Source organism: Anolis sagrei, chromosome 8, assembly GCF_037176765.1.
Source record: "Anolis sagrei isolate rAnoSag1 chromosome 8, rAnoSag1.mat, whole genome shotgun sequence".
Lineage (NCBI taxonomy): Eukaryota > Metazoa > Chordata > Lepidosauria > Squamata > Dactyloidae > Anolis > Anolis sagrei.
Window position 1 is genome coordinate 20,891,354 of NC_090028.1, and position 102,337 is coordinate 20,993,690.

Sequence of the window (102,337 nt, forward strand, 5' to 3'; positions counted from 1 at the left end):
AGGGATGTGTTATTGCCCCAACCTTATTTTCCATCTTCATCACTATGATACTTCATCTTGTTGATGGGAAGCTTCCCACCGGAGTGGAAATAATCTATCGGACAGCTATTTAACCTCAGCAGACTGAAAGCCAAAACCAAGGTTACAACAACATCTGTTATAGAACTCCAATATGCTGATGACAACGTCATCTGTGGTCATTCAGAAGAAGACCTACAAGCCACTCTAAACACCTTCACAGAAGCATATGAGAAGCTCGGTCTGTCATTAAACATCGAGAAAACCAAAGTGCTCTCCCAGCAGTCACCAGCCAACCCCTCTCCAATGCCAGAAATACAGCTTAATGGTGTAACATTAGAAAATGTTGACCATTTCAGCTACCTTGGCAGCCACCTCTCCACAAAAGTCAACATTGACACTGAAATTCAACACCGCCTGAGCTCTGCGAGTGCAGCATTTTTCCGAATGAAGCAGAGAGTGTTTGAGGATCCGGACATCCATAGGGATACCAAGGTGCTTGTTTGTAAAGATATTGTCCTCCCAACCGTGCTATACACCTGCGAGACGTGGACAGTCTACAGACATCACATGCAATTCCTGGAACTATTCCATCAGCGCTGCCGAAAAATCCTGCGAATCTCCTGGGAAGACAAGCCGACAAATGTCAGCGTGCTGGAAGAAGCAAAGACCACCAACACTGAAGCGATGGTCCTCCGCCATCAACCCCGCCGGACTGGCCACGTTGTCCGGATGCCTGACCACCGTCTCCCAAAGCAGTTCCTCTATTCCAACTCAGCAACGGAAAACAGAATGTTGGAGGACAGGAAAAGAGATTTAAAGACAGGCTCAAAGCCAACCTTAAAAACTCTGAAAACTGGGAAGCCCTGGCCCTTGAACGCTCCAGTTGGTGGTCATCTGTGACCAGCAGGGCTGCAGGATTTGAAGAGGCATGAATGGAGGGCGAAAGAGAGAAACGTGCCAAGAGGAAGGCGCATCAAGTCAACCTGGACCGGGACCGCCTTCCACCTGAAACTGATGCCATCACTGTGGGAGAACATGCAGATCAAGAATAGGGCTCAACAGTCACCTATGGACCAACCGCCAGGATACTACACTTGGAGGACCATCATCCTCAGATTACGAGGGATTGCCTAAGTAAGTAAGTAAAAGAGAGTGGGCCAGCCAATCACCATCAAGCTGGCTGGCTTGGGGCAGCGGGAGATTCAAATGTTGAAGTGTATATAAACTTCTGTTTTTACTGCCAATGTATCCCAGTTACTTGGCAAGCTATCGCGAACTGGCATCTTAATCATATGATTAAACTTAATCCTCGGTGGCTGAAATCCTTCACTGGTGAGCATCTCATTGGACCTTCTTCTGTCTCACCAAGGCACGGATCCTCATTTGGGTGGCTTGGTCTGGCATCGGCCAGAGGTTTTGCCAGGGCTGAAATCACTGCTGCTCAGGTTTCCGCCAACGAGGCTCAGGTTCTCACTAGCCTGAGACCCCTTTCCCTATTTGGCAAAATGACTTATCCACTTTCCCGCAAGGAGCTAAGAATATAGCAAGCCACGTTTCAGTTGTGAGAATGTGGTACTCCACCAGAAAAGCATGTGATATCCCTTCTTTTAATTCTAGTTACAATCCTTCCGTACCATATTTCACATATACAAACTGGTGTTCCACAAAGTGCACCTGCGGACTGTGCAACAACAACAACAAGGACTGCTTGCTTTGATAAAATCTTGATGTGGGAAAAGAATAAAGCAAGTTGTTATGAGTTACTCATCTGCAGCTCTTCCACTGAGGAAGAAGCAAAGTGGAAGTGTCAGACAAGACAATTCTGTGTGGGATGCTTAACAGGCATGTTGTGGCATAACATACGCATCAGTATTTCAAAAAAGCTCTTTCTAATAACAAATCATTATTGTTGCTGTTTGTTTCAAACTGAAACGGCATTAAATAGTCTTTATTAGCATGAGTGGCAGTAAAGCTGAACCAACAAAGTAAAGGCAAATCAAACTTAAATCAGGACAGTAAATTAAAAACAACACTCAAAAACAGGGGAATTCCAGACAAGAAACAACCAGAGCCAACTAATCGCCTCCCAACAAAGGATTTCCCCAGGCAGGAAGTAACCAGGCTTTGAAGCTGCAAGGCCATTCAGTGCTAACCAAGGTGGCCAGTTGTAATGTTCACACCTGCTTCAAGCAGAGAAGAGTTCTTTCTCCCAGCCTGGACATTCCACAGATATATAAGCCCCACTTGCCTAGTTTCCAACAGACCTCACAACCTCTGAGGATGCTTGCCATGGATGTGGGTGAAACGTCAGGAGAGAATGCTTCTGGAAAATGGCCAGACAGCCTGGAAAACTCACAGCAACCAGTGCTCCAGGCCATCAAAGCCTTCTACAACACATTAAAAATATTGATGCAGTTATAGCATCATTAGTCAAACAAAGCACAGGACCTTGTCACTCATTGCTTGTAAATAATGATGCCTGATTGTCCTACTCAGCTTCATTTAGTTCACTGGAATGCAAGCCAGATTGCCTGGAAAACTCACAGCAACCCAGTGATCCCAGCCATGAAAGTCTTTGACAACACATCAGACTTAAAATTATTTTTAAAATAACACAGAGAACTGATGTGACAATCTTCTTTGCTTGCTTAGAAGCTGAGTCAGAAGCATTGTTGCATATCCTCCAATATTTCAAAGATGAAAACCTGAATACATATGATTAAGCAACATATTGATGAGGGAGAGCACAAAGGCTTAACGGAGAGGATTTTGGGACTAACAATGACAACAACATGGAGGAAACCATATATTGGAATAAATTGCATTTGAGGTGCATCTGCACTACAGAGTTTGTTCAGTTTGGCACTACTTTGACTTCCGGAGCTTGGTGGCAGGCTAAAACCCAGAACCTCAATTAGTGACTGAGAGCGGATGAGAGACTCCCTCCTGGTCACACAGAAAACTTGGCAACTTGGAAGGCCCTGAACAGACTGCGCTCTGGCGCCATGAGATGCAGAGCCAACCTTAAGGAATGGAGTCACAAAGTGGAGTCCACAATAGGCAAGTGTGGAGAAGAGCAAACCACAGACCACCTATCACAATGGAGTCTGAGCCCTGCCATATGCACAATGGAGAACCTTCTTACAGTAACACCAGGAGCACTCCAAGTGGCCAGCTACTGGTCAAAGGGCATTTAGTATAATGCCAAGTTTTTAAAACTTTGTGTATTTTAAATACATTACAACGGTACCCCTGGTTCGATTCTGATACGATTTTTTAAAAAGCTATTTTGAATGAATGGAGCCGTGATTGCGCCAAGACCTCTTCCATCCATTTGCAGGTTAAATCTCAACAATGTATTCCTCTCAACGCTCTCAGTGATTCATCCCCGTGTGACGTCACCCTCTGATGTTAATTCAAACGAGGACATTTTCCTTTCAGCCGCTGTCTGATTCACACCCCTGACACAGGATTTACTGTTGTCACTGTCAATAGCAGTGCAGCAAAATGTGGACAATTTCCCATAATTGTCTGTGTCATCCCATGCTATTAAATGACAGAGCTGCTGCTCAAATTGTCGAAAGACGGTGTTGATGCTGGACTTCCGCTGAATGGCAAATCTTTTAAGGGGCTAAAGATGATGGTGTTCACATGGATTATTGCTTTGAGTGCAGGTGGGTAGCTTGATGGGATAATATAATGAGTCACTCTGTTGCTTAATCAGAAGTGCTAGTATGGAGCAAATGCTGAATATAATGGTTTGGAACAAGAGGAGGGGGGGGGGGGAAGCAATGTTTCACAGAGTGGATGGCATCGAGTTCAGAGTGGCCTGAAGTCAAACAGCCCAAGACATATGAGGCCTTTTTGACGGGAAATTCTGGAAGTTTTTTGGGGTTATTTTGTTTGTTTTTGACTGCACCATAGGTAAAGCTCTACTTTTAATTGGCTATATTTGGATGTTATAACCCTTGTAGAACTGTCAGCGGCTTATGATACTGTAAACCACCGCATCCTCCTCAGAAAAATGTATAATATCACAAAGGACTACCATTTCACCCGCCTCATAGGAAACCTGGTACAAAACAGGAGCTTTTTTGTTGAGTTCCAGGACTGGAGAAGCAGATGGCGGAAACAGAAGAACGGCCTGCCTCAGGGGAGCGTGCTTGCCCCATCCATGTTCAACATCTACACAAAGGACCAGCCACTGCCAGAAGGGACAGAGAGCTTCATCTATGCTGATGATCATGCCATTACTGCTCAAGCAGGGAGCTTTGAGATGGTTGAACAGAAGCGCTCCAAAGCTCTAGGTTCCCTTACCGCCTACTACAGGGAAAACCAGCTGATCCCTAATCTATCTAAAACACATACATGTGCTTTTCACCTTAAGAACAGACAAGCATCCCGAGCTCTGAGGATCACCTGGGAAGGAATCTCACTGGAGCATTGCAGCACACCCAAATACCTGGGAGTCACTCTGGACCGTGCCCTGACTTACAAGAAGCACTGCCTGAATATCAAGAAAAAAGTGGGTGCTAGAAACAATATCATAAGAAAGCTGACTGGCACAACCTGGGATTCACAACCAAACACAGTGAAGACATCTGCCCTTGCGCTATGCTACTCTGCTGCTGAGTACGCATGCCCAGTGTGGAACACATCTCACCACGCTAAAACTGTGGATGTGGCTCTTAATGAGACACGCCGCATTATCACGGGGTGTTTGCGCCCTATACAACTGGAGAAATTACAGTGTTTAGCCGGTATTGCACTACCTGACATCCGCCGGGAAGTTGCAGCCAATAGTGAAAGGACCAAGGCAGAGACATCTCCAGCTCATCCCTTGTTTGGGTATCAGTCAGCACGTCAATGACTTAAATCAAGAAATAGTTTTTTAAGATCTAGAGACACTCGCTGGAACACCTCAGCAAGCGAGAGTCCAAAAATGGCAGGCTCAAACTCAGAACCTCAACCAATGGCTGATATCAAATGAGAGACTCCCCCCTGGGCACACACTGGGTGACTTGGAAGGTGGTGAACAGACTGCGCTCTGGCACCACGAGATGCAGAGTCAACCTTAAGAAATGGGCCCACAAAGTGGAATCCAAGACATGCGAGTATGGAGAAGAGCAAACCACAGACCAACTGCTGCAATGCAACCTGAGCCCAGCCACATGCACAATGGAGGACCTTCTTGCGGCAACAGCAGAGACACTCCAAGTGGCCAGATACTGGTCATAGGACATTTAATCAACTACCAAGCTTGCAAACTTTGTGTTTTGTCTGTTTGTTTGTTTTGTTAAAAATGTAATACAACTGTCTGGTTGCTCCTGACACGATAAATAAATAAATAAATAAATAACCTCCATTCCTGGAGTGAGGCATACAGGAGTGAGACCAACTAGTGCAGTGTTTCTCAACCCAGTTGCAACCCATCTCCTGCACACCTCCACCCCAATTGCTTTCACCCATGAACTCCCACTTACAGATTACCAAACCCTCTAGAACTAATACATTAACCCTTCCATCACCACCACCACCAACTGCAGAGCATATGACAGAAGGGGAGAGCAGGTGTACTTGGCACATGGCAACGTGGGTGCGCATGCACAGGTGAGGGAGAGAGTGGAAGGCTGGAGGGTGGCTCGGCCAGAGAGTCCTTTCAAGGCATGTGGGTTTTGTGTGGGAAGTTTGACCCAATTCTATCGCTTTGGGGGGGGGGGGGGGAAGGGAGTTCAGAACCCTCTTTGATTGTAGGTGAACTATACATCTCAGCAACTACAACTCCCAGATGTCAAGGTCTATTTTCCCCAAACTCCACCAGTGTTCACATTTGGGCATATTGAGTATTCATGCCAAGTTTGGTCCAGATTTATCATTGTTTGGCCAACTCCAAACCTCAAGGTTAATGCCCATCAAACCCTTCCAGTATTTTCTGTTGGTCATGGGAGTCCAACAGAAAGGAGGAGACCATGAAAATGAACAAGATCTGGCTACCAGTATTAAAAAACTCTAAAATTACAACAGCAAAACAGCAGAGAGGAAACAACCAGGCACATCTTAACACCTCTCAACAAAACATTTCCCCAGGTTCAGCCAGGCCTTCAAATGCTAATGAAGGTGGTCAGTTGAAACATTCACACCTAGCTCCAGCAGGGAAGAGCTCTTTGTCCCACCCCAGTCATTCCACAGATATATAAACCCATTTTCCTAATTCCAACAGACCTCACTACCTCTGAGGATGCTTGCCATAGATGCAGGCGAAACGTCAGGAGAAAATGCCTCTAAAACATGGCCATATAGCCTGAAAAAACCCACAAGAAGCTCATGGGAGTCCTGTTTGCCAGGTTTGGTTCAATTCCATAGTTGGTAGAGTTTCCATGTTATGATCACAACAGTTACTCCAGGATAATGTTTTCTCAAGGGTTAGGAATAATTAGAATTCATTCAAAATCATGCAGCTGATTTCCTTTTTTGGCTTTGCACAGGAAATTTTTTGATGTCCATTTGTGGGCAAAGCAAAATCAAATCAGGAAGAGCATTTGCTGGGTTTGCATTTAGTAGGCAGAAAGCCGAATTGTGGAGGGAGATTGATTTAAATGCCAAATGGAATAATGGCGGGCTAAAAATATCACCAACCAGTGTGAAAAGGAACGGAACGTGTACAATTAGATAGCAGGCAGGAATGATGGGGTTAGGCCAAAAATATACCACCGTGTGGCCTTTTTTCCATTGGTCTTTATTTTTTATTATTGCCATGGAAATGTTGCAGCTATAAATCACTCCTGTTTTCAACTGCAGCCTTGGTATAACTCAACCTATTGCTTGAGGAGACGGGCAAATTGAACCTCTGTGGTAGCACAAATGTTTCTGACAGTGAAGAAAGTCAAATAACTAGTAGTTTTTTTTTCTGAAGATGATAAATGTTAAAAAAAAATACCAGCAGCTTGCCTTACAGTCTAATTTAAATATTCTTCGGATTATGTGACTGCTAATATCTTTTTTGAGTGTTTCTTGGAGCTTATTCACTGAGTGAATAAGCTCAATGTGATGTGGCGGCTAAAAAGGCCAATGGGATTTTGGCCTGCATCAATAGGAGTCTAGTGTCTAGATCTAGGGAAGTAATGCTACCCCTCTATTCTGCTCTGGTTAGACCACACCTGGAATATTGTGTCCAATTCTGGGAACCACAGTTCAAGAGAGATATTGACAAGCTGGAACGTGTCCAGAGGAGGGCGAGTAAAATGATCAAGGGTCTGGAGAACAAGCCCTATGAGGAGCGGCTTAAGGAGCTGGGCATGTTTAGTCTGAAGAAGAGAAGGCTGAGAGGAGATAAGATAGCCATGTATAAATATGTGAGAGGAAGCCACAGGGAGGAGGGAGCAAGCTTGTTTTCTGCTTCCTTGGAGACTAGGACGCGGAACAATGGCTTCAAACTACAAGAGAGGAGATTCCATCTGAACATAAGGAAGAACTTCCTGACTGTGAGAGCTGTTCAGCAGTGGAACTCTCTGCCCCGGAGTGTGGTGGTGGCTCCTTCTTTGGAAGCTTTTAAACAGGGGCTGGATGGCCATCTGTCAGGGGTGATTTGAATTCCTGCTTCTTGGCAGGGGGTTGGCCTGGATGGCCCATGAGGTCTCTTCCAACTCTTTGATTCTATGATTCTATGAGTGATTGTACTCCCAAACTATTCTGATGGGACTCGTGATTCCAGTGGTCCTCATTCTGCTGTTTTGGCAGACAAGTGGAGAAAGCAAGGCTTAGAGTAATGTTTAAAATAAGAATTTATTTTAAGACATCTCCCCTCCCACTTACAATCTCTTTTAGTTCTTAAGGGACTCCCTCTGGAGTTCAAGTAAACAGAAACCAGGCACAGAAGACAGAGAGGCAGTGCTCTGCAAAGTGGATGAGAAGATGAATCAACAGTGGTAGATGAATGCACTCAAGCCATCATGGTCTTGTTGTCTGAAATCTTGGGTTCGCCTGATGTGCATGATCTCCAATCCATGCTTATTTATTCTGTGTCAAAAGCATTACATAAATAAATAAACAAGTACAAAACTGATAAAATTGAGGGAACACAAGCGGCTAATGATTTTAGGCCAAAACCAGGTGTGATGAAGTGTACATTTTTTCCTACAGTTATGTATTGTTATAGGTAAGCGTTTGTAATGGTAAGTATATAGTATAATATTGGGGGATGGTAACCAGGTTAGCTTGGTTTGAGCTGAGTTGCTATGGAGCCAGCTACCACTTGGCAGAGTAGCCATTTTGGAAGCAGTCAGTCTGTACTTGGAGAGCTACAGGGAAGACTGATTCTCTGGTAGGGGAATCAGGGAAATATTCTGTGGTCGGTGAACTACAGAGGTGGCTGGTCCTGTTGTGTGTGGAAAACCAGTGGGAACCCTGTAGTTAAAATACTACAGGGGAAGACTGATTCTTTGATATTAAGAATCAGGAAGGGTTTGGCTTTGAGCCAATATAGTTTAGATAAGTCGGGTGACTTATTTATATTAAAAGTAACTGTTGTGGAAAAGAGGGGAAACCCTAATAAGCATCTTTATTGTAACAGAACCATCATAAAGAAGGGATAATCGTGTGCCTAAAATAACCTGTTAAAGAAAGAAACATCTCTTTTTAAAAGAACTAAGTTTAAGACCTGTTTGTTAAGAAGAATTAGACCTCCTAAGAGTTATTTAAGAACTGTTATGAACGTAACCATTAAAGATCTGTACATCTAAGAGAAAGGACACTTTGAAACTATCAAGCTTCTGCACCTCAATAAACTTATTACAGTTTCCCTTTTAAAGTCAAGCCTGTGTTACCATTCTTTTCCAAGTTAAGTCACACTACATATTAGAGAAAGACCAAAGCAACATTATAAGCTATTGGTTGTGTCATCAATTTAAAAAGCCCTCACAAAGAGGTGACTCCTTTTACCAACTTTCTACATATATGTAACAGTTATACCTATACATCCTTACAATTTGGTGGCATCATTGCAAATTAGTGGCCAAACCTTTACAATTAGTAGTAGTAATATACGGACTTCTTCACACCAGGCAACAGCAACCACATTGTCTGTAGCTTTAAACAATTCTTCCTCTGTGTATGAGGCAAGGCATTGTGCGTAAGCATACAGATGTGGAGTTGTTTGTTTTGCTCCACAATCACACATGGTGGAGAATGTGACGCAATTAAAATCATGTGTAGTTCATGTTTTATCAGCCTTGCTAAAGAAAGAAAATATGCCATGCAGATGAACAGTAAAAAAAAACCTAGTAGTTTACTCTTCGTAGTTCAGAACAACATATTTACAGTCGTGATCAGTTGCATCGACTCACATAATGTTCTTTTATGAGAGATTTAAAATGATCTTTCTTTGTCCATGTGGAGAATCTCTCTCAGGAGCTCATGAAGCAAGAGCGCACGCCAAACTCTGTCTCTGCTTCTCTCTCTGCTGCTCTCTGAGCACTACACAGCTCAAGCCTGAAAAATGTAACAGTATTCAGAAGTCCCAGGCCCAGCCATCTCTCCAGACCTGACAAATTAGCTTCATGCAAGTTATTTTACAGTTGACACACAAGCATTCACTTTCTTTACATGCTCTAACAGAGAATTCTTCTAGATAGTGCCATTTTGCCAGGTTGTCTTTTGATCTGTCCACTTCTCAGTCGGTTCAAGGACTTCCAAGTTTCCCATTCCTGGTTTGCCCCTTTGTTGGTGGGGTTCAGAATGCTCTTTTATTGTAGATGAAATATAAATCCCAGAAACTACAACTCCCAGATGTCAAGTCTATTTTCACATTTGGGGATATAGAGTATTTGTGCCAAGTTTGGTCCAGATCCATCATTGTTTGAGTCTACAGTGCTCTCTGGATGTAGGTGAACTACAAGTCCAAAACTCAAGGTCAGTACCCACCAAACCCTTCCAGTATTTTCTGTTTGTCATGTAAGTTCTGTGTGCCAAATTTGGTTCAATCCCCTCATTGGTGGATTTCAAAATGCTCTTTGGTTGTAAGTGACTATAAATCCCAACTACAACTCCCAAATGACCAAATCAATTCCCACCCAACCTAATTAGTATTCAAATTTACTGCCTATTACAGGGAAAACCAACTGATCCCTAATCCATCTAAAACACAGACGTGGGCCTTTCACCTTAAGAACAGACAAGCATCCCGAGCTCTGAGGATGATCTGGGAAGGAATCCCACTGGAGCATTGCAACACACCCAAATACCTGGGAGTCACTCTGGACCGTGCTCTGACCTACAAGAAGCACTGCCTGAACATCAAACAAAAAGGTGGCGCTAGAAACAACATCATACGAAAGCTGACTGGCACAACCTGAGGATCACAACCAGGCACAGTGAAGACATCTGCCCTTGCACTATGCTACTCTGCTGCTGAGTATGCATGCCCAGTGTGGAACACATTTCACCACACTAAAACAGTGGATGTGGCTCTTAATGAGACATGCCGCATTATCACGGGGTGTCTGCGCCCTACTCCACTGGAGAAATTACACTGCTTATCCGGTATTGCACCACCTGACACCCGCCGGGAAGTAGCAGCCAATAGTGAAAGTACCAAGGCAGAGACATCTCCAGCTCATCCCCTGTTTGGGTATCAGTCAGCACGTCAACGACTTAAATCAAGACATAGTTTTCTTAGATCTACAGAGACACTCGCTGGAACACCCCAGCAAGCAAGAGTCCAAAAGTGACAGGCCCAAACCCAGCACCTCAATTCATGGGTGATACCAGATGAGAGACTACCCCTGGGCACTCAGAAGACTGGGCGACTTGGAAGGCGCTGAACAGACTGCGCTCTGGCACCACGAGATGCAGAGCCAACCTTCAGAAATGGGGCTACAGGGTGGAATCCTCGGCATGCGAGTGTGGAGAGGAGCAAACCACTGACCACCTGCTGCAATGCAACCTGAGCCCTGCCACATGCACAATGGAGGACCTTCTTGCGGCAACCCCAGAGGCACTCCAAGTGGCCAGATACTGGTCAAAGGACATTTAACCAAATACCAAATTTGCAAAATCTGTGTTTTTTCCCCCTTTTTCTTTTTAATCTGTGTGTTTGTTTTGCTCTGTTAGAATTGTAATACAATGGTTGCTGATGACACGATAAAAAAATTTTTTTGGGATATATCGAGTATTTGTGCCAAATTTGGTCTGGTGAATGAAAATACATCCTGCATATCATATATTTACATAACGATTCATAACAGTAGCAAAATGACAGTTATGAAGTAGCAACGAAAATAATGTTATGGTTGGGGGGTCACCACAACATGAGGAATTGTATTAGAGGTCACGGTGTGAGGAAAGTTGAGAAATGCTGAACTAAATGAAGCTTTATCTCTCTTGGAGAAAGCCTTGACAATGCTCCAGCTAACTTTTTAAAATAACAACTTTTGATGTTTAAAAATATACTGTGAAGTTTATCTCTCTCCCTATTGATAGAACAGGGCGGCTTGTGAGAGAAACAGAATGAGAAGGAGAGAGAGGCTTCTTTTAGCTTGCTTATCTCTTCCCTGACATTTCCCACTAAACATCAGTAAGCCAGTGCTGCAGAACCTCTGTCCACAGCAACACAAGGCAATGAAACCCTCGGTCACGAGGTTTCTATTTTCTCTCTCTTGTTTACTGTACAGGGCCCATTTGATAGCAAGTAAAGTGGAAAGTGTTAATCCCAAAGAGCAAGAAACTCCATTTCTCACATCCACACGTACTATTCTGGTTATCTCTGCACAAGAGGCGGGGAGGCAATGAACCGCAGGCGCCACCGGTTGCCGTTTGTCTTCCAGCCCCTCTCCTCTGTCTGCCATGGCCTTTTCCTTGGACAAGTGGTGATTTCTACATTGAGGCATATAATGCAAACACTGTGCCATTCATATTAAAACTATAAGTTACTATATTTTATTGGGGGGGGGGGGGTCATGTTTGACTTCACTAGATTGGACTACTGTAATGCGCTCTACGTGGGGCTGCCCTTGAAAACGGCTCAGAAATTCCAACTGGTCCAACGGGCAGCAGCCAGGATGTTAACTGGTGTCCCTTACAGAGAGAGCTCCTCCTGTTCAAGGAGCTCCACTGGCTGCCGTTTATCCTCCAAGCCCAATTTAAGGTGCAGGTGCTTACCTTCAAAGCCCTAAACGGTTTGGGACCATTCTACCTGCGTGACCGCATCTCCGTCTATGAACCCACACATTCACTTCGTTCATCCGGAGAGGCCCTGCCCGTGATTCCGCCTGCATCGCAGGCGCGCTTGGTGGGGACACGAGACAGGGCCTTTTCTGTGGTGGCCCCCCGACTCCCAAAAGATCTTAGACAGGCCCCTACACTGGCAGTCTTTAGAAAGAACTTGAAGACCTGGCTGTTCCGATGTGCCTTTCCAGATTAGGAATCTCCAATAACAAGTCCCAGAAGCACTTTAGTAGAACTAAGATTGCTGCACACTGCACATTGCACTTGCCCCATAATCCTTACATACCTCCTGTCACATCAGCACTTTTAGTCTTGTACCCATTACTCTGGCCAGGCCCAGTTTTTATAGTGTCTTGATGTATTGTTTATTGCTTGTTGTTAATATTGTTTTAACTGTTTTTAATTTGCTTTAGGTGTTGTATTGTTGTGTTGTGTTGTGTTTTGAGGCCTTGGCCTATGTAAGCCGCATCGAGTCCTTCGGGAGATGCTAGGTAAAGGTAAAGGTAGTCCCCTGACATTAAGTCCAGTCATATCTGACTCTGGGGTGTGGTGCTCATCTCCATTTCTAAGCCGAAGAGCCAGCGTTGTCCGTAGACACCTCCAAGGTCATGTGGCCAGCATGACTGCATGGAGCGCCATTACCTTCCCGCCGGAGCGGTACCTATTGATGCTAGCGGGGTACAAATAAAATTAATAAATAAATAATAAATAATTCACAACAACCCAGTTAGGGGGGGCTTGGAAGGTTGCTATTTCCCAGAGGCGGCCCTAGGTAATTTTCAACGGTAAGCAAACAGTATTTTGGCACCCCTCCCCCCCCCCCAACCAATCACTGATATATATTTTCTGTTCGTCGTAGGAGTTCTGTGTGCCATATTTGGTTCAATTCCATCATTGGTGGAGTTCAGAATGCTCTTTGATTGTAGGTGAACTATACATCCCAGTAACTACAACTCGCATATGTCAAGGTCTGTTTTCCCCCAAGAGTGCCTCAAGAGCGCCCCTGAGCAAAATCAACTATACTGCAAATGCTTACTTTGCATAATGGGTTGAACCGCCCCTGCTATTTCCAACATGTTGAGAGGTAATGGAAGGGTAAATTCCATAGCCAAGAAGCAATCGGGAGCTTCCTGGTCCAAATGTAATACTTTATAGATGAGTCTGCATGGCTGAAACATAGTGTAATAAATGACGTTAACAATTAATGCGCTGAATTTGTAGAGTTAGAATTCACATTATTCTAATTATGCTAATTTGCATAATTAGAACAATGTGGATAATTTACAAAATAAGTGCTTAGATTTGAGAGGGCTCTCCTGCTGGCGATGACGTAAAGTCCTTCCATCAGTCTGTTTTTGTCACACAACACTATTCCAACACTTGAATGCTACTTCACGTCCCCTAGCTCTAACCAATGGAATTCTGGGATTTCTATTTTTGTAAGGTATTTTCAATTCTATGCCAGAAAGCTCTATCCCTTTCCAAAATACAAAGCCCGGGATTTCATAGGACGGAGCCATGGCATATAAAGAGGAATCAAAGTACTATAAGTGTGCAATGAGAACGTTATCTTGGCTAAACACCATATCATGAAATGCCAAAAAAGTGCCAACTTGCCTTTCGTCACAAAACAAAATCTTCCAATGGCTATGATACTCATCTGAGGCTAAGCTAGGACACGCAAGCCTTGAGATAGATAGATAGATAGATAGATAGATAGATAGATAGATAGATAGATATCAGGAGGGTTTTGATTATGTTTTCTTGCCCTGGTGAAGGGAGTTCTGGATGGCCTTAAGACAGCATTTCTCAACCTGGGAAGTCAAGACCCCGGGGGGGGGGGGGATCACCGGGGGGGTGTCAGAAGGGTCACCAAAGACCACCAGAAAACACAGTATTTTCTGTTGGTCAAGGGGGTTCTGTGTGGGAGGTTTGGCCCAATTCCATAATTGGTGGGGTTCAGAATGCTCCTTGATTGTAGGTGAACTATAACTTCCAGTAACTACAACCCCCAAATGTCAAGGTCTATTTTCCCCAAATTCCATCTGTGTTTATATTTGGGTACATTGAGTAATTGTGCAAAGTTTGGTCCAAATCCATCATTGTTTGAGTCCACAGTGCTCTCTAGGTGTAGGTGAACTACAACTCCAAAACTCAAGGTAAATGCCCACCAAACCCTTCTAGTGTTTTCTGTTGGTCAGGGGTGTCCTGTGTGCCAAGTTTGGTTCAATTCCATTGTTGGTGGAGTTCAGAATGCTCTTTGATTATAGGTGAACTATAAATCCCAGCAACTACAACTCTCAAATGACAAAATCAATTTCTTTGCATGAAGGACATACATTGGGTTGTTAGGTGTCTTGTGTCCAAATTTGGTGTCAGTTTGTCCAGTGGTTTTTGAGTTCTGTTAATCTCACAAACGAACATTACATTTATACACACGCACACACGCACGCACGCACACACACACAGAGAGAGAGAGAGAGAGAGAGAGAGAGAAAGAGTATATTACACTATTTATATTCCGCCCTTCTCACCCCACAAGGGACTCAGGGTAGATCACAATGCACATGTACATGGCAAACATTCAGTGCCAATTAGACATACAACATATATAGACAGACAAAGAGGCACTTTAACATTCCAGCTTTCCGGCTTCAGGAGGGTATGCTCGATTCCGGCCACAGAGGGAGCTACTGCTTCACCATCCATTTGTGACACCGAGTCCTTCGATGGAGTATTTCCTCATTCTTCTGCATGCTTCTGGAAAGCCTTATAACATCGTAAATTGGTTAAATTAGTCTCCCTGAATAAAGCAGTACCTAAATTTCCTACTTGACAGATGCAACTGTCTTTCAGGCTGCAAATGTCAGCAGCAAGCTACACTAATAGCCAGAAGCTCACTCCAACCCGGGCTGGCTTCAAACTCATGACCTCTCAGTCAGTAGTGATTTAATGCAGCTGGCTCTCAGCTCGCTGCGCCACAGCCCAGTCTAAATATGGACTATAAGTCCCAGCATTCCTAGCCAGAGAAGTCATTCATTAGTGATGATAGGAAATATAATCTAATATTTTTGGAAGGCACCAAGGGACTGTTCACACAACCAAGAGCTTCATTCCTCAAGAAAAGACAAGCATCCCAGGCTCTGAGGATTACTTGCGAAGATATCTCACTGGAGCATTGCAGCACACCCAAATATCTGGGAGTCGCTCTGGACCGTGCCCTGACCTACAAGAAGCACTGCCTGAATATCAAGCAAAAAGTGGGTGCTAGAAATAATATCATATGAAAGCTGACTGGCACAATCTGGGGATCACAACCAGACACAGTGAAGACATCTGCCCTTGCGCTATGCTACTCTGTGCTGAGTATGCATGCTCAGTGTGGAACACATCTCACCATGCTAAAACAGTAGATGTGGCTCTTAATGAGACATGCCGCATTATCATGGGGTGTCTGCGCCCTACACCACTGGAGAAATTACACTGTCTAGCCGGTATCGCACCACTTGACATCCGCCGGGAAGTAGCAACCAATAGTGAAAGGACCAAGGCAGAGACATCTCCAGCTCATCCCTTGTTTGGGTATCAGCCAGCACATCAACGACTTAAATCACGAAATAGTTTTCTAAGATTTACAGAGACACTCGCTGGAACACCTCAGCAAGCGAGAGTCCAAAAGTGGCAGGCTCAAACCCAGAACCTCAATCAATGGCTGATACCAAATGAGAGACTCCCCCAGGGCACATAGAAAACTGGGCGACGTGGAACGCACTGAACAGACTGCGCTCTGGCACCACGAGATGCAGAGCCAACCTTAAGAAATGGGGCCACAAAGTGGAATCCACGACATGCAAGTGTGGAGAACAGCAAACTGCAGACCACCTGCTGCAATGCAACCTAGCCCTACCACATGCACAATGGAGGACGTCCTTGCGGCAACACCAGAGGCACTCCAAGTGGCCAGATACTGCTTAAAGGACATTTAATCAACTACCAAGCTTGCAAACTTTGTGTTTTGTTTGTTTGTTTGTTAAAAATGCAATGCAACTGTTTGGTCTGCCCCAGACACGATAAATAAATAAATTCCTCATCTCACCCAGCAACTCCATCTCCTCCTCAGTCCATGCTCTGCACAGTGGACAAGAGCAGCCAAACTAGACTAGCAGTCGAATCTTACTTCAGCATGAATGATAAGACATAATCCACAGTTATGTCATCATAATTCAATATTAAAATGACATGGTTCCTTCCTATGAAGTGCTGGGGCTTATAGTATGAGGAGGCACAAGTGCTCTCTCATTGGGAATTCTATATGCTTTTCTCTAAACTGTCAAATCAAGGATTCCATAGGATGTTTCCATGTGTCCCCTCTTCAATTTTAAACAAAAAATTTTAAGCAAAGAAGTAGCAGTGGCGCAATGGATTAAACCCTTGTGCCGGCTGAACTGTTGACCTGAAGTTTGGCGGTTGAAATCCACAAGACGGGGCGAGCTCCCATCTGTCAGCCCCAGTTCCTCATGTGGGAAATGAGAGAAGCCTCCCACAGGATGGTGATGCATCCAGGCATCTCCTGGGCAATGTCTCTGCAGACAGCCAATTCTCTCACACCAGAAGCAAATTGCAGTTTCTCAAGTTGCTTCTGACACAATAAAAAATTAAGCATTCAAAAACTGATCAGACTAGCAGGCTGAGCTTTATTGCAACTGGGGAAATGAGACAAAGACTTATGGGGCAACCAAGGGCAGCAATATCCTAGGAAGCACATGCAGGGCTGCCCCTACAATTAGATGGAAGGAGGCAGTCGCCTCAAGTGGCAGATGTTAAGAGGCAGTATCAAAATATTAAAAGGAAGAGGTGTGTGCTAAGCAACCCAACAATGTCCTTTAAGCCTTCAAGTGTGTTGGATTATGCCTTATCATTAGTGTTGAAGTAAGATTCAACCGCCTGTGTTGTTGGGCTGCTCTAGTCCATAGTGTAAAAAAGCATGGACTGAGATGAGGCTGCTGAGTGAAATAAGGGATGGTGTCAAAAATATGACAAATTAACTAGGTATCTTTAATTACAAAAATGTGAGTCAAGCACTAAAAGGGTTAAATGGATGCAATAACTCAGCAAAAGCTGCAGTTCTATATAAGTAGGTGTGTCTGTAGCTTAGTAGCTGTCAGTCTGAGATAAACCTCAGTGGGAGAAAGGTCTCAGTCTGTGAAAAGGCCTCATAGTGTGAGGAAGGCCTTAGTAAGTGAGATAAGCCTCACAGTGTGCGGTAGGCCTCACAGTGTGCGGTAGGCCTCACAGTGTGCGGTAGGCCTCACAGTGTGAGGTAGGCCTCACAGTGTGAGGTAGGCCTCACAGTGTGAGGTAGGCCTCACAGTGTGAGGTAGGCCTCACAGTGTGAGGTAGGCCTCACAGTGTGAGGTAGGCCTCACAGTGTGAGGTAGGCCTCACAGTGTGAGGTAGGCCTCACAGTGTGAGGTAGGCCTCACAGTGTGAGGTAGGCCTCACAGTGTGAGGTAGGCCTTAGCCTATGAGAAGGACTGGTGTGAGAAGCTTTGGTGAAAGAAGCTCCAATGTTAAAGGCCTCATGTGTAAAGCTGTGTGTAAAGCTACTATGTGAAGCTCCTGTGCAATTTCGGTGTGAGGGGAGGCTCTGTGAGAGCAAAGCTGTTTATCTGTATGAGAAAGAAGCCCAGCTCGAAAGCAAAGAAGGAAGTATAAAGAATTTTGGGTTGTTGTAGGTTTTTTCGGGCTATATGGCCATGTTCTAGAGACATTCTCTCCTGACGTTTCGCCTGCATCTATGGCAAGCATAGGGATCCTCTCACTTCTGCAGGAGTCTACCGTGTACCATGCAGCGGTGGACAAGTCTACATAGGAACCACCAAATGCAGCAGCATTGCCCAAACACAAATCAAGGAACATGAAAGGCACTGCAGACTACTTCAACCAGAGAAGTCAGCCATAGCAGAGCACCTGATGAACCAACCTGGACACAGCAGATTATTTGAGAACACAGAAATGCTGGACCACTCTCACAATCACCATGTCAGACTACACGGAGAAGCCATTGAAATCCACAAGCATGTGGACAATTTCAACAGAAAGCAGGAAACCATGAAAATGAACAAAATCTGGCTACCAGTATTAAAAAACTCTAAAATTACAACAGCAAAACAGCAGAGGGGAAACAATCAGGGACATCTAATCACCTCTCCGGGGTGAGGCAGATGAGCTCCCTCTATCAGCTCCAGCTCCTCATGCGAGGACATGAGAGAAGCCTCCCACAAGTATGATAAAAACATCAAATCATCCGGATGTCCCCTAGGCAACATCCTTGCAGACACCAATTCTCTTACACCAGAAGTGACTTGCAGTTTCTCAAGTCACTCCTGACACCACAAAAAAATCACCTCTCAACAAAAGATTGCCCCAGGCACTGCCAGGCCATCAAATGCTAATCAAGGTGGTCAGTTGAAACATTCACACCTAGCTCCAGCAGACAAGAGTTCTTTGTCCCACCCTGGTCATTCCACAGATATATAAACCCCTTTTCCTAGTTCCAACAGACCTCACTACCTCTGAGGATGCTTGCCAAAGATGCAGGCGAAACGTCAGGAGAGAATGCCTCTAGAACATGGCCATATAGCCCGAAAAAACCTACAACAACCCAGCGATTCCAGCCATGAAAGCCTTTCGACAATACATAAAGAACTTTATTTGTGTTATAGAAACCTTGTTCTTGTAAACAGTGCAACCATATTATTTTACTACAAAGAAAAGCCTCCTATGGAAGAGATAACTTTGGTCTGTGTGTTTTTGTTCTTTTTAACACTTTGGGCTACTGCTGCTGGGTCACGCTGCTGCTCATAACTTACTCTGCTGTACCATTGTGAGGAGGATCTTACGTTAAAAATCCCACTCGTCCAATAGATGGAGCTTCTGGTTGTGTGACAATCTGCATCTGCTCGTATCCCCCTCTTCTGAACAACCGTACAGGAAACTTTGAGAACACAGAAGTGCTGGACCACTCTCACAACCACCATGTCAGACTACACAGAGAAGTCATTGAAATCCACAAGCATGTGGACAATTTCAACAGAAAGGAAGAAACCATGAAAATGAACAAAATCTGGCTACCAGTATTAAAAAACTCAAAAATTACAACAGCAAAACAACAGAGGGGAAACAAACAGGCACATAAAATCACTCTCAACAAAAGATTCCCCCCAGGCACTTCCAAGCCATTGAATGCTAATCAAGGTGATCAGCTGAAACATTCACACCTAGCCCCAGCAGACAAAAGTCCTTTGTCTCACCCTGGTCATTCCACAGATATATAAACCCATTTTTCCTACTTCCAACAGACCTCACTACCTCTGAGGATGCTTGCCATAGATGCAGGCGAAACGTCCCGACCCCCAGGTTGAGAAACACTGAAATAAGGAGTTTGAAGATAGTGAATTAAAGAGCAGTCAGGGCTGTTTGCAATTAAGAGTCTGGCGAAGCACACGCCTTGCTAGCAAGAGAGAAGCCAAAGGTCAACGCAATGCTTTCATGTTTGGGAGGGTTATTTAATGTTACTTCTTCCCCGTTAACTGCTGTGGAATAGCCTCGGCTTTTGTGGACCGCTTCTGGCGTATTGAAGACTGGGTTTGATCATTGCTAAGGGATTATGCTTCATGTTTTTGCCTATGGATCCTGGAAACTTTGCCTTTGCTTTTAAGTCTCTATTTTGCCTTTGGAACTTCTGCAGCTTTATTTCTCTGTTTTGAATTTTTGCTTTTTCTCAATAAACTATAAAACTACAGCCTTGGTGTGTGTTGGCATCTTGAGCAAGGTGAAAACTACCCTGAGTTGCGACAGCTTGAAGAAAACCAGAAGTCCTTCTTGAAATAATCAGAATTTTTTTATTATAAAAATCTGCATGTAAACAACAACTTACAAGTTTATGAAAGTGCAAATTAATGTCAAAAGTTGTATTTGATTGACATATGTTTTTTTCCACTGAGCCAATTGCATTTTCAATGGCATCCCTCCAGCCCACATTTAGTTTTTTTTTAAAGATTACTCTTTTCTAATATAGAGATATGTATCAAAGAGAGAAAAGTGTACGAGCCTGCGTACAAGGATTCAAGTTTTGCTCTGCAAAGGAGACATGTTTCTGGTGATACTCCCCCCCCCAATATTTAATGTCACATCATTCATTCTGGCATTTCTCCTGATGTCTAAACAGGGCAGTCTGCAAATATACACAATGAGAATGTAGGCATATAAAGCCGCTGAATTTGAAATTAGTTCAGTTGCTTGCACACACATATTGTACGAAGCTTATAAACTGGTAACCAATGAAGACACAGTCAGCTTACTTCCAAGGCTTGGTTTGAGGAACCATAAGGCATGAAGGAGATTCTGTTTTCTCCCACTGTGTAGCTTTTGTGCTCACTGTCTCTTTTCCCCCTTCATTCCTAACAGTTGGACACATTCACAACCCATATACACAGCATCTGGTCTAAAAAGCATAAAGCTATTTTTAAAGCACTGACAAGTCATGGCAGGACTTGGACTTGGCCTTAAATGCCATTTTCTTATTGTTCTTTGCGACCATTCTCCCCAGGAACCGCTTGGCCTTTTTGCTGATGCTTTCCCTTCTTTTTGTGTTGGACATCCGCCGGGCATTGTCTTCTTTGCTATCTTTGCGTAGCCGGATTTGCCGGACAATCCCTTCAAAAAGGTCCTTGACATTGTGATGCAGAGCTGCTGAAGTCTCAATGAATTTGCAGTCAAAGACAACAGCACAGGCGCGTCCCTCTGAAGGAGAGAAGGAGGATAGGAACATCAGTTAAGAACCAAAAGCCACCGGTTTGACTGAGGTTTCAGCTGATGGCCCATGAAGTTCAATGTTCAGTCAACCAAATGCCTCCTGGAAGCCCACAAGAAGGACCAGAGGCATTGCTTTCCCTCCAATCCCTCCTCCTTTTCGCCTTTGCTGGCAACTCCGGTAAGTCAGTTAGACTATGGGGGCTCTATATAGCCAAAATTAGGATTACAAAAGAAAATCGCAATTAGTACCTAATAGATAGCTGGAAAGTTTTTTCCTCCTTACAACTCTGATTAAAATGTTTTTTATATTACTCACAAATTTATTTTTAAATAGTTCTCTTTAGCATTTAGCTTTGCTGAAACTATGTTTGCAGTTGGGCTATTTGTTTGCAATTACTGTATATACTCGAGTATAAGCCTAGTTTTTCAGCCCCTTTTTTAGGCTGAAAAAGCTCCCCTCGGCTTATACTCGAGTCAAGGTTATTTATTATTTTACTCTGTTATTAGTATTATTTTATTACATTTATTATTTTACTCTATTATTATTACATTTACATTATTTTGTTCTATTATTATCGCATTTATTATTTTGCTCTATTATTATTATTATTATTATTACATTTACAGTATTTTACCCTATTATTACATTTATTATTTTAATCTAATAATTATTATTATTATTACATTTACAGTATTTTACCCTATTATTACTACATTTATTATTTTACTCATTTATATTTACATTATTTTGCTCTATTATTATTCTATTTATTTATTGCTCTATTATTATTATTATTATTACATTTACAGTATTTTACCCTATTATTATTATTACATTTATTATTTTAATCTATTATTAGTAGTAGTATTACATTTACAGTATTTTACCCTATTATAAAGACATTTATTATTTTACTCTATTATTATATTTACATTATTTTGCTCTATTGTTATTATTACATTTACAGTATTTTACCCTATTATTATTATTACATTTATTATTTTAATCTATTATTATTATTATTATTATTACATTTACAGTATTTTACCCTATTATTACTACATTTATTATTTTACTCTATTATTACTGTTTTTATTGCATTTTCATTATTTTACTATATTATTTATATTATATTTATTATTTTAATAATAAGTACATTTATATTGAAGGAGGTTAGAATAATGGTTTAATAAGAGTTGGACAGTCTTATCTTAAATTACAGTTTTATGTAAATATTCAGAAACGTTTAGCCTATTAATGACTCAATTAAAGTAATTTTATTGGTATCTATTTTTATTTTGAAATTGACCCATATTGGATGCATTTCCCACCCTCGGCTTATACTCGAGTCAATACGTTTTCCCAGTTTTTTGTGATAAAATTAGGTGCCTTGGCTTATATTCAGCTCAGCTTATACTCGAGTATATATGAGTATGTTTCTTTATTTAAGCAGCATATAGAAAAGTTACTGGGGGAAAAAACAGGCCACAATCCAGAAGTCCTGCAAAAAGATTTGCCTCTATTTTGCCGTCATGGCTATTCACTGTACATACATTTCTCTCTATCCTTTAAAGACATATAAGCAGTAGGTACCGCATTTTGCAACACTGAATTATACACACATATATAGTGTATGTGTTGTCGAAGGCTTTCTTGGCCAGAATTACTGGGTTGCTGCGAGTTTTCTGGGCTGTATGGCCACGTTCCAGAAGCATTATCTCCCAACAATTTTGCTCATGTTCATGGTTTCTTCCTTTCTGTTGTGGATTTCAATCACAGCCAGCTAACACCTCCAGACAAAAGATTCCCCCAGGCAGCAATCAGCCAGGCCTTGAAGCAGCACTAATCAAAGTGGCCAATTGCAACATTCACACTGGCTTCAAGCAGACAAGAGTTCTTTCTCCCACCCTGGACATTCCAGAGATATATAAACCTCACTTGCCTAGTTTTGAACAGACCTCACAACCTCTGAAGATGACTGCTATAGATGTGGGAAAAATGTCAAGAGAGAATACTTCTAGAACATGGCCATACAGCCTGGAAAACTCAAAGCAAACCATACATAGTGTGTTTGGGGTTGTTTTAGCCTTCTCCTAAAACCTAACACCTGAATAATTATTTTATTCTTTAGAATTATTAGGGAGGGATGAAAGGAACCAAATAGTATTCCACCTTTTAAAATGTAAGCTGCCAGGAGAGTAGTATTTAAGTGAGCGTCGCTTATTTTGATGATACAAACCTGGTTCTCATAAGTACAAATATTCTCTAGCTTCTCTTTACCCAGAGCCAACATGACGGGGAAGTGATCCTGTTCGGGCACAGTGTTCTCAGGACAAGGAGAGCCATGGTCCTATGCTTGCAAAACCCCACCAACCCAAATGTAAATCTGCCCCACATCTGAGTTTACATTGCTGTAGCTTCTCTTACCATCTACAGAGACTTCCCGTGATCGGACAAGATCGCTTTTATTTCCTACAAGGATGATAGGGATATCTTCCGTTTGCCTTGCTCTTCGCAGCTGAATTCGTAGCTCAGAGGCTTTCTCAAAGCTGACTTTGTCTGTCACTGAGTACACAATAATGTAAGCATCCCCCATTTTCATGCAGTGGTTCTGAAGCCATTGGTTATCGTCCTAAAGCGAAAAAGAGGAATGAAGACCATTGCAATTAAGATTCCTTTTATTTTTAGATGTTCTGTTTTTAAAAGAAGAGCATTTTCCAATCTATGCACCACTGTTTTCTTGCACTGTTAGTATTACTTTTAATTTCTTCTGTCACTCTTTGAATTTCTTTTGAATGTAATGGTATGTTTTAGTGGCCAGAATATTATTATTATTATTATTATTATTATTATTATTATTATTATTATTATCATCTATATTTATACCCTGCTCTTTTCACCCTGAAGGGGACTCAGAGCGGCTTACAGATTATGGCAAAGTTCAATGCCTCATTATACATACAAATAATAAATATAACTTATCAAATTATAAAACAGTTAAAACATACAAATGCAATAAAACAGATTAAAACATAGTTTCCCAATCACTCTCCCCCCACAGGCCAAACAAAAGCCTTATGCATTATGTGGTCTTATGCATTATTACCATGGGGTAAAGAGATATAAGGTGCCAGTCTAGAAGGCTAAAGGATTAGGATACAGGTGCAAAACAATCTTTAAGATACTACAAATCTTCCACTTATAATAATAATAATAATAATAATAATAATTTTTATTTATACCCCACTACCATCTCCCCACGGGACTCGGTGTGGCTTACATGAGGCCAAGCCCACAATACATCAATAAACAAAGGCAATAACAAAACAATCAATACAAAACAGTTAAAATAAATGTCATAAATAAAAAATAAACAATAACAGTCACACACAAGCATTTAAAAACCTATGGCCAGGCCAAATGTAATAATTTAAAATTTAAAAAATAATGCTAGGCATGAACAAGGTAGGATATAAATGGGATAGGGTTTTCAAAGAGAGATGAGGGTGAGCAGGCAATCCTAAATCTGTGTTAAAGTGCATTTTGAGGGCATTTCACTGAGAGTTTTCCTTATTCTGGGAAGGCACACTGGAACAACCACGTTTTCAGGCTCCTCCTAAAGACTGCCAGAATTGGGGCATTTCTGATTTTGGCTTTTGTGTGTGTGTGTGTGTGTGTGTGTGTGTCAGGAATGACTTGAGAAACTGCAAATCACTTCTGTGTGAGAGAATTGGCCATTTACAAGGACGTTGCCCAGGGGATGCCTGGATGCTTTGATGGTTTACCATCCTTGTGGGAGGCTTCTCTCATGTCCCTGCATGGAGAGCTGGAATTGACAGAGGGAGCTCAGTATGCTCTCCCTGGATTCGAACCATTGACCTGTCGGTCATCAGTCCTGCCAGTGCAAGGATTTAACCCATTGTGCCACCAGGGGCTGAGGCAAAGAAAAATCTATTTCCCCGAGTATAAAGAATATTTACAGTGACCAATTCAGAGTGCAAACCTTGAACTAACTAATACAGAAACAACGTATTATGTATTAGTGCAGGGGCCCTCAAACTTTTTAAACAGAGGGCCAGGTCACAGTCCTTCAAACTGTTGGAGGGCCAGATTATAATTTAAAAAAATACAAATTCCTATACACGCTGCACATATTTTATTTGTAGTGCAAAAAACACTTAAAAACAATACAATAATTAAAATGAAGAACAATTTTACCAAATACAAACTTATTAGTATTTCAATGGGAAGTGTGGACCTGCTTTTAGCTGATAAGATAGGGTTTTTGTTATTGTTGTGTGCTTTCAAGTAGTTTCAGACTTAGGTTGACCCCAAGCGAGGGCCGGATAAAAGACTTTGGAGGGCCGTATCTGGCCCCCAGGCCTTAGTTTGAGGACCCCTGAATTAGTGAGTTTAAAGTTTGCTCTCATAAATGACTGCTATACATATACTTTTCATTTTAAAGCTGGTTCTTTTGATCAAATCTGATATCCAGACATCTGCTATATTGTATATATGTTTTCTTTATATTACTCTATTACATATGTTTTTAATACATTGTTCTATTCATACTATCCTGCTTGTTTTTGATTTTGGAAACTCTGGAGTTTCCAAAACAAGTAGGATAAACAAGTAGAAAGGGAAATGATGAAAGAAGCCATGAAAAGGCAAGGCCATAAAAATAACACTCTGGTTACACCCCAAATAGACTACTGCAATGCGCTCTATGTGGGGCTGCTTTTGAAGACTGTTTGGAACCTACAAATGGTCCAACGGGTGGCAGCCAGATTGCTCACCAGAGCAGCGTACAGGGAGCATACAGCCTCCCTGTTACATCATCTCCACTGGCTGCCAATCTGCTACCAAGAACAATTCAAAATTCTAGCTTTAGCCTATAAAGCCCTAAACCAGGGGTCCTCAAACAAAGGCCTAGGGGCCGGATACTCAGATTCAACCTAAGTCTGAAATGACTTGAAAGCACACAACAACAACAACAACAACAACCCTATCTCAACAGCCAAAAGCAGGCCCACACTTCTCATTGAAATACTAATAAGCTTATATTCATTAAAATTGTTCTTCATTTTAATTATTGTATTGTTTTTAAGTGTTTTTTGCACTACAAATAAGATATGTGCAGTGTGCATAGGAATTCATTCATGGTTTTTTCTCTCCAAATTATAATCTGGCCCTCCAACAGTTTGAGGGATTGTGACCTGGCCCTCTGTTTAAAAAGTTTGAGGACCCTTGCCCAAAACAGTTGTGCCCCAGCTTATCTGTCCGAACGTGTATTTCTCTATGAACCACCGCTGAGTTTAAGATCATCTGGGAAGGCCCTGCTCTCGGTCCTACCTCCCTTGCAGGCATGATTGGCGGAGATAAGAGACAGGGCCTCCTCTATGGTGGTCCCTCAGCTGTGGAACTCCTTCCCCAGGGATATTAGATCAAGCCCTTCCCTCCTGACCTTCCACAAGAGTGAAAACATGGCTTTGTGACCAAGCCTTTAGAGAACTTGGAACAATGTGCAATAACCATTGAATTATGCATTTAACTCTGAATGTATGGTTTTAAAATGTTTTAATGTATTTTTTAAAATTCTATTTTAATAATTATTTAAGTGTACATTGTGTTTTAAGGCATATAAAGCTGCCTTGAGTCCCCTCTGGGGTAAGAAAGGTGGGGTAGAAATATCGTAAATAAATATCTCATTTCTGGGACAGCAACTGTAAAAGTATCTCCAACATGACCACAAAAGTAAGTTTACCAAGCTCTTTAAGGCAACTGTTATAGCCTATATATGGTGACAGATCAGGCATGGGCAAACTTCAGCCCTCCAGGTGCTTTGGAATTCAACTCTCACAATTCTTAACAGCTTCAGGCCCTTTCCTTTTCTCTTTCCTTTAGCGCAGTGGTTCTCAACCTGAGGTCCCCAGTTGTTTTTGGCTTACAACTCCCAGAACTCCTAGCAGCTGGTAAACTAGCTGGGATTTCTGGGAGTTGTAGGCCAAAAACATCTGGGGACCCCAGGTTGAGAACCACTGCTTTAGCGGCTGAGGGGGGAAAGGAAGGGCCTGAGGCTGTGAGGACTTGTGGGAGTTGAAGTCCAAAACCCCTGGAGAGCCCAGGTTTACCCATAAATGAGCACTCTATGGACTATATAGGACAGAGTATGATACATAGAACATGTAAGAAATATACAATTTACCTGCTCCCATATGTCAAACACCACCAGAGAAGCTTCTTCACCATCAACTATAATGGATCTGTCATATGTATTGCCTATAAAGAGAGAGACATGAGAACAAGAAATATGAGCTTTCCCTGTGACGTTTTCTATAATGTACAAGGATCTCATCTTTAGAAAAAATAAGTTAAAAGGTAAAGGTTTCCCCTTGACATTAAGTCTCGTTGTGTCCGACTCTGGGAGGTGGTGTTCATCTCCATTTCTAAACTGAAGAGCCGGCATTGTAGACACCTCCAAGGTCATGTGGCAAGCATGACTGCATGGAGCACCGTTACCTTCCCGTTGAAGTGGTACCTATTGATCTACTCACATTTGCATGTTTTCGAATTGCTAGGTTGGCAAAAGCTGAGGCTAATAGCGGGAGCTCACCCCACTACCCAGATTCAGACCACCAAAACTTTCGGTTAGTAAGTTCAGCAGTGCAGTAGTTTAACCCTCTGCACCACCGGGGCGCAGAAAAGATACCTAGTTCACTAAATCCCTGAAACGTGCATCAAAGCAGACGTCTCTAAAGGCGGAGGGTAGGACAACCTGGCCATTTATTTATTTATCGTGTCAGGAGCAGACCAAACAGTTGCATTGCATTTTTTAAAGAAACAAACAAAACACAAAGTTTGCAAGCTTGCTAGTTGATTAAATGCCCTTTGACCAGTATCTGGCCACTTGGAGTGCCACTGGTGTTGCCGCAAGAGGGTCCTCCATTGCGCATGTGGCAGGGCTCAGGTTGCATTGCAGCAGGTGGTCAGTGGTTTGCTCTTCTCTACACTCGCATGTTGAGGATTCCACTTTGTAGCCCCATTTCTGAAGGTTGGCTCTGCATCTTGTGGTGCCAGAGCGCAGTCTGTTCAGCGCCTTCCAAGTCGCCCAGTCCTCTGTGCCCAGGGGGGAGCCTCTCATTTGGTATCAGCCATTGGTTGAGGTTTATTTATTCATTTACTTTATTTGTATACCGCAGTTTCTCAGCCCGTAGGCGACTCACCGCGGTTAACAACAGCAGGAGCAAAAATTAAATGCTAGCATCATACAAACCATTTAAAAACAACACAATAATATACTAAGTAACTAATTTCTGGGTTTTGGGTTTGAGCTTGCCACTTTTGGACTCTCGTTTGCTGAGGTGTTCCAGCGAGTGTCTTTGTCGATCTTAGAAAACTATGTCTAGATTTAAGTCGTTGACGTGCTGGCTGATACCCAAACAGGGGATGAACTGGAGATGTCTCTGCCTTGGTGGATGTCTCTACTTTCCAGCGGATATCAGGTGGTGCAATACCGGCTAAGCAGTGTAATTTCTTCAGTGGTGTAGGGCGCAGACACCCCGTGATAATGCGGCATGTTTCATTAAGAGCCACATCCACTGTTTTAGCATGGTGAGATATGTTCCACACTGGGCATGCATACTCAGCAGCAGAGTAGCATAGCACAAGGACAGATGTCTTCACTGTGTCTGGTTGTAATCCCCAGGTTGTGCCAGTCAGCTTTCGTATGGTATTGTTTCTAGCACCTACTTTTTGCTGGATGTTCAGGCAGTGCTTCTTGTAGGTCAGAGCACGGTCCTGACACGATAAATAAATACCACTTCCTCAGCCTCAGTGGTTCTCAACCTGGGGTCCCCAGATGTTTTTGGCCTACAACTCCCAGAAATCCCAACAGCCTCAGGCCCCTTCCTTTTCCCCCTCAGCCGCTTAAGCGGCTGACGGGGAAAAGGAAGGGGCCTGAGGCTGTTGGGATTTCTGGGAGTTGTAGGCCAAAAACATCTGGGGACCCCAAGTTGAGAACCACTAGTGCTGGCCCCTTTCCCTTCCCCTGCCACTCACCGGCCTCTTCCGCCTCAGGCCCCTCCTCCAGGCCTCCGAAGACGCGCGCCAGGCTGCTCTTCCCGACGCCTCGCGCCCCGAGCAGCAGGACTTTGTGGAGTCTCCCTTCCGCGTCGCTGCCGGAAGAGGAAGTGGAAGCCAGCGAGTCCGAAGAGCCCGAGGCCCGGCGCGGCAGTTCCACCTCCACTTCCGGTTCCTCTTCCTGAGCCGCGAGCTCCCTCTCGTCGACCGGCATGCTGCGCCGGTGCAGAGCCTCCTGGTGCTGGAGCTGCTGCTGGGCCGCGAAGGGCGTGCTCCCGCGCCTCCGGTCGGGAACGTTCAGGCGGGCGCTGCGGTTGAGCGTCATCCTGAGGGAAAGAAAGAGTTAAGTTCCAGCGGGGCCCAATTGCCATTCCTTCGAGGCGTCCTTTCCTTCCAGTATCCGCCACTTACCTCAGAAACTCCTGACACAAACACTTCTGTTGCTTCTTCCCCTTCTTCTTTCACTCCACTCACCTCATGACAGAACTTCGCGCGTCTATTTATACTCTTTCGGATGCTCCGCCTTCGTGACGTCGGTTCAACCCGTCCTCCAATCAGGTTGCGAATTAGAATAGAGCGCTCCCCTCGTTTGTCATCCTCCTCCTCCTCCTGGTGCGTCATAGAAGCCCCTTCCTGAGGGGAAAAGAAGAATGGATTCGGTTGTTGTAGGTTTCCTCGGGATATATGGTCATATTCTAGAGGCATTCTCTCCTGACGTTTCGCCTGCATCTATGGCAAGCATCCTCAGAGGTTGTGAGGTCTATTTGGAAGTAGGAAAATGGGTTTATATATCTGTGGAATGACCAGAGTGGGACAAAGGACTCTTGTCTGTTGGAGCTAGGTGTGACTGTTTCAACTGACCACCTTGATTAGCATTTGATGGCCTGGCAGTGCCTGAGGCAATCTTCTGTTGAGAGGTGATTAGATGTGCCTGATTGTTTGCTGTTGTATATGGCCATGTTCTAGAGGCATTTTCTCCTGACGTTTCACCTGCATCTATGGCAACCATCCTCAGAGGTAGTGAGGTCTGTTGGAACTAGGAAAATTGGGTTTATATGGAATGACCAAGGTGGGGCAAAGAACTCTTTGTCTGTTGGAGCTAGGTATGAATGTTTCAACTGACCACCTTGATTAGCATTTGGTGGCCTGGCAGTGCCTGAGCAGGCCCGTAGCCAGGATTTCGATTCGGGGGGGGGGGGGGGGGGCTGAGTCCAAGTGAAAGAGGGTCAACCCTAGCAAACCTTTTGTATCATTACCCCAATACCCCCATTGAGCTTGGTGATCAAATCATGATATGAATAAACGTAACAGTGTAAATAATGTACCAGTAAGGCCTTCTCGCGGACCACCATGAGAATTTCGGGGGGGGGGGGAATGAAGCCCCCCAAGCCCCCCCCAGCTACATGCCTGTGCCTGAGGCAATCTTTCGTCGAGAGGTGATTAGATGCCCTTGCTTGTTTCCTCTTTGTTGTTTTGCTGTTGTAATTTTAGAGTTTTTTGATACTGGTAGCTAGATTTTGTTCATTTTCATGGTTTGCTCCTTTCTGTTGAAATTGTCCACATGCTTGTGGATTTCAATTGCTTCTCTGTGTAGCCTGACATGGTGGTTGTGAGAGTGGTCCAGCATTTCTGTGTTCTCAAATAATATGCTGTGTCCAAGTTGGTTCATCATTTATTTATTTATTTATTTATTTCGTGTACTTCTACCCCACCCTTCTCAACCCCCGAGGGGGGACTCAGGGCGGCTTACAAAAAGGCACAATTTAATGCCCACACAACAATACAAATAAACGTGTAAAACAGAATTAAAACAATTAAGACAGTTAAAACAATCAACACATATCACAGTCAATAAACCAATCTCAAGCTCAGCGTTCGCCACTCAGAGTCCATATTTCGTTCCACATTATCTATTCCCATCAGTCGTCGTAGTCCTTTATTCATCTGCCAGGTTGCCCAAACACCTGGTCCCAAATCCATGTTTTTAATTTCCTTCTAAAGGAAAGGAGGGATGTCGCTGATCTAATTTCCCCAGGGAGTGAATTCCATAGGTGAGGGGCCACCACCGAGAAGGCCCTGCTCCTCGTCCCCACCAATCTCGCTTGTGATAGAGGCGGGGCCGAGAGCAGGGCCTCCCCAAAAGATCTTAAACTCCAAGGCGGGACGTAGAGGGAGATCCGTTCAGACAGATACGCTGGGCCGGAACCGTATAGGGTTTTGTAGGTCAAAACCCTATACATCAGGTGCTCTGCTATGGCTGACTTCTCTGGTTGAACTAGTCTGCAGTGCCTTTCATGTTCCTTGATTCGTGTTTGGGCAATGCTGCATTTGGTGGTCCCTATGTAGACTTCTTGTCCACAGCTGCACGGTACACAGTAGACTCCTGCAGAGGTGAGAGGATCCCTCTTGTCCTTTGCTGAACGTAGCATTTGTTGAATTTTCTTGGTGGGTTTGTAGATTGTTTGTATGTTGTGTTTCCTCATCAGCTTCCCTATGCAGTCAGTGGTTCCCTTGATGTATGGCAAGAACTCTTTTCCTCTGGGTGAATCTTCGTCTTGACTCTGTGGCTTGTTCTCTGTCTTGCAGCTCTTCTGATGAGCCCCCGGTGGCGCAGTGGGTTAAACCTCTGTGCCGGCAGGACTGAAGACTGACAGGTCACAGATTCGAATCCGGGGAGAGGCGGATGAGCTCCCTCTATCAGCTCCAGCTCCTCATGCGGGGACATGAAAGACGCCTCCCACAAGGATGATAAAAACATCAAATCATCCCGGCGTCTCCTGGGCAACGTCCTTGCAGATGGCCAATTCTCTCACACCAGGAGTCACTCCTGACACGACAAAAAAAAAAAAAGCTCTTCTGATGTCTGAGGTGGCGTCTCCATTAGCCTGTAGAGCCCAGTTTAGGTGGTTCAGGGAAGCTGATGAGGTGTTTTTGGACTCCAACTCCCACCATTCCTCAGCCTTGGGTCCCTTCCTTTCCCCCCCTCAGCCGCTTATTTTTGTACCCCGCCTCCATCTCCCCAAAGTGGCTTACATATGGCACAATGTGCATGGAACAACGCAAGAAAAAATATACAGTACAATAAGAGATAAAACCACAGCAAATAAACAATTATTTAAACTTAAAACAGCACCAAATGACCTATGGTGAGAACCGTCGTAAAACATGGCCAACCATAACCAGGAGCAGGGGAATGGGATAGTGCAAGTTGTAGCTCATGAACTAGGGAATGGGACAAAAGTGCAGTGTTGTAATGACCATTGGGGTTAGACATTCTCAAAGGCTTGTCCACCCAAGTCTTCAATTTCTTCTAAAGGAATTTGCTTTAGATAGCAGATTTGAGATATCATTAAAAGGGCAGCCAGTATTTACTTTTTCATTTTTAGAGTCACAATGGAGAAAGTTTTCCCCCTCTTCCCAGCATACTAAAATAACTTGGCTGGCTTTGGGAATTGCTCACTTTGACTTGGCTGAGTCATGGACACCTGCCATTTCTACTCTGTTGCAGGCAGCAAAATGGCTTTGATTGGCCCTGGTTATAGGTTATTTACCTAGTGCCTTAAGCACTACCAAATATATTAATGCGATTTAAACAATTATTTAACCACTTTTGCCCAGTGGGTTCCAAAATAGTGTTTAATAGACCTTTTGAAATAAAACCAAACAATGTCCTTTATAGAAATCAGGGGCTGAGAAGCATCAAAAACAATTTTATTTATGAAAATCTCTATTTTCCACTGCCAGTCCTTATGTAGTCAAGATGCCAGCCACCCACTCACAAGAAGGAGGCATCAGCAAGGCTGGCAGAACTCCAAGGTTTTCAGAAATGCTACATATAAATAAATAAATACATACATACATACATACATACATAACTAAATAAAGAGGACTTCTTTAAAACCTCAGGAGGAGAAATCCTAAAAATATCCTGATGAAGGCTGAGTGCAATCAGTGACCAAGAAATGCTGGCTGATTGATGGAAAAGGCATCTAGATGCAAGGAGGAATTAATGTGAAAAGCCGGCTCTTTGTTGCCACGGATCCTGCATCCACAGGTGGTGCCATCAATGGCTTGAAAATATTCCTTTAAAATATTCATTAAGAAACAAAATCCATAAAGCAAAACTTGATTTTTGCCATTTACATATAAAATTATACTTGAGCATCCATGGATTTTGGTATCCACAAGTGGTTTGCAGCCCATGTTTGTTGTTTGTCCCTCTTATATGAATATGTTAGCATTATGTCCCAATTAGAGCTTTGTCATAGAATCATAGAATCAAAGAGTTGGAAGAGACCTCATGGGCCATCCAGTCCAACCCCCTGCCAAGAAGCAGGAATATTGCATTCAAATCACCTCTGACAGATGGCCATCCAGCCTCTGTTTAAAAGCTTCCAAAGAAGGAGCCTCCACCACACTCCAGGGCAGAGAGTTCCACTGCTGAACAGCTATCACAGTCAGGAAGTTCTTCCTCATGTTCAGATGGAATCTCCTTTCTTGTAGTTTGAAGTCATTGTTTCGCGTCCTAGTTTCCAGGGAAGCAGAAAACAAGCTTGCTCCCTCCTCCCTGTGGCTTCCTCTCACATATTTATACATGGCTATCATATCTCCTCTCAGCCTTCTCTTCTTCAGGCTAAACATGCCCAGTTCCTTAAGCCGCTCCTCATTGACCCAGGTGTATGAAAATACTATCAGAGTTCCAGATTTCTCTTCAACACTTGCACAAACATGAAAGAAATAAATGGTTTCAAAAGGAAAAAAAATTAAACAGTTCTTAGAGAATCCCCATCCTTTTCTCTGGGGGGGCACATTCATACTACAGAATGAGCGTGCTATTTGTTTAATGCTAACTATCATAGTTGTATCCCATGGAGTCATGGGCCTGTCGTGCAGTGAGGCACTCAGTCTCTGTGGGTGAGAATTCTCCCTAAATTGCAAGTCCCAGGATTGCATAGGATGGAACCATAGTCGTTGAAGTAGAATAATAAAGTTGCAGTTCTGTAGGAGTGTCCTTTAAGTACCTTGTCCTCCAGTGCCTTTGTAGTAGTGGCTGCATGCAAGGTGTCACTTCTTCTCCTTTGCTTGAAGAGCTATTTGTATAGCTTTGTAATGTCATCAGCCATTGTACTAGTCCCCACTTCCACTAAAAAAAAAGATTCAGCACCATGGATAGTCCTTTCAACATTTGCCTTAGAATTGAGAGTTTATTCACTGCACTATTGAATTCAGGACCAAAGGTGAAGGATTCCAGAGTGAACAATAGATCTAAACCAGTGGTTCTCAACCTGTGGGCCCTCAGATGTTTTGGCCTTCAATCTCCACAAGTTGTAACATCTGATAAACTGGCTGGGATTTCTGGGAATTGTAGGCCAAAACACCTGGGGACCACAGGTTGAGAACCACTGATCTAAACAGTATCCTGCACAGCTAATGATTGGAAACATAATGGGGCAACATTCTTTTTGTTGGAAGTCAACCTCACATTGCTCCAATTTATTTAATTTATTTATTTCGGGTACTTTTACCCCGCCCTTCTCAACCCCCGAGGGGGGACTTGGGGCAGCTTACAAAAAAGGCACAATTCGATGCCTATACAAATTACACATAATGTAAAAAACCATAGTTAAAACAATTATCACAGTTAAAACAATCAGTATATAACATCATATAAAAACTATTCTCATGCTCAGCGTTTCGTTTTTCAGAGTTCCATAGTTCTATTCCATTGATCATTTCCTAATCATTGTCAAAGTCCTTTCTTTATCTGCCCGATTGTCCGAATGCCTGGTCCCAAATCCATGTTTTCAGTTTTTTCCTAAAGGAAAGGAGCGATGTTGCAGATCTAATTTCCCCGGGGAGTGAATTCCACAGGTGGGGGGCCACCACCGAGAAGGCCCTGCTCCTTGTCCCCGCCAATCTCACTTGTGATAGAGGCGGGGTCGAGAGCAGGGCCTCTCCAGAAGATCTTAGACTCCGGAGTGGGACGTAGAGGGAGATCCGTTTGGACAGATACACTGGGCCGGAACCATATAGGGTTTTGTAGGTCAATCTGCACTCCTCAATGAGGAACAGTTAGTTTTAGAATAGGCTGAGGGAATCTCTTCCCCTGAATGTCAGTTGGAATTATTTATTTGTTCCCCCTTTCTCTTTCTGCTCACCCTGATTTGTGAAGTAGAATAGATACTCTTCAGGTTGCATGCCTTTGTTTAAGACTTCCATCTTTGCATTCTGACCTTTCTCTACTCTGTGTTAGCAGAGATTTGGTGTTTGGAGGTTTTCCCTCTTGTTTTGGAACATAGACGTTATGGAGTTAGAAGCTTAGACCCAATTCTTTCCTATCAAGGAATGTAGTTCTTATTTGTAACTAAACCTTTTTGGTAACTTTAAAGATTGAACTCTGCATCTTTGCCTGCTAAGCTCAAAAGTCTTCTGTAGCCACACAAAGAATCACCTTTCTGCTTTCTGTGAGCTGACTGCTCAATTAAGTATCCTGTTTGTATTTTTGGATGCTCAGCTATTTTGGAGAATTCCCTAATATCTTTAAACTCAGCTCACGATTCCCAGATTCGCCTCTCTGTAGGCTGAAATGCCCAGCATTCAGAGGTGGGTATGTTGCTATGTGTTGTTGTTTATTACTTTGCTCTTTAGCGCCCCTATTGCATCACTCCTACAGGGAGATTATCAATCACTTGGTGGAATTGTTTTACTCCCCTTTGCCTGACTGATTACACCGAAGAGTGTTAATGTGACAAAGAAAGGTCACAGGCTGCTCTCAGCGACAGCCCTCAGCTTCTCTCTCAGCAAAGGAACATCCTTGTCAGTTGGAATTAGTCAAGGCCACTCGTCAAGGAGGCGAAGGGCTCCCTTGAAGCAACAGACGTGGCACCCGGCCAAGCTGCTCACTTCAGCGGACAGGGTCTATTTGGCTTGGATCAACACATCCCTCCTTCGTGCGCCTCTTCACAAGGGAGCACAATGGATAGCCTGTTATCTGCTGTTTAAGCCCAATGCAGAACAGTCAGATCTCAGAGGAAAGATCTCTGTCTGTATATACAGCCTGTCTTTTCTCTAGTAACATCAAATTAGTGTACACCTGTCTCCTCTTTTTTTGAAACTAGTCCTTATTTTTTAATTGTAATGCTTTCAAAGTTGAATAAAAACTGAACAAGTATCAGTAGCCATGAATGTTGAATATTGGTTAGAAAAAATAATAAAAGAGATTAGAATAAAGAGGAGAGATTATAAGAGAAAGTATCCGAGTGAGAGAATCTCCCTGCCTGCCTATACTGTAATGCGCTCTATGTGGGGCTGCCCTTGAAAACGGCTCGGAAATTTCAACTAGTCCAACGGGCAGAGGTCAGGATGTTAACTGGTGCTCCTTACAGACAGAGGTCAACCCTCCTGTTCAAGGAGCTCCACTGGCCGCCGTTCATTTTCCGGTCCCAATTCAAGGTGCAGGTGCTCACCTACACAGCCCTTAACGGTTTGGGACCTGCCTACCTGCGTGACCACATCTCCGTCTATGAACCCGCACGCTCTCTTCGTTCATCCGGAGAGACCCTGCTCACGATCCCACCTGCGTCACAAGCGCGACTGGTGGGGACGAGGGACAGGACCTTCTCTGTGGTAGCCCCCCAACTCTGGAACTCTTTCCCCAGGGACATCAGACAAGCCCCTACGTTGGCAGTCTTTAGGAAGAGCCTGAAGACCTGGCTATTCCGGTGTGCCTTTCCAGAATAGGAAAACCCCAGCAACACGTCCCAAAAGCACTTTATTAGAGATTAAGATTGTCTGCACATTGCACCTCTCCAAAAATCCTTATATATCATTCAGCATACTCAGCACTTTTTAATCTGTACCCATTACATTTGCCCGGCCTAGTTTTTATTGTATCACGGCGTGTTGTTTTATTGGTTACTGTTATTGCTTTAATGTTTTTGATTTGCTTTTGGTTTATATGTAATTGTTATATTGTTGTTTTATTATGGCCTTGGCCTTTGTAAGCCGCATCGAGTCCTTCAGGAGATGCTAGCGGGGTACAAAAAAAGTAATAATAATAATAATAATACCACTAAATAGGGGCATGCCTACTGAGAGCTAAGAAAAGTTAGAATTTTGGATTACAACACCCAGAATTCCCTAGCCAGCAAGAACAATCCCTACATTAGTCAGGGGATTCTGGGAGTTGTAATCCAACATGAATTTGGCTCCTCTTAGGAGTTAAGAATACATTGCAACATTTTCTTTTAAAGGCTGGTTTGTTCTATATTTGCTGCTTGGAGCTCACCTACAGGAAACTCTTACCAGCAAATGGCAAACTCCTTGGCTGCTTATTTTGGTAGTAAGTGTGTCATCCTCTAGTTTCAGACTTCAGTTATTTTTAACCCAGGTCTTTGATTCTAGCTTGTTTATGTATGTATTTATTTATAGCACATTGATCCAGATGATATGTTGTGACTGTGTCAGAATTTGGGAAGTCTCCTGGCTGATGCCTTGGAATTTTCGGCAGCAGATTCATAAGTGACACTGGACGTGATCACTCATCAGTCCTGATTGAATTTCAGATTTGGAACCACTTCGGAAGATGAGCTCAGCACTGGGTCTTTCCACCCTCTCATTTTTTTGTATACAATTTTAGAGCCGATAGCAGAATAGACAGCGGCTCTGCCTTAAGGATGGACAAAATGCAAAGCAGGTTATCATTAAGACTACTTACATTGCATTCTAGATTAGACAAGAATGTGAATGAAGATCCAGTCTTCAGCTTGTCCTCTCTCTGCAAATACTGTATATACTCGAGTATAAGCCTAGTTTTTCAGCCCCTTTTTTAGGTTGAAAAAAATCCCTTTGGCTTATACTCGAATTATTTATTATTTTACTCTGCTATTAGTATTATTTTTATTACATTTATTATTTTACTCTATTATTATTATTATTATTATTGTTATTACAATTACATTATTTTACTGTATTACTACTTTTATTACATTTGTTATTTTACTCTATTATTACATTTACATTATTTTACTCTATTATATTTATTGCATTTATTGTTTTACTCTATTATTGTTATTATTACATTTATTACTTTATTATTATTACTATTATTGTTATTAAATTTCCATTGTTTATTATTATTATTATTACATGTTATTACATTTATTATTTTATTCTATCATTATAGGTAATAGGTAAGCACATTTACATTGATGGAGGTTAGAATAATGGTTGAATCAGAGTTGGGCAGTCTTATCTTAAATTACAGTTTTGTGTAAATACTCAAAAACATATAATCTATTGATGATTACCAGTAGCAGCTACATTTCCCACCTTCGGCTTATACTCCAGTCAATACGTTTTTCCAGTTTTTTGTGGTAAAATTAGGTTCCTCGGCTTATATTCGGGTCAGCTTATACTTGAGTATATACAGGTAAATCCAGCTCTCCTGCGATAGGTATTTCCACCACCACCATGACATCATTTAGGGGTTTTCCTATCTTTCCTGCGGATTTTTCCCTACTGTTCTGGAACGGCTGTTCCAGGGGCTCCAATTTTGTGTTTTGCACTGAGTGTTTGTTTATTGTCCTAAGTTGCAGGGACTTTGCAGATAGGTGGCTTCCTTTGGCTGCATTCATAGGGCAAGCCACCTGTCAATAATAGTTAAGATCCCTGGTCCCGCCCCTCTCTGGGTTTTTTGGAGGGAAGGGGCCATTTTCCAGGCAATCACTCACAAGGAAGCCAGCCTATAGAACTCAAATCAGTTTGTCCCGTAGAAAAGGCTTCATTCCTCAAAACCTTCTGGGGAAATAGAAACAGCGACCTGGGGTCCATCTAGTGACCATCCGGGGTCCAAACTGACTATCAAGTTCCAGGGAAACGGAAGGAAAAGGTCCCGAAGGCTCTGGCTGAGAGCTCACAGCCTCTCAGCCTCACAGCACCAGAGGGGGAAGCCAGCCCTGAAGTTTCCACAGGACAGCATTACAGAACAACGGAACTCCAGCTGCTATATCTTCAAACCTCAGCCGGTAAGGTCTGCTCGATACCCAGATGCACGTGGATTTCGGTAGCAGCACCCACACCGACTAGGCATAGATAGAAAGCGGCCTGGGAGGGATTATAAAGAGTTCTTCCTTATGCTGAGATAGTACAGTCAAACCAAGTTAGTGCCAGTCTCTTAAAGACTTAAATAGTAAAGCCTTGAAGTTTTGTTTGAAGATTTGTTCCTTAATAAAGACTTTGTTGTACTTTTATAGACTCTAAAGCCCATTACTTTTGGAAGTCTCTAACAATCTCTCTTTGGGCACCCCGGCTTCCCACTGGGTTTAAAGTGTGCGTCCTGTAGAATAAAGACATTGTGTACAGGCCCAGTGGCGACAGAACAATACTCTAAAGCATGTTAATGCTTTCCATAAAGGTTTCTTACATGTTGAAGTTATAGGCAATAAGAGGTACAACCTAAATGTTACTGGTATTTTTGTTCCCCTCCTTTTCCCTCTGAGCTCAACTTCTGGAAGGCATCTCCCCAGGAATGCTTCTCATACTGAATTTTTGGAAGTGATAGCATTTTCTGGGATCAGGAGTGCAGGACTCCCATAAAAATAGAAAAGCCAAGAACTAAAAAAAATGCCCAAGAGAACACTTTTGTAAGTTCTCCAACATGAATCCATGGTCTACTCCGCCAGAAGCTATCCATAGAATCCCCCTTGTGAATGTAGAGCAGTGGTTCTCAATCTGGGGTCCCCAGATGTTTATGGCCTACAACTCCAAGAAATCCTAGCCAGTTTACCAACTGTTAGGATTTCTGGGAGTTGAAGGCCAAAAACATCTGGGGATCCCAGGTTGAGAACCACTGATGTAGAGATTACTAGATTATTATTCTCTTCAGGAATCTCTAGATCAGTGTGACTGAAGATGAACATGAATCAACAGTGTAATGTAGCTTTAAAAAGCCAATGCAATTCTAGACTACATCAATAGGAGTATAGTGTTTAGAGGTGGCAGGAAGTCATAGTCCCACTCTATTCTGATTTGATCAGATCTCACCAGGAATAACACTATATCCACTTGTGAGAAAAGCAATTCAGAAAGGAGATGGACAAGCTTGAACGTTTCCAAAGAAGGACCACCAAAATGAACCAAAGGTTTGGAACAGTTTAAGAAGCTGTGCATGTTCAGCTTGGAGAAAAGGCTGAGGGAATATGAGGACCACGTTTAAATATTTGAAAGGAGGTCACATTGAGGAGGTGGCAAGCTTGTTTTCTGTTGCTCTGAAGACTAGGACACAGGAGCAATGGATTCAAATTGCAAGACAAAAGATTATAGCTAAATGTTAGGAATAACTTCCTGATGGTAAGAACTGTTTGGCAATGGAATATGCTGCCTCAGAGCGTAATGGAGTCTCCTTCTTTGGAATCTGGGTGGCCATCCATCAAGGGTGCTTTGATTGTGTATATCTGCATGGCAGGAGGTTAGATTGGATGGCCCTTATGACCTCTTCCAACTATGATTCTTTGTATTGCTAGTTGTCCGTAATGGTTGACTACACAGCCACACTGTGGGGTTTAGAGATTCCTGGAGAGAACATTTTAATCAGTTCCATTAATAATTAAATCTGAGGACAAACTCCAGAGGACAGGATCAGAATTCAAAATGACCGTAACAGATTAGAGAGCTAAACCAAAACTAACAAAATGAATTTCAACAAGGACCAATGTAAGATGCTACACTTCAACAGAAAAAAAAATGAAGTGCAGAGATACAGAATGGGTGATGCCTGGCTCAACATCAACATGTGAAAAAGATATTGGAGTCTTAGTGGACAACAAGCTGAACATGAGCCAACAATGTGATGCAGCAGGTAAAAAGGTCAATGGGACTTTATGCTGTCTAGTTTCAAGATCAAGGGAAGTCTTGGTGCCCCTCTATTCAGACCTCACCTGGAATATTGTGCCTAATTCAATAAGGATCCGAATCAGCTGCGTGGACGCAGGAAATACCACAGGTGTGAATTTCACAGTTGACCACTTCAAGAAACATGAGCTTTTGGAAGACCTTCCTGACCATAAGAAGAGCTGTTCAGCAGTGGAACTCTCTGCTTTGGGGTGTGGTGGAAGCTTCTTCTTCGGAAGCTTTTTAAACAAAGGCTGGATGGCCATCTGTTGATTGTGCTTTTCCTGCATGACGGGGGGTTGGACTAGATGGTCCACGTGGTCTCTTCCAACTCATATTATTCTGTGATTCTAGGCTGTGCAGAGGCACTTTTTTAGACTCTCTGTCACCAGAGGTCTTGGATCCAACCTGTTGACTATAGATACACATTTCAAGCCTGGGGAATCATGGAGCCCTCTAGATATTCTTGGACACTAAATCCTATCAGCCTCTGACAGAATGGCCGGTGAGGGGTATAGTTGCTCATCAACACATTGAAGCCCTTTGATCTCCCAACCCACCTAGTCTATTTTCTCTTTAGATAGGAATCGAAAGCTTCCAGTCATTATGGTGAGTCAACCCAGGATGTGTCCAACTTTGCTATCTGCCTCCTGTGTTGTCAAATCCAATCCTGAACCATTATGATCAAATGTAATGCTTCCCTTCAGGGTTTTATTATCCATGTACTCCAATGGTTATGCCAGCAAATATCTGTTCAGTATTCTCATATGTCAGTCGCGATGAAAGAGACTTTCCAATATCCACTAACTTTTAAAAATACAACACAATGTAAGGACTTTGATATTTATAAACAGTTTTCAGGAAATATTTTGAAAAGGGTGCCATATAACAGGATATAAATAAAGGTAAAGGTTTTCCTCTGACATTAAGTCCAGTTGTGTCCAACTCCGGGGGTTGGTGCTTATCCATTTCTAAGCCAAAGAGTCGGCATTGTCCATAGACACCTCCAAGGTCATATGGCCGGCATGACTGTATGGAGCACTGTTAGCTTCCCGCTGGAGCGGTATCGATTGATCTCATATTTACATGTTTTCAAACTGGTCGGTTGGCAGAAGCTGGGGCTAACAACTGCAGGAGCTCACCCCACTCCCGGGATTTAAACCGGTGACCTTTCAGTCGGGAAGTTCAGCAGCTCAGCCACTTAACCCACTGCGCCACTGAGGGCTCCTAATAACAGGATATAGGATGGGGAAAATTAGGTACTGCTTTTATCAGTATGACACATCACTTGAATTTCTCAATGTAAACATAGAGCATAATCTGATCACGGGATTGGGGTTGGGGAGCTCCTTTTTGGACTCAATTATCAAAACAGCCATTCTTCCAAGCTTGCATAATTTTCTCTGCTGTTTTAAATAAGGATTGGATCTCATTACTGAGAGAAAAGAGGAATACAAATGAATTAAGTAAATATATGAATACATTTAAAGCTTTGCTTCAAGCAGCAAAATGTCATGCCTCAGGCAGAATTTCATAAGGATGCAGTGCATTGTCATTCCCTTTACTCAGGTTTTGATGGGAGGAGAATATGTGGAAATCAGTGGGTTAGACCGTTATGCCGGCAGAAATGCTGACCAATAGGTCAGCAGTTTGAATCCGGGTAGAATAGGTTGAACTTTGTAGTGAATCTTACCTTGTAGGCCTGAAAGGAAGCCTGGATAACAGTATGGCAGTCCTCTATTTTGGGAGTGTAAGCCAGGGAAACAGCCATCTTGAGTGGGGAGAGTTAGAAGATGGGAGAAGTTTGGAGTCTCCAAGGATTGGCCAGAGCACATGGGAGGAGCCAAGTCTTAGGAAGGAAAAGATTTCAGCTTCTGTGAGAGTTGAGAACTGGGAGCTGGTGTGCGAAGAAGGATTTTTTGAAACTGGGTTTTCAGGGAAAGAGTGTCTGTGTTAGACAGTGCTGTGAGCTGACAGGAAAAGGTCAGACAGCAATCTGATTTATTGTGGGAGTTAGCACAAGAGATTAGCTCTCTAGGCTGGTTTTTTTTTTGTAGTGTCGGGAGCAACTTGAAAAACTGCAAGTCACTTCTGGTGTGAGAGAATTGGCCGTCTGCAAGGACGTTGCCCAGGGGATGCCCAGATGATTTGATGTTTTTATCATCCTTGTGGGAGGCTTCTCTCATGTCCCCGCATGAGGAGCTGGAGCTGCTAGAGGGAGCTTATCCGCCCCTCCCCGGATTTGAACCTGCAACCTGTTGGTCTTCAGTCCTGCTGGCACAGGGGTTTTATCCACTGCACCACCGGGGGCTCCTCTAGGCTGGGTTATTTAGCAGGAAGAACTCTAGGGAAGAGGTAGCTAATAACTCAGGGGACTACCTAGGATAGGTTAGTCAGAACTCATTACTATTTCTCTGAAGTAGAGTGAGGGTTTTTGTTGCTATCAGTCAGAACTGTTTGGTTAGCTCCGTCTGTAACTAAGTGAAGAAACTTGTTCAAGCAACCATCAAGCTGAAGTACTTTTGTAACAAGTCATGCTTTTTGTACCTCTCAGAAGTAGTTCGTTGTCTGTTTTTATAAATAAACCTTGTTCTGTTTTAACTTTCAAAAGATCTCTACTTTGTATCATTCAATCATAAAGCATTTGTGATAGTTCCAGCATTTTAACATCTTGTTATTACAGAAAAGCCTCTTATCAAACAGTTGTTTGGGAACCAAGGGAAAAAGCAGTGTTGGCAGGAGTGGGAAAAGTTTACCTCAAATACTCATTTTAAAATCCTAAAACTACTTAGGTTGGTGGCAGCTTTAATCCGCAAGAAAGCTTAAAGACAAGCAGTGATCACTCTACCAATACACATATCTAACATCATCTCACTACCATATTGGAGGCACAGGGGTGGGATCTTTGAAGAAAGGAAAATATCTGGGGAAGATCCATCCTGCCCAGACATAATACTAATAAGCCTCCAGCCTCGCATCACTGGCTGTGATATAATCTTTTACAGTGGTGTTCAGATGTGGGATTGATATATAGTATATACATTATAATTGGTGGCACGCTGCGTGATTTATAATAATAGTATATCACGATCTTTTATAAACTCCCTCTGTCAGCTCTAACTCCCCATGTGGGGTCATGAGAGAAGCCTCTCACAAGGATAGTAAAACAAACATCTGGGCGTTCCCTGGGCAACGTCATTGCAGATGGCCAATTCTCTCACACCAGAAGCAACTTGCAGTTTCTCAAGTCGCTCCTGACACGAAGAAGAAGAAGAAGAAACCATAGCCATTGCTGTCTAGTCACACATGAAATCAGCATGACTCTTCGCTGGATTTGCTTCGGATTGTAAGTACTTGTTGCTGGTGAGGAACCAATGATTAAAAAATCTTCCTTGGTAGAATGGGTCCACTTAAAACAATTTACAACTATGTAGTATTTCATCTGATTTTCCATTCTTCCAGGATTGACAGACATTAAATATTTAGGCAACAACAAATAATTCCAGCTTTTTCACACAATGCTGTTTGAATGGATGGCACTTGAATGAGGAGGTGATGTCTTTCCTCTTAACGGAGCAAGTTAATTTAATAATAGTAGTAACCATTATAATTAGCCTCATGTCATATAGAAAGCAGGTTGAGTTGACTCCTGGACCATACCATTTAGGGTGGAGGTAAACAAGCCTATTCCTAAAAGTTTCAATTCATAACATTATATTTGCCCTCAAAAGAGAGGTCTTGCATATTTCTTCTTGATGTGAAATACTGTATCTATTTGCACAATAGTCAGCATTTGCCAATTTGTGAAAAGGAGGTATGACATTTCCTTGCACATACGCAAGACAAAGTGGTGAAAGCTTTCCACTTTCTCGGTGTAATTATGCTGCTTTTGGCACAGGGTGGTTCTCCTTTGCACAGACAGGTTTTGTTGGTGCATAAACCTTATCATCCAACTATGACTTGCCTTCAACCGAATTGGGGGAATGACATGTTTGCGGGCTTCCTCTTGTGCTTTGCTTTGCAACATCTCATAGGATACACAGCAGCCATCACATAGGCAAACACCTCCTCATCAACTTGAGGAAACTTGCCTGTTTTGGGACTAAATGCACACCAAGTAAGGGTGATTTTCTCAAACTTGTATTTCACTTGACACCAGTCACACACTAACTTCCCATTTAGAGAACTGCTGCAGTTCTTGGAAGAGATGGCTTGGAACTGGATGGGCAACCAAGCAAGTGAGTGTGTAGTTGAATGAGTATGTAGGAAGGTGGTTTTCAGCACCCACTCTCCCACCCACTCATCACTCACTCACTTGCTCATGCACTCACTCATTCACTCACGCATCCATTCTCAGACCATCCCCTTTCAGAAATACTGCTTGAAGTGGATGGGTGACTGAGTGAGTGTCTAGCTCAGGCATGGGCAAACTTTGGCCCTCCAGATGTTTTGGACTTCAACTCTACTGGCTGTTGGGAATTATGGGAGCTGAAGTCCAAAACACCTGGAGGGCTAAAGTTTGCCCATGCCTGATCTAGCTGGCTGGCTGGCTGGCCGGGTGGGTGGATTGGTGGCCAAGTGAATGAATGAGTGAAGAAAGCATGTAAGTTTTTGGTTGGGCGAGTGGATGGATTGGTAAATCAGGGGTGCAACCATTAATGAAGGAAACAAAAATACCATTTTGGAACCCCCAAAAAGGGGGATATGACTATTATGTGATTACAAGTATTATACGATGTTTGAAATTTTGAAGCACAAAATACTTATGTAAGTTCCCTTCAAAAGTCATTAGACAATTTTGTCCAATTTTTTTTTTTTGGTCAAGAGCGATGAGAAACTGCAAGTTGTTTCTGGTGTGAGAGAATTGGCTGTCTGCAAGGACATTGCCCAGGAGATGCCCAGATGATTTGATGTTTTTATCATCCTTGTGGGAGGCTTTCTCATGTCCCCGCATGAAAAGCTGGAGCTGATAGAGGGAGCTTATCCGCCTCTCCCCGGATTTGAACCTGCAACCTGTCAGTCTTCAGTCCTGCTGGCACAGGGGTTTTATCCACTGCACCACTAGGGGCTCCTCTAGGCTGGGTTATTTAACAGAAAGAACTCTAGGGAAGAGGTAGCTAATAACTCAGGGGACTACCTAGGATAGGTTAGTCAGAACTCATTACTATTTCTCTGAAGTAGAGTGAGGGTTTTTGTTGCTATCAGTCAGAACTGTTTTACCATCCTGTGGGAAGCTTCTCTCATGTCCCGCATGGGAAGCTGGAGCTGACGGACAGGAGCTGACCATGTTCCCTGGATTTGAACCGCTGACCTTTCATCAGCAGTCCTGCCAGCACAAGAGTTTAACCCATTGTGCCACTGGGCCATGTCCAATGGAGTTAAAAGATTGAGGAAGCAAAGTTGTGCCTGTGGCGCTGTTGGACTTGGCACATGCAGATGGTCATTGCACAGTGCCACTTGTGTGTTCCTGCATGGGAGGGGGTTATTCAGGTTGCTCTTCTGGTCTCTTCCAACTGCAGCATTCTACAAGGTGTCAGATGAAGAGAAATGTCTTGCAGGCTATCCTGCAGAAGATGAAACATATTTGTTCTCTTGTTTCTATACAGCAGTGGTTCCCAAACTGTGTTCCTTAGAACACTAGGTTTATGGAGGTTCCATTTTAAAAGCTTTAAAATCTTTTTAAAATCTTATTGAAATTCAATATACTTCTGCTTTAAAACTGAACAATGTCCACCTATCGATGCAGATCAGGCTCTTAACTTATGAATACACCAAAAACAAATACTGGATGCCAAAATTGTAATCCTTGTTTAACCACCTTATTTTCCCCAGCAGATGGTGCCATTGTCTGCTCTGCTTCTTGTGGTCTTCTGATCAGTTTCTCCTTGTGTCTCATGTTTTTTCTTAAACAGGTTCAAACCCTTATTTTTCATTCTTTTTGTATCCACAATTTGACAAACTCAGGTTTCCCTACGATTTTCTACGTCGTCCAAGGTCAAATTCCTCTAGTCATGACTGAGTCCCTTGACATTTTTAGAAAGAACAGCTCTCTAGGAATCTCTTCAGTCCCCTCAATGCAATTCTGTGTTCAGTTTCCAGCAGAAGCTGACCATTGATTCATCCTGGAAGACCTGCATGCAGATCCTAGGACAAACCATGATTTGTTGTGATGGGAATATTCCTAGCCTGTTTCAGCCCAACTCTTCTTGTGCTGTCGCGCGCTGGGCCTATGACAATGTCTGTTTATAGGACGTGCTTTCTGTATGCCTCAGCTAAAGAGTCCCTTAGGTTTCCCAAAACAAAGTTCTGTAGAGTCTCAAAGTAAGTCCAACAAAGTTCTTTATTAAGGCTTAAATCTTCGAACAAATGAATAAAATGCCATATAATCTTGAAAAACTAGTAGCTTTCTCGATCTGCCGACAAGGGACAGGCAGCTGCTTGACAAACTGTTCCTATCTTCTTTAGGGAAACCTTCCGACCCTTCCTTGGGCAATCTTTCTTAACCTTGCTGGCGTGAGGCCCCAACTCCCGGCTCCAAGCTGCGTTATGGATAGCCTGAGTGGTCCCTTACCAGGCAATGGTTGCCGCACATCTGCCAAGCTTGCGTCCTTTTAGTTTCTCCACGAAGGCTGTGGAACTGCAAAGCTGTAGAGGTTTTCCTTTTTCCCCAGCAAAAGCTGGCTGTAGATCTATATCTCTGGCCCCAGCAGAGCTATAAGATCTATTTCTTTAACCCTGGCAGAGCTGTAAGAAGCGAAGCTTTTTACAGGTGGGGTAGAGAAAAGCCCACACGTCCTACTGTAGGGCTCTAAACTGTGAGACTGAACTAAAAGTACCCTTTTCCCTCCAAACCTGGGGAAAAGGGTGGGTCTAATGGTGATTGATAGGTTGTTGGCCCTATGACTACAACCTGGGGAAAGCTACCCAATTGCAAAAAAGCATAGCTTGAATAGATTCATGCAAATTAACAGTGCAAGAAAAAGAATAAAATCTCCTGGCACAACTGTGCCAGCACACTTCTCATTCTCCAGTGCAGCTGCTTCCATTTTTATTAAAGTCTGACAAATTGTGGTTCATTTAGTTATGATTCTATGAAAAATCAAACTCTCATTCATGAAGCTCGCTCTCCCCCCCACCCCCTCCCCAGGTTGTGGTTAAGAATCTGGTTCAAATCCTTACTCAGTAATGAAGTTCACATTTTCACATGTGATTCTCTCAGCTTAGCCTACCACAGATTACTGTGAGGATAAAATGCACCAAGGTCAGGATCTTGTTCTGTGTTCGGAGAGAATAGATTTACACCAAAGTGGAACTCGTATTGGATATACTGGATCATATCGTTTTGCAACACTTCATGGTTGTCTATTGCACAATAGTGCCATTACTCCCAACCACTAAATGAAATGAAGAATTGGGGAACCTCCAAGAAAAGAAAACCATTTGTGCAATGTTTGCACTGCCAGCACACTGCTTGTGCCAACTTCTCAGAAAGTACAACTGCCTACATAATGACATTTAGGGCAGAACAGTGTAGTTCACCAGCAGAATCCTATCACAATGTTGAGTGATTTCAGCTCCGCAGGAACCACAGTTTTGGATGCCCGGTGTGTCAAGCTCCCCAAGCATGTCATGGGTATGGGAAGGAAAGAAAGTGTGTGAGTTGGGAGTTGATGGAGTTGACCAGAATAGGACAGTGGGGTTTGACTGACCATACAGTGGGTACTGAGGGTGCTGGCACACCTTGAATGGGATTTCCAAGGGGTGGGTCGAATTTGGCAATCAGTATAAGGAAACGTTCCCAGGAATAAACAAAGATAAAATCTGGGTGGAAAGCCCATGGCTCTTCCTAAGTCTTCCAAGGGATGTGTCTTCCAGGGAATTGTGAAGAGATTGTGGTTATTCCTAAACTAAATGCTGAACCATGCCCTGAGGTGAGGGATGTATATGTAGTGCTTGTGAAACTTGTGACAAGTTCACTGAGCAGTCACCTGAAACAAGAAAAGGTCATTGTGGGCTTTATTGCTAGCACTTATGGGACTGGAATGAAAGTTTTTCAATAACATGATAGCTCTGAGGCAAGTAGGTGTCTTAGCTAGATCAGTCCTGCTGTCCAACTTGTAAGCTACAGAGAAAGACTCCCTCTGACCCCAACCTCTCAAGTGGATAAAACAAGCCCACCCATCCCATTTGTGCCATTGCCGCACAGCCTATCCAGTTAAGTGACAGATTCTCTGGCAAAGAGTCGTAAAAGAACCTGCAAAAACGACCAGCTTATCGAGATTTCTTTTAGCCTGTGAAAGAAAAAACAAATGTTTGATCCTTCCCAAGGAAACTTGTTGCATTTCTATGAATACAAATTTCCTGTTTCCTGGCAGGGGGTTGGACTCGATGACCCACACGGTCTCTTCCAACTCTGATTTTATGAGAGTGCCAAGAAGGACGTGATTTTTTATCCCTCCTTTGCCAATCCATTCATCTGCATGCAATTCCTAGTCACCTGAAGTGATTAGGTAAGCACTTCTTTGCATCACATTTGCATCACAGGCTTTTACCCTGACTGTTCTGTCCTGTTCCTATTTTTTTTCAAAGTAGCATAGATTTCCTTCTTTCCACGACAACCTTATGAGGAAGGACACACTGAGAGAAAATATCAGTTCATGCCCCCACCCCAATTGGGTTTTATGGCTTAGCAGGTACTTGAATGTGGACCTCCCCAGATCCAGACTAATGCTGTAACCACACAACACTAGTTCTTGTGTATATGCTTGTTGTTGTGTAACAGAGACAGGGAAGAGAATGTGCTAAGGGTGTGAGTGTGTGTATTTGAGGGAGACCTCAGCCTCTCACCTATCACCAGTTTGCCATTCCCAATTTCCTGCTGCACACCAAGATTAGAAGACTCAGCGGAAAAGAAAAGTGGACTCCTAATGACCATTAATGGCTCAAGTGTATCACTCAACTTGCATACCTGTACCTCGTGAAGTCGGATCTGGTCAGGGTGGTCCATGCCTTAGTCACCTCCAGATTGGATTACTGTAATGCATTCTACGTGGGGCTGCCCTTGAAAACGGCCCGAAAATTTCAATTGGTACAACGGGCGGCAGCCAGGTTACTAACTGGTGCTTCTTACAGAGAGGAGTCAACCCCCCTGTTTAAGGAGCTCCTCTGGCTGCCCTTCATTTTCCGGTCCCAATTCAACGTGCAGGTTCTTACCTACAAAGCCCTGAACGGTTTGGGACCTGCTTACCTTCGTGACTGCATTTCTGTGTACAAACCCACACGATCTCTTCGATCATCTGGAGAGGCCCTGCTCACGCTCCCACTTCCTTCGCAGGCGCGATTGGTGGGGGACGAGGGAAAGGGCCTTCTCGGTGGTGGCCCCCCAACTCTGGAACTCACTTCCCAGGGACATTAGACATGCCCCAACGTTGGCAGTCTTTAGGAGGAGCCTGAAAACGTGGTTGTTCCAATGTGCCTTCCCAGAATAAGGAGAACTCTCAGCAATATGTTCTAACAATGCACTTTAATACTGACTTAGGATGGACTGCATTCCCTCATTTCTCTCCAAAAAATCTTATCCTAGTCATATTTTACCTTGTTCACGTCAGCATATTTTCAATTTTAATCTATTAGATTTGGCCCTGCCATTTTTAAAATTGTTTATGTAACTATTGATTGTTTTTTGTTTATGTGATTTATATGATTTGTATTTTATTGATTGTTTATTGATGTTGTGTTTATTGATGTTTTGTTTGATGTACTTTGGGCTTGGCCTCATGTAAGCCACACCGAGTCCCTTGGGGAGATGGTAGCGGGGTACAAATAAAGATTATTATTATTATTATTATTATTATTATTATTATTATTATTACCCTCCATTCTGCCAACGAAAACTAGGCTATGAGTGGCCAAGTAACACTAGAACAGAGATTTCAACCCCATTTTCATTGAATGCCACATCAACCTTATAATTGCCTTCAAGGGGCTGTTAAATCTGTGGATGGAGATTCTCCGGAGACAGAGGACCAACTATAATAGTGATCAGTGCTCTTTAGTTTTTACCTAATTTGAGCCCCCCAGATGTTTGAACAGCAACCCTCATCACTTTTGAGAATTGAAACCAAACAGAACTTGTGGCTCTGAGGTTGGAGAAAGGTTAAATAACATTTTAACACCAGACATTATTTCCACAAGTCTTGTATCTAAATTCAAACCCCATTTTCCTAACTGAACAGAACAAACTTGCCTTTCCAATGCTCCTGTATCACAACTCCCATAAGCTCCAGTCATGAGGAATACAGAGGTGATAGTCCAACATCTGGAGGGCTACATACAATTACGGGACAGGACAGATTTGGCCTGTGGGCCTTGAGTTTGACATGTGTATTAGAAGGTGGTCAAAATAGAAAAGACTTTTTAAATGAGGAAGAGCCTGAACTAGAAGTGGCAGCTGTTTGTTTTTGCCTGTGCTTCCTGGGAGGGAGAAGGCTTCATCTCTTTCCCTCTTGATGAGTTCAGTGAGTGCAAACTACTTTTACACTCTGAGCTCTGTTTGCAATAACTGAAGAAAGTTGAGGATAACACAGGAAAGTGGCAGAAAGGAGAGAGAAATTAGTACATTTTAAACATGGCTGAAGAAGTGGACTGATGGAGGGTTACGGTTCCTGCCAAATTATGACAGTTGGAATGTATGAAATTGGCATATTCCACATTTTGCAGGGCTTGATGGACATATATTACCTTGAATTTTTGCCCTGAGATTTCCTTTGACAGAGCAGATACAGTAAGTATGGAAAAATATTCATGTTGTCTGTTTGAATATTTTGAATGGTTGAAGGCAACCAAAGTGTATAGACTGGGTGGGACAAAGGGACTATTATTGCTGCCTGACATTCCTAGCAAGAGGCCTTCTGCTGGCACGGTAGTGCTAGGAGATTTGAACCTCTTTTTCTTGCACTGCTTAGTTTGAATGAATTTATTTAAACCACACATTTTGCAATCAGGTAGCTTCCCCAGGTTGCAGCCATTGGGCCAGCAACCTGGCAATCATTGTTAGAGTCTTTAGACCCGCCCCTTTTTCCCGGGGTTTTGGAGGCAAAGGAGGACTTTTGTTCAGTCTCACTGTTTGGAGCCTAACAGCAGGATGTGTGGGTTTCTCTATCCCACCTGCACAAAGGCTTCACTACTCACAGCTTCTGCTGGGGGGGGGGGGGTAAAGGAATAGTTCCACAGCTTTTGCTGGGGGGAATACAGCCAGCCTTTGTTGGGGCAACAGGACAGTTCCTACAGCCTTCGTGGAGTAAAACTAAAGGACACCTTTCAGCTTGGAAGATCTACAGAAATCTTGTCTGGTAAGGGACCACTCGGGCTATCCATAAAGTAGCTTGGAGCCAGGAGTAGGGGCCTCACACCAGCAAGGTAAAGAAATATTGCCCAAGGAGGGGTCAGAGGATTTCCCTAAGGAAGAAAGGAACAGTTTACCACCAGCTGCCTGCCCTTGATGGCAGATTGAGGAAGCTACTGGTTTTCCAAGGTTATAAAGTGTTTAATTCATTTGTTTGAAGATTTAAGCCCAAATAAAGAACTTTGTTGAACTTATTTTGTATTGGGAAACCTGAGGAGCCCTTCAGCTGAGGCATCCCGGCGTCCCGTTGGGCATACAGAAGGCACGTCCTGTAAACAGACATTATTTCAGGCCCAGCGTGTGACAGCACAGGCCTCGATCAGTGAGAAAAGCAATAGTGTATGAAGGAGGAGCAGGGGTGGGAAACCTGTACAGTAATAAGTGCTAACAAGAGACAAATGTAAGGGAGAAAATAGCAGCAAGGCCATAAAATTAATGGCCGAGAGACAGGCCCACAAAGGCTCCAAGAGGCCTGGCAGGAAGCTATTCTCATCACTGCAAGTAACACATTCCAAACTGGCCATAAAACTCCTCAGATGGCACATCTTTCCCAGTTCAGGAAAATGTCAGGGTACCCGGAGAGATGATCCCAGTAACACTTTGCATAGAGAAACAGAGCATGGCTAGAATTTGGGGTGGAGGGATCTTTGCTTGTGTGTTCCACAAGTGTTAGGAATCCTACTCCACGGACCTCCTTCACCCCCCAGAATTGAAATGACTGAATGGAAAATTTCCTAGAAACTTTACTCTGATTTGTGTGAGAAAAGTGAATGAACGTAGGCTCACGGAAACAGCCTGGTTGCTCTGTTTACTCATTTCCCACGCAGATCTACTTCAATATGCAGCCTTCCCAATCTTTCTCAAACCAGAGATCCTGTGGGATTTGGGGACTAACACTCCAAACATCCCCAGACTATGCTGGTCAGATAATGGAAAATATAGTTCAATGCACCCGGAGAGCACTGGGTTAAGGAAGTTCTGTCTACACTGAGCAGTAGTACCTTGTTTCCCCAGAAATAAGAGCTACCCCCAAAACCCTTCTGTTCAAGGAGCTCCACTGGCTGCCATTCATCTACCGGACCCAATTCAAGGTGCAGGTTCTTACCTACAAAGCCCACCTACCCTGCGTGACCGCATCTCCATATATGAACTCACACGATCCCTTCAATCATCCGGAGAGGCCCTGCACTCGATCCCACCAGCATCGCAGGCGCGATTGGTGGGGATGAGAGAGAGGGCCTTTTCGGTGGTGGCCCCTCGACTCTGGAACTCACTCCCTAAAGACATCAGACAGGCCCCAACTCTGGCAGTCTTCAGGAGGAGCTTGAAGACGTAGCTGTTCCAGTGTGCCTTCCCGGAACAATGATATCATAGCACTTTGTCCTCCAAAGTACTTTACATTTCTTTAGGTCTGCTAGTATACCCTTACAAACACCTTATCTCCTTTCGTCCATGTCCCAACATTATTTCCAATTTTAACTTTACATTTGGCCTTCCCACTGTTTTTAATTGTGTGTTGTCTTAGTGATAATGTTGTATATTTTATTGCCTATGTTTTGTTTTATTTTTTAATTGTGTTGTATTGTTGTTTATTGTCTGTATTGTGATATTTGGGCTCAGCCTCATGTAAGCCGCACCGAGTCCCTTGGGGAGATGGTAGCGGGGTACAAATAAAATGTAATAATAATAATAAAATAATAAAAATAAGCCCTAGCATAATTTTTGATGCTTGAAATATGAGACCTACTTAAAAAACCAAGCCCTAGTTACAGTTCATTTAAAAAGTCAATTTGGAAAAACAAAACATCCCCTGAAATTGGAAAAATAAGACATCTTTTGGAGCCAAAAAGACCTTATTTTATTTTAGGGAAACAGTAGTTCTTGGTCAGTTGTTATGGTCCAACTTAGGGCGTCTAGCACTACTAGCCAAAAAAACAAAACACAACAACCACACACAGTGCAGTCGTTCCACTTTTTCCTCCCTAACTGGTGTGTAGGTGTCAGTGTTGCTAGGTTTTTGAAACAGAAAAGTCTGTTAAAATTCGTGACATGTCGGGTTGACATACAGGAAGGAGATTTTACTATGTTTGGGTTGTGCTTAAATACCCAATGAAAATATTGATTTCTGTTTCCTTAATCATGTGTCCTTGTGAAATGTGTGTATTGTTCATTTTTATAGACAATGTAACGCACATATTTATGTCTTTATGAGGGGCTTTTACAAAAAATGAAATCCAGTGATTCCATATAAAAGGAAAGGCTTTCGAACTATCAAGTAGACATCCTATATAACAGTGTTTCTCAACCTTCCTAATTGTGACGGCGCAACTGGCGCCACCTGTATGTAAAACTTTAAGTTGCAAAGGTTTGAACTGTTGTAACATGTCCATGTAACATGTTGTAACATGTAACTGTTGGGGAAAGTGGAAGGTAAAAGGAAGAGGGGCCGACCAAGGGCAAGATGGATGGATGGCATCCTTGAAGTGACTGGACTGACCTTGAAGGAGCTGGGGGTGGTGACGGCCGACAGGGAGCTCTGGCGTGGGCTGGTCCATGAGGTCACGAAGAGTCGGAGATGACTGAACGAATGAACAACAACAACAACATGTCCAGACTTGCCTGGTTACCTTGTAAATGTATAGTTGAATTGATTGGTTATCTACAGCTGTCAAGCAATGTTGTTTTACATCAGTTGGCTTGCTCCTCCAGCTCAATTGTTTGGCTCCACCCCTTCTTAGGGAGAAAAACAACACTTTCATTTTCATTCTTACCACCAAAAGCTCAACAGATGGACGTGCAAAAGGCCTTGGTCAAGTCATTTCTTACCACCAATTCTCAAGTTTATACCCTTAGGATTCATACTTCATGCCCAGCTCATCTGGACAACATTGAGGAATCTTAAGCGCCTTCAAACCAGTCTTTTGGCATCAAGAGGAAGACTTTGTGCCTTCAATATAGGCAATTGGACTGGGGTTTGGAGTGTTTTGACCTCATAGCCATTGAGAAAGAGGGAACTTGGAAGCTACTCAGCTGGAAAACTCTTTGAACCCAAGACAACCAGAGACTGTAATGTATTTTTAAACCCTTTTTGGAACATCAAGTTTAATGCCTCAGAAAGATAACTCTCTGTAAACAATAAAGCCTATTTCGAGTTATCTATAGTGTCTTGTTGATCCTCGAGAGTTCTAATTCTCTAAAGGAAGGCAAGAAGCAAAAAGTTGCCACGTCCTTGTTTTTTCACTAAGAACTATAGTTCCGCAGGCAGAGACAGCACACTAATGCCACAACCCCTTAATACAGTTCCTCATGTTGTGGTGATCCCAACCATAACATTATTTTTGTTGCTACTTCATAGCTGTAATTTTGCTACCGTTCTGAATCATAATGTAAATATCTGACATGCAGGATGTATTCTCATTCACTGGACCAAATTTGGCACAAATACCCAATACGCCCAAATCTGAATACTGGGGGGGGGGGGGGGGGGTGATTTTGTCATTTCGAAGTTGTAGTTGCTGGGATTTATAGTTAACCTACAATCAAAGAGCATTCTGAACCCCACCAACGATGGCATTGAACCAATTTTGGCACACAGAACTCCAATGACCAACAGAAAATACTGGAAGGGTTTGGTGGGTATTGACCTTGAGTTTTGGAGTTGTAGTTCACTTACATCCAGAGAGTACTGTGGACTCAAACACTGATGGATCTGGACCAAACTTGGCATGAATACTCAGTATGCCCAAATGTGAAGACTGGTGGTGTTTGGCGAAAATAGACTTTGACATTTGTAAGTTGTAGTTGCTGGGATGTATAGTTCACCTACAATCAACCCGCCAACAATAGAATTGGGCCAAACATACCACACAGAACCACCATGACCAACAGAAAATACTGTATTTTCTGATGGTCTTTGGTGACCCCTCCGACACCCCCCAGGTTAAGAAACGCTGGTATATAAAAATGCAAAGCATACAGGTTCACTCCTCTAAGTTCATAATTTTGAATGTTTAACTCTTAAAAGGTTGACATGCAATCAATGTGATTAAGAGGACAATATGCTTAATATGCTTGGAAAATGGGTTGAAATTTGTAAAACGAAATTCGGTGAAACTTATGCAAAGTTTTACATTCAGGTCACAAAAACTAAATACACAAAGCATGGGAGAATGCATGGTTCAGTAGTACTATGCATGAGAAGGACCTTGGGTTATCATTGACCATAAATTGTATTTTAGGCACCGGTGTAATGCTATAGCAAAGAAGGCAAGCACTGTTTTAATCCACATTAATAGAACCATCGTTTCCAAGTCACAAAACGTAATACTCTCACTATATTCTGTGCAGATTCGGAGTACAAGCAGTCCACAAGTTACGAATAAAGGTTTGTTCTTAAGTTGAATTTGTATGTAAATCGGAACAGGTACATTTTAAGTGTAACTCCAACCAGACAGACAGATAGCTTTGGAGAACATAGGGGTCAACACTCCTGTTTGTTTTGCTGTCTGTGTCCCTGTTCAGAAGATTTCATCTTATTTTCTGTCCACGTGACAATTGGATTTTGGAAAAATTGGCTTGTTGCAGAAACAAGAACTGACGATAAAGTTTCAGTGGAGACCCCTTTCCTCATGAAAATAACACTTTCAGGAGTGGATTTCTCTTCCAAGGTGTAGATTTCTCTCATTTCCTGTTGCCTCACCCCCATTCTTAACTAGGAGTTGTTAGTAAGTCGGATGTTTGTAACTCAGGAACTGCCCGTACTGAATTCAGTTCTGTGAGTTTCACTTTAACAAACATATGGACAAGTTCAGAGGAGGACAACGAGGATGATAAAAGGTATGGAGAACAAAAGATATGACAAATTGAAGGAATTGGACATACTCTTCATGAAGGGAAGGTTGAGGGCCTAAGGGATGCCACAAAGAGGAGGATGCAGGTTTGTTCTCTTTTGCCTCAAGGGATGGAACTAGGTCTAATGGTTTGAAGTCACAGGAGGGTGGATTTGGATTGAACATTAGATGGGAACTCTGGACTGTAATATCAGTTTGGTAATTGATTGGGGAAGTGGTGGGTCTTCTGGATGTCTTCAAAATGAGGCTAGACAGCTGCCTGCTTGGGATGTTCTTGCAAGAGATCCTGCACTGAGCAGGGAACTGCTGATGATGGTCCATAGGGCTCCTTGCATAATTCTGTGACTGGTTTTCTTATCACGGGTCAAGAGCTTCTTTACTCAAAACTTTAAAACATTATCTATACAGGCCTGGGCCCTGCCGGGGAGCCATTTTGAGGAGGGGGTGGTGCCAAAGGAGGCAGCCTCACGACCCCTCAAAAATGGCAAAGAGACCCCCCTGGGGGTCGTGACCCCCAGGTTGAGAATAACTGATCTATACAGATATTAGGGTATATGTGCCTTGCTGTCTACGGCAAGGATAGGGACAGCAGTTATGTGGAAGAATCTCATTTGTTGCTACCTAGATTGAATTTGGACTTCAGTGTTGTTAGAGTAATTGACATTCAGACTTTACTCTGTCACTTTCAGAACTACATGACATGCATTCATGACATATAAGCCACATTCCCACTGTTGGAACCATATATTGTTTTTGAAACTATTATGACAAGTACTCTTTGGATATTGATTATTGCCTACTGTTGTTATTGACAGTAATTAAATACACTTGGTGGAGTAAGGCTGCCACAGGCGGATCTATTATGTTTTGTAAATATATTTTCGAAAACTGAGATGTGTTTTTCCTTAAGAGATGGAGGAGGGACATGTGCAGTCTTGAGATATGGTGCTTAACAGGGGGTAGTTGCCTTGGCCTAAGGATTATAATTAGCACTTTGTTTATAAACAGCACAGAAGCAGAGAAGTGATGCACAATGGGAACTCCTTTCCAACCTGAGGACCTTGCAGGTGTGCGCCCTCCTCATATACCCAGCCAGCAGCAGAACCAGCTGAGATGGTAATACTCCAGCACATCTGGAGGGCAGTTGTCTGGAGACAGCTGCCATGAGAGAGAAGGAATGGTTACTGGACTGGGCAGAAGGGAATGAGATGTTTGCAAAAGCCCAGGGCAAGAGCTATGGAGATCTCACCTCCTTGACAGAAGCTCAGCACCTTTAACTACTATTGTTTTGTCATGAGTAAGTGCTTTAGCATTAGTGAACAGAGCAATGGTGTGGGTGAAGCTTCTGAAGCAGAAGAGGCCTGTGGAAGAGGGCAGGCTACAGCAGGAGGGGGACTGAGGTAATAAAGCTTTGGGTGAGCTGTATATTGGGGGCAGGGTTGCAGATATACCTCTGGCTTTGTGTAATATTGGAAAGTGAGCACATGGCCTAGGAGGACCATTGCGGCATCATTTGCCTGAGAGAAGGCATCTGTCCCAGCAATAGCTCTGAGGCTGGAGGAGGCCGAGCAGGCAGGATGCGTGCCATTAGGGTGGCCTCTCCCCTAAAGAGGCATGAGCAGGAGGGGTTGCTGCTATTTCTTCACTTTGGCGTCGTAAGTGCCTGCGTGCTTGTAGGCGCCCACATAGCCGCTGTTGTCCACGATGTTCTCCCGCCCGCTCTTGCCTTTGCCCTTCCCGCTCTCGTCAAAGCGCTCCTTGTGGGAACCCGTGTACTTGGACGTGTCGGTGAGTCGCTCCACGGCCCCCACAGACTTGGCTTTCTGCCAATGAAAAGGAGAACAGAAGTAGAGTCTGAACTATGCTTTCTTCAATACCCTACAACATGACCTGTGAACCCAGCTTCCACCTCACTTTTGCCTTTGCTATCTCAAGACGGAGACGGATCCCTACAACTTCCCATATAGCACCGATCTGCAGCTCTTATCAACCCACAGTCTGCAAAATCAATGTGGAGGGATAATGGGAGCTGCAGCCCAGTAATATCCAGAGGGTCATGTTATTCATTTACCCAACCTGTGGTCCGTGGACCACCAGTGGTCCCCAAGAACTGAAATATGGTCCTCAGCCTCACCATTACTACACTGTTGCAATGAGAGTGGCTGGTCTTGCAAAAGCTTATAGTGTCAATGCAACGGGGATGTCGGGAGGAGAGAGGTTGACTACCCATGAAAGGGGTGTCTTTGTTTTTAGGCCTGTTCCTGGGGTTACTTGGGGCGCTGAGTCAAAAATTTGCATTGGATAGACCTCATCAGCTCTAGATTATTAAATGTAGTTTTCTGTGGGCGAGCAGATGGCGACTAGTGAATGGCATGTGTTCTGTATCAGAACACGTGATGTGGTTTATCCAATGCAATTTTCTGAATCCGCACCCCAAATAACCAAAGTGAATCTAAGTTGACGAAAAACTGATTTGTAACCCTTTTGGTATTAATGCTGGAGAGTGGTCCGTGGTCAAGTGTCCCTGGTCAAAAAAAGGTTGGGAACCACAGATCTAACCTATATTCTCCAGCATTTCACAGATAACTTGGACACATGTCGCTGAGCAACAGCAGAGTATGGACAGAAGGGGTGACGGAGGCAAAATGAAGGGAGAAGGTACAAAGAGGGAATACACCCAGTAGTACTATTTTAAGGAAGGATATCCTGAAATCTGTGTGCTAAGCACTGAGCCGACTGGGAAGAGCAAGATGCCTTCTCTACCTTCTGCTGTATTAATTATTTGTACTTTGAACTAAGTTTGTAGCAACTGAAGTAAGATGGTGCAGAACAGGAAGAGAGGTGAGTGGCCAGGTCCTTTTAAGAAAAAAATAAGAAAGTGGGACAGCAGGGAATTGACTGGGACTGACTCTGCCAAATTGGAGAGGTGGAAGGTATGCCAACCTTATATCACCTATTATTGACTGCAGCTGTGCTACTCAAAGTGGTGGCCCCTGGACCAGTGCTGGTCCCCAAGCCATTGACTGTTGATCCCTGGTTAAAGTCCAGGAAAGAAAAAATCATTGCCGTCAACGGGCACAAATATGGTGATGATCTGTAGCAGAAATGATTGCTGGTCCTCTACACCAAATAACTCAAGTCTTGCATGAACAAGACTTCTTTCCTTCTAAGTCTCCCTTATATGAACTCTACAGATTGAACCCAGAGCTTACACTTGGCAAAATTTCAAAACAAAATCCCATTTTTTTTTGCAAACATTCCAAAACAAAATTATATATTTTGCAAAAAAATCCAAAAAATATAAACCCCTCACATTTTTTGCAAAAAAATCTAAAATGCAATACTACATTTTTTTGCAAAATATTCCAGCATAAAATCCCACATTTTGCAAAAATTCCAAAACAAAACCTCACATTTTGCATAAATGTAAAAGTGATATCCCATATTTTTTTTGCAAACATTCCAAAAGAAAACCTCACATGTTGCAAAAATTCCAAAACAAAACCCCACATTCTGCAAAAATTCCAAAACCAAATTCCTCATTTTGCAAAAACTCCAGAACAAAACCCTCAACTAAGCTATTGCTTGCCTGACAAACAAACTGGGGTGTGTCGCTAACTCCATACTCTGGATCATCCCCCCAAATATTTGAGTCCCACAGCAAGCGTTCTTTCCTTCTTTGCTCACCACCCACCCAAAGCACTTCATTTCTCACCGTGACGCCCACATTGGCTGGCTCTTTCCCTGCCACCAGTTTGCAGATAGATTCGTAGGCTTCCTCCTTGCTTTTGTCCTTAAACCTCTTCGGGGCCAAATCCTCCAAGGCACTCTTGAACTCCTCATAGTTTATGACTCTGGCCGTCTTCCCCCTGGAATGGAAGGGGAACACAGAGTTCGGAGTTGGCGGGCTGGATATAGACCTGCCTTCACGGCTTGAGCCCATAATGGGGACAAAGTTGACATGAACAAGTTTAGGGTTACCATATTGTGAAGCTAAAACAACCAAGCACAAGTATCAACGAATTACTGGCAGAGTTACAGACATCCAACGTACATACAACTCATAGTTAAGAACAGAAACGAGCCAAAAGAAACGAGCGGATTTTTAGTATATGTTACGTAGTAGTAGAATGTTGTGTACTGTCTTGATTTATTGTAAACTGTCTTTTCTATGTTGTTGTTCACCGCCACGAATCGCCCTAGGGCTGAGAGCGGCGGTTAATAAGTGCAAGTAATAAATAAATAATAATAAATAATAAAAGGAAGTGAGAGAAATGGACCCCTAAGAAAGGAAATCCACTCCTGGAAGAGTTATCCTGCGGAAAAGGTGTCTCCATGAGGCTTTACCACCAATCCTTGTTGCCACAGGGGTATTAACACTTCCCTAGGCTATGGAGCCCCCGGTGGCGCAGCAATTTCAACTGCTGAGCTGCTGAACTTGCTGATCGAAAGGTCGCAGTTTCAAATCTGGGGAGTGGGTTAGGGTTAAGGAGATGGACTTAATATCAGGGGAAAATAACTGGTGCTTCTTACAGAGAGCAGTCAACCCTCCTGTTCAAGGAGCTCCACTGGCTGCCATTCATTTTCCAATCCCAATTCAAGGTGCAGGTTCTTACCTACAAAGCCCTGAACCGTTTGGGACCTGCCTACGTGTGTGACCGCATTTCTGTGTACGAACCTACACGATCTCTTTGATCATCTGGAGAGGCTCTGTTCACGCTCCCACCTCCTTTGCAGTCACAATTGGTGGGGACGAGGGAGAGGGCCTTCTCGGTGGTAGCCCCCTGAGTCTGGAATTCACTTCCAAAACCATCCTTGAAGCCGCTATTAAGTGGAAAAAGATCTTATCTTCGTTCTTTTCCAATTTATTGTCTAGTATTCCTAGTAATAATGTTTCTGGCTTTAGATCAAATTTTATCTTAAGCATTTTTTCTATCGTTTTATGTATTTGGGTCCAGTAATTTTTAATTTTTCCGCAGTTCCACCACATATGGATAAATTTGCCTTTTTCTTTTCCATATTTCCAACATAAGTTCTTTGTTTTGTTTTTGGAGATCTTTGCAAGTATCTCTGGCGTTGAGTACCACCTGTAAAAGATTTTGTACCAGCTTTCTTTAAAGTCCGTGGTGTACGTGTATTTTATTTTTTTGTGCCAGATTTCTTCCCAATCAGTTAGAGGTATAGATTGGCTTATATCCTTTGACCAGTTTATCATATTGGTTTTTATTAGTTCAGTTTCTGTGGCCCATGATAGGAGTTGATTATAGATTTTCCTTATGATTTTTGTTTCTGTGTCTAATATTTTGTCCCAAATATTTTGTCTTTTTTGTTTCGAAGCCTGCTCTGCTATCTATCTTATAATTTTCCTTAATCTGGTGATTTAAGTTCTATTTCTTGTCCTCTAATTTTCAGTAACTGATTATAGGTCAGCCATATATTTCGTGGGACTTCTATTTTATGGTAGGCTTCATTAGGAGAAAACCACATCGGTGTTCTTTGGTATAGTTTATCTTTATATTTACTCCACGTGTGGATAAGTGCGGCTCTTATCGGGTTGTTCCGGAGTATTGAGTATTTTATTGATGTTTTGTGTATTGATGTTTGTTTACTGATGTATTTTGGGCTTGGTCTCATGTAAGCCGCACCAAGTCCCTTGGGGAGATGGTAGCAGGGTACAAATAAAGATGATGATGGTGATTATTATTATTATTATTATTATTATTATTATTATTAAAACATTTACCTTTACGTTATGCTATTCAAAGTTAAAAAAAACATTTATATTTGGCTGGAGTAAAATGTACCTGATCCGACTTTCATAGAAATTCTATGTAGTGGGTCTGCAGTGAGTTAAAATCCTTGTGCTGCTGCTTACCTGAAGGTTTGTGGGAGGTACACATTGAAAAGGAACTTTTCCAAGATCTGCTTAGATTGAGAGAGGGGTATCTTCTTTTTTTAAAGGAAATATTCCCTTAAAGATAAATAGGGGACTAATTCATGGATTGGGCATTTGGCTGATTCAGCCCAAGTACTTTGTTTTACAAGGAAACTCTTGACAGCTTGAAGCAATGTGCCTCGTTGCCAGAAACCAAAAGGCCTAAAACTCTCAAACAGCAGCTGACATTAAGCAGAGAAACAGTGCAAGAGTCTCTGCCAATATTGCTGAATCAAAGCTGGACAGCACCACCGTGCCACATACGCTCCGTTGCCCCAGAAGCACAGATGTGATCTGCAGCGATGCCAAATTAAAGCTGGCACTGATGCAAGGAAATGAATGTTTGTTTGTTTGCACAGCTATTATTTAGTGCAGAAACACAAGCACAACCCACTGTGGCAGATCCGGGGGCCCATTTTCCTCTTCCAGGACCTTCTGGGGGTTCAACACAGTCAAATGCTCAGAATGAAAAAAGGGAGCAGCTCAAGTTCACTGGAAATCCACTTCAAGTTTTTAATAAGTGGTGTTTTCCTTTATGCTAAATCAGTGTTTCTTAACCTGAGGGTCGGGACCTCTGGGGGGGTCACGATGGGGGCATCAGAGGGGTTACCAAATATCAGTATTTTCTGTTGGTCATAGGAGTTCTGTGTGGGAAGTTTGTCCCAATTCTATCATTGGTGGGGTTCAGAATGCTCTTTGATTGTGGATGAGCTATAAATCCCAGCAACTACAACTCCCAAATGTCAAGCTCTATTTCCCCCAAACTCCACCAGTGTTCACATTTGTGCATATTGAGTATTCATGCCAAGTATGGTCCAGATCCATCTCTGCTTGAGTCCACAGTGCTCTCTGGATGTAAGTGAACTACAACTCCAAAACTCAAGGTCAATGCCCAGTATTTTATGTTGGTCATGGGAGTCCTGTGTGCCAAATTTAGTTCAATTTCACGTTGGTGGAGTTCTCTTTGATTGTAGGTTAACTATAAATCCCAGCAACTACAACTCCCAAATGACCAAATCAATCCCCTCCCCAAACCCACCAATATTTGGAATTTGGGTATTTTGGGTATTTGTGCCAAATTTGGTCTAGTTACCTGGAAGATGTTTTTTTTAAAAAAAAAAAATCAGAACACTTTTCAATTTTTTAAAAAATTGTGTCAAGTGAATTGAGAATATACTGCAAGTCACTTCTGGTATGAGAAAATCAGCCGTCTGCAAGGACGTTGCCCAGAGTACACCCAGATATGTTACCATCTGGAGCTTACAGACAGGAGCTCACCTTGTCTCATGGATTCGAACTGTAGACCTTCAAGTCAGCAGCTCAGCCAGCACAAGGGTTTAACCAATTGGTCCACCGCAGCTCTTCTTGCAGATTCAGGGATGTGGTTTCCTTGAATCAATGCATCCATTTGTAATGCCATCTTCCTCTTTTCCTACAGGTTTCTGACTTTGCAAGTATTATTGTCTTTTCTAGGGAGTCACGTCTTCTTATGATATGCCCAAAATACAACAACCTCAGCTGGGTCATCTGGCTTCTAGGAAGAGTTTGAGCTTGATTTATTCTGGGTCTCCCACCTTTTTTCTCCCTTTCACATTACCCATTATGGCTCAGCAGCAGACAATTCCACAATATATGGTTTGAACTCATAATAAGGGATTTCCTGCCTTGATATTCCAGGATATAGGGCTGTGTAAAAGGGCCCTTAGAGTCAGATTGTGGGCTTTCCTGGGATTCATTCCGATACACCACCACTTTACTTACCTTTCTTGTAAACTATGGGGCGGGAGTAGATACTTACTTCACCTTGCTGAAGACGATATCCACGTCGGTGCCCGTGACCCCTTTGCCATCAATGACTTTGCAATCTTTGCACAGCTTGGCCCAGTTCTTGCCATTCATTTCCTGGCCCGTAGCTTTGGTATCTCCATATATGGCAAATTTCCGGAAACTCTCCTCCAATGAGGCCATGTCTACGCTCTCTGCCATGATGCTCTGTAAAGAACAGGAGCAGCAAATGCTCAGATGCAGGCAATGGAGGTTGCAGGTGCTTCAATATACACACTTTGGAAAGGCTGGAGATGTCACTAGTAATGAAAGGAAGCAACAGGAGGCCATGGACTCCCCAAACAACAATACTGTCCCCACAAAAGACATTTTCCTTTAGCCATTAGATTTGTAGCATTGCAAAGAGTGAGACACTGGGCCCTTTCACGTTACACTACTAATGATTCCACTATAATTTATTATTTATTTATTTACTGTATTTATGCCCCACCCTCTCTCACTCCGTGGCTTACAAATAGGCAACAATTCAATGCTGCACATTTGCCACCACCCCCAAAACCCACCTCAAAATGATCTTTGGCCTCGTTCCTTCTTCCTCAAACTTTATCAGTTCCCATATGCATCCTGGACAAAGAAGTCCCATGAAACCCATCCAAAAATGCCCCCAATCTCTCTCTTCTTCCTCCTCCTGAAGCTGTATCAGTTCTCATATGCATCCTGGGCAAGGAAGACCCCCAAATCCCACCCCAAAGGAACTCTCTGTCTCTCTCTTCCCTCAAATGCTATCAGTTCTCAAATTGCCCCCCAAAACCCACCACAAAATGACCTCCAATCGCTCTCTTCTTCTTGCTCCTGAAGCTTTATCAGTTCCCATGTGCATCCTGTACAAGGAAATCCCTCAAAACCCACTCCAAAATGCCCCAAGTATCATTCTGTTTACTATCTGACAAGATTTATCAGTTCTCATATGCATCCTGGGCACGGGAGCCCCCCAAAACCCATCCAAAAATGCACCAAATCACTCTTCTTTGTCCTGAAACTCTATCAGTTCCATGTGCATCCTGGGCAAGGAAGACCTCCCGAAACCCACCGCAAAGGAACTCTCTGTCTCTCTCTTCCCCCAAATGTTATCACTTCTCACATTTGCCCCCCAAAATGACCCCCCAATCACTCTCTTCTTCTTGCTCCTGAAGTTTTATCAGTTCCCACGTGCATCCTGTGCAAGGAAGTCCCTCGAAACCCACCCCAAAATGCTCCTAATATCTTTCTCTTTGATATCTAATAAGATTTATCAGTTTCCATATGCATCCTGGGCAAGGGAGCCCCCTGAAACCCATCCAAAAATGCACCAAATCACTCTCCTTCATCCTGAAACTTTATCATCTTCCATGTGCATCCTGAGCAAGGAAGACCCCACAAAACCCACTCCACAGGAACTCTCGGTCTCTCACCATCCAAATGTTATCGGTTCTCACATTTGCCCCCACAGTCCCACCCAAAAACTCCCACGGCTGTATTTTATGACATCCTGGAGTTGGGCGTCACTAGAGTTTTCTGAGAATTCAAAATGCCCCTCATTGAACTGCAAATTCCAGCATTCCATGGGATGGATCTGTACCAGTCAACATGGAATAACAGTATTATAATAAATGTCATAGCATATAAGGGTTACAGTAGAATGAAATTGGCTATCAAATGTTTAATATTACCTAAAGTTCTTAGATTTGCTGAGTTCATATTCCTTTGTTAATGTTACCTGCTCCTTCTATTTGGGTGGCTAAACTCTAGTTCTGTTTTGTGTGTGTGTGTGTGTCAGGAGCGACTTGAGAAACTGCGAGTCGCCTCTGGTGTGAGAAAATTGGCCGTCTGCAAGGACGTTGCCCAGGGGATACCTGGATGTTTTTGATGTTTTACCCTCCTTGTGGGAGGCTTCTCTCATGTCTCCACATGGGTAGTTGGAGCTGACAGAGGGAGCTCATCCACGCTCTCCCCGGATTGGAACCTGTGACCTGTTGATTTGCACCACTGGGATTCTAAATGCACAACTGGAATTGAGCAATTATGATCAACGATTGTAAATCTTACAGAACTAAAGCTTCCACAGAAGGCTGGTCAACCAATGAGGCCCACCATACTCAGCATAGCATGCACAGCATCTCTGAGCTCCAGCTTGCCAACCCTAGCTGATTGCTCCTGCCCAGGGCCCCCATTTCCCACCCGGCATGAACGCAGCCCTTGGGAAATGCTGCCCGTCTCCCCTTGCCCCATGCTTCTTCCTCTGGCGCCTTGCCAGGATCCACCCAGGCCCAGGGCCGCCAAATGGGGCACCAGCCAACCTGGGGGTTTGCCAGGTCCACCTTAGTTACAGCCCGACATCAAACACAAACAGGCTTGTGGGCTTGGCTGCTGGGGTGGCCACAGTTTGTGTTGCCCAGCGACTGTTGCTAGGGGTGGGTTGTGCAAATTGGACCCTGCCGTTGCCGTGGGGAGGGTGGTGTGGATTAGCATTGACACCACAGAAACACACATGTGTGCAAAATGTAGATCAAGTTCACTCTTGGAAGTGAGCAAAATGAGACTTGGGCCTCACAAGTTAATCAGCAGGTGACGGATCGCGCCACTTGTAGAAGCACCTGGAGAAAAGCAGAGCACTCTCAGACCTTCCCTATTTCAAGTTATAGCTGGTATGACTTTTTACTTCCCACATAAAGTTTGTGTCCCTAACTAATTGTGGACATGGTCCTGATTGGCTATAAAAACAGAAAAGATTCCATATTAACCGCAAGATGTGAAGCCACAACCAGTCAAGGTTCCCTTTGATCTGTGGGTGACTGACTTGGGAAAGTTATTCTTTTGGGATGATAATTCTCAGAATTCCCAGTGATGCATGCTGGCTGGGAAAGTCTAGAGGCAGAAATTCCGGGACCAACAGGTCTGTATGTGGCCCTCTTCTGAAGTCCCGGGATTTTTTGCCCCTGCTTAAAATCCGTGATTCAGTGCTGTCTGGAAGCGCCCTGAGATTGGTCGGCAAAACAAAAGTGATATTGTGAGTGGAATTCAGAGAACTATTCATTGAAAAGTCAACACGTTATACCACAAAAAGAGACTGGGTTGTTGTAGGTTTTTTAGGCCTATATGGCCACGTTCTAGAGACATTTCTCCTGACGTTTCGCCTGCATCTATGGCAAGCATCCTCAGAGTAGTGAGGTCTGTTGGAACTAGGAAAAGGGGGTTTATATATCTGTGGAATGACCAGGGTGGGACAAAGGACTCTTGTCTGCTGGAGCTAGGTGTGAATGTTTCAACTGACCACCTTGATTAGCATTTGATTGCCTGGCAGTGCCTGGAGCAATCTTTTGTTGAGAGGTGATTAGATGTCCTTGTTTGTTTCCTCTCTGTTGTTGTGCTGTTCTAATTTTAGAGTTTTTTAGTACTGGTAGCCAGATTTTGTTCATTTTCATGGTTTCCTTCTTTCTGTTGAAATTGTCCACATGCTTGTGGATTTCAATGGCTTCTCTGTGTAGTCTGACATGGTGGTTGTTTATTTATTTATTTCGGTTACTTCTACCCCGCCCTTCTCACCCCAGAGGGGGACTCAGGGCAGCTTACAAAGGCACAATTCGATGCCGGCATCAACATAACAGTAGAATAAAAACAATATAGCAACAATTAAACAATTAACAATCAGTTTCTGCACTGCAACAATAAAACCAATAAAACCGATTTCACCTAATTAACGCTCAGCGTTCGCCATCTCATAGTCCAAATTCCAATTCCACTTTGTCAGTCCTGTCAGTCCTAGTCGTCCAATTGTCTTTATCTTGTTGTCAGATTGCCCGAAGGCCTGGTCCCACAACCACGTTTTTAATTTCCTCCTGAAGAAGAGGAGGGATGTTGATGACCTAATTTCCCCCGGGAGTGAGTTCCATAGGTGAGGGGCCACCACTGAGAAGGCCCTGCTCCTCGTCCCCACCAACCTCACTTGTGATAGCGGTGGGGTCGAGAGCAGGGCCTCCCCAGATGATCTCAAACTCCAAGGTGGGACGTAGAGGGAGATGCGTTCGGACATCCAGAATTTCTGTGTTCTCAAATAATATACTGTGTCCAGGTTGGTTCATCAGGTGCTCTGCTATGGCTGACTTGGGTGATGGTTGGAGTTTTTATGTAGATAGATATCTATCTCTGTGTGTGGGTTTTCGACAATACACAATAAGAGTTTGTAAACCACAGTTTCTGCTAACTATAGTTGGAAACAGTGTCTGATTTAGCAAGATCAAGTTTTGGACATCATTCTGCCACCATGAAAACCAAGACGAATGTAAGGAGCTGAATGTTGCCAAGAAAAAAAAAGTTGAGAGCAGACAGGTCATCGAATTGACCCTGATTTGCCTGTCATACCTTTGCAAGTTGGAAACCTGCCTGGGGTTATTTTCAAAACCACGGTCGGTGTGAATGATGGATTTGGTGCCATGTCTGCATTGAGACAGAGCATTGTATGAACATGCCTAGTGTTGCCAGTGCAATTTGTGTATGTTTGTTTGTGTATGTATCCAAGACCTTTGGAGAGGGTGCAACTAACCGACTGGGTGCGATGCCTGAGCTGGTTAGGCTTTGCGGTGAAAGAATCCCTGTGATACTTGTGCAACGCTTGAGCAAATACCTTGAGCAACTGTGGAAACGCGGAACAGAAGAAACGTTCTGAATAAATATGGGGATTAAGAGTTGCTTCTCTCTACCTGGCTGCTTCACAGTCTTATATGTCAGTCTTGTTTGCTGTGACTTCCATGGTGTTGCCTGCCATAAACATGGCCAGTTGGAAGAACAGGTGAGCATGCCAAAAATGCAAAAGAGCATCTCTCCCCTGGACTAGAAGCAGGGGCCTTAACAGTAAAGAGCACAAGAAACACGTGTCCCTGACACAACTGTTACTAGGTTCTTGTAGGTTTTTTCGGGCTATATGGCCATGTTCTAGAGGCATTTCTCCTGACGTTTCGCCTGCATCTATGGCAAGCATCCTCAGAGGTGGATGCTTGCCATAGATGCAGGCGAAACGTCAGGAGAAATGCCTCTAGAACATGGCCATATGGCCCGAAAAAACCTACAAGAACCTAGTGATTCCAGCCATGAAAGCCTTCGACAATACAACTGTTACTGTTTGGGACTGCAAGCTTGGGCCCATCCAGGTGTTTTGGACTTCAACTCCCACAATTCCACACTACCCAAGTCTCTAGTCCTGAATGAGGAACAAGTTAGTTAGCTTAGAACAGGCTGAGTGTTTCCCTTCTCCAAGTGGAGTGCCGCAGGGTTCTGTCCTGGGCCCGGTCCTGTTCAACATCTTTATTAATGACTTAGATGAAGGGCTAGAAGGCATGATCATCAAGTTTGCAGACCACACCAAATTGGGAGGGATAGCCAATACTCCAGAGGGCAGAAGCAGGATTCAAAACGATCTTGACAGATTAGAGAGATGGGCCAAAACTAACAAAATGAAGTTCAACAGTGACAAATGCAAGAGAAACTCCACTTTGGTAGGAAAAACAAAATGCAAAGATACAGAATGGGGGACAATGCCTGGCTCGAGAGCAGTACATGTGAAAAAGATCTTGGAGTCCTTGTGGACAACAAGTTAAACATGAGCCAACAATGTGATGTGGCGGCAAAAAAAGCCAATGGAATTTTGGCCTGCATCAATAGGAGCATAGTGTCTAAATCTAGGGAAGTAATGCTACCCCTCTATTCCGCTTTGGTTAGACCACACCTGGAATCTTGTGTCCAATTCTGGGCACCACAATTCAAGAGAGATATTGACAAGCTGGAATGTGTCCAGAGGAGGACAACTAAAATGATCAAGGGTCTGGAGAACAAGCCCTATGAGGAGCGGCTTAAGGAGCTGGGCATGTTTAGCCTGAAGAAGAGAAGGCTGAGAGGAGATGTGATAGCCATGTATAAATATGTGAGAGGAAGCCACAGTGACGAGGGAGCAAGCTTGTTTTCTGCTTCCCTGGAGACTAGGACGCAATGGAACAATGGCTTCAAACTACAAGAAAGGAGATTCCATCTGAACATGAGGAAGAACTTCCTGACTGTGAGAGCCGTTCAGCAGTGGAACTCTCTGCCCTGGAGTGTGGTGGAGGCTCCTTCTTTGGAAGCTTTGAAACAGGGGCTGGATGGCCATCTGTCAGGGGTGATTTGAATGCAATATTCCTGCTTCTTGGCAGGGGGTTGGACTGGATGGCCCACGAGGTTTCTTCCAACTCTTTGATTCTATGATTCTATGTCTCCTGTATGACATTTGGGAATGTATCTATTGTTGGGCGAGTGGGCTTATTAACAAAAAACCCTCCTCAACTTATTAGCAGCAGTGTGACACAACACCAGTAGCCCAAAGTAATAAAAAGAACAAGAACAAGAACAAGAACAACAACAACAACAACAACAACAACAACATAATAATAATAATAATAATAATAATAATAATAATAATCTTATTTGCACCCCGCTACCATCTCTCCAAGGGACTCGGTGCGGCTTACATGAGGCCAAGCCCAAAGTACATCAAACAAAACATCAATAAACACATCAATAAACTATCAATAAAATACAAATCATATAAATCACACAAACAAAAAACAATCAAGAGTGACATAAACAATTTTAAAAATGGCCGGGCCAAATGTAATAGATTAAAATTGAAAATATGCTGACGTGAACAAGGTAAAATATAACTAGCATAGGATTTTTCGGAGAGAAATGAGGGAGCACAGTCCATCCTAAGTCAGTATTAAAGTGCATTGTGAGGACATATTGCTGAGAGTTCTCCTTATTCTGGGAAGGCACACTGGAACAACCACGTTTTCAGGCTCCTCCTAAAGACTGCCAACGTTGGGGCATGTCTAATGTCCCTGGGAAGTGAGTTCCAGAGTTGGGGGGCCACCACCGAGAAGGCCCACAAACACATAGACCAGTGTTATTTCTTCCATAGGAGGCTTTTCTTTGTAGTTGCACTATTCACAATAACAAGCTTTCTATAACACAAATAAACAAATACATAGTAGATTTACACGCAGCAGTCTTTATACTGGAGCTTTACACACGAGGCTTCTCTCATACCAGGCCTTCTCCGATCAGGCCTTCATAATACTGTGAGGCCTACAGAAAAGCCTTCTCATACAAACTGAGGCGTTCCCTCACTGAAGCATACTAACACTAACAGGCTTCAGCCTACTCACTCTCCTCCTAGCTTATTTACTTACTTACTTACTTACTTACTTACTTAGGCGATCCCTCGTTGGCTGAGTAGGATAGTCTTCCAGGATCAGTGTTCTGGTGGGTCCGTAGGTGACTGTGGAGCCTATTGTTGATCTGCATCTTCTCTATTTCAGTCCATCCACAGAGATGGATTTCAGTCCATCCCTGCATTATGCCAGAAGGAAATAACAGTCTACGCACCTCCTCACATTTTCACCCTGGGCAAAATTAACTGGAACAGCACCAGAATAATGGAGAGCAGCTGATAGCCCTTGAAATCCATCCTCATCCTCAGGCCCCTTCTACACTGCCATATAAAATCCATATTATTTGCTTTGAGCTGGATTATATGGCAGTCTGGTCTAATAATTATGGGGAAAACCCTGTGATGTTGAGTCAGGGTTTGCTTTGGGGTTGGAAAGGACTTGCACACAATGGCAGCAACAAAAGACAAAGCACCATCCAACATTTGTGTAGTTTGGGGGGGGGGGGTATTGTGTCAGGAGCGACTGAAGAAATTGCAAGTCACTCCTGGTGTGAGATAATTGGCCATCTGCAAAGATGTTGCCCAGAGTACTCCTGGATATGTTACAATCTGTGGGAGGCTTCTCTCATGTCCCCACATGAGAAGCTGGAGCAGACAGATGGGAGCTCACCCCACTCCCTGGATTCGAACCACGACCTTTTGATCAGCAGTCCTGCTGGTACAACGGTTTAACCCACTGTGCCACTGGGTGCCCCTAGTAGTAATCTGTAGGCACAAGGACCCAGGAAGGTCGCTTGCTGAGATGTTGATGGGTTGTTGTAGGTTTTTTCGGGCTATATGGCCATGGTCTAGAGGCATTTCTCCTGACGTTTCGCCTGCATCTATGGCAAGCATCCTCAGAGGTAGTGAGGTCTGTTGGAACTAGGAAAAAGGGTTTAAATATCTGTGGAATGACCAGGGTGAGACAAAGGATTCTTGTCTGCTGGAGCTAGGTGTGAATGTTTCAACTGACCACCTTGATCAGCATATAATGGCCTGACGGTGCCTGGAGCAAACTTTTGTTGAGAGGTGATTCGATGTCCTTGTTTTTTGTTTTCTCTCAGTTGTTGTGCTGTTGTAGTTTTAGAGTTTTTTTTTAATACTGGTAGCCAGATTTTGTTCATTTTCATGGTTTCCTCCTTTCTGTTGAAATTGTTCACATGCTTGTGGATTTCAGTGGCTTCTCTGTGTAGCCTGACATGGTGATTGTGAGAGTGGTCCAGCATTTCTGTGTTCTCAAATAAAATGCTGTGTCCAGACTGGTTCATCAGGTGCTCTGCTATGGCTGACTTATCTGGTTGAAGGAGTCTGCCATGCCTTTCATGTTCCTTGATTCGTGTTTGGGCAATGCTGCTGCGTTTGGTGGTCCCTATGTAGACTTGTCCACAGCTGCATGGTATACGGTAGACTCCTGCAGAGGTGAGAGGATCCCTCTTGTCCTTTGCTGAGCGTAGCATTTGTTGGATTTTCTTGGTAGGTCTGTAGATAGTTTGTATGTTGTGTTTCCTCAACAACTTCCCTCTGCGGTCAGTGGTTCCCTTGATGTATGGCAAGAACACTTTTCCTCTGGGTGGATCTTCATCTTTATTCTCGTGGCTTGTTCTCGGTCTTGCAGCTCTTCTGATGTCTGAGATGGAGTCTCCATTGGCCTGTAGAGCCCAGTTGAGGTGGTTCATCTTGGAGGAGGTGGGGTTCGCAGATGCTTTTTGCACGGCCTGACAAGGCTTTAATGGTGCTTCTTTTTTGACTTGGGTGATGGTTGGAGTTTTTATGTAGATATCTATCTGTGTGTGGAACCACTGACCGCATTGGGAAGCTGATGAGGAAACACAACATACAAACTATCTACAGACCCACCAAGAAAATCCAACAAATGCTACGTTCAGCAAAGGACAAAAGGGATCCTCTCACTTCTGCAGGAGTCTACAGAGGGACCACCAAACACATCTTTGCCCAAACACGAATCAAGGACCATGAAAGGCACTGCAGACTCCTTCAACCAGAGAAGTCAGCCATAGCAGAGCACCTGATGAACCAACCTGGAAACAGTATATTATTTGAGAACACAGAAATGCTGGACCACTCTCACAACCACCATGTCAGGCTACACAGAGAAGCCACTGAAATACACAAGCATGTGGACAATTTCAACAGAAAGGAGGAAACCATGAAAATGAACAAAATCTGGCTACCAGTATTAAAAAAAAAACTTTGAAACTGCAAAGCCATTCAATGCTAATCAAGGTGGCCAATTGCAGCATTCACATCTGCCTCAAGTAGACTTCACACCTGCCTCAAGTTCTTTCTCCCACCCTGGACATTATTCCACAGATATATAAACACCTCCCAACAAGATTTGCCCAGGCAGGAATAAGCCAGACTTCAAAGCTGCAAGGCCATTCAGTGCTAATCAAGATGGCCAATTCACACTTGCCTCCAGCAGACAAGAGTTCTTTCTCCCACCCTGGACAAGGATTCCCCCAGGCAGCAACCAGCCAGGCTTTGAAGCTGCAAGGCCATTCAGTGCTAGTCATGGTGGCTACTTGCCTCAAATAGACAAAGAGTTTTTTCTCCCACCCTGGACATTATTCCACAGATATATAAACACCTCCCAACAAAGGATTCCCCCAGGCAGGAATAAGCTAGGTTTTGAAGCTGCAAGGCCATTCAGTGCTAGTCAAGGTGGCTACTTGCCTCAAGTAGAGAAAGAGTTTTTTTCTCCCACCCTGGACATTATTCCACAGATATATAAACACCTCCCAACAAAGGATTCCTCCTTCTCATCCTGAGGCTGTCAGGGGTGATTTGAATGCAATATTCCTGCTTCTTGGAAGGGGGTTGGACTGGATGGCCCATGAGGTCTCTTTGATTCTATGATTCCCCCAGGCAGCAACCAGCCAGGCTTCGAAGCTGCAAGGCCACTCAGTGCTGGTCAAGGTGGCCAATTGCAGCATTCACACTTGCCTCAAGTAGAGAAAGAGTTTTTTTCTCCTACCCTAGACATTATTCCACAGATATATAAACACCTCCCAACAAAGGATTCCCCCAGGCAGGAATCAGCTAGACTTTGAAGCTGCAAGGCCATTCAATGCTAGTCATGGTGGCTATTGCCTCAAGTAGACAAAGAATTTTTTCTCCCACCCTGGACATTATTCCACAGATATATAAACAACTCCCAACAAAGGATTCCCCCGGGCAGCAACCAGCCAGGCTTTGAAACTGCAAGGCTACTCAGTGCTAAGCAAGGTGGCTAATTGCAACATTCACACGTGCCTCCGGCAAGCAAGAGCTCTTTCTCCCACCCTGGACATTATTCCACAGATATATAAACACCTCCCAACAAAGGATTCCCCCAGGCAGGAATCAGCTAGGCTTCGAAGCTGCAAGGCCACTCAGTGCTGGTCAAGGTGGCCAATTGCAACATTCACACTTGCCTCCAACAGACAAGAATTCTTTCTCCCATCCTGGACATTATTCCACAGATATATAAACACCTCCCAACAAAGGATTCCCCCAGGCAGGAATCAGCTAGGCTTTGAAGCTGCAAGGCCATTCAGTGCTAGTCAAGGTGGCTACTTGCTTCAAGTAGACAAATAATTTTTTCTCCCACCCTGGACATTATTCCACAGATATATAAACACCTCCCAACAAAGGATTCCCCCAGGCAGGAATCAGCTAGACCTTGAAGCTGCAAGGCCATTCAGTGCTAGTCAAAGTGGTTACTTGCTTCAAGTAGACAAAGAATTTTTTCTGCCACCCTGGACATTATTCCAAAGATATATAAACACCTCCCAACAAAGGATTCCTCCTTCTCCTCCTGAGGTTGGATGGCCATCTGTCAGGGGTGATTTGAATGCAATATTCCTGCTTCTTGGCAGGAGGTTGGACTGGATGGCCCATGAGGTCTCTTCCAACTCTTTGATTCTATGATTCTATGATTTCCCTAGGCAGCAACCAGCCAGGCTTCGAAGCTGCAAGGCCACTCAGTGCTGGTCAAGGTGGCCAATTGCAGCATTCACACTTGCCTCAAGTAGACAAAGAGCTTTTTTGTCCGCAAGGCCATTCAGTGCTAGTCAAGTAGACAATTCTTTGCCTCAAGTAGACAAGGAATTTTTTCTCCCACCCTGGACATTATTCCACAGATATATAAACACCTCGCAACAAAGGATTTCCCCCAGGCAGCAACCAGCCAGGCTTCAAAGATGCAAGGCCTCTCAGTGCTGTTCAAGGTGGCCACTTGCAACATTCCCACTTGCCTCCAGCAGGCAAGAGCTCTTTCTCCCACCCTGGACATTTTCCCACAGATGTATAAACCCCACTTGCCTCGTTTCCAACAGACTTCCCAACCTCTGAGGATGCCTGCCATAGGTGTGGGGGGAAAGGACCCAGAAGGGGGCTGAGGCTGTTAGGAATGGTGGGAGTTGGAGTCCAAAGCACCTGGAGGGAGGCTGGATCCAAGGCACTTACCCCGCAGCCCAGGCGCGCCTTCTGCAACCCGAGGGAAGAGACTCCGAGCAGGGCAGCGGCGCAGCAGCAGCAGCAACCTCCGGGGCGAGGTCCCGCTGTTGACTCCCGTTTCCATAGAGACCCCGGGGACACAGCGAGGGGGGGGGGATGGGATGGGGAGAAGCGAGAAGAGCCGGTGGGCGGGGCAGGCGCCGCCCTTCCCTTCCCTCCTCCCCCCTCCCTCCGCTGCGGCAGAGCCCTGGGCGCTGAGCCAAAGAGACCATTAGCAACATGACAGTGATGGATCTCTCCTGGCGGGCATCTCCAATGGGGCTGGTGCTCTTAGGCACAGTGTCATGGAAGGACAACTGCTCTCGCTTTTGGTTAATGGGGATAATGGTAACCCAACAGCACAACAATAATGGACATCATATCCATTCTTAACCTACTCATCATATCCATTCTTAAACTCCTCTCTCTGGACTCAATAGAACCAAAGAACTCTGTACATGGCATTCATCGACCTTGCAAAGGCATTCGACACAGTGAACCGCAGCACTCTCTGGACCATCCTCCAAAAAAACCAATTTGTGACCATCCTGCGGCTCCTCCATGATGACATGTGGGCAACAGTCTTGGACAGCAGTGGCTCCCAAAGTGACCCATTTAAGGTGGAATCAGGTGTCAAACAGGGATGTGTTATTGCCCCAACTTTATTCTCCATCTTCATCGCTATGATACTTCACCTTGTTGACGGGAAGCTTCCCACCAGAGTGGAAATCATCTATCAGACAGATTGCAAGCTGTTTAACCATAGCAGACTGAAAGCCAAAACCAAGGTTACAACAACATCTATTCTAGAACTCCAGTATGCTGATGACAATGTCGTCTGTGCGCATTCAGAGGAAGATCTACAAGCCACTCTAAACACCTTTGCAGAAGAATACACGAAGCTTGGCCTGTCACTGAACATCGAGAAAACCAAAGTGCTGTTCCAGCAGTCACCAGCCATCCCCTCCCCAATGCCAGAGATACAGCTTAATGGTGTAACATTAGAAAATGTTGACCATTTCCGCTACCTTGGCAGCCACCTCTCCACTAAAGTCAACATCAACACCGAAATACAACACCGCCTGAGCTCTGCGAGTGCAGCATTTTCCCGAATGAAGCAGAGAGTGTTTGAGGACCAGGACATCCGCAGGGATACCAAGGTGCCTGTCTATAAAGCTATTGTCCTCCCAACCCTGCTATATGCCTGTGAGACGTGGACTGTCTACAGATGTCACATGCAACTCCTGGAACGATCCCATCAGCGCTGCCTCCAGAAAATTCTGCAAGTCTCCTGGGAAGACAAGCGGACAAACGTCAGCGTGCTGGAAGAAGCAAAGACCACCAGCATTGAAGCGATGGTCCTCCAACATCAACTCCGCTGGGCCGGCCACGTTGTCCGGATGCCTGACCACCGTCTCCCAAAGCAGTTGCTCTACTCTGAACTTAAGAACGGAAAACGGAACGTTGGTGGACAGGAAAAGAGATTTAAAGATGGCCTCAAAGCCAACCTTAAAAACTCTGGCATAGACACTGAGAACTGGGAAGCCCTGGCCCTTGAGCGCTCCAGCTGGAGGTCAGCTGTGACCAGTAGTGCTGCAGAATTCAAGGAGGCACGAGTGGAGGGTGAAGGAGATAAACAAGCCACGAGGAAGACGCATCAAGCCAACCCCGACCGGGACCGCCTTCCACCTGGAAACAAATGCCCTAACTGCGGAAGAAGATGCAGAGCAAGAATAGGGCTCCACAGCCACATACGGACCCACAGGGAAACCCATGATGGAAGACCATCTTACTCGTCCAACGAGGGATCGCCTAAGTAAGTAAGTAAGTAAGTAAGTAAAATCCAAACTCCTCTCTCTGGACTCAATAGAACCAAAGGCAGCCTTCCAGATGTTCCTGTGACCCAATTCCCATCAGCTCTAGTCCTGATGTCTCATCCTGCTCACCAATGCTTCCTCTTCATCTTGGAAAGAAATGAGTAGCAAAGTGCCATAAAGAGTGTGCTGTCGCACGCTGGGCCTGTGCATCAGACTGTAGACAGGACATAAGGGAAGTCATGCTACCCCTCTATTCTGCTCTGCTTAGACCACACCTGGAATATTGTGTCCAATTCTGGGCACCACAATTGAAGAGAGATATTGACAAGCTGGAATGGGTCCAGAGGAGGGCGACTAAAATGATGGGTCTGGAGAACAAGCCCTATGAGGAGCGGCTTAAGGAGGTGGGCATGTTTAGCCTGAAGAAGAGAAGGCTGAGAGGAGATATGATAGCCATGTATAAATATGTGAGAGGAAGTCACAGGGAGGAGGGAGCAAGCTTGTTTTCTGCTTCCTTGGAGACTAGGACACGGAACAATGGCTTCAAACTACAAGAGAGCAGATTCCATCTGAACACGAGGAAGAACTTCCTGACTGTGAGAGCCGTTCAGCAGTGGAACTCTCTGCCCCGGAGTGTGGTGGAGGCTCCTTCTTTGGAAGCTTTTAAACAGAGGCTGGATGGCCATCTGTCAGGGGTGATTTGAATGCAACATTCCTGCTTCTTGGCAGGGGGTTGGACTGGAGGTCTCTTCCAACTCTTTGATTCTATGATTCTATGAAATTCTGTGTGCCCAACGGGACGCCGGGGCTGCCTCAGATTAAAGGCCTTTGGATTTCCTTAAAACAGAGTCTCTAGATTGCTTAAAGGTTCAACAAAGTTCTTTATTAATGAAAACAGGTATTTCAAGGCTTTCTTAACAGTCTATTGGCTCTCTCTCAATCTTGTCCACGGGGAACAGGCACTATCTTCATAACTGTATACTAACTAATGGGGAAATCCTTAACTTCTAATCTGGGCAGTCTGTCTTTGCCTCTGTTGGCACTGAGCCCCTGCACCCGGTACCAACTGCTTCTGGCTTCCGCGAGTGACCCTTACCAAGCAGAGCTTTGTAGACTTCCAGGGGAAAAGGATTCAGATTTCCTTGATTGCTGACTGAAGTCCTTCAGCAAAGGAGCTGTAAGGCTGTATAATCCTCAGCCAAGCTATGGGACCTTTCTCCCCAGCCAAGCTGTAGAAGACGAAGCTTTCTACAGGAGCTCTTGGTATTATGTCTTGCATGAAAAGCTTATCTGTGTGGATTGAACCAAACTGGCTCCTATTCCCTCCAAAACCCAAAAAGGGGGTGGAACCAGGGAACCTAACGATAACTGACAGGTGGCTTACCCTATGATTGCAGCCAAAAGAAACCACCTATCTGCAGAGTCCCTGAAACTTAGGACTACAACAAACATTCAATGCAAAGCAAACAAAATTGGAGTTCCTGGCACAGCTGTACCTGCACAGAGGGTTCAGTCCATACAAATATGAGTAGATCAATAGGTACCACTCTGGCGGGAAGGTAACGGCGCTCCATGCAGTCATGCCGACCACGTGACCTTGGAGGTGTCTATGGACAATGGCAGCTCCTTGGCTTAGAAATGGAGATGAACACCAACCCCCAGAGTCGGACACGACTGGACTTAATGTCAGGGGAAAACCTTTACCTTTACCTAGGTCAATAATAAAGGTGTTATTTATTTATCGTGTCAGGGGCAAACCAAACAGTTGCATTGTATTTTTTAACAAACAAACAAACAAAACACAAAGTTTGCAAGCTTGGTAGTTGATTAAATGTCCTTTGACCAGTATCTGGCCACTTGGAGTGCCTCTGGTGCTGCCGCAAGAAGGTCCCCCATTGTGCATGTAGCAGGGCTCAGGTTGCATTGCAGCAGGTGGTCAGTGGTTTGCTCTTCTCCGTACTCGCATGTCGTGTATTCCACTTTGTGGCCCCATTTCTTAAGGTTGGATCTGCATCTCATGGTGCCAGAGCGCAGTCTGTTCAGCGCCTTCCAAATAGCCCAGTTTTCTGTGTGCCCAGGGGGGAGTCTCTCATTGGGTATCAGCCATTGGTTGAGGTTCTGAGTTTGAGCCTGCCACTTTTGGACTCTCGCTTGCTGGGGTGTTCTAGCGAGTGTCTCTGTAGATCTTAGAAAACTATTTCTTGATTTAAGTCGTTGACGTGCTGGCTGATACCCAAACAAGGGATGAGCTAGAGATGTCACTGCCTTGGTCCCTTCACTATTGGCTGCTACTTCCCAGCAAATGTCAGGTGAACTCCTTTCCCTAGAGATCACCTCCACTGCATCCCCTGGAATGTGGCCTTGACTAGCCGGAGACACAGACTGCTCAGTTTAGGGACTTAAAATCCCCACAAACAGTAACATCAGACACCAACATGGGCTGAATGACAACATGAGGTCCCTGGCCACTCTGTCCTCAACATCCCTGCTCAGGCCCTTGACCTAGCTTATCCACTTGTAACATGAGGTGCTTCTACATTAGCGCTATCATCCAGCTTGCAATCGGTTCAAGTGGAACTAGTTTCACTGCCCGGGTGATGAAATTGCCAGTCCTGGAATCAGTGCATGGCCAGGAAGCTGATTTCATTCACCATGGATCCTGCCATCAAACTCCAAGTTCCACAGAGATGTGCATCAGTACACCAAAATTTCTATCACCTTCTTCTACTTTCCTCTTTGTCCTCAGACTGAGTTTAGTGTAGATCAAACTCAATGCTCGCTATTGATGGGAAGGGAGGGGACAGAATCTTGCAGGAGGCTCAGGCAAAAGCAAACTGCTGCAATCTCTGCTAGGTTGTCTGCTAGGTTGTCTGCAACCATACCTCGGGAAGGTGGATCTGGCCAGGGCGGTCCATGCCTTAGTCACCTCCAGATTGGACTATTGTAATGCGCTCTACGTGGGGCTGCCCTTGAAAATGGCCCAGAAATTCCAACTGGTTCAATGGGCGGCGGCCAGGTTGTTAACTGGTGCTCCTTACAGAGAGAGGTCAACCCTCCTGTTTAAGGAGCTCCATTGGCTGCCATTCATTTTCCGGTCCCAATTCAAGGTGCAGGTGCTTACCTACAAAGCCCTAAACAGTTTGGGACCAGCCTACCTTCGTGACCGCATCTCCGTATATGAATCCACACGATCTCTCTGATCATCTGGAGAGGCCCTACTCATGATCCCACCTGTGTCGCAGGCGCGATTGGTGGGGACGAGGGATAGGGACTTCTCCGTGGTGGCCCCCCGACTCTGGAACTCTCTCCCCAAGGACATCAGACAAGCCCCAACATTGGTAGTCTTGAAGACGTGGTTGTTCCAGTGTGCCTTCCCAGAATAGGAAACTCCAAGCATCATGTCCGTAAATGCACTTTACTAGAGATTTAAGATTATCTGCACATTGCACCTATCTCCAAAAACCTATCTATTTCACCTGCCATGCTCAGTATTTTAAATTTTTAATCATTACATTGCCCCTGCCTTAGTTTTTTAATGTGTTATGGTATTATTGTCTAATGTTATTTGCTATTGTTTTAATGTTTATTGCTGTTTTATGAGTTATTTTGTTGTATTTGTGATGCTGTTGTTTTTGTTGTGTTTGGGCCTCGACCTCTTGTAAGCCGCACCGAGTCCTTTGGGAGATGTTAGCGGGGTACAAATAAAGGACTATTATTATTATTATTATTATTATTACTATTATTTTCCTATTTAATAACTTCTGCCAACTTGATCATATTCTGATTTTGCTTAGCCTTATGTGACCTGGTTCTCATCTGTGAAATGTTGGCATTATGGGGAAGAGTATAAAGCAGAAGTGGGGAATTTTCAGGCCTCCTGTTGCTTTTGAGTTTCATTTCCCAGAAGTCCTTCCCAGCATGGCCAATGGTGAAACGCTGTAGGACTTGTCCAAAGTAACCAAAGGGCCAAAGGTTCCTCACTGCTTGATGCATAAGATTGCAGCCTAAGATACGAAATCTTTATTTTTTGGAGATGCCTGTTTTTGGCTCTCTCTGGACTTACTGTTGACGCAGTATACTATTATTGGCAATGTCACCTCTCAAGTACAAATAAAATATGATGTCATTAAATTATACAGTGGCTGGGCTTTAGGGTTGCGGCAAAGGAGTGAAATTCTCTTTGGTTTGGTGTAGGAAAGAAAGCAAGCTACAGAGAAACGGTGGTCGTGGGACTCCATAAGCAGCAGACATCCACTTCTATTTACAGAGCAGGCATGGGCAAACTTTGGCCCTCCCTCCAGGTGCTTTGGACTTCAACTCCCACAGTTCCCAACAGCCTCAGGCCCTTTCCATTTCCCCCTCAGCTGCTTAAACGTGAATACTAGTGGAGATTTACCACTAAAGAGAAGATTGACTCAAACAAGTTTAGGCCTTCTCAGGAAGATCATGTTGTTGTTGTTCATTCGTTCAGTCGTCTCCGACTCTTCATGACCTCATGGACCAGCCCACGCCAGCAATCCCTGTCGGCCGTCACCACCCCCAGCTCCTTCAAGGTCAGTCCAGTCACTTCAAGGATGCCATCCATCCATCTTGCCCTTGGTTGGCCCCTCTTCCTTTTACCTTCTACTTTCCCCAGCATAATTGTCTTCTCTAGGCTTTGCTGTCTCCTCATGATGTGGCCAAAGTACTTCAACTTTGTCTCTAGTATCTTTCCCTCCAATGAGCAGTCGGGCTTTATTTCCTGGAGGATGGACTGGTTGGATCTTCTCGCAGTCCAAGGCACTCTCAGAACTTTCCTCCAACACCACAGTTCAAAAGCATCTCTCTTCCTTCGCTCAGCCTTCCCTAAGGTCCAGCTCTCACATCTATAGGTTACTACAGGGAATACCATGGCTTTGACTATACGGATCTTTGTTGCCAGTCTGATGTCTCTACTCTTTACTATTTTATCGAGATTGGACATTGCTCTCCTCCCAAGAAGTAAGCGTCTTCTGATTTCCTGGCCACAGTCTGCATCTGCAGTAATCTTTGCACCTAGAAATACAAAGTTTGTCACGGCCTCCACAATTTCTCCCTCTATTTTCCAGTTGTCAATCATTCTTGTTGCCATAATCTTGGTTTTTTTTATGTTTAGCTGCAACCCGGCTTTTGCGCTTTCTTCTTTCACTTTGATTAGAAGGCTCCTCAGCTCCTCCTCGCTTTCGGCCATCAGAGTGGTGTCATCTGCATATCTGAGGTTGTTAATGTTTCTTCAGGAAGATCATACTTTACCAAAAGGTCATGATCATTCCAAATAGTAGTGGATGCCAATTCACGCTTCCAAAAGGTCACGCTTCCAAAAGTCTTTGGAAATTCTGGTTTTCCAAAAGGTTAAGAACTCAAAGCTCATCCTTTCCCCAAAATCTCAACCCTTTTGCTTTTTGTGCTGTCTTTATCATTCATGCGTCTGTGTTGTTACTGCGAGTGCAGCATTTTTCTGAATGAAGCAGGGAGTGTTTGAGGACCAGGACATCCACAGGGAGACCAAGGTACTTGTTTATAAAGCTACTAGCGGTCCCCTGCCACGCATTGCTGTGGCCCAGTCTAGTGATCTGGTAAATAAAGTAATGAGAAAGTGTTGGTTTCTAATATATGTAATGTCTTGATGCTTGTGGGTAAACAGTATTTCTTGCTGTTTCTTTGCCAGTGTTGATGTGGAGATTGTCTGGTTTGCCTACTCTGGAACATGCAACATATCATTGTACTTTAGGGGTCCCTTTCAAATCTTTGATACTGCATCTGTCATATACATGTGTGTGTGTGTGTGTGTGTGTGTGTGTGAATGGCTGGATGGCCCTCAGTCGGGAAGGCTTTGATTGTGTTTTCTTGCCCTGGTGAAGGGAGTTGGACAGTCTCCTGACTGTGAGAGCTGTTCAGCAGTGGAACTCTCTGCCCTGGGGTGTGGTGGAGGCTCCTTCTTTGGGGGCTTTTAAACAGAGCCTGGATGGCCATCTGTCGGGGGTGCTTTGAATGCGATTTTCCTGTTTCTTGGCAGAATGGGGTTGGACTGGATGGCCCACGAGGTCTCTTCCAACTCTATGATTCTATTCTTCTGTTTTGAGAGCAATGTGACTTGTAGGATTAGTATATTTAAAGCTTGACTTCTTAGGCAAAGGAAGATGTATTATAAAGCATTTCTACCAAAAACAAAAACAAAATAACCCTATAAACCTGAAGCAGTTCCATCCCAAGGGAAACCAAGGATCCTTTGAAAGTTAATTTGAAAACCGCTAAACTAAGTGAATGTAGCTTGCCCAACGGTCCTGGGATGAGTGGGAGCCACTGAAGGGAAGCATCAGTTGCCAAGTGTAGTTTGCCACAGGAGAGTTTGCCTCTGGGCAGAGTTTCGGGGCTTTTGTTGACGTTTGTGACAGTTTCTCTTCCACATGGCAACCCCAAAAGAACCAGTCAAGGCTGTAGCTGGGCTTGCAAGGTTCTCTCTGTTAGGCGTGATGCGTCCGGCTATTTATCGTGTAGTTGTTTTGTTTATGGACACAGCTCGGTTGTTAAGCAAAACTCACTTGGCAACCAGCAGTTCATCCCAGAAATGGGACGAGAGCACAGCCTTCTCTCTTAGCTCATACTAACGGCTATTTTGCGCCTTCCTTTCCCAGCGCTTCCCCTTCCACAGTTCTCCAATCTCGTTCTTATGTAACGTTTCCCCTCACTGCCCTAATGTGCTTGATTGCGTCTTCTCCCCGCCTCTCTCTTTTCCACAGTGCATTTCAGGTTATAGTCACGCCAAAATTCATTATTGATGGGGTCCAAGATATTTTGAAGCAAGGACAAAAGATGCCTCCCAATTCATCGCTACATCACTTAAGGTTGTGGATTTGGCTCCTCTACCTTTAATGCTTGTCTAATAGGCACGGGCAAACTTCCCATCAACCTTCTCTTCTGCCTGCAAAACAACCCCAGTTCTTTAAGCTTCTCCTCGGAGTGATTGATGGTCTATGTGAAGGAGCCCGTATATTACTGCTACTAATTGTAAAGGCTTGGCCACTAATTTGCAATGATGCTACCAAATTGTAAGGATGTAAAAATATAACTTCTACCAATATGTAGAGAGCTGGTAAAAGGAGCCACCTCTTTGTGGGGGCTTATTATATTGAAAACCCAACCAATAACCTGTAATGTTGCTTTGGACTTTCTTCAATATATAGCGTGACTTGACTTGGAAAGGAATGGTAACATAGGCTTGACTTTAAAAAGAAACTGTAACAAGTTTATTGAGGTACAAAAGCTTGATGGTTTCAAAGTGTCCTTTCTCTTAGAGGTACAGATCTTCAAAGGTTACATTAATAACAGTTCTTAAATAACTCTTAGGAGGTCTAACTCTTCTGACAAAGAGGTCTCAAACTTAGTTCCTTTAAAGAGATGTTTCTTTCTTTAGCAGATTGGTCCATGCACACGCTTATCCTTTCTTTATGATGGTTCTGTTACAAATAAGATGCTTATTAGGGTTTCCCCTTTTTTTCCACAACCGTTACTTTTAATATAAATAAGTCACCCGACATTGGCTCAAAGCCAGACCCTTCCTGGTTCTTAATACCAAAGAATCAGCCTTCTCCTGTAGTTCTTTTACTGCAGGATCCTCACTGGTTCTCCACACACAACAGAACCAGCCACTTCTGCAGTTCACCGACCACAGACTAACTGCTCTAAAATGGCTGCTCTGCCAAGAGGCAGTTGGCTCCGCTCCTATCTCCTTTGTTTGAAATGCACAGATACAGGACAGGTGACATCTGGCTAGACAACAGTCCATGTGAGAAAAATCTTGGACTCCTTTGTTTGTTAACTGTTTACTTGCCATGCTATTTTGTGTGACTTTCGGAGCGCTTTGTTTAAATCTGGTTTTTTTCTCCGGATAATCCGGGTTATTGCCTTAGTTGCCTTAGTTACCTTTTTTGAACCAGGACTGGTTTTTACCTTTGAGTTTTGACCAGAGACACTGAGTTAAGTGTTTCTGAGTCTGTTTTCTTTGTTTAATAAACTCTATTTTGGAACTAACTCTGAGTCTGGCCCTTTAAGGCGCCTGTGTTCCTACACCCCACTAGTAACTTCTTTTCAGGATTTAGTGGGCCCATTGGTGAGCACTTTTAGGTTCAGTCACTTACTGTATATACTCGAGTATAAGCCCCTTTTAGGCTGAAAAAGCTCCCCTCGGCTTATACTTGAGTCAAGGTTATTTTTTTTAGTTTACTCTGTTATTAGTATTATTTTATTACATTTATTATTTTACTCTATTTATTATTATTATTATTATTATTATATTTACATTATTTTACTCTATTATTATTTTACAGTATATATTACTGTTGTATTATATTTATTATTATTATTATTAAAAGGATATGTAAGCACATTTACATTAAAGGTGGTGAGAATAATGGTTTCATCAGAGTTGGACAGTCTTGTCTTAAATTACAGTTTTATGTAAATATTCAAAAGCATTTAACCTACTGATGCCTCAATTAATATAATTTTATTGGTATCTATTTTTATTTTGAAATTGACCAGTGGCTGCTGCATTTCCCACCCTTGGCTTATACTCGAGTCAGTTTTTTGTGGTAAAATTAGGTGCCTCAACTTATACTCAAGTATATACGGTACTTAGAAGTCCACCTAACAGCAGTACTGTCTAACCCAAATTTTACTTGTTTGTTTGCAAAGAGATAATGGGGTACCTTGTCAAAGGCCTTACTGAAATGAAGAGATGCTACACCTTGATTCAAAGGGTTGCCTTTGAAGGCTGTTCAGAAACTTCAATTAGTCCAGCAGGCAGCGGCCAGATTACTCACCGGAGTGTCATACAGGGAACATACCACCCCTCTGTTATGTCAGCTCCACTGGCTGCCGATCCAGTTCCGAGCACAATTCAAAGTGCTGGTTTTGACCAACAAAACCCTATACGGCTCCGGCTCAGCGTACCTGTCAGAACGCATCTCCTTCTACGTCCGCCTCAGAGTTTAAGATCTTCTGGGGTGGGGACCTCTATCACAAGTGTGATTGGTGGGGACGAGGAGCAGGGCCTTCTCGGTGGTGGCCCCTCGCCTGTGGAATTCACTTCCCGGGGAAATCAGATCATCGACATCCCTCCTCTCTTTCAGAAGGAAACTAAAAACATTGATATGGGACCAGGCCTTTGGGTAATCTGGCAGATAGACAAAGGACAATGACGATTAGAATTGATAGGCTTTGACAATGTGGAATGAATTTACGGATTCTGTGCTGGCGAACACTGAACATTAGATTGGTTTTATTGATTGTGATATATAACTTGTTTGTTTTAATTGTTTTATAATTGCTATTGATACATGTTTTATCTTATTGTTGTTGTTGGCATCGAATTGTGCCTTTTGTAAGCCGCCCTGAGTCCCCCCTCGGGGGTTGAGAAGGGCGGGGTAGAAATGCGCGAAATAAATAAAAATAAATACATCCATAGCTTTGAGTCTTTTTGCCGCTTCGAGTCTCCTTTGTGGAGAGAAACAGCAGGATATAAACAAACAACAAAACCATCATCATCATTCCCTGTATCTAAGAGTTAAGATTAGCTTGTCATGACTTGTTTTTGAGAGCTCCATGTAGACCTTTAGTGATCACATTCTTAGATACATATATTAGATCCGTCAACAGAAGGACAATGAGTGACACAGCCAAAGAGCATTGATAACTAGAGTCAATGCAGAGGAGTACAATGCAGATGTTGAGGACTTAAAGCATCCAACTGCCACATAAAAGAAAGCAAAGACCTGGACTCTCTTACTTCAGAGAACAGATGAGAACAACTAATTGGAAATGCTAAAGAAACAGGTTTTAATTAAATTTGGAAAAAAATGAATAATGTTTGACAAAGGAAGAGACTGCCTTGGGAGTGGTGGACTATCCTTCAATGAAAGTATTTAAACAAAACCTGCATGGTTCTATGCCAGGAATACTGGATTTCCTTTTTGCACTGTAGCTCATGCTTTGGACAGGGGATGGACTAGATCAGTGCTGGGCGAACTTGGACCCTCCAGGTGTCTTGGACTCCAACTCCCACAATTCCCAACAGACCTCACTACCTCTGAGGATGCTTGTCATAGATGCAGGCGAAATGTCAGGAGAGAATGCCTCTAGACCATGGTCATATAGCCTGAAAAAACCTACAACAACCCACTGTTCAAGGCGTGTTAGAATATTGCTGCATGAATGTAAGAAGCTGCCTTACAACACCAGACAACACTGGCTGTGTCAGAAATATTAAAAAATTAACAAAAATGTGAGTCAAGCAGTGAAAACGTTAGTAGGCTGAAGCCTGTTAGAGTCAGTGGGCCAAAGCTAGTGTCTTCCCGAGGAGAGTTAGTAGGCCGAAGCCTGTTAGAGTTATTGGGCCAAAGCTAGTGTGGTCCTGAGAAGTGTGAGGTTAACCTCAGTGTGAGAGATGCCTTGTGTGAAGCTCCAGTGTGTAAAGGCTGCTGTGTGTAAAAAGCTACTGTGTATTTGTTTATTTATGTTATGGAAACCTTGTTATTGTAAATAGTGCAACTATATTATTTTACTACAAAGAAAACGCTCCTATGAAAGAGATAACATTAGTCTGTGTGTTTTTGTTCTTTTTATCACTATGGACTGCTGGTGCTGGGTCACTGTTGCTAATAAGTTACTCTTCTGGGCATTTATCATAGAATCATAGAATCAAAGAGTTGGAAGAGACCTCGTGGGCCATCCAGTCCAACCCCCTGCCAAGAAGCAGGAATATTGCATTCAAATCACCCCTGACAGATGGCCATCCAGCCTCTGTTTAAAAGCCTCCAAAGAAGGAGCCTCCACCACACTCCAGGGCAGAGAGTTCCACTGCTGAACGGCTCTCACAGTCAGGAAGTTCTTCCTCGTGTTCAGATGGAATCTCCTCTCTTGTAGTTTGAAGCCATTGTTCCGCGTCCTAGTCTCCAAGGAAGCAGAAAACAAGCTTGCTCCCTCCTCCCTGTGGCTTCCTCTCACATATTTATACATGGCTATCATGTCTCCTCTCAGCCTTCTCTTCTTCAGGCTAAACATGCCCAGCTCCTTAAGCCGCTCCTCATAGGGCTTGTTCTCCAGACCCTTGATCATTTTAGTCGCCCTCCTCTGGACACATTCCAGCTTGTCAATATCTCTCTTGAATTGTGGTGCCCAGAATTGGAGACAATATTCCAGGTGTGGTCCAACCAAAGCAGAATAGAGGGGTAGCATTACTTCCCTAGATCTAGACCAGTGGTTCTCAACCTTCCTAATGCCGCGACCCCTTAGTACAGGTCCTCACATTGTGACCACCCCCAACCATAACGTTATTTTCATTGCTACTTCTTTAATTCTGCTACTGTTATGAATCGTAATATAAATATCTGATATGCAGGATGTATTTTCATTAACTGGACCAAATTTGGCACAAATACCCAATACACCCAAATTTGAATACTGGTGGGGTTGGAGGGGATTGATTTTGTCATTTGGGAATGTTGGAGTTGCTGGGATTTATAGTTTACCTAAAATCAAAGATCCTTTTGAACTCCACCAATGATGGAATTGAATCAAACTTGACACAGAGAATTCCCATGGCCAAGAGAAATACCGGGAGAGTCTGGTGGACACTGACCTTGAGTTTTTGGAGTTGTAGTACACCTACATCCAGGGAATACTGTGGACTCAAACAGTGATGGATCTGGATCAGACTTGGCACAGATAATCAATATGCCCAAATGTGAACACTGGTAGAGTTTGGAGAAAATAGACCTTACCATTTGGGAGTTGTAGTTGTTGGGATTCATAGTTCACCCACAATGAGATAGCATTCTGAACCCCACCAAACTTCCCATACAGAACACCCATGACAAACAGAAAATACTATGTTTTCTGATGGTCTTTGGTGACTCCTCTGACACCCCCTCGCGACCCCCATAGGGGTCCCAACCCCCAGGTTGAGAAACACTGATCTAAACACTAGGCTCTTATTGATGTAGGCCAAAATCCCATTGGAGAAGATCTTCTGTTAATAAGCCCACTCGCCCAACATTTTTCCCATCGAAGGCTTGCAAAACATGCCTGCTCTACTAATGAGGAAATTCTGAGAGTTGGCATCTTAAAAAGTAACTTCTCAAAGGTCTGCTGTTTCTCCCCATCTTTGTCCCTTGCCGATTCAGCTATGCATAGACATGCTATGCTGTCCAGCAGCCAAACAACCCTGGTGGGAGCATAGTAGAACAATGGTGACCTACACCACAAGGAACCTGGAGAATTGTTCCAGAAGCCATATGGATAGCTGCCTGAGAATGCCTGTTTAGGCCTCCATGGAAGCAATCTCCATAGTGTCAAAGAACACACAAGATCAAAGTATTGCTATAGAGACAGAAGGCCGGGTGGGAGGGGAACTGGGAAGGGAACCAAGCGGCTAAAGTAGGGCTGGGGTGAGAGAGGTCAACGGACGGTGCAACCCGTCACTGCCTTTCACATGCTGCATTGTTTCATTCTGAATGGAGAGGATGCCAAGAACAGAACAAACAGGCTGCACAAGGGAGAAATGTTTTCGCTGTAGTGAAAGCAAAGGCGTCTCCACGGCAGCCGGTGCAGCGCAACTAGCAACAAGGGCAGTGGCGGCAGCACCCAAGCCAATCTGTCCCGCCTGTGAGCCAGTGTCCTGTGGCTCGCAAGGTGTCACTGAAAGCTTTACATAGGGAAGCAGAAGAGACTTTCCTTGAGCATACATCCCCTTTATAATGGCTTCCTGGCGCTCATTCCTGGTTTAGAAAATCAGGGCCATGACCTTCAAATGAACTCCCACGATGCAAATCTGGCTCTGTGCGCCTGAAAGTCTTTTTTCCCATTTCTTTCTAACTTTCCTGATTACAACCCAGCTGTCATGAATGACTTTTCAATGACTTTGAAGCATAGGTTCTTTTTATTGCAATTTCCAGTGTGAGAAGGTATATCAGATTACAGAAAACATTTAGACAAAGACTGACATTGGACATTAACTTACTTAGGCGATCCCTCGTTGGACGAGTAAGATGGTCTTCCATGATGGGTTTCCTCGTGGATTCGTAGGTGGCTGTGGAGCCCTATTCTTGACCCGCATCTTCTCCCACAGTGAAGGCATTGGTTTCCAGGTGGATGGCGGTCCCGGTCGGGGTTGGCTTGACGCGCCTTCCTCCTGGCACGTTTCTCTCTTTCACCCTCCACTCATGCCTCCTCAAATTCTGCAGCACTGCTGGTCACAACTGACCTCCAGCCGGAGCGCTCAAGGGCAAGGGCTTCCCAGTTCTCAGTGTCTATGCCAGAGATTTTAAGGTTGACTTTGAGGCCATCTTTAAATCTCTTTTCCTGTCCACCAATGTTCCATTTTCCATTCTTAAGTTCAGAGTAGAGCAACTGCTTTGGGAGACGGTGGTCAGGCATCCGAACAACATGGCCGGCCCAGCGGAGTTCATGGCAGAGGACCATCGCTTCAGTGCTGGTGGTCTTTGCTTCTTCCAGCATGCTGACGTTTGTCCGCTTGTCTTCCCAAGAGATTTGCAGGATTTTCCGGAGGCAGCGCTGATGGAATCGTTCCAGGAGTTGCATGTGACATCTGTAGACAGTCCATGTTTCGCAAGCATAGAGCAGGGTTGGGAGGACAATAGCTTTATAGACAAGCACCTTGGTATCCCTACGGATGTCCTGGTCCTCAAACACTCTCTGCTTCATTCGGGAAAATGCTGCACTCGCAGAGCTCAGGCGGTGTTGTATTTCGGTGTCGATGTTGACTTTGGTGGAGAGGTGGCTGCCAAGGTAGCGGAAATGGTCCACATTTTCTAATGTTACACCATTAAGTTGTATCTCTGGCATTGGGGAGGGATTGGCTGGTGACTGCTGGAAGAGGACTTTGGTTTTCTCGATGTTCAGTGACAGGCTGAGCTTCATGTATGCTTCTGCGAAGGTGTTTAGAGTGGCTTGTAGATCTTCTTCTGAATGCGCACAGACGACATTGTCATCACCAATCAGAATTGGACATACAGATATACAGATTCTATGCAACTATATTGGATTCACAATTACATTGGTTAACAAACAAACAAAGGGGAATTATATTTTCAGTCAACATTCACACCACATGCATCCAAAATATTACCATATCCTTTTCTCCCTCCTTGGAGAAGCACCTGTTAGGCTAGACCTTGCTTTCCTGCAGCCTGCCAATGTATAGTTCCATAACTCTGAAGTCAAACATGACCCCCCCCCCCATAAAAGATAGTAACTTATAGTTTTGCTAAGGACAAGGACACCAGACTGGATAATAAGGGTTAAGCCTTGGTCAATTTGCCAAGACACTAACAACAACAACAAGGACCCTTCCCATGTCAGATAGTGTGTACATTTAATCAAGGTTTTATGCCCTATGTTTCATATATAGCAGAAGGTAACACATTTATTACTGAGAAACCACCTCCCTTTACACTTATGTATTCTCTTGAACTTCTATGGGACTTTTTTCCCTTCTGAAGGACTCCTAGAAACTTTTTGGAAACTTTACCTTTTCAAGCTCCCTCTTTGCCTGACCCTTCTGTCCTATTCCCTTTTATTTAAAAATGTATAAAAAAATATAAGAAGCCACTCTCAGTGACCCTGGAAGGAGGAAATCTTCTGTTTGAAAAGAACTTTGTCAAGACTTATTTGCATGGACAATACAATGGGCTTTGACCCTGGGACTCGGAGTTTGGCCCCCCATCAGAAGGTGCCCACTTGGCACGATAGATCATATCTCAACAGGACAAAGGGCCTTTGGAAAGCCACAATTTGTCCTGATCTGTTCTCTCAGTTATCTTCTATCCACCAAAACTACAGCCAGGATTACCCCATTGTCTCCATATCTCAGTTCAAGAAAAATCCGGATTCTGGACATCTCGCCAGACATCAACGTTGATTGCCACCCCTCAAGACAATAGGCTGGTCGGCTAGAGAACTCACCGACTACATGGAAACCACATATTTCCATAATCCACTCCAGTTCTCATTGTTTCCCTCTCGTCCCGCCTCCTTCTCTCCTGATTGGCCTGGAGGCCGAAGTGGCGTGAGCTCACACCCATTGGTTAAGGATCTCAGGAGGTGGCCAAGCCTCCTCCCAGCTGTAGAGTACCAACCAATCAGACAGCTCTGTATATGTATAAAAAGGCTTTATTTTGTATTCAATGTATGCTTTGCTTGACGAATTATTGCGGCTTTGCATCCTTTCCAGCTGGATCGCAATAAAATCAACTCGGTGGCGCTTCCTTCAACTTTGGTGAGATTCTTTTGGGAATTTAGGGAAATCTTTTAAACTGCAGCTTCTTTTCTTTTGCTCACCAAAGTAGTGAGCCCTCTTTGGTGGGACTACAGGGTCTCTCCTTCAGGGCGAGACCCTTCCAAATTCCTCCTCGACTTCAACTCCATAACTTCAAAACGCTGAGATGCCAAAACTCCTTTCCCTAAGAACAATGCCAGGGACCAGATCTCTGTTTTCCATACAGCAGAACCTGACTCCCTGCACAAAATCCAAGACTCCAAAAGTGCACTTCTTCCTCTTCCCTTGAGAAAGAAGTCCCAAAGTGACCAGACTGCTCCCGTGCAGATCTGCCACTCCATAGTACACTATCTCTCTCCTTCCCATGGAGCAGAGCATAGCGGGTGAACAGCGGGCATAAGGCCTCTCTATCCGTCACAATTTGAGCATTATTAGACTGGGTCTTTTATAGGAATATTCTGTTGATGTAGTCCCAAAGTTGTAAATTAATGATAGATGTCTTCCATCCTGGATCCATCTCAGTGTTGATCTTCTTGATTGGTGTTAACAAACACAAAGCTTGTGTTGACTTCCTTCTTAACATAAGGAAGGTTGCAAATATTTCCTTTATCACTGTCCCAGTTCTTATCACAGCTTCTCATTAGCAAGTCCAGCAAGCAGGTAGTTAGTCATTGCAGGCCTTAATATTATTCTGGTGTTTCCAAAATTATTAACTCCATCCATACAGCTTTCATTCTTCCATTCATTCCCACACATCGTTATATCAAATCCACATTTCTCAAATCAGCAATAATATTTTCATGACACAGCCGTTGCATATTTCTCTGCAGAAGAAAAAGAAACCCAAGTTCCATATTCACCGAGGCTCCTTCTACACTGACAAATAATCCAGATGATCAAAGCAGATGATCCACATTATCTGCTTTGAACTGGATTATCTGGCAATGTTGTTGTTGTTCATTCGTTCAGTCGTCTCCGACTCTTCGTGACCTCATGGACCAGCCCACACCAGAGCTCCCTGTCGGCCGTCACCACCCCAACTCCTTCAAAGTCAGTCCAGTCACTTCAAGGATACCATCCATCCATCTTGCCCTTGGTCAGCCCCTCTTCCTTTTACCTTCCACTTTCCCCAGCATAATTGTCTTCTCTAGGCTTTGCTGTCTCCTCATGATGTGGCCAAAGTACTTCAACTTTGTCTCTAGTATCCTTCTCTCCAATGAGCAGCCGGGCTTTATTTCCTGGAGGATGGACTGGTTGGATCTTCTCGCAGTCCAAGGCACTCTCAGAACTTTCCTCCAACACCACAGCTCAAAAGCATCGATCTTCCTTCGCTCAGCCTTCCCTAAGGTCCAGCTTTCACATCCGTAGTTACTACAGGGAATACCATGGCTTTGACTATGCGGATCTGGCAATGTAGACTCATATAATCAAATGGCATAAGGCCCTTTCTGGAGTACTGCATAGCAGTGGCAGGGAGATGGTACAGAAAGCCACCTCAGTCTGAGAAGAAACATGCCCTTCTCGCTCCCATCCCCAGCCGTGGCCTCGTTGTCCATTATCTCAAAACCCACAGGCCTTTTAGCTAACCACTCTTCCGTCTTAGAGTGGAAGGTTAGAGCAGTTCGGTCAACTGACAGAATCTAATTTTAACCTTTATGGGATTATGGAAGAGAAGCCAAAAATAATAATCAATTATAAGGAGGAAGAGTTATCATAGAACGGGATCAAATATTAAATATCCTTGTTGCACTGTCTTAAGAGAGAACAGGCTGAGAAGAGAGAGAAAAAACACAAGGTCTCCTTTTCCATAGGATCTTAGAGCCAAAAGAGACCACAAGGACCATCCCATCTAATCCCCTTCTGCCATGCAGGAACATGTTGAGCAAGTGGCCTTATTAACAAAAGACCCTCCTCATAAATGTACAGCAGAGTAACTGATTAGCAGCAGCGTGACCCAGCAGCAGTAGCCCAAAATGATAAAAAGGCCAATTTTATCTTGGATCTGGGATATACTTACTGCTCTTGCAGATGATGAACCATTTATGGGTTTCTCTGGGAGTGATGGGTCTGGGAGTGATGAGAATGGGGATGACACATTGGACTGGACTAAGGTTAAAGAGGTACAGGAGATGTATGTGCAGAGCCAACATCTAGTGACACATTTATGGGTTTCGCTGGTAATTGAGGATTGGCAAATAGGTAACACATCTGAGTCTTGGGGGGATCTAAGTCTTGACAGAAGATGGAGGAGTTGGAGGGATGAAAACAGGAGTTCACGTGTGGAGACAAAAACAGCTGTAAGAAATAATGACGGGGCGGATGTGTAAGATAATGATGTGTAAGATAAAAGTAGGCTCTGAAATGAGAGATCTTTGCAGAAGGCAAAGTGTCGGTTACGTTTGTGTATTGTGTTGGATTTGTCGCTGCCTGTTTTCATGTTGGGCTTTGGGTCTGGGTTCTGCAGCCTGGAGTTCCTGTTCCTGTGTGTTTCGACTTGGATTGACTTCTCGTGAGTGCAGATTTCTCCCTTCCTGAATCTTGGACTGACTTGACGACGACGCTGCTCGACGGACTTGGGAACGACGCTTCTTTGGACTACTTCTACAACGACTTCTGGACTTCGGCTGGCTTTGGTTTCTCTTTCTGCGGTTTCTGTTTGCTGTAAACTGTTTGTGTGCGGCACTGTTTATTTGCCGCTAAGAACTACGCTTTAATCTGGATTTTTTCTCTGGTTAATCCGGATTATATTTCCGTTTGCTTTTTGAACCAAGTTTGATTAATGTATTGTCAAAGGCTTTCATGGCTGGAATCACTAGGTTCTTGTGGGTTTTTTCGGGCTATAAGGCCATGTTCTAGATCCATTTTTCCTGACGTTTCGCCTGCATCTATGGCAAGCATCCTCAGAGGTAGTGAGTTTGGTTAGTTTTTTGAGTTTTGGCCAGAAACACTGAAGGTTGTGTTTCTGAGCTTCTGTTTTTGTTGCAATACACTTTACTTTGGAACTTATACTGTCTGTGGCCCTTTAAGGCGTCTGTGTCTCGACACTCCAGGTGTTTTGGACTTCAACTCCCACAGTTCCTAACACCTGGAGGGCCGAAGTTTGCCCATGCCTGGTCTAGACAAGCCGCAGCAGCAAGGAAGTTTCTGCAACACCCACAACTGCTCAGAGATCCCCAAGTATGGCAAGAAACCCAGCAAGTGAAGGATGAGAGTTCCTGGAGCCAAGATTAAGGAGTGGGGCAATATGGAAAACCCTTGGGAAGGGTCTGAAAGCAAAGAAGTGGATACAAGCGACACAGAGGACATCTTGAAACCATGTAGGCAGCTGCCACATTCTTTTCAGCAGCTGAGCACAGCAGGGGAAGGAAAGGAGACCCGGGAGAAACTGCACTCCCCGGAGAACGCAAAGGGTGCACAGCAGGAAGGCAGCAAGTGTTGATAGTCCCACCCGAGCCCAAAACATTGTGGCTTGGGTTTTCAATGACACATTTTGGAGTGTTTAAGACAGCACTACACTTCACTTTTTGTCTTGGCAGAAGACCGAGATCTTCGGGATTAGTTTGTTTGGCAGGAGCATGACTAACGGAATCCCAATGACATCACTATCCGTAGAAGAGGTCCTAAGAGACTGTGAGAAGCAGAAAAATATAAAAAATATGGAAAAAAACAGGGTCTCCAGAGTGAATCATTAAGAGTCATGGGAAGGAGAGAGCAGAAACCTGAGAACAGAGCGGGGAGTCAGCAGTAGACAGAATCATGGATGGCAAGCCATATCCACTCTATGTTAGGCTTCAAGTGTGTGTATTATGTCTAGAGAGAGCTTGGAAAAGTTATTTTTGAGCAGCGGCTCCCAGAATCCCTCCACCAAAAAGTGACTATACCGAGCTCTAAGTCCCCTAGGAAACCATGTATCTGTAAAACACACTTAACTCACTCCTTCTCTCAGGCATGGGAATCATGCAGCCCTCCAGAGGTGGTTAGACTGCAAGACTTAGGAGCCTTCACTATTTTGCTTAGGTTAGTTGGGACTGCTGCAGTTGCAATCCAACATCTGGAGGACTGCATTATTTCCACCCACCTTACTTTACTTAGGCGATCTCTTGTTGGATGAGTAGGATAGTCTTCCAGGATCAGTATTCTTGTGGATCCGTAGGTGGCTGTGGAGCCCTATTCTTGATCTGCACGTTCTCCTGCAGTGAGGGCATCGGTTTCCAGGTAGAAGGCGGTCTCGGTCGGGGGTTGGCTTGACGCGCCTTCCTCTTGGCACGTTTCTTTCATCCTCCATTCGTGCCTCTTCAAATTCTGCAGCACTGCTGGTCACAACTGACCTCCAGCTGGAGCGCTCAATGGCCAGGGCTTCCCAGTTCTCAGTGTCTATGCCAGAGTTTTTAAGGTTGGCTTTGAGCCCATCTTTAAATCTCTTTTCCTGTCCACCAACATTCTGTTTTCCATTCTTGAGTTTGGAGTAGAGCAACTGCTTTGGGAGACGGTGGTCGGCATCCGAACAATGTGACCGGTCCAGCGGAGTTGATGGCGGAGGACCATTGCTTCAATGTTGGTCTTTGCTTCTTCCAGCATGCTGACATTTGTCAACTTGTCTTCCCAAGAGATTTGCAGGATTTTCTGGAGGCAGCGCTGATGGAATCGTTCCAGGAGTTGCATGTGATGTCTGTAGAAAGTCCATGTTTCGCAGGCATAGAGCAGGGTTGGGAGGACAATAGCTTTATAAACAAGCACCTTGCTATCCCTACGGATGTCCCGGTCCTCAAACACTCTCTGCTTCATTCGTAAAAATGCTGCACTTGCAGAGCTCAGGAGGTGCTGTATTTCGGTGTCGATGTTGACTTTGGTGGAGAGGTGGCTGCCAAGGTAGCAGAAATGGTCAACATTTTCTAATGTTGCATCATTAAGCTGTATCTCTGGCATTGGAGAGGGGTTAGCTGGTGACTGCTAGTAGAGCATTCTGGTTTTCTCGATGTTCAATGACAATCCGAGCTTCTTGTATGCTTCTGCGAAGGTGTTTAGAGTGGCTTGTAGATCTTCTTCTGAATGCGCACAGATGACATTGTCATCAGCATACTGGAGTTCTATAATAATAATAATAATCTCGATGTTCAATGACAGGCCAAACTTCTCGTATGCTTCTGCAAAGGTGTTTAGGGTGGCTTGTATATCTTATTCTGAATGTGCACAGACGACATTGCCATCAGCATACTGGAGTTCTATAACAGATGTTGTTGTAACCTTGGTTTTGGCTTTCAGTCTGCTGAGGTTAAACAGCTTGCCATCTGTCCGTGTTTAGAGTGGCCTGTAGATCTTCCACCCACCACAACCTATAGAGACAGCTGGAGGAGTATGCTTGCTGCTGCCAATGTCAAATTTGAGACTTGAGCAAGAAAACTAGTTGTTAGTTTAAGGGGGTTGATGCCAGTACGGCCTCAAGGTTTTGCTGGACAGCTAGTCAGACTGCGCCCTCTAGAGGCCACCAGCAGCATAGCCAAACCAAGTTGCACAGTCACTTCATAACCTGCTCTACATGGGCAGCCTAGACCAGGGGTCCTCAAACTAAGGCCCGGGGGCCGGATACAGCCCTCTAAAGTCATTTACTTGGCCCTCACTCAGGATCAACCTAAGTCTGAAACGACTTGAAAGCACACAATAACAACAATCCTATCCCATCAGTCAAAAGCAGGCCCACACTTCCCATTGAAATACTAATACATTTATATTTGTTAAAATTGTTCTTCGTTTTAATTATTGTATTGTTTTAAAAGTGTTTTTTTTTGCAAGACAAATAAGATATGTGCAATGTGCATAGGAATTCATTCATGTTTTTTTTTTTCAAATTGTAATCCGACCCTCCAACAGTTTGACCTGGCCCTCTGTTTAAAAAGTTTGAGGACCCCTGGCCTAGAGTGAAGGTTCAACTAAGTGCAACAGTGAGTAACCTTTGATCTAAACCAGTGTTTCTCAACCTTCCTAATGTCCCGACTCCTTAATACAGTTCCTCATGTTCTGGTGACCCCCTGCCATAAAATTATTTTTGTTGCTACTTCATAACTGTAATTTTACTGTTATCGACACTGAAATACAACACCGCCTGAGCTCTGCGAGTGCAGCATTTTTCCGAATGAAGCAGAGAGTGTTTGAGGACTGGGATATTCGTAGGGATACCTGTGAGACGTGGACTGTCTACAGACGTCACATGCAACTCCTGGAACGATTCCATCAGCGTTGCCTCCGGAAAATCCTGCAAATCTCTTGGGAAGACAGGCGGACAAACGTCTGCGTGCTGGAAGAAGCAAAGACCACCAGCATTGAAGCGATGGTTCTCTGCCATCAACTCCGCTGGACCAGCCACGTTGTCCAGATGCCCGACCACCGTCTCCCAAAGCAGTTGCTCTATTCCGAACTCAAGAATGGAAAACGGAATGTTGGTGGACAGGAAAAGAGATTCAAAGATGGGCTCAAAGCCAACCTTAAAAACTCTGGCATAGACACCGAGAACTGGGAAGCCCTGGCCTTGAGCGCTCCAGCTGGAGGTCAGCTGTGACCAGCAGTGCTGCAGAATTTGAAGAGGCACGAATGGAGGACGAAAGGGAGAAGCATGCCAAGAGGAAGGCGCGTCAAGCCAACCACGACTGAGACCGCCTTCCACCTGGAAACCAATGCCCTCACTGCAGAAGATGCAGAGCAAGAATAGGGCTCCACAGCCACATACGGACCCACAAGAACACTGGAAGACAATCATCCTCGGAAAGCGAGGGATCGCCTAACTGAACTGTTATGAATCATAATGTAAATATCTGATATGCAGGATGTATTTTCATTCACTGGACCAAAATTTGAATACTGGTGGAGTTGGGGAGATTGATTTGGTCATTTTGGAGTTGCAGATGCTGGGATTTATAGTTCACCTACAATCAAACAGCATTCTGAAATCCACCAACGATGGAATTGAACCAACCTTGGCACACAGAACTCCCATGACCAACAGAAAATACTGGAAGGGTTGGTGGGGCACTGACCATGAGTTTTGGAGTTCACCTACATCCAAAGAGCACCGCGGACCAAACTTGGCATGGATACTCAATATGTCTAAATGTGAACACTGATAGAGTTTGGGGAAAATAGACCTTGACTTATGGGAGTTGTAGTTGCTGTAATTTATAGCTCGCCTACAATCAAAGAGCATTCTGAACCCCACTAATGATGGAATCGAACCAAACTTGGCACACAGAACTCCCATGATGAACAGAAAATACTGGAAGGGTTTGGTGGACATTGCCCTTGAGTTTTGTAGCTGTAGTTCATCTACATCCAGAGAGCATATTTGAACTGCCGACCTTTCGGTCAGCAAGTTCAGCAGTTTAACCCACTGCACTACTGGGGGCTCCTTACGGACACTGCGCTAAATATCCAAACAGATTTCTACTGCAAGATTCCTTAGCAGAGGGAAGGCACCAAACAGGAAAAACAGTATTTCTTAAAAACTGTAGAAATGTTTTATTGTTATCAGAGCGGTTCAAGGTGTGTTAGAATATTGCTGCATGAATGTAAGAAGCTGCCTTACAAGACCGGACAATGTTGGCTGCTTTACCCAGCAGCCACTCTCTGGGGCTTCAGGCAGGTGTTTTCTCCATCTGCTGCAACCAGATCCTTTTTTAACTAAAATGTCAGGAAGGGCACCCTCTGGATGCAAATTATACCTGCCACCGGATAGTCATTCTCCAAAAGGGAAGGGAGAAACCAGAGGTTGGAAAAAAGCATATTTCAGAAATGTAGCTCCCATGTCCCCAATCCAGCATGACTTTGTGGAGAAAGTAACTATGGTATTTCAAGCATAGAGGTGAGAACTGATTCAAGAGGACTCTGCCCTTTCAACGCTTATAATGCGTGACTAAACCATATCTGAAGAGCAAAGACATATGGTGGAGTGAGGAGTGCTGGGTGTTGCAGCCCAACAGAGCTGCATGATTCCAAGGCCTGCTGTATGGGGTGTCATACTCTTTGCATCTTCCAATTCAGAGATGTGAAAAAAGATGTCAGTGGATGCTAGTTGAGGACTTACCGCTGTTTTAAACACCTTGGAGACACGCAAGGCAAGATAAGTTATGCAAGATCACTTGGGATAAGAAAGCAAGCATCCCCCAGTCCTGCTACAAAACAGGAGCTTTTTTGTTGAGTTCCAGGGCCAGAGAAACAGATGGCGGAAACAGAAGAATGGCCTACCTCAGGGGAGCATGCTTGCTCCATCCATGTTCCACATTTACACAAATGACAGCCACTGCCAGAAGGAACAGAGAGCTTCATCTATGCTGATGATCGTGCCATTACCGCTCAAGCAGGGAGCTTTGAGAAGGCTGAATAGAAGCTTTCTGAAGCTCTAGGTGCTCTTACCGCCTACTACAAAGAAAACCAGCTGATCCCTAATCTA

At 44.0% G+C, this 102,337-nt stretch overlaps 2 protein-coding genes and 1 long non-coding RNA gene across 3 annotated transcripts; 1 reads left to right on the plus strand and 2 right to left on the minus strand.

The window, feature by feature from the left end:
* Nucleotides 1-20,121: 20,121 nt before the first annotated feature.
* On the minus strand, nt 20,122-29,585 carry RRAD (RRAD, Ras related glycolysis inhibitor and calcium channel regulator). Its single transcript, XM_060788443.2, has 5 exons — nt 29,549-29,585; nt 29,117-29,463; nt 27,264-27,337; nt 23,486-23,690; nt 20,122-21,045 (listed from the first exon to the last, which is right to left on the minus strand). The coding sequence occupies exons 2-5, from the start codon at nt 29,460-29,462 to the stop codon at nt 20,768-20,770; spliced, it is 903 nt and encodes a 300-aa protein (XP_060644426.2). The 5' UTR covers nt 29,463; nt 29,549-29,585; the 3' UTR covers nt 20,122-20,767.
* A 22,653-nt stretch (nt 29,586-52,238) lies between these two features.
* On the plus strand, nt 52,239-55,585 carry LOC137097567 (uncharacterized). The gene is made up of 2 exons (XR_010910268.1): nt 52,239-54,820; nt 55,044-55,585. It is a non-coding gene; the product is annotated as an uncharacterized lncRNA (long non-coding RNA).
* Nucleotides 55,586-56,427: 842 nt separating this feature from the next.
* TPPP3 (tubulin polymerization promoting protein family member 3) lies at nt 56,428-76,896 on the minus strand. The gene is made up of 4 exons (XM_060788295.2): nt 76,741-76,896; nt 65,014-65,207; nt 60,996-61,149; nt 56,428-59,103 (listed from the first exon to the last, which is right to left on the minus strand). Exons 2-4 carry the CDS (start codon nt 65,199-65,201, stop codon nt 58,915-58,917), a joined length of 531 nt encoding a protein of 176 aa, XP_060644278.1. The 5' UTR covers nt 65,202-65,207; nt 76,741-76,896; the 3' UTR covers nt 56,428-58,914.
* Between the last annotated feature and the right edge of the window lie 25,441 nt (nt 76,897-102,337).

What these genes read in the sequence shown, in the direction of transcription:
- RRAD (XM_060788443.2), bottom strand. Translation starts at nt 29,462, where the DNA reads ATGACGCTCAACCGCAGCGCCCGCCTGAACGTTCCCGACCGGAGGCGC. An exon ending in GCCTGAGGCGGAAGAGGCCG is followed by an intron (nt 27,338 to 29,116) that starts GTGAGTGGCAGG and finishes CTCTCTTTATAG; the next exon opens with GCAATACATATGACAGATCC. An exon ending in TGTTTGACATATGGGAGCAG is followed by an intron (nt 23,691 to 27,263) that starts GTAAATTGTATA and finishes TTTTCGCTTTAG; the next exon opens with GACGATAACCAATGGCTTCA.
- TPPP3 (XM_060788295.2), bottom strand. Translation starts at nt 65,201, where the DNA reads ATGGCAGAGAGCGTAGACATGGCCTCATTGGAGGAGAGTTTCCGGAAA. An exon ending in ATCGTCTTCAGCAAGGTGAA is followed by an intron (nt 61,150 to 65,013) that starts GTAAGTATCTAC and finishes CTTCCATTCCAG; the next exon opens with GGGGAAGACGGCCAGAGTCA. An exon ending in CAGCCAATGTGGGCGTCACG is followed by an intron (nt 59,104 to 60,995) that starts GTGAGAAATGAA and finishes TTTCATTGGCAG; the next exon opens with AAAGCCAAGTCTGTGGGGGC.